The following is a 144179-nucleotide window of genomic DNA, read 5'->3' on the forward strand; positions in this document are numbered from 1 at the left end:
GTTTTGTTTCTTAAAATCTTTTCTCCACAACCCAAGGCTATTTTTACATAACCTAAGACTTCTTATGGTCCTCAAACCTCTTTCTCTCTCGACAAAATTTTCACCAAAACACACATCAACAACACTTCATATTGCCACTATTTTTTACTCAGAAAATGAAGGAATATGAAAAAATAAAAAAATAACAAAGATTCTAGACAAAAATATCTTTCCAATGATATTTTATTCAAGAAATGAATGGGCTCTTAGATACAACCCCGAGAATGTTCATAAATAAGAGATGAACATGTGTAACAAAACTTATCTCGGTGATTTTATGCTATTTTTCGGCCACCTTCACCAAGAATCTAGAAAAACAAAAAAATAATAAAAGAAGATTAAGACGTTAATTTTTCAACGCCACCAAAATCACATTAATCTAACGAACAATTGAAGAGAAATACTTTTTAGAAGAAAGACTGTTTGATTATAGGTCTCCGTAACAGTTCTATGTTTTCGATTTTGATCTAAAAAATGAGAACCCTAAAGGGGCTTTCAATTCTAACTCAAAACAGGAAAGTTCGAGATCTGTATCACTTTCTAACGACTATGAAAATGTGGGTTTTCAATGTTGAATGACTAAAATATAGATATGAGAATAGAGTTTTTTTTGCAAATTTAAAAGAAAATTCATGTATTTGAGGTTCACATATGCAAAGGGTGAAAAAGTCTTAAAAAATTAAGAACCTACAAAATTAGACATCGAACAGATTTCAAAATTTATGGACATTTAAGAAAATGTATCAAATTTGTTGTTCAATACAATTATTTTTTATTTTTTTTATATTTACACAAAGAAACCACCCACAAGATCAAAGACCGAGCTGGCTCTACCAACCGTACTTACAATTTCTGTCCTGGCAACGTAAAATTCCATGAGCTTACTAGAGGGAGACACCATGCTTGAGCTTGGGTAAAGTAGTTTGTACATACAAATGATTATAGAAAATTTTAATTCATTTTCAAATGTTTTCATTAGGTCTACTTGAAGATTGACAACAAGAGCAATTTTTTTAAAAAAAATGCAAGATTGGATTTCGGATTCCGAGAGAAATATTAAAAGGCAAATTCATGAATATTGCAAAGATGGCACGGACTTTTCTTTATAGATTTCGAATATTGCACTATTGCAGCATGCCACAAGCAAATGGCAATCAATTCAAGACACATAATCTGGATGCCACTTTCATTACAAGTCATGGCTTGGGTAACAAGAAAGATGAAGGCAATTTTGGAAAGAACTGCCACAATTTCAAGTAACTGTACCTGTTTGTAGGACATTTTCCTCTTCAATATTTTAAACATGGAATCATTGTCCGGTTTTTCTTTGATAAACAGACATGCTGGTGAAACAAATATTTATACCAAGCATGTGCATATGCATTGCTTCAGACATTTTTTGCAGTTTCTTAAACCCTACTTGGAACAATGACAAAAAGCTATCCAAACCAGGATAAAAATCATTAATGAACCACTTCAGATCATCCAAACCAGGATCATTTATGAAGAAAGGTAAACTCTAATAATTGGTAGACTTAGAAATGAACATTGGTCGCTCTTAAAGAATAATGTTTAGATTTGTGAACATTGATCCAGTCAAATGGAAGCCACATAACAGGCTTTCTGTTATTGGAATGGGAGTGTGAATACCTCGAAGTTTTGTTTTCATTACACAAAAAAATATATGAATGATGAGCTAACAAGTCACAACATTGACAACAAATAATTATTTCTTGATTTTGCTTGTTGAACCACTACTCTCAGGGTTTTTGATTTTGCTTGTTGAACCAGTCAAAATGAAGAGAACGAGAAGAAACGTCCAGTTATTGAAAGGGCATGCCATTTTAACCAACATGAAGACCAAGAATCCAAGGTAAATACCTCATAAAATGTACATTTCCAACATCATAGGGTGCAAGACGCACTCACTCCTCAGAAGTTTGGTATTAACAAGAGAGATGTCACACTTGATAGAGCTGTATAATTTCACAATTCCTGCATTTCCACTATTGAAAGCTTTCCCTTTATGTTCTTTTAACAGACATTAGGAGAATGCAGCACATAATCCAAAGGTCAAAGAATATATTTGCTCGTTTTTTTTCGACAGGGAAATGCATGAGAATATATTTCATTTCCTTCACAATAACAAGAAATGCTAACATCTTCGACGTTGCCCACCATATCACCAACCAAAGCAGCATCAAAGGTACTCGTGTACACTGTCACGGTGAAGTGTACGAGTATAGAAACCAACATAAAACAGACCAACCTTTTATCAGAATGCCCCAGTGCAGGCTACTCAAAATGTACACTCATTCTCATCCTACAATCATGTTTGGTGGACTTGGTTACAGAAAAAAAATATATATATATATATATATATATATATCAATGATGATGATAAGCTAACAAGAAGAGACAATAATGACAAACAAGAAACAATCTTTTCTGTTAGAGTATCTTTACTCTCAGGGTTTTGCTTTTGTGGGAGAGGCTTTCAAGTGGAGCAATGGGTTAGTCTGGACAAGAGCAACAGGACTAGATTCCCAGACATGGACAGAACTAGACTTTCTAGAGCCAACATTCCGTTCAGTCCCATTATGAAGACGTCGTTGAAATGATCTAGGAAGAAGGGAGCCAAGCCTTCTCGAACATACAAGTAAGATTACCCCAACAATGATGAGCAGCCTGTATCCAGGATAAGAACCAAAGTGAAAAACTGTCTGGAGAGACTTGACGTCACAGGATGTGAAGAATAAATAACAATGGGTAAAAAGAGAGAAAGCAAACAACAAAAGGATAAATTCAGATATATGAAAATTGTCGAACAACATAATAACCATTAAAAAAAACTAATTGCATGTAATATAATGAAAACATAACAGAAGGCAAACCAAGGAAAGACACTAAAAAGTGCTCAGTATGAAGTCCATGACATTCACTAAGCAGGAATATAATGAGCCATCACATACACAGCAACGTGCTAGTGTTGAAGAATAGCATTTGGAGTCAAATGAGGTTCGGGGTGGGCAACAGGTCAGTCCCAGTAACACTGGCAGCCTGGCCCCACTGAACTAGGCCCATGGGCCTAACGGGCAGGCCACAGGATAACTTTTTGGACCCAGGCCAGCCTGAACAGACCTAGGCTCGGCCATCAAATTGATGAGATGGGCCTGACTGGCCCCAGGCTCCCAGCCCATTCAACGGCCCTATCACCTCGGTTAACTTGCAGGCCTAGCTGGCCCATTGCCACCCCAAGTACCGTGAAGAAATAGCTCTCGTGTTTAAAAAAAAGAGCGGATCCATGTGCTTTAGAAAAGAGCTGATCCATGTAACTTATAATTAATGAATATGGCTCTATGGTACCCACACTCCAAATTGCCCCCGTGTCGACACACGTATCCCCGTGTCGACATGTGTCCACACAATTTTATCCTATGTACATACAAGTTTATATTCAATTTATAATTTATAATTATATTTTCTGTTTTTAACTTCATGTTTTCAGTATATAATATATATTTTAGATATAACATATATATATTTAGATTATAATTAGTTTATTTTGAATTTCTTTTGTATTTATGTGACATTTAATATATATAACCGTGTCCTCGTACCCACATTTTTTTGGAATTGCCATGTCGTACCCTCCGCACCTGTACCCATACCTGCACCCGCATCCGTACCCAAGTGACATAGATATGGCTTTGAAGAAACTTTGTTGTTTTGTAATAAGACTAGATCAAAATACAAAACGCAAAGCTAAATTTTATCTACATAGACCTTGGTTTGTTAAGTGTCATTCAGTAATTTTAAGAAATCACTTTGTCTTCTCAGCATAAATAAAAAGCAGTATAGACATAATAAGTGAAGACATCTAAGTCGCACGGATTCGGCAAAACAGGTGTCGCACCCGCGTCGATGCGACGCGGGTGCGGGTGTGGCACCCGATGCGATCAACACGACCCTAGGTGCGTTGACACACCCAGGGTTATTTTCGTCCAATTTTCGGATGTAAAAAAAATTGTTTTTGCTCGATCAAAAGGGCTACGAAAGAAGATTTTTGCCCTAATCCTCTTTCGCAGCTCTCCTCTCTCGCGCAGATGTGCTCTCTCGCTCGCCTCCTCTCCTCCCAACGTCTCTCAGGGGAGCCCGACCCAACCTCCTCCTCTCCCTTGTCGCAGACCTCCGGCGATCGCCGGCGTCAAACCCACCCGCAACCCCGACGATGCCTAGAGCCACCTCCTCCTCTCCTCTCAGGTGTCTCAATTTATGCATGAGTCTCGTACATCACATATGGAGGCGGTTAAGAGAATACTAAGATATTTGAAAGGCACTGTCGGGGATGGACTTGTATACCAAAAAGGTGGGATGAATCAAGGAGCACATGAGGTCATTGTTTATGTTGACGCTGACTGGACAGGGAATCTAGATGAACGTCGATCGGTATCTGGGCTCTAATAGTGCGAGTGATGATGTGGGGCCACTATGGGTACATGTAGATAAGCTTGCAAAAACTGGAGGAGTAGGTGGTGGAAACAAGAAATTTTAATGCAAGCTCTGTGAAAGAGATTTTGTTGGGTCTTACACAAGAGTAAATGCTCATTTGTTGAAGATACCAGGACATGGCATTTCAGGATGTAGAAAAGTTGATGAAGCAATGCGAAGACAATATAAGAAGAATATGAGAAGAGAGAGACAATGAGTGATTCTTGTGCAATTAGTGTGCCATTTGGAAGCCACCAAAAATATGCTGAAAAAAAAAAGTCAATGTAGGAGGTAGAGGATCGATACAAGCAACGTTCAATACACATGGAAGGGAGGATATGGATAGAAAAGTAGGAAGGTATTTTTATTCTAGTTCACTCCCATTTAATATGGCTAGAAATCCTTATTGAAAGGATTTAATAACATATTTGGCAAATTGTAATTTGAGTGGTTATGTGCCTCCAAACAAAGAAAAACTATAAACCATACTTCTTGCAGAAGAGAGGGCAAATGTGGAGAGGTTGCTGGAGATTAAAAAATATTCATGGGAGAAAAATGGAGTTTCTATTGTTTCTAATAGATGGACATATATTCAAAGGCGTCCATTGATCAATTTCATTGTTTGTTCGCTTAGTGGCCCAATATTCTTGAAAGCAGTTGATGCATCTTGGGAATATAAAAATGCAGAGTATTTGAAGTGGTTGTTTATAGAAGTCATAAAAGAAGTGGGTGATCAGAAAGTAATACAAATCATTACAGACAACGCTCCAGTTTGTAAAAATGCAACGTTGAGTTTAGAGAGTGAGTACCCTCATATTTTTTGGACACCCTGTGTAGGACAACTTAAATCTGGCCCTAAAGAGCATCTGCAACCTCAAAGAAGAAGAAAATTCACAAGCATATGCTTTATGTTTATGGATTGAAGATTTGGAAAGAAATGTTAAAAGCATTAGGAATTCTGTTGTTAACCACCATCGTGCTAATGCTATATTTAATAGGTATTTTGACCTGAAATTGTTGAAGGTCGCTGAAACAAGTTTTGCGTCCATCATTGTGATGGTGAAGAGGATTAAAAAGGTGAAGAATGCTTTGGTTAGCATGATGACCGATGAAAATTGGACATTCTATCATGCTGATGATGATATCAAGGCTCAAGAAATTAAGAAATTCATTGTTGATGATGAGTTTTGGAACATAGTGATATACTTCATTCAATTTACGCAATCTATGTGAGAAATGTTAAGAGAAGTTGATAAAGATGAGCTTATGCTTCACAAAGTTTATGAAATGTGGGATAATATGATTGAAAAAATACAACTTATAGTTTTCAAGCATGAAGAAAAAATTCCTGCATTGGATGATTCAGAATTTTTTAACCATATTCATTCAATTTTAGTCAGAATATGGAATAAGAGCACACTCTTTTGCATTGCATGACACATTCTCTTAATCTAAAATATTATGCAAATAAGTGGCGAGCAGGTAGTATTGGTCGTGTCCCTCTAAATTTAGACCCAGAGCTATCAAGACATAGAAATATGTGTATAATAAGACTTTTTCCAGAAGCATATTTTCTAAATCAAGTCACACAAGAGTTTAAAAAATTTTCATCTTCGAGATTATATGGACCGACATTATTCGCGAGAGAGGAGGATAATATAGATCCTATTACATAGTGGACAACATTTGGATAAAAAACACTTCTTCTTCAACGTCTTGCATTAAGATTGCTATCGCAGCCTGCTAGTTCGTCTTGTTGTGAAAGAAATTGGAGTACATATTCTCAAATCCACAACATGAAGAGAAACAAACTCACCAGCAAGCGTGTAGAGGATTTAGTATATGCTCATTCAAATCTTCGACTATTTTCGCGAACCAATGATGAATACAGGTACTAATTTTCTGTCTTAGTTATTTGATTATTTCTTAGTTTTTCATTTAAATATACATGTATTGTATTTAACATTTTCAAATTGGGTTTGTAACGCAAACAAGGAACATTTAAATTTTGGGATGTAAACCCAAAAGAGTGTGACTTCGAGGGAGAGCATGATTTCAGCATGACAAACATGGATTTATCTGAGCTCAGTATTCCTTCTAATGATGCATTTGATAATGAAGAAGAAAATTATTAAGATTCATTACTTCATCGTAGGATATACTTTTGATATGTAATTTAGTTATTTTCTGCTTTACTTATTTGATTGATATTTACGTTGATTTATGTAATTGTTTTACTTATTTGATTGATATTTAGGTTGATATATTGTATGCATGATGAATGATATTATGACAATGTTAATTGTTAAAACTTCAAAATTATATATATATATATATATATATTTTTTTTACATTTTTGCCATGCCGCACCCCCGCCCCCGCACCCGCACTGATGTGACATAGATAGACATAATAAGTGAAGATTTAAATTCACTTGTGGCTGTTAGAAATAAATGATTTGGTCTTTTTTTATAATAGAATGCTTATTCTGTTTGATGGCATTTTCATTTCCATGCACTGCAATTTAAGCTGTCCATACTCAGATTCACAGTATCAATGAGCAATTGATTTAGCACATATATTTTAAATATTTTGAGAAACTAATGAATTTAGTATAACCAAAAGCAAGATTCATACAATAGAAGAAGGGTCTAGGATGATATTTTTTGAAGGAATTATAAAAAGAATTGACACAAGTCATATAGGTCTTGAAAACAATATAGCACAAAGGATAAGATAATCTGAAAGTATACCATCCAACCAAAAGAATAATACGGGCCAATGGAGCTGCAGGCAATTGTTCCCCTAGTGCAAGCATACCAGCAAGTACACCGGTTAAAATTGATGCCACAGCTGCACAAGTTGACACGACAATGGCCCTCCCATGCTTTAAGCCTCGAGTCTGCACATTACTAAGCTGCATTCTAAGAACTGGCAATAAGTTTTAAGAAAAAAAAACAGAAAGCTCTTGGCAACATAAATTTGAGTTGCTAATCATGGATGTTTACACATCCCATGAATTGGTTATTTCTCCAAAGCATTTATGCTACATCCCAAGAGTCAAGCACCTAAACGAGAGCAACAAGACAAGACGTGGCATCATGCCTGCATACAAAAATTACCAATCCCCCTGTCCTCTCAGCTTCTTTTCACAACCCCCATTACCTATAACTCATGCTCTCATTCTTACATTTGTCCTTGGTTCTCGGGGCAGACCATGAAGAATCCCAATGCAACGGCCATATTGTTTATGGAGTAGAAATGGGCCAGGGGTTGGCGGCAACAACATCTGTCCTCTTCTTGGTGAACCTTTAGGGGCTTAGATCAAGCCCCACTCTATATGCTCTGACCTAGAACAAATTAACCATTAAGAGTGTATTGTTCATGGAATATAAAGACCTATTGACGAGCTGGATTAAAATGAAGAGAACGGGCCGCGGTTATCTTGTTGGTGAACCGATAAGGGAAGTTAGATAGGCACCAGAACTTTCCTAGAACAATTAAGAAATCTATAATTCACCAAGTTGGCACCTGGACTGGATTCCAGCCTGTGACAGTGGCATTGGTTGAACTGCCTTGTTGCATCCATTAATCTCATTGTGCACTTTTTTTTCATTCTTCTCCTTTTGCTTGATTATTTAATGGGAGTTAGCAAATGTCATTGAGCACCATAGGAATTTCTCACAGTTCAGTATCATGCAACCACACTTCTCCCGAACAAACTCCCTGCCCCCCCCCCCACCACACACACACACACACACCCGAAAAGGAAAAATCTTTTCTTTAAGTAATTTAAGAAAGGTATTGCTTAAATGTCTCCCACATTTTAATCAGTGCAACTGGAGAAATGCTAAATCATGACAGGCCTGAATTGATGGTTATTGAGACACAACTCCAGAAAGACAAAACACATATTAGCTGTACCTGATAGACAAATCCAATAGCACTACAGGACACACTGATGGAAATGTATAAAGGAATAAATATCTTCGAGTATCCTTGTTCGGTAAATATAAAACCCATCTTTGATATGATGGATGCCATCCTGCAAATAACACCACCAAAAAAATGTATAAACTAATATCCATAAAAAAAAATCCAAAAATCTTGGAAGTAATTCTATCAAATCAATTATAATATCATTCTAATTATTTAGGTTTCATCAGAGATTATAATATCAAATGAATCCACCAAAGAGTGACAAGTTTAAGGAAATCCAACAGACCCATACTCTGTAACACCTTGAATAGACAACAAAAGGATATTAAACTAAACATACCTAAAAAGGGAAACACACAGCAAAAAGCTGATCAATTACAAACCAAGCCATAACTATGGGGGTTTACCAGCTCTGGATATTGGTATTCCAACCTTGTAATGGCTAGAATGAGTTACTGGGCATTCTCCACTGTAATTTGAAATAAATGATATAAGAAAACGATTTATGCTGTTGTACCCTGATATCTTATTGCATTAAGGTCATTGATTTGAAAAGATCTGACCATCTAAACATCAATCATATCTTCAAAAACATTTGCATAGTTTGATAGATTATGATCATATCAAGACATAATAGTTTGTGCTTTCTCCAGACACAATTGTTTAAGTGCAAATATAACGATGATTACCAAACGAGTGTTAAAAAGCAGTATAAAACGTGAAACGGGATAACATTGTGATGCGATAAGTGATAAAACTGCCAATGGGTTGGCGTGTTTTGTTGAAGAAACCAAGAAAGGAGAGAGAACAAAGCCTTCTTTTGGGGAATCGGCAGCCTCTCTATTTTCTTAATGGCTGCACTAGTTCATTATTAAGCTTAATAGGGTTACAATACTTTTACATGGACGAAACTGCCCTGTATTAGTAATACATATTACATTAGAATATAAAACATACACGTGAATAGCTGTGGATGATATGGATCCTCTACTGGATCCATATCCGATCTATATTCTAATACCCTCCCTCAAGTTGTGCATGGGAGTGAACCATGTGCAATTTGTTCTTCAAATACCAGAAACGGTTACTTGTGAGACCTTTTGTGAACATATCAGCGACTTGGTCTTCTGAAGACACATAAACCGGTTCAATCTCTTTGTCTGTTATTTTTTGTCTGATGAAATGTTGGTCAATCTTAATATGCTTAGTCCGACTGTGATGAACAGGATTGAACGCAATTTGTATAACACTTCTATTATCACACATAAGAGTCGAACTTGAGATATTCTCTTTGATCTTTATAAGTAGATACCTAATCCAGGTCACTTCTGCTGTGGTAGCTGCCATAGATCTATACTCTGCCTCTGTGCTAGATCTTGCCACAACCTTTTGTTTTCTGCTATTCCATGAGATAAGATTTTTTCTGATAAAAACAAAGTATCCTGAAACAGACCTCCTCTCATCTAAGTCCCCTGCACAGTCTGCATCTGTATAGGCCAATATGTCATGTTTTGGTGTTCCCCATGAAGATTGTACATATGTGAGTCCATCACCCACTGTGCCTTTTAGGTAACGAAGAATACGTTTGACGACTTCCATGTGACCAGTCTTCGGTTGATGCATGAACTGAGATACTTGATTTACAGAATATATAATGTCTGGTCTAGTAAAAACAAGATATTGTAACATGCCCACTAAACTGCGATACTTGCTTGCATCAGGATATAACTCGCTATCACAAATACTGAGCTTTTGATTGACAACACTAGGTGTAGGCAGAGGTTTGCAATCTGTCATTTCTGCTTTGGCCAGAAGATCAAGAGTATATTTGTATTGAGTTAATGACATTTTTTCATCATGTCTGTCCACCTCTACACCAAGAAAATATCTCAATTCCTCAAGATCTTTCATCTTGAACCGCATACTTAGTAAAACTTTAATTCGTTGAATATAGTCTGGAGCATTACCAGTGATCACGATATCATCAACATATATAAGTAAGAAAACTATAGTGGTTTCATCCCTGTATATAAATAGAGAATGATCTAGTTGGGAACGAAAGAAACCGTGGTTCTGAATCTCTAAGGAAAAGCTTTCAAACCATAACCTGGAGGCTTGCTTTAAATCATACAAAGCTCTGGTTAATTTGCATACATATTCTTTTGGGTCTCCTTCTGCATAACCTTGAGGCTGAATCCCCATGAAGGAATGCATTTTTAATATCAAACTGACTAAGGGTTCACCCATGTTCAATTGCCAGGCCAAGTATAATACGAATAGTTCCCATTTTCACCACTGGGCTGAATGTCTCATCATAATCATGATCGTATTCTTGAGTAAAACCTTTGGCAACAAGACGTGCTTTGTATCATTCAATGCTACCATCCAGTTTATATTTAATCTTACATACCCATTTTGAGCCAACAACATTTTTATCTGAGGGACGACAAAATATCTCCCATGTTTGACACTCATGAAGTGCCTCGATCTCCTCATTCATCGTTTCAATCCATTTGTTAGATTGAATAGCTTGACAAAACCAAGTGATTCCTCGTGTTTTTCAATCTTGGATAGAAAGATCTGAAAATCCATAGAAAAGTTATCATAACTAACTCATTTTTCAATAGGCGGCCTTATCCTGCCTGATCTTCTTGGTGCCTCTCTGTTATTGGACAATGTCTCGTGTTCTCCAACAGGTACATCTGTTTGCTCTATGGGTCTCCTGATATAGACATTTCCTTTATATCTCAGTCATTCTGTTTCTGATACCTCATCTGAAACCGTGTATGCTTTCAGGAGCCAAAGTAGCATGTTCTGCAGCATGTGAAATAAGTTGAGCACTGAGTCATGGATCATACCAATTAGCAGCTGCGTCAATATGTTCACGATTGTGATATGCTTTATTCCCCAGAAAACTATTTTCATCAAAAACATTTCTGGAGATTCTGATCTTCTTATTGGCAGGATCATAGCACCTGTAACCCTTGTGTTCATCTGCATAACCTACAAATTGGCATATAAAGGCTTTAACCTGAAATTTAGTTCTCATGGATTTATCGATATGTACTATGTGCATCCAAAAACTCGTAACTCATCATAATCAGGATGTACACCAAAGAGAACATAATAGGAAAACTGATTTTCAAGAATAGGTATAGGAAGACGATTTATCACATGAGTGGCAGTATGAAAAGTTTTGTCTAAAGACTAATAGGCAAGTTACAACCATGCATCATACTCATTGCACTTTCCACAATGTGTCTATGTTTACGTTCAGCAATTCCATTTTGCTGTGGAGTGTACGGGCAAGAAACTCTACGATGTATCCCATTATCTTGGAGAAAATCTAAAAATTCTTTGGAAGAATACTCACCACCTCCATCACATTGGAGAATTTGAATATTTTGGGAGAATTGAGTTTTAACGTAGGCATGAAAGTAACGAAAAATAAGAAAAACCTCTGATTTGTGTTTCATAAAGAATATCCAGGTAAAGCGAGAGAAACTGTCAATAAAGGATACATAATATTTACTACTAGAAGAGGAAGGATTGGGGGTTGGGCCCCAAACATCAGAACATATTAACTCAAAAGGCATAGAAGCTCTTTTATTTATTTGATGAAAAGGAAGTACATGACTTTTACCGACCTGACAACTGGGACACATTTTATCCTTTAATAAAGGTGAAACAGACTCTGAAAGAAAACCATTGGACATTAATTTTTCAATAAAGACTTGACTATAATGACCAAGATGAGAATGCCAAATATCTGGCTTATTACATTTGGATATACTTAGAATGCTTTTAGAGACATGATCGGACTTGTGCTTCAGGACACTGGAGGTTGGATCTTCATTGAAGATATACATGTTTCCACGTCGCTCTCCTTTAGCGAACATCTCCTTCGTTTGAAGATCCTTGACAAAGACAAAAGTAGGAGTAAATTCCACAGATGAATTGGTAGAGTCAACAAGCTTAGAAACAGAGACAATGTTTTTCTTTATGTTTGGTGCATGGATAACATTAGATAAAGGAATAGATGAAGACTCAGACAAAGAGATGAGGACGTTGCCTACGTTTGAAACAGGGTGGTGAGTCTCATCTCCAATTACAATATTAGATTTACCAAAATATGGGGTCAAAGTAGAGAACTTACCTACATTGCCAGTGACATGAGCTGCTGCTCTAGAGTCTATATACCATATTTCATCATCATTCTGTTTTAGGTTCAAGTTGGCCATAGCAGACAAGAGAAGATCCTTGGCATTATCATTGACCCGAAAGATACCCGTAGTTCCTGATATAGCAACATTTCTATTATTTTGTATTCTATTACGATTTTGGGGGTTGAACCAGCAGTTAGCTTTGATATGACCACGCTTGTTGCACTGGTAGCATGTGGGGACACTCTTTGAAAAGCCGACAGTGAAATTCAGCATAGGTAGCAACCCACGTCCACTCTTGATTTGTGCTCCTCTACCTCTGTCGCGCCCCCCTCTATAGGAGGGATCTCCTCGTACACGATCAGCAGTCATGCCTGTGGCAAGAACATCATGCGTAGATGATTGCCCTGCTGAAGCATCTGACATACATTTCAAGGACATCTCGTACTGGAACAGTTTAGCATGTAAATTCTCAAAACTAGGCAACGTAGGCAAACACAATAAAGAAGTGACAACATGATACTCTGATCCTAGGGCACTCAACGTCTTCTGCACTTTTTCTTTATCTGACACTAGATAGCCGACAATTGTTAATTGATCTGTGATGCTTTTGATTTGATTTAAAAACTCAATAATGGTCATTGCCCCCTTTTTTAAAAGTTGAAATTCACGCTTGAGAATTAACACCTTAGCCTATGATATCTGAGAGTAGGTCTGAACTAGAGTCTCCCACAATATTTTAGTTGTGCAATCATCAGGAATAGAAACTAATACTTCTTGTGACAATGTGAAAGTGATATACGCGACGAGAGCCTGATCGCGCTTCATCCAAGCAACAAATACAGGGTTACGAACGATGTCTGACAATCCTCCTTCCTCTTTTGCTTCTTGTGTGATGAACTCTGAAGGCGCTGGAGTTGAGCCATCCAAGTGACCTGAAAGATCGTGACTTCGAATGAAAGGAGTAATCTGTCTTTTCCAAGTCAGATAGTTGTTTGTATTTAATTTTTCAGAGACTAGCTGCCCCACGAAATTAGAAGACTAGAATTGGCAGAAGCATCCATTTACAGACCTTGAAAATTTTATATTTAACATTAAGAGGAATTAAGAACGAGGATAATGACTTAAAAAAAACTGAAATTGAATCAATGAAGCAAGATTGCGTAACTGATTTCAGATTGAAAATAGGACTGGAATAAAGAAGAAGAAGACGTGAGATGACACATCAAGGTCAGCTGGTGAAGAATAACGGAGATTCAGTTGCTGGTAAATAGGGAAGAAAAACAAGAATATATGAGACCTAAAGACATGACACTTATTATAGGGTTAAAAGACGAAGATAGTTAAAAGACGAAGACATAAACAAAAACATATATATATATATATAGTGTATTTGTGTTTTATAGCTGCAGCAGATCTAAAGAGAGGACGGCAGACAGATATTTTTTTTTGTTTTATGGGTGCAATAGATCTGAAGATAGGAAAATGACAGCTAACGAGAGTTGATCTGAATTTATTTCAGATTAGTTGAACACATGCAGCAGATCTGAATGTGTTTCAGATCTGCAATATGGATAGCTAACCTTTTTGCAGAGGAAGATCTTTTTAGGAAGATTGAAGGGAAAAGAGAAGGTGTCAGGGGACAAATCGTGTAGCAAACGAAGACAGAAGAGGAAGGAGAAGACGTCAGGTGACAGATCACAACCTGATTCACGTAGCCTGATGACGAGGAGGAGAACTTGGCTTTTCACGTCCCTGATTCACGTGGCCTGATGACGAGGAGGAGAACTCAACTTTTCATGTCCCTGAGGAAGATCTTTTTACACCCAGAAATGTCGTCGCTCTGATACCATGATAAAATTGCCAATGGGTTGGCGTGTTTTGTTGAAGAAACCAAGAAAGGAGTAAGGAGGGAGAACAGAGCCTTCTTTTGGAGAATCCGCAGCCTCTTTATTTTTTTAATAATGGATGCACTAATTCATCATTAAGCTTAATAGGGTTACAATACTTTTACATGGACGAAATTGCCCTGTATTAGTAATACATATTACATTAGAATATAAAACATACATGTGAATAGCTGTGGATGATATGGATCCTCTACTGGATCCATATCTGATCCATATTCTAATAATAAGAAATTGAAAAAAATATAAATAAAAACAAAAAAACTAAGAAAATAATAAGTTTTGCATTATTTTTCTTCCAAAAATATAAAGAAACATGTTTTAAAGGTTTTAAAATATAAAAGAAACAAAAAACTAGGAAATGCAAACTTAAAAAAAAAATTAAATATCGTGATATTCATTTCTAGCAATATTTTGAAAATATTGCAAGATATTACCTTTAAAATCGGCTACCTTAAAATATTGGTATTTCTTGCGATACTTTCAAAATATTGGTATTTCTCGTGATATTTGCAAAATATCGATGATATCGATAACAATGTTTATAATTATATTTTCAGTTTATAACTTTATATTTTCAGTATATAATATATATTTTAGATATAGCATATATAATTACATTATATTCAGTTTATTTTGTATTTATGTGATATTATATATATATGAAAACCTAGAGGGCATCCACCATATTCTTTTCTGGGGGAGTTTTTTCTTGCTGCCGCCACATTGTGTTTCTTCTTTCTCATTACTTGTTGCATGAATCCCAAGGCACGTCACATCAAATTATATTATGGTATCAAAGCAGGGCAAGACATAAGACCCTGTCAAATCAAAGACTTCTTTTCAGATAAGGTGTCCTTGTTCTTGTTCTTTTCTTTCTTTTTCCTTTTCCTCCTTCCAACCCATTTTATTCTTATCTCTTTTCTCCCTATGAAACATCTATCTTCTTCTTTCTTTTCAAAAAAAAATCTCATATTTTGATTTATTTGTTTTTTGTCTATTTGTTCCTTTCAATTACGATTGTCTTGAGATCAGCAAAAAAAGGGAGCCTTACATAAGAAAAAAAGGAAAAAAGGTAAAAGCCCTAAAAAAAGGGTTGTGGTTCAGATCTGTCTTTCTTTCAGACAGAAGTCACAGAACTTAATATCGATCTTTCTTCAAAAAAAAGGAGGGCCTGATTGTTACTGACATCATCCTAGTCGTGAGCTAAGCATCAAATCTAATTATCTGTTTTCCTTATCGTTTCTTATTCGGTGATTTTCAGTTCCTTTGTCTCTTTTAAATATTCTTAGCATACTTTGTTCCTTCGTCTCTTTTAAAAAGCTCACCACTCTTTTGCTGCCCTCTTCCTCCACTGCCGCTCCACCTTCTCGCTGCACTGCTGTCGTGCTCCACCTCGCCGCTGCTCCACCTCTTCTCGGTAAGTCTCTCTCTTTTCTCCTCTCCTCCTTCTTCCTTCTCCTCTTCCTGTTCTTCCTTCCTCTCTCTCTCTATGTTCTGTTTTTTCTTTTCTTTTTAGTGTCTTTAGTAACACCTGGCATAAGCCAGGTATTATAATAAGACCCGGGTCAGATTCAAGTCTGAATAAACCAAGTGTTATTCAGACCTGGGCAGGCCGGGTCTGATTTGGATTTGTTTCAGCCCAGGTCTGAATCAGACCTGGGACAAAGGTAACCCAGATCTGAATCAGTCATGGGGTTTGTTTTGACCAGGTCTTAATCACACGGGCCAAAGCAGACCCAGGTCTAAATCTGACCTACATCAGAGCAGACATGAGTCTGTTTTGGCAAAACTTTGATTCAGACCTGGGTCCAAGGAGATCCAATTCTGGTTTTACTAAGACCTAGGTCTGAGTCAGACCTGGGTCGAAGTATTTAGAAAGTGCCGCATTGCCACACCCATACCTATGTGACATTGTTGGAGTTCAGTTTGTATGTTGCAGCCCTATCCAATGAAAAAGATCCTCATAGCTTTCATGAGGCATCTCACGTTAGGTAGAAACCATGAAGCTATGAGTGACGAAGTTAAAGCCCTTCTCAACTTGAGAACTTAGGAGTAGACCTATCGACAAAATGCTGTTGGATGCAAGTGGGTCTACAAGATAAAGTGTAGAAAAATATAAGGCAAAGTTGGTAGCTAAAGGATATACTCAAGAGCTATGGTACCCGGACACTCCATTTTGCCCTCCGCACCCGTGTCGACACGTGCATCCCCGTGTCAACATGCATCGACACCCGGACATGCTATTTTACCCTCTGTAAATACAAGTTTGTATTCAATTTATAATTTATAATTATATTTTCAGTTTATAACTTCATATTTTAAGTATATAATATATTTTAGATATAGCATATATATGTAGTTCAGTTTATTTTGAATTTGTGATATTTAATATCTATGTCACATGGGTGGGGGTGCGGGTAGGGGTGCGACACGGGTGCGGCTCAATTTCAAAAATTTTGGACACGGGTATATATATAATATATATATATATATATATATAAAGACTGTGTTGTTGCACAGTCTTTAGCGCTAAAGACTGTGCAGCACAGTCTGGGTAAAGACTGCTCTTTCTCTGCTAAAGACAGAACTATATATATTTTTAAAAAATATATAAAAGATATTTTTTTAGTTTTTATACATTTTTTGTCCTAAAATGGACAAAAATAGACTCGGTCAATGTTGACCGAGTCCAAAACATGGACGGTCTCGGCCCCGGTGCGTTGACCGAGTCTGACCCGTGTCCGAAGCCGCACCCGTGTCGGGGCGTGTCGACGCGGGTGCGTCGCCTCCCAAGCCGAGTCCGTGTGACATAGTTTAATATATATAGCAGTATTCCCATACCCACATTTTTTGCAATTGTCGTTGCGTACCCTCCGTACCCGTACATGCACTCATACCCAAGTGACAACTGAAGAGCATAGTTTGGATTTTGATGAGACCTTTAGTTCAATAATAAGAATGAGCACTATATGAATTGTATTATCTCTAGCTGCCTCCTATGGATGGAGTTTATATCAATTAGATGTTAAAAATGTATTTCTTCACAAAGATATACATGAAAAATTGTATATGGAGCAGCATCCACCAGGATATGCGGAATCAAATAAAAAATGTACAGTTTTTAGGCTCAAAAACCTATCTACGGTCTTAAGTAGGCATTCTGAGACTGGTTTGAGACCTTTAGTGGAGTCAACAGATTTCTTCGTTTTGTGTGCAGCCATTGTTTGTAACTACTATCTATTTGTGTATAGTGATTCTAAAAGCATGACGATTGTATTGGTTTATGTTGATGACATTTTTATAACAAGGAATGATGAGACCGGGATCAATCAATTATGCATGATAGTTTTCACATGAAGGACCTTGGGGTAGTATGATATTTTCTTGGGGTACAAGTTGATCAGAACAAGGATTCCTTGGCTCTTACTCAAAGCAAGTATACTCAAGATCTTCAGCGTAATGGGATGCTTCACTGTAAACCAACCAAAACTCCCATGGCTTTAACACAAAATTGCAAGATAGTTAAAGATGGTGAAGCACTTATTGATCAGTCAGAAAAGTATAGAAGCATTGTGGGTGCTCTCCAGTATCTGACTTTAACTAGACCAGATTTAGTGCATGCAGTTAATCAAGTTTCCCAGTTTATGTATGCTCCCAGGAAAAGCCATATAAAGTTGTTAAAAGAGTTTTGAGGTACACCAAAGGCACAATCTCAGATGGCTTAATTTATAGAAAAGGCTCAGGGATGACACCTCATTGGCCCCTTGTTGTTATTGCTTATTCGGATGCCGACTGGGCAGGTGATCCAAGTACGAGGTGGTCAGTGACAACTTATATTTGGGCTCACATCTTGTCTCTTGGTCTAGTTAGAAACAACGGACAGTGGCCAGATCCAGTACAGAGGGATCCATTGTACTTATTTGTGTTTATATTACAACGGTATATTTGTCATCCAAGTTAAAACAGTCAAGTGTAATATTGTAAATTGATCAGGGGTGTTTTTGTACATGGGAATATATATATATATATATATATATATATATATATATATATATATATATATATATATATATATATTATATGAAAACCTAGAGGATGTCCACGATATTCTTTTCCAGTGGAGTTATCTCTTGTTGCCACCACATTGTGTTTCTTCCTTCTCCTCATTGCTTGTTGCATGAATCCTAAGGCATGTCACATCAAATTATATTAGAAAGCAAGTATCCCAACTGTTTCCTTTTTTAGCAAGTTATTGAGAAGGAATATCACATTAGTGACAAGGTCATGCGAGTCAAAATCAATAAAGAAAAAAGAATGGCAAAGAAAGGACTGTCCACATATGAAAAGTGGAACAAAAGCAACAAGAACATACCCGAATAAAATGCCTGCTTCCAAACCAGATATGATCTCCTCCAAGACATCAGAGTGAATCTGCAAGTAATAACTGTGCTTATCATACAGAAACTCGAGAAAATTAGATGTAGAAAATATTAAGCTGAACTGCCTGTCAATATTATGGAAAAACTGACCACTTCTTCATCTCGATGTTGACGCTTGCGTATACGAAGCCAACTATTTAAAAGGACCTAAAAAGAATGAACATAAGAAAACCAAAACTATTCTACTCAAATCACCATATTAAGATTGTAATGAAACAAGAACAAGAACAACATGGTGCCACTTATGGGCATACAAGAGCACAATATTCAAATCACAAAGACCACTTATGGATCAACACTCAATCACATATGCATAACCCACAAGGGCCAAGAAAACACAAAAAATAAGGAATTTGTATTATAAAATGCTTAAGAAAGCATTAACTTTACAAGAGGCCTTGAGGGCTATTGGGATACTCTCCAGCGGCTATAAATAGAGCCATTGGGGAGGTCCCAACAACTCCATGGCTTATTACATAAAAGCCCTTATCACTACATTAAATACCTATTCTATAAAAATAAAAGTACAAAGACTGTTGTACAACCAATTACATGACTGTGAAATGAAAAAAATACCCCTAATGGGTATTTACATGTTAGAATGACCAAGACATATATATATATATATATATATATATATATATAAGCATATCTTAACAACCCCCCTCAAACTCACAATGCCACAACCGAGAGTTTGTCAAGAAAAAATTGAAATTTGGGTGACAGAAGTGCTTAGGTGAAGAATTCTGCCAATTGATACTCGGATGGTACATATGGCAATGTAATGTTCTTCAAGAATTCTTCTTTGACATAATGGCAATCTATTTCGATGTGTTTGGTCCTCTCATGAAATGTGTGATTATCGATGATGTAAACTGCACTTTTGTTATCACAACATAATCTTGAGGGTTCTGCTATATGAACTCTCAAGTCTTCTAATAATTGCTTCAACCAAACCAACTCAGAGGTAGTGGTTGCCATAACTTGGTACTCAGTTTCTTTAGAGGACAAGGACATTGTTTGTTGTTTTCTTCATTTTCACGAAATCAACGAATCTCCTACAAAAACACAAAAACCCGTAGTTGAGCGACGATCATTCACATCTCCTCTCCAACCAAAATCGGAATATATAATAACTTCTAACAGGGAGAAAGATGATAAAAATACACCATAACTAATAGTATTTATGATATATCTAAAAATCCTCATAACACTCATATGCATTGTATTTGGAACATGCTAAAATTGACTAGCAGAGTGAATAATATGTGTAATATCAAGACGAGAAATAGAAAGATAAGATAAAACTCCAATCATATGTCTGTAGGAAGTTGGGTCCTTGAGAAGTTCTCCATCATCCTTCTTCATCCTTGCATTGATAACCTTTGGAGTATCAACTCGTTTTTCATCTGAAAGTTTTGATCGTTCTATGATTTTTGCTGCATACTTAGTTTGTGACAACAAATAACCACGAGATGAGTAAGCTATTTATATTACAAGTACCATAAAAAAGCCAAGATTTTGCTTTGAGCACATCTTTGATATGACTAATGTTAAAATGTATGCATTTACATATTCATGTATGTGTGTGTGTGTGTGTGTATATATATATATATATTAACATAACCCTTAGGGATATTTTTGTCTTTTTATCATATGTACTTAGCATAGTCCATTAGAGATTTTTCTATCTTTTTATTTTTTTGACTTTTTGACCATGGACTAAATTGTCCATATTATAGGGTTGTTAGGATTCTCCCCAACAGTAAAAAATGTGACCATTGAGGAGCTCCCAATAACTCTATTGAGCTCCCCTTTGTTGTATAAATAGAAGACCTTGTCCCCTCTTAATTGTATTGTTCTTTAGAGCATTTTATCAATAAAATATATTATTTATTTTATGTTCTAACTCCGCCTGTGTATAACTGTTTAGTTATACACTGTCGGTCCCAAGCCCGGATAAAGGAGGAGGGTTGCGGTAGGCCTGTGACAGCCAGCATAAAAACTTAGTCATACCCTATGAATATGAACCAATATGAGAATTTCGTTGGGGCGTTCCCTATTGAGCGACGCGCTGCCCTCTATAGGCCCGAAGGCAGTGATAAATGGGCAAGGGTTGCTAGGTCGTCGCCCGGAAGCGACGCGTCACACCGGCTCCCGGGTGTGGTGTCAAATAAGCAAGGGTTCCCTCACTTTGTTAGATGGGTTGGGGTAAAGAAGTTAGTCCAAGACCATAAAATTAGGTTAGCCACTTGGAACATAGGATCTTTAACTGGTAAGTTAGTAGAGTTAGTAGATGTTATGTGTAGGAGAAAGATTGATATTTTATGTCTACAAGAGACCAAATGGGTAGGTGAGAAAGCAAAAGTGATAGAACCTTGGGGATATAAGATTTGGTATACAGGAATAAATAGGAATAGGAATGGAGTAGGGATTGTTATGAGTCGTGAGTTTATAGATAATGTAGTTGAGGTCCGTAGGAAGGGTGATAGGATTTTACTTATTAAATTAGTATTAGGTACGAATATTATTAATATTATTAGTGTTTATGCACCTTAAGTAGGTTTAGATGATTCCATTAAGCGTCAATTTTGGGAAGATTTAGATGGAGTAGTACAAGGGATATCTTATGGAGAAAGGCCTTTCATCGGCGGTGACCTTAATGGACATGTAGGCATTAGTAGGGATGGATTTGAGAGTATCCATGGAGGCTATGGTATAGGAGAAAGAAACGAAAGTGGAGAAAGGGTTTTAGATTTTGGTTTGTCCTATGATATGATCTTAGCAAACACTTGGTTTAGGAAGAGGGAGTCTCACCTAGTAACATTTAAAAGTGGGGTTAATACGAGTCAGATAGATTTTTTCCTACTTAGAAAGAGAGATAGGGGTTGTTGCATCGATTGTAAGGTTATACCGGGAGAAAGTGTAGCTACACAACATAGAGTCTTAATTTTAGATCTTAGAATTAGACAATACCGCAAAAGGGATAGACATATGATAGATCCTAGAATTAAGTGGTGGGCACTGAAAGAAGCAAAACAAGGAATGTTTGTCAAGCGGGTAGTTAAGGAAGTTGATTGGTGTCTCGAGGAGGATTCAGAATCTATGTGGAATAAGATAGCGGGAGGCATGAGAAAGGTGGCTAAGGAGGTATTGGGTGAGTCTAAAGGCGGTGCACCGCTAGGTAAGGATACATCGTGGTGGAACGAGGATGTCAAATTAGCTATTAAGGTTAAAAGAGAGTGTTATAGAAATCTAAGTAAAAATCGTGATAATGAGAATTTGGAGAAATATATGATAACAAAGAAGGAAGCTAAAAAAGTAGTTTGAAACACGAGGTATAAGGTATATAAGGAGGTTTATGATAAGTTGGATACCAAAGAGGGTGAGAAGGATATGTATAGGCATGCAAAGATGAGAGATAGGAAATCGAGGGATCTGGGTATGGTTAGATGTATCAAAGATGAAACGCAAAGGGTTTTAGTCAAAGATGAGGAGATTAAGGAGAGATGGAAAGATTATTTTAATAAGCTATTTAATGAAAGTCATGCTCAGGATCTTGGAGACTTTTCAATTCCTTTTCATGAGATGAATCGTGACTTCATGCGCAAGATTCAAAAGAAAGAAATTGCAGAGGCTTTGAAGAAAATGAAATCAAGAAGGACAGTTGGCCCAGCTGGTATACCTATCGAGGCTTGGAAATGCTTGGGAGAGAAAGGTTTAGAATGGTTGACAAATCTTTTTAACAAGATTTGGCGGACAAATAAGATGCCTAATGAGTGGAGGAAGAGTACTTTGATGCCTCTATATAAGAATAAGGGTGATATACAAGATTGCACAAACTATCGTGGTATAAAACTCATGAGTCATACTATGAAACTTTGGGAGAGGGTGATTGAGTCTAGGTTGAGAAAGATTGTCATGATATCGGAGAATCAATTTGGTTTTATGCCTGGAAGATCAACTATGGAAGCTATACATCTTCTTAGACAACTTATTGAGAGAAATAGAGAGAGGAACAAAGATTTGCATATGGCTTTTATTGATTTGGAGAAGGCTTACGATAGAGTACCTAGGGACGTTCTCTGGTGGACAATGATGAAGAAAGGTGTTTCTCTCAAGTACATTAGTATAATTAAAGATATGTATGAAGGAGTAGTAACCAATGTCCGCACTTGTGGAGGGGTGACAACCAATTTTCCTATAATGGTTGGGTTACATCAAGGATCTGCTTTAAGCCCTTTCCTATTTGCTATAGTGATGGATGAACTTACGAGATCAATTCAAGAAAATGTGTCGTGGTGTATGTTGTTTGCTGATGATATTGTTTTGATTGATGAGTCTAGAGCTGGGGTTAATGCTAAGTTAGAATTATGGAGACAGACATTGGAAGCAAGAGGTTTTAAGTTGAGTAAGAGTAAAACAGAATACATGGAATGTCGATTTAGTAAGCAACGAAGTAGTGATGGGAGTGTAGTGAAGTTTGGTGAGCACGAAATACCGGTGGATGATTCTTTCAAATATTTGGGATCTATCATTCAAAAGTATGGAGAAATTGATGGAGATGTAAATCATAGGATAAAGGTTGGGTGGATGAAATGTAAGAGTGCAACTGGAGTGTTGTGCGATCGTAGAATGCCATTGCGGTTGAAGGAAAAGTTTTATAGGACGACTATTAGGCCCGCTTTACTATATAGTACGGAATGTTGGGCTGCCAAGAGACATCATATTCAAAAAATGAGTGTAGCTGAGATGCGTATGCTGAGATGGATGTGTGGAAATACAATAAAAGATAAGATTCGGAACGAGGAGATACGTAAGAAGGTAGGCGTTGCACCCATTGAAAATAAGATGAGAGAGAATCGTTTACGGTGGTTTGGACATATTCGACGAAGGCCTAATGATGCTCCAGTTAGAAGGATGGAGAAATGGGAAAATATATTAGTTAAAAGAGGTCGGGGTAGGCCTAGGAAGACATGGATGGAGGTGATAAGAAAGGATATGAATGCTTTGAAGCTCACCGAGGACATGGCATTGGTTAGAAATGAATGGAGGAGAAGGATTCATGTGGAAGACCCATAATGATTTTCTTTGTTGGTTCATATCGCCGACCCCAATTGTTTTGGGATGAAGGCGTAGTTGTTATTGTTGTTGTATTTATTTTATGTTCTCTTGTGCTATTGTGCCAAGTCATCTTGTGACTGTATTTTTCCCATTAGTGGCCTTGTGACTTTATGTATCTTGCCCATTAGTGGCTTGCTATTGCGTGTTTAGGGACATCACTTGTGATCCCTCATTTCATTCCATTGGGTTCTCTTGATCTTGAAAGTCTTGCTTTTTGAAGAGTGAAGATCGTCATTAAAGTGTGTTGTCTTCTCTTCCTCTTTACCTCTTTCTTTACGTCATGGAGCATGAATCAAAAGTGGACCTTTCCTTCAAACTCAATGGAAGCAACTACTTGATGTGAGCTTCGACCATGAAAAATCATCTTAGAGGAATGAAACTTTAGGGCTTTGTGATGGGTTCTACTCTTGAATCATCATTAAAGCTTACCAAAGTCGAAGGAGGTGTTGAGAAAGCTCTTGTTGGAGATTATCATGATAAAGTCATCAAAGAACATCAAATAAAGAGAGGATTAGGAAAGCAACCATGCAAGAATTTTGGCATGGTTTATGAACAATGTTGACCAACATCGGCAAATTTAGAGAGTTAATAAAGCTTTGTTCTTTCTTAAAAGTATGTATACCCAAAAGGATCTAGCTAGACAATATTTTTGTCAAAACAATATTAGATCCACTAAGCAAGGAGACGTGTGTTCGAGATTAATTTAGTATTTTGTCTCCTCTTTGGGATGAATTAGCACTCCTTGAGCCAAAATGGATGACTCCCAAAGATGGTGAGATCAGAAGAGAGCAAATTGAGAAGAAACATTTTTTTTTAATTCCTTCATAGTCTAAGACCGAAATTTGAGCAAGTGAGGTATTCTCTTCTTCATAGAACCAAGGCTATGCCTCTTGAAGATACTCTTGCTAAGGTGTGTCAAAAGGAAATCCGCCTTGGCATGACAAATAAGAATGATGATGTTTTGGCCATTATTAAGTTGGGTTCTAATGTAAGGGCCTATATGTAATGAAATACAAAAGAGATACAAATGTAACTTATGGACATATACAATCACAATGACTACTTATGAGTCAATTACATGAACACAAGAGTCACACAAATCAACCACTTAAGGGCACACAACACAAAAAATATAGAATGTTATTGAGAAAAATGCTCTAAGAAAAAACATATATGGAGTGGGGTTTCAACACCTTTATATACACAAAGGAGACAAGAGAGAGCCATTGCAATCTCCCCAACGACTACATTGGTCAAAAGACCATCAAGCTATTCCCTATTCTAACTGTTACAAAAGTAAAAATAAAAAGAAGAAAAAAGGTGTACAATGACAATAATACCCTTATGTATAAAAAGACTAAAATACCCTTATGTATATACATTGACACTCCTCAAACTTACGGTGTGATCACCAAAAGTTTGCCTAACAAGAAATGAAACCTAGGAGAAGGAAGGGCTTTAGTGAAAAAAATTTGCAAGCTGATATTCAGATATGACATGTAACAACAAAATCGTCTTCTTCAAAAATTCTTCTTTGACATAGTGGCAGTCCATCTTGATGTGCTTAGTGCGCTCATGAAAAGTATGATTCCCAGCAATGTATATAGCACTTTTGTTATTACAGCATTGTTAAGACGCTATATCTTTTATTGCATGGTTTCGGGTTTGGATTTGGATCTTATGTGGATCTGAGACCCAAACATGCTATGTAATTGGTTGTATAATCAAGGGTTGTTTAGTCCTTTGTATGATAGCCCTAATTAGAGGTTGTATTATATATTAAACAGATTCACGCCTGGGAGGAAGTTGCAGCCTTTGAGATCAAAGCTACTCAATGTGTTTTCCATCATCGCTGCCACTTCCGCAGATCCAAACCGGCCTCAAACCAGGTAAGCCCACGATCTTGCTGCTCTAACATGGTATCATAGCATGGTTCGTGATTGGGCATAATCAGTCTGCGTGTTCCTTCGTGATTGGGTGCTATCTATCTGCATCTCTAGACCTGGTGTAATTAGTCTGCATGTTCCAACATGATCAGATCAGTTTAGGTGTGATCTATCTGCGTCTTGAGACCTGCGATGATCAATAATCAGATCTACAACGAGGTTTTCCATATTGGATTATTCTTTTCCTGCTTTCCTTTAGTTTTTTTTTGTATCGCTCTTCTAATCAGAATGGTTATATTTTGATCATGAGTCTGAACATTCTCTGGATCGTGAATATTTTCACTGCCTGATTCTTTCTTGGTTGCTATTCTATGTGTTGCATATCTGACCAGAAACGTCATTTTCTATATAACGAGCCTGATTTCTTTCGTCTGCACATTGTTAGAATTTTTGTGTCGTCAATATTATCTTTGTGTTGTTTCATGTGTCGTTAATTTATCTATTTCTAGTTTGGCTCTGTCTATGCTGGTATCGTGAATTTGATTTCTTAATATCTGTGTCGTGGATCTGTTTCAAACTGTTACATCGTGAAAATTCTGGTCCTATTTTCTCCTTATTTTTGCAGTCTTCTTCATTATTGAGTTTATTTTAGCATTTTGTGTCATCATTTTTTACTGTTTTGTTTCTTAACAACTATCTTCTTCATTCTTTTCTCAACAGCAGTCTGCCATCATCCTTGATTTTATTTTCAGCATTTTTTGTCATTACCTTTTCTGTCGTCATATTCTTCACTTCTTTTCATGGATACTAATGTTCCACAACCCATGTTGTCCTCCAGTTTCCTACCTCAACTTGTCTCAGAGAAACTGAATAACAGTAATTTTCTAACTTGGAAAAGGCATATTATTCCCTTTATTAAAAGTCACGATCTATCTAGCCATCTAAATGGATCAATTAAAATGCCATCAAAGTTTATCATGTAGAAGCAAAGAGACGACAAAGGGGCAGTGAATATGGTCTATATCAGAAATCTTGAATATGTGTCATAGGTTAAAAGGGATCAAACAGTTGTCGCCTACCTCACTTCTACCCTGTCACAAGAAGTCTTCATTGGAATCTCGAACGACTATTCAACCAAAGAATTATGGGACAGCACAGTCAAGACATATTCTCAAATTTCAAAATCTAGAGTTATGTATTTGAAGAAAGAGTTACAAAGCCTCAAGAAGGGATCCTCAAGTATTATGGAATATTTGAATAAAGTGAAAGAAATCACTAACCAGTTAGCTCTAGTTGGAGAAACTGTTTCCGATCGTGACAAAGTCCAATAGACACTAGCTGGCCTGTGAGATGAGTATCATGTTATCTCCACTACATTGCAGTGCTTTCCTATTCTCCCATCTTTTGAAGATCTCAGGCCATGATTACTTCAGTTTGAGATGAATCTCAAGCATGTCACAAGAAACTCTCGGTAGTTACATGACTCTCATGAGGTGTTGTTTATAGGGACAAATAGGGAAAGAGGAAGAGGAGGTTACCGAGGAGGCGGCCGTGGTCGTGGAAGAACTGGAATTCAAGGTAGAGGTATTTTACCTTTTCCTAATGCTCCAAATACCAACAGTGTTAATATTGGGGGCAGAAGGGTCCCGATCTGTTTTATATGTAGAAAGTCTGGGCATGTAAAAGCTAATTGTTATCATAAAGATGATCGCAACTATAATACAAAGGACAACTCCACTTATCATAAAGGCAATCTAGTTAGACCAACATTGAACCAATCAATTGTTGGAGAGAAAAATATTAGTGATCTGAATGCGTTGCTTGCAACCCTAAACTCTCTAAATCTAAAGCAGGATGATCAAGGAATTTGGTATGTTAATTCTAGAGCAGCTAGTCACATCACTGAATATGCAGGTAAACTTTCTAGTCCCATTACATATTCTGGAAATGGCAGTATTGTCACGGGAGACGGTACTAAACATCCCATCACTTATGCTGAAAATGTTTTTGTTCCATCTTCTGAGTTTAAGTCTATTAAACTTTTTGATGTCCTATGTGCACCCAATATCAAGAAAAATCTTGTGTATGTTTCTAAATTTGTTGATGATACTAATTCTTGCGTTGTTTTCACTCATTCTGTATATGTGAAGGATCTTCGCATGAAGACAACGTACGCTGAAGGGGAGCGATGTGAGAACATGTATATCTTCAAGAAAAATCTACTGCAAAAGTGTTCTGCAAAAGTGTTCTTCCTCATCATCAACTTCGACTCCTGAGAAGTCTCTTGCATACACCGTTAGTCTTGTTAATAATGTCAATCTTTTGCACAGTCGATTGGGTCATTATAGTCATAAATTTATTAAAAATCTTGTCTCTTATAAGTTGATTCCAGAGACAAGCTTGAGTCATGGTTTAAATAAGACATTGTGTTTCTGTTGTCAAGTTTGTAAGAGTCATGTAATTCATTTTCATTCCATAAATGAAAGAGCTTTGAAACCTTTTGAGATTGTGCACTCTGATGTTTGGGATCCTGCTCCAAAAAAATCCTTTTTTAGAAGTAGACATTATGTTATATTTGTTGATGACTATTCTCGTTATTCCTTGATATTTTTTATGAAATAAAAGTCTAAAGTTTTTTATATCTTTCGCAAGTTTCATGCATATGTCAAAAATTAATTTCCTTCAACTATTCTTAATTTCTAAAGTGAAGGTGGAGAGTATGTCTCCAATGACTTCATTGAATTTCTGCAACTGAATGGTATTGTTCGAAGGGTGGCGTGTCCTCACACCCCTCACAAAATGGACTTGCAGAACGAAAACATCGGTACATTATAGAAAGTGTCCTTACTATGATGTATGTCAGTGATTTACTGGTGGATTTGTGGATAGAAGCTTTTCATTCTGCAGTCTATGTAATAAATCGACTTCCCATGGAAGCTCTTAACAAACGATCATCATACTTTGTGCTATATGGTAAACATCCTGATTATGCACTTTTGAAGTCCTTTGGTTGCATCTGTTATGTTTATATTGATAAGACTCAACGAAATAAGTTTGAGAACAAAGCTAGTATCTGCAGATTCGTTGGATATGTCGATTGTTATAAAGGGTATCGATGTTATGAGATTGCCACAAAAACCATTTGTATCTCACGAAATGTTGTTTTTGATGAGAACTGCTTTCAACATAAAGACAACACCAATGTACTTCAAGATCGGCAATCCAAGATTGAATATTATCAACCTTAGCTAAGTGCGGGATTATTTTCACATGCTGAAAAAGAGGGTATTGTCCCTGCTAAATCAAATACAGCAGGAATTAATGATAAAGACAAGACAAATGAGCAAACACAACAAATTTATAGAGGGACAAGTTTACACCAGAAGTATGAGATCTCGTTTTATGCCTCAAGAATCAGAACAGAAAGAATTTGTGACGACAGATGATAACTCCATAACCTTGAGAAGGTCGACACGAATACGTCATCCTGTAGAGAAGTGGATTGGTTATAAAAATTTCAGTGCCAATCATCAAGCTTTTCTTGCTGCCATAAAAGCCCAAGAAGAACCCAAACATAAGCTTATCAACATAAGAGATGGATTGATGCGATGAATGAAGAGATGGAAGCACTGCATAAATGTCAAACATAGGAAATAGTTCGAAGACCTTTGAATAAGAATGTTGTTGGATCCAAATGGGTTTATCAAATAAAGTATAGGCCCGACGGTAGTGTGGAGAGATACAAAGCATGACTCATGGCAAAAGGATTTACACAAGAGCATGGATTGGATTATGATGAAACTTAAGTCTTGTGACAAAAATGGGTACCATTCGTGTCTTTAGCTATTGATTATGGTTGGAGACTCAACCAGATGGATGTTAAGAACGCTTTTCTTCATGGCAACCTGAAAGAAGAAGTGTATATGGAACAACCAGAAGGTTATACTCAAGGTGATCCAAATGGTTATGTATGTAGATTACAGAAATCCATTTATGGGTTAAAGCAAGCTTCACGATCATGATTTGAAAGTTTTTCCCAAGAAATTCAAAGGCATGGATTTGTTCATTTATATCTTGATTATTCTCTATTCATCTACAAAAGAGAAGAGTGCATAACATTGCTCCTCGTATATGTTGATGACATGATAATCACAGGGAACTCAAAAGAACACATTCAAAAGATCAAAAGGTTACTTAGCAGCAGGTTTCAAATGAAAGATTTTGGAGAGTTAAGTGTTTCCTTGGTATTGAAATAGACAGACAAGGGAAAAAGTTAACAATGACTCAACACAAATATACCATTGACCTTCTTGCTACATATTGGATGAAGGACTGCAAACTAGTGGCCACACCATCTCCCATCCACCAAAAGTTAAGTAGTATCGATGGAGACATATATGAAAATGTCACTAATTATCGGAGCATAGTCAACATGCTTCAATATTTGACCTTCACTACGCCAGACATAGTTTATGTTGTGAATCAAGTGTCTCAGTTCAAACCCATCTACACCCTATAGTTTTTTTTTCTTTAGGTAATGTTTGAATTTCTCAAGTTTTTGCCTTTTCTAAAGCTTTCAATTCATTATTCATAGCTCTAATCTATTCTTGATGAACTTTAGCATCATTGTAAGACGATGGTTCTACATATGAGTATATAGCCATTAGACATGCTGTATATTTGGGTTCAAAAGAATTTTATGATACAAATCTACTAGGAGCTTTTGAATTTTCATGGATCTTCTAATGTTAGAGGAATCTATATCTTGATTTTGATAATATATTTCTAAAGCACATAGAGGATGGTCTTCGGTACGTCAAGTATAGATTTGAATTTCACTATGAGGTTGATCTATGTCATCAAGACTTTTTTTCGCATTCTCATGTGCATCATGAGTGTCCTCATTGTCACTCTTATGCACATCATAAATGTCATCACAACTCACATGTTTATTGGCAAGGTAAAAAAGAAATGAATAATCACAATGCTCTTAGATTTTATCTTTACCAAATCCATTTTTGTTTTCAAGAAAAGTGGCATTTCTTAAGACATAGTTTGTCCCTTTTGATTTCATAACATCTATATCCTTTTTTATTTTCAACATAACCTAAAAAAGCACAAGGAATAATTTTTGTGAAAAGTTTGTTATTTTTGTTAGTAAGGACAAAACATTTACAACAAAAAAATCTTAACTTTTTGTAATCGAGAGACGTTTTAAATAATTTTTCAATGGGAGAAATGTTTTCAATAGTTTTTTAAGTTATTCTATGTTATCAAATAAAGAGTCGTAAGGACGAATTCAGCCCAAAAAGATTTTTGAAACATTTCTCGATATAAGAAGTGTTCTAGTAGTCTCAACAATATGTCTATGTTTCCTTTCGACTAGTCCATTTTGTTGAGGAGTATAAGAACATAATTTTTTGTGTATAATCTCATGCAAATCAAGATAGTTTTTTAAGTCTTTTAATACAAATTTTCCTCCAAAATTGGTTCTAGAGATTTTAATATTGACTTTAAATTGAGTTTTTGTATAACAATGAAATTTTTGAAAACAATCAAATACTTCAGATTTATGTTTAAGAAAATATATCCAAGAGTATCTACTATAATCATGAACAAAAATAACATAATATGATACTCCTCCTTTGGATATAACTAGAGCTCGTCCCCATACATCCGAATGTACTAACCCAATGGTTTTTTTGATATAAAATGACTAAGCCCAAAAGGTAAAGATTTCATTTTACCAAGAATGCAATCTTCACAAACAAAATTTATTTCTTTATTATTTATAAGAAATGAAAACAAATATAATTTTGACATACTTGGGTGCCCTAGTCTCTTGTGCCAATTTTCTATATCTTTTTTTTCCATAAATTTATAAAAAGTATGTTTTGATAATTCAATATTGTTCATAACATAGAGATTTTCTCTGCTATGGCCTCGCCCAATCGGGTTCCCAGACTGGAGATCCTGTATCAAATAATCCTTAGATGAAAACAAAAGTTTCCACCCATGACCTGCAATTTGAGAAATAGATAAGAGGTTTAAATTTAATTATGGTACTATTCTAATATTGAGTACATAAAAGGTTTGATGTTTTTGCAAAGTTACAAAACTTTTGATTTTTAAGAAAGTTTCATCGGCGGTTGAAACATAAGAATCACTTGGGTTAATATGGCATTCAGATAGTGTGGATTCATTTGAGGTTATATAAAAAGAAACACAAGAATCAAGAATCCAAGAAGTCTTACCGGGATCAATACATGTGGATACGGTCGTGTCCAAGAGAGAAGAAGCTTGATTCTTGAACATTGGTTGTAATGCCTCCATGAGTTGTGTCAAAGACAATGAGCCAATACTATTAGAGTTATCATCTACACTATTTCCTTTAAAAGATGGTCCCACCGAAGCCACCTTTTTATCATCTCTTTGATTTTCTCTCTTTTTTTAAGACAAAAATGTTTGATATGACCCGACTCATAACAATGATAGCATATTAATTTGTCACTCTCCTTGTATTCATGGTCACCTCTTTTATCGTTTTGGCTTCTTCCATAATCATTGGAATTTCTTTTATTCTCATTACTTCTTCCAAAGTGAGAAGGCTTATACGTCCTTGTGTAATCTTTGGACCTTGACATAGCAAGCACAAAATCTTTATCTTTAGCAGAGGAGGGTTTTTTCAACCTATTTTTCTCCATAGTTAATTCTTCAAGTGTCTCTACTATGATAGGTATTCCTCTATGAACAAGGGCCGATTTGGTCCCTTCAAATTTGGGTCTAAGCCCATTAACAAATTGGGTAGAAATGCTCTGTTCTAATTTATTTTTCATGGAATTCTACATCTTGAAGATAATGTCACTTAGGTTCCAAAAAAGTCAATTCATGCCAAAGAAGAGAGAGGGCATTATAATATTCTCTAATGCTCATCTTTCCTTGGGTCATGGTTTCCTTTAGACTATACATATCTTTAAGATATTTTCATACATCACTAGCAAAATCAAATTTTGCTAAGCTTGAATATTTTTTTATAACACTACTGATAAGTCATCCAATGATCTTGGAATGACTCATCCTCCATTCTTTCCATTTTTCTCGTATTCGGTAACGACCATAGACATCTCTTCTCCTTGAAGAGCCACTTCCTTTTTATTTTCCATATTGATGAGTATAAGTTTAGGCTCTCTTTCGGTGCCATCAACCAAACCTCATAGACCCTTTTCCCATATTTTATGCTTTACTATGGATGCCCACATCCTATAGTTAGTATCATTGAGTCTCATGAGAATGGAGATGACAACTTCTCTTTCATCCTCCATCTTTAAAAGAGAGAGAGAGAGAAGAAAAGAGAAAAAAAAGAGGTAGCAAAAATATTGTTGAATAAGATTTTGATGGTGCGTTTCACAATGCAACGATCCCATGAACTGAAGCTCCACCAATCTCTCAATCATTTTCTTGGCCTTTATGAATGAATCACAACCTAAGAGCACTAAGGCACTGATACCATGTAATGAAACAAGAACAAGAACAAGATGGTGCCACTTATGGGCATACAAGAGCACAATATTCAAATCACAATGACCACTTATGGGTCAACACTTAATCACATACACATAACCCACACAAGGGTAAGAGAAACACATAAACAATATAAGAAATTTGTATTACAAAATGCTTGAGAAAGCATTAATTTTACAAGAGGGGAACACCCCTATTTATACATAACAAGAGGCCTTGAGGGCCATTGGGATACTCCCCAATGGCTACAAATAGAGTCATTGGGGAGGTCGCGATGACTCCATGGATTATTACGTAAAAGCCCTTATCACTATATTAAATACCTATTCTATAAAAATAAAAGTACAAAGATTGTTATACCCCTAATGGGTATTTGCCTATTACAATGAATAAGACATATATATAATATATATACATGATATATATATATATTATTATATTATTATATATGTATATACATACACACGCACATATATATATAGGGGTGGCAATCAGGTCGGGTCGGGTCGGTGGGTCAGCATACCTCAACACGAACCTGACCCGTTTATTAAATGGGTTGGCTGTGGCAAACACGAACCCAACCCATTTATTAAACGGGTAACCCGACACGACACGGTTAACCCGTTTAATAAATGGGTCAGGTCGGGTAAACGGGTTGGCGGGTTAGCAAGCGGGTCGGGGTTAGGTAAACGGGTTGGCAGGCGGGTTGGCGGGTCGGGTTCGGGTAAACGGGTTGACCCGCACGCCTAACCCGTTTATTAAATAGGTCGGCCGGGTTGGCATACCCCTAACACGAACCCGACCCGTTTAATAAACGGGTTAGGCGTGCCTCTAGTACTAAATCAGCTCTCAGGGCCTGAAAAAATGAACGGAAAACAAATTAACTGTTTAGGAATCTAGAGCTAGAGGACATGATCAAAGGGCTATGTTTGAAAAAAAAACATTCTATTTGACAGACATCATGAAAAACAGTAAAGATCGCAAGAAATAGTGTCATTGCAAAAGTACAAATTAAAGCGAAAGAAAGACATACATATAACATGTTTTACCATCCAAAAGATTGCGTCAAACATATCCTTGGGATTTAATACGAATTGATAAATAATGTTATGGTATCAAGAAAAGAGAATTCCAGGCCTTTGTTTGATGTTCTCATTGGGATGGCAAGATTGTGTTTCCAAAATTAGGAAAATAAAAGAACTAGAGGACCGACCTAGAGGAAAGCCTGACATCAAATACATGAAGGAAGTTACAAAGTGCCCCAGCTACATCTAAAATTCTAAAAACACTTCATACACAATGGGCAGAAGAAATGAGAAATTTCATAAACAAGGTGAAACCTGCCAATTGAGACTAGTGAAGGGGCATGTTACTTTTTCTTTGATTTTGCAAATGTCTAATATCAATTGTGCATCATACGCAACTGGATAACCTTAAGACAGATTGGAGTGTTTTAGCATTCTGTATGCTATATATTGTTCTGATTATGGTATCTGCAATATATATGGCGGAGAGTACATCCAAATCATTCTACAGAATAAAAAAGAAAAGAACTAAACAAAATGCACCACCATGGCAAACTTTCTTTAAAAGCATTAAATCTAATGAAACATGACAAGAAACAAATGCATTGTAGCCATTATCTTATGTTTCACAAAGTTTGATACCTACAAACAAGATGGCAACAACAAAAACCATCCATGGCAAACTGAAAAGTGATATACTGGAAATTTCTTGCTCCTCTCCTCCAATGCCAACACCTGCAGAACAACAAAACTCAGAAATTTCCAGTAGAGCATAATATGGAACTAATCAGTCAGATCCAGTACATTGCCACCAGTCATTAAAGCTTTAATAGTATCTCAGTCAAATGAAGACTACGAAAGCCCATCATCTATTTAAAAAGTTAAAACTTTTCACATCCACACCCTAACATTGGGGTTTCTCCAAGCATATTTAAAATGTGGGCCCTATTGAATCATGGTTAAAGCCCATCTCACATGAATGCAGCTGCAGATATGGTGATGCAGCCATTTTTGTGAACCCAATAATGACTTGTCTATAAGGGTGTAAGAAACCATACAAGTGTTCTCTAAGGAACACACTCACAAAGCCGACAAAGGGGTACACATAAGAAGGCTCACAATATAAAAAAATAATATTTTATTGAATATCTTAAGTATGTAAAAAGCATACTTTTACAAGAGGGAAAGAACCATATTTATATACACAAGAGGGAGAGAAGATAGGGTTAAGAGAGTGAGAGAGAGACAAAGGAAAGAGAGAGGAGGACCTCTAATCCAACGGCTAGAAATATAGCCATTGGGTCCTAGTCAATTTAGATTGACTAAGTCAAATAAAAGAGACAAAGAAACAAAAAGAAAAGAAATATAATATATATGTATAGAAATACATATACATATATATATATATGTATATTATATTGTATATACATAAATATATATATATATAGATTTATATATATACAATTTAACACTCCCCTTCAAACTTATGGTAGAATGATCGAAAGTTTGACTATAAGTGAAACCTAGGAGCTGGGAGAGGTTTGGTAAAGAAATCCGCCAAATGGTACTTTGATGTGTCATAAGACATATCAATGATCCCTAGCAAATATTTCTCTCGAACGTAAATGTGCTTTGTTCTTTCATAAAAAGTGTGGTTGTTGGCAATGTAGATAGCACTCTTATTGTCGCAATACATCTTTGAAGCTTCTAGAATTTAGATTCTCATATCAGCCATCAATCTTCTCAACTAAACCACCTCCATTGTGGTTGTAGTCATAGCCCAGTACTCAGCTTTAGTTGAGGAAAGAAAGACTTTTTGTTGTTTCTTGCACCTCCACGATATTAACGATTCACCTAAGAAAACACAGAAACTTGTGGTTGAGTGCATATTATTGAGATCATCTCTTCAATCTGCATCAATATATGCAAGTAAATCTAATGCGAATGTAGAAGACATAAAAAGGCCTCTAGAGATCAAATTTTTAATATACCTAATAATATGCAAAACAACTCACATGTGGGCAGATGTGGGTAGCATGTTGAAACTGACTAGTTGTGTGTACTGTGTGTGCTATATCAGATCTAGTAATTGACAAGAAAGAACTCCAATAAGTTGTCGATAGGAGGTTGGGTCATCTAGAAGCACCCCATCATCAATTTTCATCTTGACATTTGTCACTTCTGGAGTGACAACTTTCTTATCATCCGTGATTTCAAACCTAAGAACAATATCAAAAGCAAATTTAGATTAAGATAATAAATACTCTCTAGGGGAATAAGCAACCTCTATACTTAGAAAGTATCGTAAAAAACCCAAATCAGTCATTTCAAAATTAGTTTTCAGAATATTTTTAATATTTTAAACTCCGTATTTGCCGACTTCAGTGATTATCATATCATCAACATAGAGGAGCAAAATGATAGTAACTGCATCAAAATCTTTAACAAACAAAGCAATATCAGTCAAATAGGGTCTAAAGCAAGTATCAAGCATAAATTTGTTAAATTTATCATACCAAGTTTGGGGTGCTTGTTTTAACCCATATAATACCCTTTGTAGGCGAAGAGTCTTCCCTTGAGGAATGCCCATACCGAGAGGTGTGTCCATGTAAACTTCTTTCATAAGATTTTCATTTAAAAATGCATTTTTAACATCTATTTGATATATATACTAGTTTTTTATTAAAGCAACTACTACAATAAGAATTCTAACTGTAGTCATGCGAGCAACAGGTGCAAATGTTTCCTCATAATCTATGTCATATCCGTGCAAATATCCTTTGACAACTAGTCTATCTTTATATCTCTCCAGGGTCCCATCGCTCTTGGTTTTTATCTTATATACCCACCTACAATCTATGGGTTTCTTTCCTTGAAAGATTTTAAATAGACCAAGTTTAAGCATTTTTTAAAGTTTTTAGTTCTACTTTCATAGCTTTAACTCATTCAGAGTGTTCTTTAGCCTGAGCATAGGATGAGGGTTCTATATATAAATGAATTAGGGCTATGCATGCTTGGTATTTTGAAGAAAATGAGTCATAGGATACAAATGTCGATTGGGGTTTTGATACTCTGGATGATTTCTTAATTTGCAATTCATCTTTATTAAAGTTAGAAAATTTTTCAAGTATACATGGAGGATTTTGATTTTCCCATTTAGAATATTGTATGAAAGTTTGATCATCATGAGGTAATTCATCACGAGATTAAATATCTCTTAATTCAATAACATTCTTAAAATCATACTCACAAACACAATCATTAATATTTTTTTAAATACTAAATAAGAACGAATACTTGGTTACTTCCTTAGGTTGATCCTTATCAAAGAAATTTTTTTTCCCAAAAAAGTTACATTTCTTGAGATATATAATTTTTCATTCTTAGAATCACAGCACCTATTTCTCTTTTGGTTATCGGCATAGCCAAAGAAAGCACAAGGGATAGCTCTATGAGAAAATTTGTCATTCTTATTGGTTAAAATAAAACATTTGCAACCAAAAACTCATAATCTAGAATAATCAAGAGTGAGTTTAAGAAGTTTTTCAACAGGTGAAATATTTTGTAAAGAAGAAGATGGAACATTCTGTTTATAAGATAAACAACAGTCAAGACAGCTTCTGCCCAGAAAACCTTAGGTACATGGCTAGTAATAAGCAAAGTTTTTGAAGTTTCAGCAATGTGCTTATGTTTTCTCTCAACTAAGTCATTTTGTTGTGGTGTGTGCAGACAAGATCTTTGATGTGTGATGCCATGTGAGTTAAGATAATTTTTAAATTCATTTAAAAAAATTTCTCCCTTTAAATCAGTACGAAATATAAAAATTTCATTTTTCAAACCTATTTTTAACGAACTTATGAAAGTTTTAAAAGTGAGAAAAACGTAAGATATATGTTTAAGAAGTAAATCCAAGTATATCTATTAAAGTCATCCACAAAAATAACATAATATGCATATCCACTTTTAGACAAAATTGGTGTTGGACCCCAAACATCCGAATGGACCAACTCAAGAGGTCTAGATGAAATAAATGTCCTATCATTGAATGGTAATCTTTTCATTTTTTCAATAACACAGTCTACATAAGTAAAATCATTAATATTACAAAAAAAATTCTAACTTAAAAAATATTAGATTTTAGATACATTTGGATGTCCTAAATTCCTAATCTTTTATGCCACAAATTTAAATCTATTTTTAGACATTACAACAAAAAGTATCTTTCGGTATCTCTAAAAAATCCATATAATAGAGATTTTCTCTATGGCCTTGCCTAATCAACTTCCCTGACTGGTGATCCTGAAGAGAAGGAGATATTACAACCATAATCGGATATTTGAGAGACAGATAAAATGTTTAAATTTAATTTAAGAATGTATTTAATTATTTGAATAAAAAACCTTTTGGAGTTTGAAAGATCTTTTTCAAAATTTCTTATTCCTTTGATTTCAAAAGATGTATCAACGACTGTAAAAACTTTTGACACACTTGAGTTGTTATAACATTCGAATAAAATATCATGATTTGGGGTCATGTGAAAAGATGCACCAGAATCAAGGAGCCAAGAAATTTTACCGGGGTTGGAGTAAGATGATACTGCAGCTCTAGTTTAACAAGACGATCCTCTAAGAAGAAGTTGGAGAGCTTCAACTAATTGAGATAAGGATTTGGCTATTTCCATGGATATATCGTGAGAGTTGCCAACCATAGTTGTCTCCTTATTCTCTTGAGGTGTATCAATCGTAGCCGCTTTCTTTTTCAAGTAGTTCTTGTCCTCTCTTTTCTTTAGCTTAGGGCACATGTTTAATATGCCCTGGTTCATGACACCAATGACAAATGACTTTTCTTTTGTCATATTCATTTCCTTGTCTCTTGAAGTGAGGTGGTCTATAAGTACGAGAGCAGGATCCCAGCATTGAGACGACCAAAATGGAATCATCTTCACTCTTGGAGGTACATTTCTTTAGATGATTTTCTTTCATACTTAATCCCCTAATGGTATCTACAATAGAAGAATTTTCTCCTTGTGAAGGAGAGCCGATTTGGTTGATTCAAATTCGGGTCTCAGGCTATTGATGAATTGATAGAAATGCTCTACATCTATTTGCTTTTGGCGAAACTCAATATCTTTGGCACAATGCCACTTCAGCTCTAGAAAAGTCAACTCTTCTCATAGGGAGGACAAATCATTGTACTTTGTACTGTTTTCTAATGCTTTTGTCCCCTTGTGTCATGGTGCAAACTTTATCTTGAAGATTGCACACATATGCAATATCTTTAAGGAAATACATATTTTTAAGATATTTCTAAGCCTTGTTAATGTACTCGACATTAGCAAGGATAGAACATTTTTTAATGTCCACATTTTTTATAAGCCAAGACATAATCTTGGCATATCTCATTCTCTTTTCACTTCTTCTCGTAACTAGCTATAGTCTTAGTCTTTTCTCTATCGGAAAGAGGAACCTCTTTCTTATTTTCCACCTTAGTAAGGATTAGTTTAGGCTTCGAATCAGAACCATCTACTAATTGTAAAACCCGTAATTTTTAAAGATTATTAATAAATAAAAAACTCATTTTTTTATCTCCAAATTAGAAACGTGTTTCTAGCTTTTGAATTTCATTTATGTATTTATTACATATTCATTTGTTCATTGAAGCCAATGAAGGTATAATTTGTATTTATAGAACTATTTTGGGCTATAAATCACTATTTATATATATATATATTTAAATATATTTTTGATGGAGTGTATAAATTATTGAAGTGTATTTGTGTGTTATTTGGCTCTTGGTAATGATTTATAAGGTAATTTACTATTTTTGGCTAATCTTGTTATAATTGGCATTTTTTGAGTTTTTGGCATTTGCGATTGCACAAGAAAGGTTCGTTGTATTGCTTGGGTAACGGTCTTTGCGGACTTCGAAACTCCTCGGTTTTTTGAGTTTCGATTCATTGTTCTCCACATTATTAAGGTAAGATACATTAACTGAACTTATAGAGAGCATGTTTAGGCACTAATTGTGTAAGCATGATATTGCACTGAATATCTAAATGAATTGCAAATACAAGTTATGCTCACACACTTCACTTAGTTGTGGATATCTAGGACTCTTGTGATTATAGTTCGGAGATCATGCTTGTCATGATTGTAGTTAGCGGAATATGAAGTGTGTTTGCCGTAGGTACACATGTGTGTGAGTTTGAATGTCTATGCACTTATGAATGTATAATATGTACACAATGTGTGTCATCATACTTTGGTTTGTACATACTATGTTGCTTTGTGTGTTTATATGAATTTGATACATGGTGCACATATAACTACTATGGACATGTATAAGTCGTGTTTGATGCATATTGTGAATGTTATATATATTGTCTTGTCATATGATGGACTCATTTATTCTTGTTTAGAAGAAAGCATACGAATGTTATAAATTGTTTTGAACTTGTATGTCTTGTTTGCTTGAGAAATATATGTGTATTATGTACGGTAGGATGGTCAATGAGATTTTGACCAACCCTTACACAATTATATCTAATGTGATATATCGATTCATGTGGTGAAAAATGCATATGACTTTTATCGTGTGTGCAAATCTTGAACTACGTAGGAGTTATGTATGTTGAGGTTTAGTTGCTTCGTATTATGAAATGCGCATGTTCACTTATGCATGCATAAAACTCATGTTTTGTTTATGCATGCTTCGAGGTTCAATTTACGAAGTACAATGTTCTTTATGGCGATGATATGATGCGTAGGATAATATGCTTATGTATGATATGATTTAAATGCCACGTGAAATGAAATTATGAATGCATGCGACAAATGTTTAAGTTCAATAGTGAACTTTGGTTCATGAAGCCTTATTGGTTAAATGTGTGATTTTATAATTTTAATGTCATATGAAGTGATATATGGTGTGACGCTTTGATTGTATACATGTTTATGCCTGTGTTGATGGCTATTGACCTTGAGAGTGGTCAATTGTATTGATGCATGTATCACAATAGTTTTTACTAGATATGGTACCCGTTGAGGAATTGTTCCCAAAGGATTTTCTGTGAGGGTGTGCATGATCAGATCAGGTAATCTGACTAGAGCGGTAAGTCTCTGTGAGGAAGTGCATTGTCCAAGAGCAGGTATTCCACGAAGACGGTATATTCCTGTGAGGAAGTGCATTGTCCAAGACTAAGCAGATCATCCGTTTAGGGCGGTAACTCCTTGTGAGGTTGTACATTTTTCAGACTAAGTGATTCAGCGTGAATTTTGAAAATCTTTATTATGAATAAATGAAATGTTATGATGAATTGTGATGATCTTCTGAGTTGATTGAGATAGCCAGTTATGAATCTATAGATTTAGCTTTTCTATTATAGTATGATTATATATTGAACTCAGATATGATAATCTGATTCTTATTGATTTTAGATCTTGATATGAGGTTATAATTGTGACACTTATGCTAGCGTATAGGTGAATGACACATCACGTCTACAAATGACTAGTTTTGACTTATTAGGTGAATGATAAATACATCACGCCTACATAGTTTCATTATAAATGATTGTCTGAGTAAATATATTACATATATGTATCATGATTGATGTGTATCATGATTGATGTGTATCATGAATATCTAACTAAATTACTTATAAGGTATGTACGTGTGTTTTCACGTTGGAATGGTCAAATGTGATTTGACTTATTGTTTATAAGAATTATGAATGCATATGAAAATGATGCAATGATCTGAATATCTTAGATGCATAAATATATATATATATATATATGTATGTATATATATATATATACACTGCCAGTCCCAAGCCCGAATAAAGGAGGAGGGTTGCGGTAGGCTAGTAACAGCCAACATAAAAACTTAGTCATACCTTATGAATATGAACTAATATGAGAATTTCGTTGGGGTGTTCCCTACTGAGTGACGCGTTGTACTCTATAGGCCCAGAGGCAGTGATAAATGGGCAAGGGTTGTTAGGTCATCGCCCGGAAGCGACGCATCACATCGGCGCCCGGGTGTGGTGTCAAATAGGCAAAGGTTCTCTCACTTTGTTGGACGGGTGGGAGTAAAGAAGTTAGTCTGAGACAATAAAATTAGGTTAGCCACTTGGAACACAGGGTCTTTAACTGGTAAGTTGGTAGAGTTAGTAGATGTTATGTGTAGGAGAAAGATTGATATTTTATGTCTACAAGAGACCAAATGGGTAAGTGAGAAAGCAAAAGTGATAAAACCTTGGGGATATAAGATTTGGTATACAGGAATAAATAGAAATAGAAATGGAGTAGGGATTGTTATGAGTCGTGAGTTTATAGATAATGTAGTTGAGGTTCGTAGGAAGGGTGATAGGATTTTACTTATTAAATTAGTATTAAGTACGGATATTATTAATATTATTAGTATTTATGCACCTCAAGTAGGTTTAGATGATTCCATTAAGCGTCAATTTTGGGAAGATTCAGATGGAGTAGTACAAGGGATATCTTATGGAGAAAAGCTTTTCATCGGCGGTGACCTTAATGGGCATGTAGGCATTAGTATGGATGGATTTGAGAGTATCCATGAAGGCTATGGTATAGGAGAAAGAAACGAAAGTGGAGAAAAGATTTTAGATTTTGGTTTGTCCTATTATATGATCTTAGCAAACACTTGGTTTAGGAAGAAGGAGTCTCACCTAGTAACATTTAAAAGTGAGGTTAATACGAGTCAGATAGATTTTTTCCTACTTAGAAAGAGAGATAGGGGTTGTTGCATCGATTATAAGGTTATACCAGGAGAAAGTGTAGCTAAACAACATAGAGTCTTAATTTTAGATCTTAGAATTAGACAATGCCGCAAAAGTGATAGACATAGGATAGATCCTAGAATTAAGTGGTGGGCACTAAAAGGAGCTAAACAAGGTACGTTTGTAGAGCAGGTAGTTAAGGAAGCTGATTGGTGTCTCAAGGAGGATTCAGAATCAATGTGGAATAAGATAGCAGGTGGCATAAGAAAAGTGGCTAAGGAGGTATTGGGTGAGTCTAAAGGTGGTGCACCGCTAGGTAAGGATACATCATGGTGGAACGACGATGTCAAATTAGCTATTAAGGTTAAAATAGAGTTATAGAAATCTAAGTAAGAGTCGTGATAACGAGAATTTGGAGAAGTATATGATAGCAAAGAAGGAAGCTAAAAAAAAAGTTTGAAACACGAGGTATAAGGTATATAAAAAGGTTTATGACAAGTTGGATACCAAAGAGGGCAAGAAGGATATTTATAGGCTTGCAAAGATGAGAGATAGAAAATCGATGGATCTGGGTATGGTTAGATGTATCAAAGATGAAACGCAAAGGGTTTTAGTCAAAGATGAGGAGATTAAGGAGAGATGAAAAGATTATTTTGATAAGCTATTTAATGGAAGTCATGCTCAGGTTCTTAGAGACTTCTCCATTCTTTTTCATGAAATGAATTGTGACTTCATGCGCAAGATTCAAAAGAAAGAAATTACAGAGGCTTTGAAGAAAATGAAATCAAGAAGGGCAGTTGGCCCAGATGGTATACCTATCGAGGCTTGGAAATGCTTGGGAGAGAAAGGTTTAGAATGGTTGACAAATTTTTTTAACAAGATTTGGCGGACAAATAAGATGCCTAATGAGTGGAGGAAGAATACTTTGGTGCCTCTATATAAGAATAAGGGTGATATATAAGATTGCACAAACTATCGTGGTATAAAACTCATGAGTCATACTATGAAACTTTGGGAAAGGGTGATTGAGTCTAGGTTGAGGAAGGTTGTCATGATATCGGAGAATCAATTTGGTTTTATGCCTAGAAGATCAACTATGGAAGTTATACATCTTCTTAGACAACTTATCGAGAGAAATAGAGAGAGGAACAAAGATTTGCATATGGTTTTTATTGATTTAGAGAAGGCATACGATAGAGTACCTAGGGACGTTTTCTGGTGGACAATGATGAAGAAAGGTGTTTCTCTCAAGTACATTAGTATAATTAAAGATATGTATGAAGGAGTACTAACCAATGTTCGTACTTATGGAGGGGTGACAACCAATTTTCCTATAACGGTTGGGTTACATCAAAGATCTACTTTAAGCCATTTCCTATTTGCTATAGTGATGGATGAGCTTACGAGATCAATTCAAGAAAATGTGTCGTGGTGTATGTTGTTTGCTGATGATATTGTTTTGATTGATGAGTCTAGAGTTGGGGTTAATGCTAAGTTAAAATTATGGAGACAGACATTGGAAGCAAGAGGTTTTAAGTTAAGTAAGAGTAAGACAGAATATATGGAATGTCGGTTTAGTAAGCAACGAAGTAGTGATGGGAGTGTAGTGAAGCTTGGTGAGCAAGAAGTACCGGTGGATGATTGTTTCAAATATTTGGGATCTATCATTCAAAAGTATGGAGAAATTGATGGAGATGTAAATCATAAGATAAAGGTTGGGTTGATGAAATGGAAAAGTGCAACTGGAGTGTTGTGCGATCGTAGAATGCCATTGTGGTTGAAGGAAAAGTTTTATAGGACGACTATTAGGCCCGCTTTACTATATGGTACGGAATGTTGGGCTGCCAAGAGACATTATATTCAAAAAATAAGTGTAAATGAGATGTGTATGCTTAGATGGGATGTGTGGAAATACAATAAAAGATAAGATTCGGAACGAGGAGATACGTAAGAAGGTAGGCATTGCACCCATTAAAAATAAGATGAGAGAGAATTGTTTACGGTGGTTTGGACATATTCGACGAAGGCCTAATGATGCTCCAGTTAGAAGGATGGAGAAATGGGAAAATATATTAGTTAAAAGAGGTCGGGGTAGGCCTAGGAAGACATGGATGGAGGTGATAGGAAAGGATATGAATGCTTTGAAGCTCACCGAGGACATGGCATTGGTTAGAAATGATTGGAGGAGAAGGATTCATGTGGAAGACCCAGAATGATTTTCTTTTTTGGTTCATATCGCCGACCCCAATTGTTTTGGGATGAAGGCGTAGTTGTTATTGTTATATATATATATGCGATAACTTGTATGACTTGAATGCATATAGATTATGCTTTATTACGTGAGTTAAGGTTGAATATAATATTAAGTGATAAAATGCTTTTAAATGCTTTATGTTCGAATGCTTGAAATGAATAACCCATAGGACGTTGTTCCCTTGTCTATCACTTGACGATGGATGAATAATATATCTTTACCTTTAAATGCTTGATATGTTTTCTTTAAGTTTGAGTTTGGGTTGCTTTACCAGTCTTTAGCGAGTCTGACCTCGTTTTATGGGGGAGAGGTAATGCAGGTAAAGTATGATGAGTAGTTGGAGCGAAGGGTTGGTCGAGCTGCATCCTCGAGGGTCCACTCTTACCATGCGATCTTAGTATTCATGATCTTTTTGTTTTAAGTACTTGATCATGTAGAGACTGAAGTATTGTTTTCATACTCTGATTTGAAATGAAATTAAAATTCTTCATATTTTAGTCTTATATTATACGTTGTTTGAAATGTGTATATCCCGTACATTGTGATTTGATTGTTATCTTTAGTGTAACCGCATCCAAAGTCTTAACCGTTTTTAAAAATCGTTTCCGCATTATAAGATCTGATTTACTTATACTTATCAAAAAAAATTGTTTCAAAATTTCAATATTTGAACTATAATTAAGGTTAAAAATTTTGAAGCATTACACTAATCCCCACAACCCTTTTCCCCATATGTGATGGTTCATAATAGAATCCCACATAACATAGGTAGTATCATTAAATTTGATGGGCATTATGGTGAAATTATCTTTGTATCCATTTTTACAAGGAAAAGAGAGTTATTTTTATAAAGAAAAGAGAGATAGAAGGAAGAAGAAGAGAGAGAAAAGAGTAGAGAGTAGACAAGAAATGGATCACAAGCACTCCACCACAAATTTGGAGAAGATGCACCACCAAGCAAGCACCAAAAAGGATCAGACAAACACTAGAGAGAATACTTTCAAATGCTTGATCACGATCACGTGTGCTTGGATTTGAATCACCAACAAGCTTTATCACCAAGCTTTGATACCATGTAAGAAACCAAATAACCTTCAATCACGAACCAAAGTGTCCACCAATATCAACTAAATACAAGTGTTCTCTAAGGAACACACTCACAAAGCCCAAAAATGAGTACACACAAGAAGGCTCACAATATAAAAGAATAATATTTTATTGAACATCATAAGTATGCAAAAAGCATACTTTTACAAGAAAGAAAGACCCCTACTTATATACACAAGAGGGAGAGAAGAGAGTGTTAAGAGTGAGAGAGAGAGAGAGACAAAGGAAAGAGAGCAGAGGACCTCCCAACAACTAGATTTCTAGTTGTTGGACCCAATCCAACGGCTAGAAATCTAGCCATTGGTTCCTAGTCAACTTAGGTTGACTAAGTCAAATAAAAGAAAGAAAGAAAGAAAAGACAAGAAATATAAAATATATATTTATATATATATAGAATTTAACAAAGGGAATATGGAACGGGAGTCAAAATGGAGTGTCCATATGACATAGGTTAAAGTAAATATCATATCAGTGTCACCATGTGCTCCATTTGGCCACTACTGACTCTATCTTTATTCTCTGCTTGTTATCTTGTTTGTGACATGTATATCATCAAAATGTTAGGGTGAATCACACATGGAGACCTTTGATCCATCTTAACTTGCATGTAAGTGTTAAAAAAAGTTAATGGATTTTTTAGTGCAAGCATTCCATCTAACCAACACAAGATTTCCCATAGAGTTTTTCCTTTGTCACATGGTTGCATGAACAGACATAGTTATTATATTGGGAATCATGTGATATAAATAGATGATGCAGCACCACATGGCTCATGTGTTCCCCGATGACTAAATAATGCCTAGGTCTATTAATCACAATGCATTGGAGCTTTGCTTTCCAGAAATATGGTCATCAAGACTCAGAGGGTATTCATAATGGATGTATGTTCCTGTATCAAAATGAAATAATAATTTCCCGATAGTTGGCTATCATAGCCAGGTTCTTATTGGTATATGGCTACACAGTGTGTAAATAAGGTATTTCCATCACACATGGCGCTAGAGAATTTCTATGAACACTTCTGGTTGGACGAGGGTGTAATGAAAAGAGGCGGAAGCACCAATAGAGCAAAAGTCACTCTTTAAGAGTGACCACTAGAGCCACGAACACAAACACCAAATGTGCACACACAAAACTCTCAAATATAGAAAATGACTTAAAGTCATAAGTTGGATATTATTGAAGAAAGGAAGAGAAGGGTGAAAACCCCATGCTTACAAGAGGAGAACGCCTCCTCTATTTATAGAGGAGGGAGGCTCAAAGAAGGGACCACAAGGGGCCCCACTCTTGTAGTCGTTGGGAGACCCAACGGTCTCTGACCGTTGGGTCTCCCAACGACTACAAGAGTGGGGCCCCTTGTGGTCAAACAAAAGTAAAAAAACAAAAAGAAAAAAAGTAAAAAAGGAAAAAGGAAAAAAGAAAAAGGTAAAAAATAAAAAGTACATTGGCTGTTTTACAAGAATACCCCTATCGGGTATTTCACTAAAAGAGAATATGTATATATATACATATATGTATATATATACAGATGTATATGTATATATATATACATATTTTAACAGAGGGTTTTAATTCACTAATTTACAGGGGCATTTGCATATGAATGACATGACTGGCTTTTGGCTTCCCATGAGAAGGGACTTTTAGTCTAATTCATATATTGGTAGGCATTTGGAACTAACTTGATCATTGTCTCTTAATTGTAATAACAAAAGAATATTGGTACGTGCGAACAAGCTGAGGTAAGAAGAAAAGAACACCAGGTACAACCCCACCAATCCTCTGGTACAAACACACCACCCCACCCCTCCCAAATGATATTAGCTTCAATAAGTATAGTTCTATAGTTTCAGCTTTCTCCTTTTTTGTTGATTTTGGCTTTAGACAAGTTCTGTTGTTCTTTCCTTTTCCTTTCTTTGGATTGCTTATTTTCTTAGCTTTAAAAAAAAAAATTGACTCTAATGTTACTTTTACATTCTTGGTTAGCATCTCAAGTTTTCTTTGTTCCTATTTTTTTTTAATTGTTAAACTTGAAAAGCAACCTTACATTCTTTTGTGGTGCTGTGGAATATTGTTGTGCTCAATGTTCATTGTGTTGAATATTTGTTGTTCTTTGTCATTAAAATCAAACTTAGTGTGTGCTGAATATTTACTTTATTGTATGTATGCATGTATATGTAAAATTGTATATGTATATATAGAATACAAATTTGTTGCGACTTCAGAAAAACACCTTTGATTCTTCCAATTTGCTAAGTTGAACTATTTGTTATGCTATATATATATAGGGTAATACAACTGTGCTAAATGAAATATGCTATATGGGTTTTTCGGCTTTTCCGATGTTTTTTCGCAGTTCTGACCCCATAAACGTGTTGGGCATGGTTGATTTGCTGGGAATCAGATCTGGATCATGTGTTTTTGATGAGAAAAAATGATATTTGGATCCTCAAAAATTTACAAAGATTTTGGACCATTGATTTTTCGAACCTTAAAAAAACCCATCCATGTGTCGGAATCGAACGCTTCAAGAGCTGATGATTAAGTACATAGATCACATCTGCATGGTCAGAATTTAAAAATAAGATTAAAAAAAACTGAAAAACCCATTTAGCGTGTCTCATTTAGCACGGATGTATCACCCTATATATATACACATTGCGACTTAGCCAAATTAGATCGGGATGGTTTTCAGGTCTATTCATTGGGTAAATCCAGAAAATGAATAATGTGGGCCAACTCAGACAAGTCAATGAGCCAACCGCCGGCCTTTAAAACATTGATTGAAGAGGGTAACTGTCAGGAAATGGAGGGATGATCACATTTTAAGAAAGAGGTTGATCGCTGCAGTCAAAGCATTTAAAGTGGTCTGTCCATGTTTTGACATGGGCAGGCCACTTTAGGGCTGTTGCCGGCATTGAAATCAAATCCCTATGTCAAAGTATTAGAAATAATTGGAGTGCATGGCAAGTTCATCTAAAGGACAATGGTTCTTCCTTTTTGTTTCCAAATGTGAGAGGTCAAGATGACAAATCCATTCATGTAAAGAAGATATCAAGAAATAGAAAAAAATTCAAATGATCCTTAGCTACCTTCTCATACCCATTCCTCTCAATTTGATTAATTAAGCAAACCAGTTGAGTCAAACTTCAAATTATTTAACAGAACCAGGTCGCTAAAGAAATTATTCAGAACTTTATTACCTATTGTGCCAAAGCCAGCCAGTGCAATCCCCAACCAATCAAGAGCATACATAAGCTCTTTCAAATAAAAATGTGAAAAAATGGACAGTATTGCCAATCCAGATCCAGAAACAGGTTGTATAATAGACACCTGCACAATATACACACGCATTAAAGTGTAGTAGTGCAACGAAGTTCAAGCAAATGATTATGATAAAAGTGTTACAATCTGCAATCTGAATTTGCTTTTCATACATGAAAAAGGCAAAACGAACATTCAAAAGATGCTAAAGGGTCAAGCCAGCTCAAGAAGCCTTTGTCTCAATTTTGATTGAGATGGCAAGTAAAGCATATAAAAAAAACATTGCTATGTCCGTAAAAAGTAATGTGACAAGTTCAGCATCTTTTTTACCAAACCTAACATGACAATGAGGATCTCTTGAAAAGCATTCTGATACGGGTACTGCCTTCTTCCAAACAAAGTTGCCACAGGGGGAAGCGAAATCGAGAAGCAAGTGAGAAATGAGGGGTTTATAAGTACATACAAAGTGGGAAGCGAGAAGTTAATAGGGAACATTTAAGAAGTTTACTTAGAATTGCATAACATGTTAAGAAGTTATATTAAAATAGGTCAACTATGGTAGTGTTATTATAGGAACCACAACTCATTATGTAAATATATTTTTTTAGTGACAATTCAATTCTCATGTAGAAAATCTAATGTCCTCCAAAGCGTGCTTCTGTGATAAGGAACCATGTTTCGGAAACGGTTAGTTTTCCAGCTTCTGAAGCAGCTTCACAAGAAGTGAGCTTCATAGGATAGGTAGAATCTTCTAGTAATCATGGTTTCAAAGCTTCCAATTAAAGCTTTATTGAAAGACTACTTGGACATGTCCAATACCATCACCATGAACAGGTTGATACGTAAAATGGAAATAGAAATCTTGATGCACAAGCATTGAATGGAGAAATCCTCTGAAAGAGCAACTAAACAGAACTTTAGCTAAAGAATGTACAAAGACAAAATCTCCTAAGGACTAAAGTATTATAGGGAAAACATTGTTCATAGGGGCAGGTGAAAAGCTGAAGCTGAATAGAAAACGTGGCTCACCTTGCTAAAAGCTTAGCTTGAGCTCATTCATTTACTAAATGGGCCAAGTTTGAACTTAAGTAAGCAAGGCTTGTTTAGTTGAACGGGCTATGCTTAACCTTGGTAAGAGCTTCATAAGCTTGTCTAGGCTTGTAAAAAACATTATTTCAAAAGGGTCATTCATGTAATGGTAGGGTCTCTTTCTTTAAGAAGAGAAGTGACAAGGTTGAAGTTGAACCCCATAATAAAGTTAAAAAGAAGACACATTAGGGGTTCGCTCAGCTCGGCTGGGCTGTTCAAGCTTGTCTCAGACTCAAGCTCAAGCTGAACTCAAGCATGGTGCACCAATACCAAGCACCTAGCCATGCTTGAAGAGCCCCGGCTTTGGTTCATTTCGCTTGCATGCAGCCACAACTGTGCATCTTTCACACTCACTTAAAACTTTTCACAGTGAACAGGGAATCATCATTTTGGGGTTAACTGTACCATATGGGTAAGGTGCAAGTACAGGGTATGAGATGAGTATGAAGGGTATGGCATGGAGATTTCTAAAATGATGCGTATGTAGGCGTTTGTGCATGTGTAGGGATATACAAACACATACAAAAATACACAAGGATGTTATAAACTTTACAAAATATTTTAAATATAAAGTTATAGACTATTAATTACAAACTAAATATCCGAAGCAAGTCAAAGGTATATAGTTAACTAACAAATAATGATCAACAAAACCCAGCCCATGCACAAGGATGTTATAAACCATGGTTGCCAGTCAAGGAAGCGGGAGCGGAAAGCAATATGGGCGGAAGCGGGAAACGAGGCACTTTCAAAACTTTAGGAAGCGGGGGACGTCTTAGAAGCGAATCAGGAAGCGACCTAGGAAGCGAGGGAGAAGCGAAAAAAGAGAAAAAAAAATACAAAATACAAAAAAAGCAAATAGAAAAACATTGTCTAGTGAAAGTAATCACTTTTTTCATATCAGATTCCATTTGATAAAACATTGTTTTGACAGCTAGTGAATTGTGTATAATGGTTATTTTGTTTGCTTGGTGGCACATATCTTAGTTGTGAATATTCCCGTTTGATTTGTGTTTTCAACCTTTAGATGATATACCCTACTGCCTATATGCCTGTTTCTGGTTATTGTCATATGGAATTTTTTGTCTGTTGATTACTTGGTGGTACTTGATTCACATGCTGGTCGAAGAACTTACTGTTCAGTGTGTATTACGATAGCTGATACAAGCAAACTACCACTGATATGTGATAATAGCCCTGATATCTCTTTGTTTCTTTTATTATTCACTTTGTTATACTTCCTTTTTATTATTGGTTACAGCTGAATGTCACACAGATCCCACTTTTTATCTGACAATGCCCAAATCTCTAATGGTGTATGCTGTCTAAAGGTCTTTACCAGAGTGTAATCCTATAGTCTCTCTCTCTCTAACTATATATATGTGTGTGTGTAATGTTTCTCCATAGCTTTGTTTTCTTTTTCTTTTCCACGATAGTGAGATAGTGACTACCATCTGAAGTATTATGGTTAGTTTTGAGGTGATTGCTTACAGAGTAAAAATCAAATGGGTGTCTTGCTGCCAAAAAAGGTGGTGATGATCTTCTTGCAAGAAGCTCAGGCATGGCTTCATCCTCTTTCATTTAATAAACAAGCTCAAGCTTGAGCCTAGTTCGTTAAACTTGTTTACAGTAAATTAGTCTATAAAGTGTTTTGAATCATAGTGCAAGGACACTTCGTTTTAAATGAGAGATGACAGGTTCCAATCTCATTTCCTCTACCTTATCAAGTAATATGTTACATCTGGCTTGGCTCTGCTCAAGCTTACTGGAAGTGAGCTTGAGCTTGATTTATTATAAAAAATGAAAAAGCGGGGGGGGGGAGCGTGTTTCCCATAAATGGGAAGCGCGCTTCCCATAAAAGGGAAATGTGCTTCTCAAAAAAATTGGCGTTTCCCAATGCGTTTCGGAAGCGTGAAGTTTCGCGCTTCGGGAAAGCGCACTTCCCCACTTGCCTAGGTGTTTCCGGTAACTCTGTTATAAACTTTACAAAGTATTTTAAACTATGTCACAGGGATTCGGCTAGCAGGGTGCCGCACCCGCGTCGACGAGACTCAACGCGGGTGCGGGTGCGGCACCGGGTGCGGTCAACCCGATCCTGGGTGCGTTGACCGCACCCAGGATCATTTAGGTCAATTTTTTTTTTTGGAATTTTTTAAAAAAAAAAATTGCCCTATGAAATGGGCTGCGAAATTTTTTTTTTAAAAATTCTGCTGACAGCTCCTACCTTTTCAAATCCTTTTTTTCGTAAAGGATTTTCTCTGCTGACAGCTCCTGCCTTTTCAAATCCTTTTTTTCGTAAAGGATTTTCTCTGCTGACAGCTCCTGCCTTTTCAAATCCTTTTTTTCGTAAAGGATTTTCTCTCTCCCCTTTATATATATATATATATATATATATATATATATATATATATATATATATTACATTTTTGCCCCTGCCGCACCCCCGCACCCGGGTTTTTTGGAAGTGCCGAATCCCCGCACCCGCGCCCACACCCGCACCCATGTGACATAGATTTTAAATATAAAGTTATAGACTATTAATTACAAACTAAATGTCTGAAGCAAGTCAAAGGTATATAGTTAACTAACAAATAATGATCAACAAAATCCCAACCCATGCCCAAGAGTGAAAGGAAATGAGAATCTCCAAGAATGTTCTTCAAATCACCAAAGTGGATACACAAAAGAGCCACAATAAGATCCACCAAAAACACCACAAAAAACCACAACACACACAAAACCAACTCAATGGGCACACAAGGAACACTCACAAATATAAAAATATTAATTTATTCAAGAGGAAACCATGCAAGAAGCATTACAAATGGGAGGGGGTTTCACCCCTATATATACACAAGCAAGAGAGACGTTGGGCCTCTCCCAACATCTCTTTTAGTTTGACTAGTCAACAAATGTTGAATAGTTTAGTACTAAACAAAAAGTAAAAAACAAACTAACCTAGTGATGCAGAGCATCCGGGCCATTCCACACTCTACGAGGAGCAAGAGGAGGATTTGCCGATGATTACGCGATCCGAGAAAGCTTACCCGAAAAGATCCAATCCAATTTTGACCCATTTGGGTCCAAACGGATCTTGAGGGCATTTTACTAATTTCATTTTCATAATTTTATGAGAATTCCGGTTTTCACATCTCAGAAAATTTATTCTCACGATTGGTTCATATTTTGTGATTTTCGGAACCTAGAAAAATATTGTAATGTTCTTATTTTAGTTATTTTTATTTATTTTTATTTTTTTATAGGGGCCGAATCTTATGGATCTGAATAGTTTCAGTATCCAATAAGATTTCTTTTGAGGTACTTCAGGGTGTAGTGGGTTTATTGGGTAGGCTTGTTTTGTTTTTTATCCAGATCTGGATCTATTTTTGTTTGGAGGCCCACATGTCATGTGGTCACTTGTGATTGGGTTTTGAATGAGGTGGCAACTTGAGTGACAAACCAAGGACCAACCACCTCATCTCAAACCCATTGGTTCTTCTAGAAGTGCCACCCATATGGGGATTTCCTCTCTCTCTTGGTGGCTCTCCATTGGCCACCCAAGAGGATAGTAAGACAAAAATTTCAAAAGATGGTCTTTTGTTGGCCTCTTGGAAGGTAGCCTCCCAAGGGACCAATGGCAGCCACAACCACTTTCTTCCCTCTTTAAAAGAGCTCTAGAAAATTGTGAAGAGGTTTTTTCTGTTATTCTAAAAATTTCTGGAAAATAAACATGTAAGGAAATGGGGAGGAAACATGAACTTGTGAAAGGTGAGTGAACGGCGACTCTTTGCAAGAATCGGACATCCCTTATTGTCGAACTTGTGAGCCTTTGTGAAGGTTTGGGAACCTTATGCGCGAGAGCTCGAGAATCTGGTGTGTGAGCAGCCTTGGAGCTGCAGCTGATGTCTTTTCCTGAACTGGCATTAACTTGCTAGGTGTGTGGCAGGATGTAATGAAATATGCGGAAAAGCAAAGAGTACATTAAGCACTTACAACATCCACTAATGAACAAACAAAAGGGCTAACACCCAAACCCACAAGAGACAACACAACATAAAAATATAAATGTCTCTTATTGAAAAGAGAGAGAGCTCTCAAGAGTGAAAAATACAAGAGGGGTTCACCCCTATTTATACACAAAAGAAGGAGAGGGGGATGGCCAAGAGGCCTTAAAAGGAGAGCCACCTAAGGGCTCCCCATGTAGTCGTTGGGAGCCCCCAACGGTCACAAATGTGACCGTTGGGGGCCCCATCGACTACATGGTGGGGCCCCTTTTGTGTGAGCAAAAAACATAAAAAAAGAAAAAATACTTTACAAAAAATAAAAAGCAAAATAAAAGAAGAAAAACAAATACCCCTATCGGGTACTTGTGAAATGACTAAAATACCCCTATCGGGTATTTTAGACAATTACATATATATATATATATATATGAATTACATGTATTTTAACACAGGAAACCATCCAACGTTGTGCGTAAGGGTGCCTTCTATTAAAATATGTATATATATATATATATATATATTCTTAAATATGAAAGAATATATATAATGCCCAATAAGGGCATTTTGGTTATTTCACATTGTGTAATTAGGTTAGTTCAATAGGAATAGGTTAGTTCAATAGTTTTTTTAGTTTTTTAAATAAATATATTTTTTATTGTCTTAAGGGGCTCTATGGGAGCTCCCAAGTGTTGGAACGTGATGATTCTGGACCAGATTTGGATCCAGACCTGGTCTGATATTTGCAATTTATTTTTTTATGTGTGCTGGACCATATTACCCTTTTCTCTTGGTTGTATATTTTATTTGTTTAAGGGTATTATTGTCATAATGTACAATTGACTGTATTATAAATATTTGTGATTAATGAACCCACGTTAAGCAAGGATTCAATGTGGGAACACTGCAGCCCTAATTCCTCCTCTTCTCTTCTTTTCTTGGGTAACATGATGGCTTGTTCACGATCTGATATTTCTGTTATGGTATCAGAGCAAAGTTGATCGTGATCACTATTGTTTCATCAAAGGTGACTAGATCGATTAGTTCGATTTCTTTATCTGTTTTTTTTTATTTCTCCCTGTCGATTCCTCTTCTTTCTTATTTCTTCCTTTCTTCTTCTCCCTAGTCCCTTCTTCTTCAAGATCGCCATTCGTGGTTGATCAGATCTGACGACAATCGGATCTGAATCAAGATTCAAGATTGTCATTCGTAGTTGATCAGATCTAACGTCAATCATATTTTAATTAAAATTTATATATTTTGTTGAAGAGAACTGATTCAGATCTAACGACAATCATATCTGAATTAGATTCAGGAATCGTTGCTTATTTTCGATCAGATTTGATGTTATTAAAAAAAATGTTCAATCTGACGTCAACATATTGGAATTCATGTTGCATTCTCTGATCTTGTTTTATTTTCTTGAATTCTTCACTCATGGATCCCACTTCTAATCATTTATCTGCCAATTTGCTTGGGCAACTTGTGTCTGAAAAGTTAACAAATTCTAATTTTCTCACCTGGAAACACCAAATAATTCCTTTTATTCGGAATCATGATCTTTTAGGTTACCTTGATGGATCAATTTTGATCCCACCTCAAAATGTGATCCAAGAACAAAAGAATGAGAAAGGGGCTCTGGTGTCTACCACTACCATTCGAAATACAAAATATATTTTGTGGATAAAAAGGGATCAAGCCCTTGTTGCATACATTACATCAACATTATCACAGTTATTGAGTTTGATGGGTTTTATGGTGACATTTTCATTGTCATCCATTTTTACAAGGGTTAAAGAAGATAAAACAAGAAGAAAATGTCACGAGCACTCTACCACCAAGCGAGCACCACCGATAAAGAGCACGAACACTCCTCCACCAAGTAAGCACCATCAATCTTTTACTTGAAATACAATCACAATCTCACAAGCACTTGAATAAGAATTGCAAAAGAGCTTCAACTCTTTTAAATTTTGAGTAGCATGCTTCCCAATGCACCGAAAACAAATTCAGCTTGATTGTCAAGCTCTGATACCATAAAAGGACATGAGAACCTCCAACAATGTTCTTTAAATCACCAAAGTGGATACACAAAAGAGCCACAATAAGATCCACCGAAAACACCACAAAGAACCACAAAATAGGCTCACATATAAAACCCACTCAATGGGAACACAATTTACACTCACAAATATAAAAATATTATTTTATTCAAGAGGAAACCATGCAAGAAGCATTACAAATGGGAGGGGGTTTCACCCCTATATATACACAAGCAAGAGAGACGTCTCTTTTGGTTTGACTAGTCAACAAATGTTGACTAGTTTAATACTAAACAAAAAGTAAAAAACAAACTAACCTAGTTATATATATGTATATGTATGTATACATATGTATGTACATAAAATATATACATATATACTTATAAATACATATATGTATACATATGTATGTACATAAAACATATATATATATATATATATATACATTTTTAACAAAGAGCCTACATCTAGTATGATACAACATGGGTATGACACCAATACGGGATCAGGTACAAGTATTGATGTTGTTACATATGAAGTTGAGAATATAAGATGCTTGTTTGAGAGAGTGATCGATCACCTAGACCTAGCTAGTCCACATCAACTCCTTGGGACTCCAGTCAAAAACTATGAAAATGGATATATTTATGGTAGTGTCCTCAATCTCCAGGGGCTAGCCAAAGCCAATATTCAGGCAAGTGTACTCTAATTTTGTTCGGATTGCGACTCTGCAGCGAGATTAAATATATGGGTCTTTTAGGGTAGATAAATGTATTTCACTAACCAAGATGAATTTTTGCAGACTTGGAACTGCAAAGGGCCACAAAAATTAGTAGTTCTCTATGGCTGATGCCTACATTAAGATCATATTGGAACATAACTTATTGCCAGACAATAGCATCACAAAATCTTCTCTAAACATTTGAAAAACAAAAATGAAAAAGCTAAAAGAAGATATCAAGCCAAAAAAAACTACAAAAGTATCACCAACACAAAAATACAAATAAAAAAACTATGCCTCCACCAAACAAATGTCAATGACATATAAGAAAAAATTAATAATAACACGATATAAGTTAATCATAATCAAAACTGAAAATTGGTAGAGGTCGAACCACTCACAGGAGCTTGAGATAAGGCGCTGAGCATCAATATCGCCCCACCAATATCAATAAAAAAACCAGTAACCCACGTCTTGTTCATCACATATGCCCTTATCACCTAGCAAAATAAAATTCCTCATTTCAGAAAAGTAACATATCTAGATGGAAAAAACAGCTTAATGCAGATATGCCGCACTTAAAACTGTATGCAAATTGTAATAATCATCAAATAATTCAATGACCAATTACCAACTTCAAGAAGGAACCACTATCAGTCAACTTATATATTCAACTAGGCTTCTGTTGTGTTTGACATCTGCATGTAACCTCCTTATTTAAAAGCAAAGCAACAGAGAAACAACGATACGATGGATTTTGGAACCTATACTTTAACTGGTTACCAACAAAACATAGGAAAATAAGAAGAAAGCCCCAGACAGTTCCTTTAAGCATAACATGCTAAAGTCAATTTTCTAAAAAGAGGTTAGTCCGAAAACAGACCTAGCAAAGGCCTTTCAGGCTTTCAAGAAAAAGCGTTTCTGTGAAAACAAGTTCCTTTAATTATCAAATGGACAGAAATATGCTAAAGCCAAATCCCCATAAAGAGATTGGCTTGCATACAGCCCTATATGCATGTGGATCCATTAAGGTGGTGATAATCCTTATAGGCATTTCTTCCTCATCTTTGCAGAACCTTCCAGAATCATCCTATGGCTCGGTTCAGTAACCTGATTCTCCAATCCGAACGTGATTTCGAATCACCAACATGAAAGAATTCAGTCCAAATGAATGCATAAAGAACATTACGTCTCAGAATTCAACGAAGACAAACAAAGGTAAAAGATGTTCGAGAGAAAGGAATCAATAACATGAACATCAGCAAAAGTAACGCACAAGAGAACTCAAAAAGGAGGGATTTAAATAAATAAACATAGAAATGAAAATCCCATTTCTGAAATTCACAAGCTGAAACCAAAGAAAGGAATAAAAAGATCGAAATGAAAAGATCGAGTAAACGAATCCAATCTACGAAATTGGCAAAAACCGAAAACGACCCAATAAACATCACGAGAACAATTCGGGATATAAAGAAAAAGAGAGAAAAGATGAGGAAAACCCTAATCCCAACCTTGAGTTTCAAGGAGAAGGGAGGGAGGAATTGGGTGCCCTTCTTCTGCAACACCTTCCCCACGTTGTTCCCGGCCGTCGCCACCAGCGTCAGGAAGATGGCTTGCCACATGATGATGGTGATGATGATGATGGTGGTGGTGTATGATCGATCTTCTTCAGAAGGAGCGTTCGGTTTTGGCGCAGAGCCCTCGTCCGCTCTGCCTCATTTTCACATTCTCTCCAGCACGGACAGAACGGGCAAGGAATTTAAAAAAAAATGATTTGTCTTGCTGGGAGCGAATTTGGATTCGGGTCGAATCTAAATAAATCCGGTTCTGAATCTTAATTTGGTGAACCGGTTCTGAAGCTGTATCAAACGGTTTGTGCGCGTTTGTAAACCAGTGAAATTCTTTCCCACCTGAGAAAGTGAGTCAATTTTTCTCATGGTTTTTCATCGAAGAGTAAGACAGGGAAACGCCATTCTTTAATATTTAATATATAAAATGTAATTTTTAATGGTTTTAATAAATAAAACTTATATTTATGAATAATAAAATAAAGATTTTTATGAATAACGGAATGGATATAGCCACCCACCATGTGATTCCAAATCAAATCTACCTTAAGAGAATAGGGTTGGATCCCAGTATAGGATCTATGTTGTAGTCAAACCGTCTGACAAGAGGAACCCCAAGAGCCACTAGAATGGTGGGACCGTTAAGATTGACACATGCTCCATGATTCAAAGACTCTGCCCAAAACCAGTGTATGGGATCACATGGTGCCTTTTTTTTATATTTATACTAAGAAACTATTTATATATAAATTATTTATATATATGTAGAACAATTTGCAGAGAATATATATAAATTATTTATGACAATTAGGCTTTTGCATGTAATCAGATTTTGAGTGTTATAAATTAAAATTCGGGCATGAACTTCACAAATTTTCAACATATTTTGAATCATGTCAGTCCAATGTTGCCATGAAAATAGAAAAAAAATAAAAGAAAATTCTCAACATAATTCAAAAAAAAATCCAGAGGGAAAGTAATCTCCATTGTATTTAATCAAAATAAAGAGAAGAACTCGGGGCGATGAGGTATCAAACCTGAGCCTTTCAAGAAAAGCAAGGCAAGAGGCAAAAATGAGCCTAATCCAACCCAAGTCCTGCACTGGCCATTTCGTGTCAGCCATGTATAAGCCGAAGTTTGGTTCAACAACAAAAGAAATTAATTAAATATCACAAGGAACAGAATATGTTGGTTGAATAGATCCAAGGGGTTTGGCTTAGTAGGATGGGCCTAGAGCGTTTGACAGGCAGCCTAGGTTCAAATCTCATGGGTGTCACCCCTGTATAAGCCGAAGTTTGGGGACTCCCTGGGGTCAAGGGGTAAGCTCTAGTTTTATGGCAGCCAACATGGACAGTGACCCGACGTACGTCAGGCTGAGCCAGCACGTCTAAGTCTCTACGCCTGGGGGTGGTTTTTCCTAGTAAAAATAAAAAATATGTTGGATGAATGATAAAGACATTCTATCTTGACCAGGAGACGCAGGCTATATCCACAAATCTCACTCTTGGAAGATGTCGGCGAGGGAAAACATGGTATTTGAAAAAAGTAAGATTTTCTTGAGAAAATATCGGTTCAGATAAATATATACCAAAAATATAAATAATATTAAAATTAGTTAAAAAAGTGTTTTTTTATCATATCAATATCAGGTTATGTTATGAAAATATTGCATTTTCTCAGTATAAAATCGTGATTTTGTTGTGATATTATAAGAAAGTTGGTGATATTTGTGACTATGACACAGGCAGTACATGTAGGGATGTAAATAGTTGGGATTTTGATTGGATGTGGCCAATACCATATTCTCCTAGTCAGATGTGGGCTAAACGGATTCAAATCCAGTTTCGGATTTGGATGATAAAAAGTTCATACCAATTGCATTTTTTTAAAAGGTAAATGGATGGAATATCCTTCAAATTTGGATATTTGTTGAATTTGGTATCAAAAAATGAAAACTGTATCTGCATTTCGTTACAATCTTATATAGTTTTCGCTTACCAAATGAAACTAAATGGAATCTAATTCTGTGAGATATCAGATAAAATCCGATTCATTGACATGTACATGGCACTGCCACTTAGCTTTACCATCAATGAGGAGTCCTACTGTTGGATTTGTAATCCGAAGGCCACAACTAGTCCGGTCAGGTTTGATAAGGTCCTATGGACCTCATAGGTTCTGTTGAATACAACTACTTGTCTTCGGGAGGATTGTTGTTTAAGAAAAAAATTGTGTCGCTGCACATCCTTCACCACAAAGCGAAAGCTGATCTCGTGTTGATTTTTGGCTCAAAAGTTTCCTACCCTAATTTCTTCGTTTTCCTAAGTATGTGGGAGTAGGGTTCCCTGCAAAAGTTTAGCCCCGTATTGAAAGTTTATATAAAGGGTTGGTGCCTTAGAGAGCATGGTCTTCAAGGGCATTAGATTTTGAGCTTGAATAAACCATGTATCTTGGATCATAAAGAATATTTATATTTATATTTAAGTTTGGATTTGGTTTTGAGTTTGAAGATTATGAACTACCAAACGAATTTCTTTTTAGTACTTCGGATGATTTTTGATCTTTGACCAACCATTAAATCAGTTTTGACTTTGCATTAAAACCTCTTTAGATCTTTCTTGATCTAACCCATATCCGTTTGGACCTTGCCCTAATGTTTTGCAAGGGATTTTAATAATCTAAACGGTCTATAGTCGTCCAACCCCATTGACCATTGACTTTTGACTCTATCAAAGTCGATATTAAACCTTGTAGGATTATTTTTGTCCAATTTTGGTGCCCTGCTTGGACTAGCCATTTGGGCATTCATGTGTAGCTATTTGGCCAATCATGACCCATAATGGCTAGGTGTTTTGGCCTCTTAAAGATCCATTATGGCCTTAATGGCTGGCCTGAGACTGGGGCCTATATAAACCCCAACCCTCTCCTGTTTCAATAATCCCTCACAACTCTCTCCTCCTATCTTGAGCTCTACTCTTCTCTCTCTCTCTGGTTGAGATTTTCTCTCTCTAGTTTGTGGTACTTCTCTTTCTTGGGTTAGATCCAAATTCAGGTAAAGATTTGATCCTCGTAGAGAGATCTATATCTGGTTTAGCCCAGATCCAGCTTCGGTTACTTAGATCCAATTGTGATTCAGATCTAGATCTAAATCTAATTGCGATTCAGATTTAGATATGGTTCCAAATAAGATCCAATACTAAGATCTAGTTTCAGTTATAGTTCAGATCTCTATACAAGATCCAGATTCAGTTGCTAATTAGATCCATATTCAGTTATTGTTTGTATCCCGACCTAGTTATTGTTATAATCAAGATCCAAACCTAGGATCCATACCCGATTCAACCCTAGTAAAGAGGTTGTTCAAGGTGGTCTATATCGAGGTTGTTAGGCGCACCTAGTTCAGGGCATAGTCCAATCATTCGCCAGAAGGCGAAAACTCGATTGTATCCTGGGAGCATAGTTGAACAAATACTCATTGCACCGATGACTTGATCCTAAGTGGGGCAACTATAGCTTAAAAGATAGCACATTTATGCATGCGTCCGAGCTCACTGGTTCAATCTTAGTTGCTTAACCCATTAAGTAAGGTAAATTTTCAAACAATTTTCAAGCGATAATTATGCAAAATGGTGAATGTGAAGGTTGAAAACCGAGAGGTGTCAAAGTTGTCCCAATTTGATGGCAATACAAGGTGTTTATCTTTCTCACAATTGCAAATGTAGTGCATGTGCTCATTGAGGACTGTCCTGAAGAATGAAAGGATGAAATCATTGCTGAAAATCATAAAAGATGAAAGTGAAAGCAGGATGACTTCGTGTGTTGGGGACACATATTGAATGCACTATCTGACATCATGTTCGACCTCTACTCAAAAGTTAGCACTGCAAACAAACTGTCGGAAGCCCTTGAAAGCAAGTACAAAATAGAGGATGCAAAAAATCAAAGTTTTTTATTAACAAGTATATGAATTTCAAATTCTTCGATGATAAGTCACTGCTACCTCAAGGCTATGAGATGCAAATTTTGGCTAATCAGATCAGAGGGTATGAACCTTGATAAAGAATTACAAGTGGCTACAGTCATTGGCAGATTGCCTACATCATAGAAAGATTATCAAAATGAATTAAAAAAAGAATGAAGAGTTTACCTTAGAATAACTTCTTGGGCTGATACTGTTTGCACAGATATTATCAATATTTGAGCTTGAAATATTACAAGTTCATACCTTGGGTAGTCTATATCCACCAATTTCCACCTCTTCTATTGTCTCTCTGGCAACAAGTGGGGAGACAATGTAAAACCGCATGGACTCTTTTACAACCTGCAACACAAGGACCATTAGCTCACATGGTTGTCTTCACGCATCAAGGGTGAATATGAAGTGCATTTTCCGCATACAACACGTAAAAACGGGGGAGAAACTAAAATCAATTGTCTTCAAAGTGACTAATCAACTTAAATGTGAATGGATATAATTTGAAGTGTAACAAAGTGAATTATCTTACAGTGATAACTTGATTTCTTCCCTAGTTACACATGGCAGTTATGCTGGAGACAAGAGAATGAAAAAGAAAAAGGCTTGAAATATGGACTTCTCACCTGATCAAGGTAAGAAAACTTATGAGGATCCTCAGCAGTTGGCTCCTGATCAGGGGTGCCAAAAGTGTCAATCTCAGCCAACAACTTCTTCTCTACTTCAGGGTGGGGCCCCACTAAATAAACTACAATGGACAAAGTGAAAGCAGTTGTAGCTCTCCCAGCTAGGAGGTGCTCATAAGCAAGAGCACTGATGTAGTCTTGTGTAAACATCTTTGAGCTATGTCACATGGGTGTGGGTGCGACACGGGTGCGGCGCAATTTTAAAAATTTTGGACATGGGGACTCGGCTATATATATAGATATTTTTTAATATATATATATATATATATATATATAATACTATATCCAATGTGTGCATATATGTGGATATTGTCCTCTAAGGTTTGGCACCAGCATAAGTGTTTTTACAAACTTTGCAAATTGTACTTTTGCCCTTGTAGAAAGGGAGGTCCGGGGGCTCCCCGACACGGTCAGTGGGCGGGGGCCAGGGGAGCCGCCCCTGGTGGGGGGCTGTAGGCACAATTTTAAAATTTTTGGACACGGGGACTCGACTATATATATAGATATTTTTTAAAATATCTATATATATATATATAATAATATATATAGTGTGTGCATATATGTGGATATTGTCCTCTAAGGTTTGGCACCAGCATAAGTGTTTTTACAAACTTTGCAAATTGTACTTTTGCCTTTGTAGAAAGGGAGGTCCGGGGGCTCCCTCGGCACAGTCAGTGGGCGGGGGGTCCAGGGGAGCCTGGTGGGGGGGCAGCGCCCCCCGAATTTTTTTTTTCTGGGGCTTATGTTTGAGACTCATCCTATATATATATATTTTTTAAATATATATATATATAAAACATTTGTTTTTTGTTTTTTATTTTTTGTTTTTTGCCCTAAAAATGAATATTTTTGGACTCAGTCAACGTTGATCGAGTCCAAAACAAGGACAGACTCGGCCTCGACTCGTTGACCGAGTCTGGGCCGTGTCCGAAGCCGCACCCGTGTCGGGGCATGTCGACTCGGGTGCGGCGCCTCCCTAGCCAAGTCCGTGTGACATAGCCTCTGAGTCATTCTCAAACTTCCTATCACTCAGTAGCACTGACAATAAGTCCTTGCATCCCAAATTCTGGCCCATTGATCTCTTCTTTACAATGTCATCCAAACACTGGCTAAGGCTACTGTAGGTCGATCTATATTGCCAGTCAGCTGTTCCTGGTATCCACTCGAGGATCCGTTTAACCGGATATTGCAGAATTGGAAGGAAAAGGCCTAGGAGGGCTGAAGATGTCGCATTGAAGTTCATCTTGAGTGATGTGGTAGCGTAGATGTGCTTGTTGATGAACTCTGATATTTCTTGGTCAACATTGGGACTGTTGCTTGTGAGCCCAAAATCGACTCCAAACACAGCCTTTCCAATGACATCGTTTGCTAGTTTGAGGGAGAAGTCAGAGAAATCTGTCATTGTCTTCTTTGTTGGTGAAGCTGAGTGCTGCATTTTGTATGATATGGTTCATTGCAGGTTCTAAGATTGCTAGATGGAAAGGTTGGTAGATCGCAGTTATCGTGCTTCTCATTGTAGATCATCTTGTATTCCTGAAATCAAACATAAAATTCAGAACAGGGTGTTCTAGCTCCGCTCATTCTTGTGGTGAGCCAACCTGAACTTGAGCTCATGGAAAGCCTGAGTTTAGTAAAGCTGAGCTTGAGCTGGCTCATTAACAAAGAACATGCAACCACAAGAATGATTAGTTGGACTCTAAACCTGAGCCTGCTCAAACTGGCTGATTACAGAGTAAATACATTGTTTCAAAGCTGTGAGCAAAACGATTTGAACTCTACAACTTATTGCTTGTAAGGCAAACATTTCAACCATCTAAACTCTTTGATACAAAAAATATGTAAAATATATTGATTGCTAGTTGACGAGCCTATACTAGCTGAGCCGAGCCAAGCACTTGTTGTTTGTGTTTGGCTTGCTGAGCCTATTTCACAAGTTCAAACAAGCTCTTTACTAGCCAAACATGAGCTGAGCCACAAGCGGCTTTGTCTGATTTCCCAACCCAACTGAAAAGCAGTATAGACTTGTGCTACAAATTCAGTCACGATCACAGGCCACACTGCAAGTTCCACTAATGTATGGTAGAGATAGTAGGGTCACAGCTTCCCATGCACTATAGGCACAATTATCTTTTAAGCATTTTGAGTTGGTGATTTTACCTAATTAGGAGGTGATGTATATGCATATGATATAATTGTATTAGTTTTACAAATTTTAAGATATAGAATGCAAAATTAATGAAAATAAAGAATGTAAAATTGATCAAAGTGACGCAATCAAAAGCCTCCATCTTCAAAAAAAAAAATTTATTAAATCCCCTTCATCTACACATTAAGGTATAGGATATATAGTGCATGTTAAAGGTAAAATGTGTAAAGCGCATACCTGGTACAGTCATATGCAGATGAGACGTCGAAAGGCAAGAAGGAATGCTTCGATTTGGCATGGATTTGAACTTCTTTATGCCAACTTCTCTGCACAATTCTGCACTGGCCACAATTATCAGTGTCTGCCTTCCCAAATGAAATCTGCATAAAGTATAACAAGATATCAAGATATTTCTGGCACTTTGAAAACTTTGAGCTGCTAGAACCATCCTTATAACGGTACACTGGCTGTTGTATAAAAAAAAAGATGTTGAAGTTCATCGGAGCTTGTAAGGCATTAGGTGAATCATGATCAAGTTCTTGAACTGTGCTGCTTCATGTTTCAGGTGATTGCAGAAAGCCACCCACCAATCCCCAACTCTCTCTCTCTCTCTCTCTCTCTCTCTCTCTCTCTCTCTCTCGTTTTAGTTTTATGACATCATACAAAGATACTTTTTGTATTTGAATTGGAATTTAAGCTTGTTCGTTTTTTGCAAAGATTGGCTTTGAGTGGGTATTGAGGGAAAATATTGGCTACAGCTATGGGTTCCAAATCCCCTAGTTGAGGCTCATAGAGGCAGGTCTGACCCATATATGTGCTCAGAATGGTCTGTTTAGTGGGGATTGACCCTTGGGTCATGTTTTTCAGATGTAAAAACATTTTTTAGAGGGGTGAAATTTCGGTACATTATTATACATCATTGATTTTTAACTCCGCCTGTGTATAACTGTTTAGTTATACACTGCCGGTCCCAAGCTCGGATAAAGGAGGAGGGTTGCGGTAGGCCTGTGACAGCCAGCATAAAAACTAAGTCATACCCTATGAAAATGAACCAATATGAGAATTTCGTTGGGGCGTTCTCTACTGAGCGACGCACTGTACTCTCTAGGCCCGGAGGCAGTGATAAATGGGCAAGGGTTGCTAGGTCGTCGCCCAGAAGCGACGCGTCACACCGGCGCCCGGGTGTGGTGTCAAATAGGCAAGGGTTCCCTCACTTTGTTGGACGGGTGGGGTAAAGAAGTTAGTCCAAGACCATAAAATTAGATTAGCCACTTGGAACATAGGGTCTTTAACTGGTAAGTTGGTAGAGTTAGTAGATGTTATGTGTAGGAGAAAGATTGATATTTTATGTCTACAAGAGACCAAATGGGTAGGTGAGAAAGCAAAAGTGATAGAACCTTGGGGATATAAGATTTGGTATACAGGAATAAATAGGAATAGGAATGGAGTAGGGATTGTTATGAGTCGTCAGTTTATAGATAATGTAGTTGAGGTCCGTAGGAAGGGTGATAGAATTTTACTTATTAAATTAGTATTAGGTACGGATATTATTAATATTATTAGTGTTTATTCACCTCAAGTAGGTTTAGATGATTCCATTAAGCATCAATTTTGGGAAGATTTAGATGGAGTAGTACAAGGGATATCTTATGGAGAAAAGCTTTTCATCGACAGTGACCTTAATGAACATGTAGGCATTAGTAGGGATGAATTTGAGAGTATCCATGGAGGCTATGGTATAGGAGAAAGAAATGAAAGTGGAGAAAGGATTTTAGATTTTTGTTTGTCCTATGATATGATCTTAGCAAACACTTGGTTTAGGAAGAGGGAGTCTCACCTAGTAACATTTAAAAGTGGGGTTAATACGAGTTAGATAGATTTTTTCCTACTTAGAAAGAGAGATAGGGGTTGTTGCATCGATTGTAAGGTTATACCGGGAGAAAGTGTAGCTAAACAACATAGAGTCTTAATTTTAGATCTTAGAATTAGACAATGCCGCAAAAGAGATAGACATAGGATAGATCCTAGAATTAAGTGGTGGGCACTGAAAGGAGCTAAACAAGATATGTTTGTAGAGCAGGTAGTTAAGGAAGTTGATTGGTGTCTCGAGGAGGATTCAGAATCAATGTGGAATAAGATAGCAGGTGGCATGAGAAAAGTGGCTAAGGAGGTATTGGGTGAGTCTAAAGGCGGTGCACCACTAGGTAAGGATACATCATGGTGGAACGAGGATGTCAAATTAGCTATTAAGGTTAAAAGAGAGTGTTATAGAAATCTAAGTAAGAGTCGGGTTAATGAGAATTTGGAGAAGTATATGATAGCAAAGAAGGAAGCTAAAAAAGTAGTTCGAAACGCGAGGGATAAGGTATATAAGGAGGTTTATGACAAGTTGGATACCAAAGAAGGCGAGAAGGATATTTATAGGCTTGCAAAGATGAGAGATAGAAAATCAAGGGATTTGGGTATGGTTAGATGTATCAAAGATGAAACGCAAAGGGTTTTAGTCAAAGATGAGGAGATTAAGGAGAGATGGAAAGATTATTTTGATAAGCTATTTAATGATAGTCATGCTCAAGATCTTGGAGACTTCTCCATTCCTTTTCATGAGATCAATCGTGACTTCATGCGCAAGATTCAAAAGAAAGAAATTGCAGAGGCTTTGAAGAAAATGAAATCAAGAAGGGCAGTTGGCCTAGATGGTATACCTATCGAGGCTTGGAAATGCTTGGGAGAGAAAGGTTTAGAATGGTTGACAAATCTTTTTAACTTGATTTGGCAAACAAATAAGATGCCTAATGAGTGGAGGAAGAGTACTTTGGTGCCTTTATATAAGAATAAGGGTGATATACAAGATTGCACAAACTATCGTGGTATAAAACTCATGAGTCATACTATGAAACTTTGTTAGAGGGTGATTGAGTCTAGGTTGAGGAAGGTTGTCATGATATCGGAGAATCAATTTGGTTTTATGCCTGGAAGATCAACTATGTAAGCTATACATATTCTTAGACAACTTATTGAAAGATATAGAGAGAGGAACAAAGATTTGCATATGGTTTTTATTGATTTAGAGAAGGCATACGATAGAGTACCTAGGGACGTTCTCTGGTGGACAATGATGAAGAAAGGTGTTTCTCTCAAGTACATTAGTATAATTAAAGATATGTATGAAGGAGTAGTAACCAATGTCCGCACTTGTGGAGGGGTGACAACCAATTTTTCGATAACGGTTGAGTTACATCAAGGATCTGCTTTAAGCCCTTTCCTATTTGCGATAGTGATGGATGAGCTTACGAGATCAATTCAAGAAAATGTACCGTGCTGTATGTTGTTTGTTGATGATATTGTTTTGATTAATGAGTCTAGAGATGGGGTTAATGCTAAGTTAGAATTATGGAGACAGACATTGGAAGCAAGAGGTTTTAAGTTGAGTAAGAGTAAGACTGAATATATGGAATATCGGTTTAGTAAGCAACGAAGTAGTGATGGGAGTGTAGTGAAGCTTGGTGAGCAAGAAATACCGGTGAATGATTATTTCAAATATTTGGGATCCATGATTCAAAAATATATAGAAATTGATGGAGATGTAAATCATAGGATAAAGGTTGGGTGGATGAAATGGAAAAGTGCAACTGGAGTGTTGTGCGATCGTAGAATGCCACTGCGGTTGAAGGGAAAGTTTTATAGGACGACTATTAGACCCGCTTTACTATATGGTACGGAATGTTGGGCTGCCAAGAGACATCATATTCAAAAAATGAGTGTAGCTGAGATGCGGATGCTTAGATGGATGTGTGGAAATACAATAAAAGATAAGATTCGGAACGAGGAGATACGTAAGAAGGTAGGTGTTGCACCCATTGAAAATAAGATGCGAGAGAATCGTTTACGGTGGTTTGGACATATTCGGCGAAGGCCTAATGATGCTCCAGTTAGAAGGTTGGAGAAATGGGAAAATATATTAGTTAAAAGAGGTCGGGGTAGGCCTAGGAAGACTTGGATGGAGATGATAGGAAAGGATATGAATGCTTTGAACCTCACCGAGGACATGGCATTGGATAGAAATGATTGGAGGAAAAAGATTCATGTGGAAGACCCAAAATGAATTTCTTTTTTGGTTCATATCGCTGACCCCAATTGTTTTGGGATGAAAGTGTAGTTGTTGTTGTATTATACATCATTGATTTTTCACTCCTAAGAAAAACCTGTATACAATTCAGAAAAACATGAACCAAGGGCCAGTCCCCACTCAACCAAACATGAATATCATCTGGAGGGCCCAATCTATAAAAAAAAGTGATTTTCATTCATGGGTTTGGAACCCTCAAGTATAGCCAATATTTTCCCGATATTGAGAAAGAGGAAAAAAAGTCATGCCTGCTTGATTGTAGACCAAATGATTACTTGTTGTTGAAAGAAAAGTGAAATCAAAAGAAGCAACCCACCTTGATTTTGTTCAATCTTTTGGACATTTGCTGACTATTTTCTTTTTTACAATTTATTTGTATCTAGTCAATAATTTCTCAAAATAAAAAAAGATATCTAGTCAACAGAATTCCCTAGTTCAATGTTTGAGCAATTGAAACCGTAGGGATTCACTATGCACGGATGCAAAATTTACAGCGGGATGAAGACTTTGCTGTTACGCTCGAAATTGTCAGGGAGTCCGAAATCTCAACTCATTCACAAGACATAATGCCTTTATCAGTGTAACTGTGAATGCTTGTATGATTTCTTGTATTTTCATACATTGCTAATCATACCTTTTTCACTGCATTTTATATTTTGTGAAGAGTTCTAGTTTTGGGACATAACCCTTGGAGAAATCCCTTCATCCCTCAAGAGGCACGTCTCTTGCATTTGAACATCATTATTGTTGGAATGGCCCCAACAATCACCTTATGGCCATATGGCCTTACATCTCCCACTTGGCCATAAGGGATTTTTTTTGCTTATATGTTTGTTCTCAGTTGAAACCTTGCATATACCCTTTCCGAGTAATCTTTACTCACCTTGTGTTTATATGCTTGTTCTCAACTAGAACCTTGCATACACACTTTCTGAGTAATCTTTACTCACTCATCACTTAGACGTATATGAGACCCATTTGACTCACATATCTAGTGAAAACATCCTCAGTGACTGTCTTGGTTAGTGAATCTACTACTATGTCACTTGAAAGAATATAATCCACTGTTATTTTATTTTTCATAAGCATGTCATGAATATATTGATATTTAACTTCAATATGCTTACTTTTAGAGCTATCAACTCCTGTTTGTATTAGTCTTATAGCAACTTTATTGTCACAATAAAGTTGAACTAGATCTTTTGTAATATCCAATTTTAATTCATTTAGGAAATGATTTATCTACACACCAAATGTAGCTGCCATGTTACAAGCATTATACTCAACTTCCTAGGTATGTTGTGCCACACACCCTTGTTTCTTGCACGACAATGCAATTGCCCCACCTCCTAACATAAACACATAACCAAAGGTGAACTTTGCTTCATATCTATCACCAACAAAGTCAGTATCTAAGTAGATATCAAAAAAATATCCACACTACTTTCCAATGAGAAGGCTCAGGATTACTTTGATATCTACTCACTAGACTTACAACAAAACTTAAATCAGGTCTAGTGCAAAGCATTGCATATATCAGGCTTCCAATTGTCTGAGCATAGGGAACATTCAACTTTTCTTATTCATCTTTTGAACAGTCATTCTTACTTGGCTTTTTGGCTTTTTACTAGAAGAGTACCCTTTGCCTTGGTACTTTCCATTCTAAATTTTTTTAGAATATGGTCAAGATATTTTTCTTGACTTAGACATAGCAATCTCGATTTTCTATCTCTTTAGATCTTAATTTCAAGGATATATGAAGCTTCACCCATATCCTTCATTTTAAATTGAGAACTTAACCATGATTTAGTCATATTTATCATATCTATGTTATTTTCTGCAATCAATATATTATCAGTATAGAGGGATAACACAGTAAACTTACTCTCACTATTCTTGGCATATACATAGCGGTCTAGACTATTTGCCTCATAACCCGATTTGGTTATAGCATTATGAAAAGTTAAATACCACTGTCTTGGTAACTGCTTAAGTCCATACAAGGATTTATTTAGCTTGTATATTTTATCAACTTGACCTTCAATTTCAAAACCTTCTCGTTGCTGCATAAAAATAATTTCATTTAATTCGCCATTTAAAAAGGTCGTTTCCATATCCATTTAATATAAGTCAATATCAAAATAAGCTACCAATGCCAATATAATACGAATAGATGTCAGTTTAGCTATAGGAGAGTAAGTTTCTTCATAATTAATTCCTTCTCATTGAGTATAGCCTTTTGCTACTAATCTTGCCTTTAAATCTATTAATAGATCTATCTGCCTTGAGTTTTTTCTTGAGAACCCACTTGCTACCAATTATCCTATATCTATTAGGCAAAGCAGCTAGTTCTCAAACTCTATTCTTTTATATAGAGTTCAACTCATCTTTCATTGCTTCCTTGCAAAGTTCAAATTCATTAAAAGCAATTGCATCTTCAAAACTCAAGTTATCAAGAGTTTCATTCAAATTCATTGAGTAGCATAATTTCTCACTCAAGAATGTGTAATAATTATTCAAATATGATGGAGGAGTTTTTGTTCTTTTTTGTCCAATTATTGGTTGTGAATTTTGTTTTTTATTCATAATTGAATCGTTATGCTCTAACTCTTGAATATGTATCCTAGGATCATTTATGATATCTAGAAAGACATCATCATCTTCAGGATAAAAAATACTTTCTTGAGTTTTCAAGAATTCTACCTCTCTACTTTCTATAAATCCTTTTCTAGGATTATATAGACGATATCTCTTTGATCATTTTTGGTATATCAAGAAGATGCATTTGATAGTTTTACTATCTAACTTGTCTCTCATTTGACTAGGAATCAACACATAGGTGACCCCCACTTTCGTAAATGACTCAAGTTTGGCTTCCTATCATGCCATAATTCATGGGGAGTAAGCTCTACAGCCTTAGAAGGAACCTTATTTAGGATATACATAGTAGTGCAAATTTCTTCTTCCCAGAATTTCTTAGAAATATTTACATGTGCCAACATGGATCTTGTCATATTTATTAAGGTTCTATTTTTTCATTCTGCTATATCATTCTGTTGTGATGTATAAGGCATAGTTGTATGAGGAGTTATATTATTATCAATGCAGAAGTTTTTAAACGCATCAGAGTTATATTCACCTCCTCTATCAGATCTACTAACTTGAATTTTTCTTTCTAGTAATCCTTTAACTTCATGTTTGTATGCCTTGAACTTTTCTAGAGCTTTAGATTTCTTAAAAATTGGGTATACGTATTCATATCTTGAGTAATCATTTATAAATGTGATAAAATATTATTTTCTTTCATGTGTTTCTATGGTTAAAGGTCCACAAATATCTGTGTGTACCAAAACTAGCAAGTCACATGACCTACTTTCCTTAGAAAAATGTTGTTTAGTCATTTTATCTGATATGCATGGTTCCCATTTTTCAAATTCTATATTTTTAATAGAAGGTAACAATCTCATGTGAATTATTTTTTTCATTTTATTGACATTTACATGCCCTAACCTTAAATGCTATAAATATGTATCAACATTAAATGCACAATTAATATAAGCAGAAATATTCATTATACTATTTCTAGAAGGAGTTACATTAAAATGAAAAACACCATGGTCAACATCATATAGACCCCTGAGCTACACTTTTATTTCTCAATAGTGACCTTGTCACCCCGGAAGCGAATTTCGAAGTCCTTTTTAGCAAAATCTCCCACTGTTAAAAGATTATTTCTCATGAAAAGTATATAAAATACATTTGTTAGTAGGAAACTAGTCTCTTCTACCTGAAGCATGTAGGTCCCTATCCTGACCACATCACTATAGGTGTTATTTCTCATATACACCTTATGATCTCCAGGCTTTAATTCCTTCATTTCCACAAGTTCTTCATTTATCGTAGACACATATCACGTCACCCCTGAATCAATCTACCACCTTGGGAGATCATTATCTGCGATCAATGATTCTGGTACAATGCATACTAATTCTCGTTCTTCATTTACTTGCATTCTTGAATTCTCTTTCTTGGTTCTATTTGGATAATTATTCTTAAAATGCCCAACTTTTTTACAAGAGAAACATGCTCCACTGGTTGCAGTCTTAGAGTTTTTGGTTTACACTAGACGCTTCTTGTTTTTTATTTTTTTTTCTTTATGAGCTTTTTCTAGCGACGAGCCACTATCATTACCAACGTTCGATTTTTGCGTCAATACACCCGCGCGCATAGGCTGCTTCCAATGATACTGTTAAAGATTTGTCGAACCTGACTTTTATATCACTGTAGGGATTCACTATACACGGATGCAAAATTTACAGCGGGATAAAGACTTCACAGTTATGCTCGAAATCACCAAGGAGTTTGAACTCTCAACTCGTTCATAAGATAAAATGCCTTTATCACTGTAACTATGAATGCTTGTATGATTCCTTGTATTTTCATATATTGTTGATCATACATTTTTCACTGCATTTTATATTATGTGAAGAGTTCTAGTTTTTGGATATAACTCTGGAAGAAATCCCTTCATTCCTCAAAAGACACGTCTCATGCATTTGAACATCGTGACTATTGGAATGGCCTCAACAGTCACCTTGTGGTCATATGGCCTTACGGAGACTAGTCAACAAATCAACAATAGAAACACTATTAGTTTCACCATATGCACAATTTCAGATATTGGCTCAAATGCTTAACAAGATGCATCTGAATAGTGAATATTGGATACAACTTTGGTTGGAGTCACTGTCTGCCACTTTCCACATGCTTTTGTTGACTAGGGGCTATGTAACCTGCTTACTCTGTCACCTTTGAAATGATATGCACCTAGCTAGCATAAAATATTCTGCAAGTGGATTCTCTACTATGCTCCTATCAGACAAGCAGTAAAAATTCAAAACTCCAGCATTTCTGCTGTCTTTAGTGTAAGAAAAATGACCATATTTACAAACCATAATATTTTCACTTGGAATTGTTGGAGTCCAAGATCTTGACTAGGAATCAGTAATTTTATTTTATTTTTATGATGAGGAATCCTCGCCAAGAATCAGGTTGCTTAATGGTTTCACCTCTCTGTGAGGTAAAACCCGAGTGGGGTCACCGACACCCATGCCCTTATATTGTGCCAACTAGTTGGAGGCACCCACACACCCGGTGGGAGTCGAACCTGGGACGAAGTGGTCAACACCTTCCTGTCAGGTCCACTGCCACTTGGGCAACTAGGTTGGGTGTCCCAACCTCCAGTAATTCACGTGCGCGCACACACGCGTATTATTAGAAATGGGGAAGAAATGCATCAAAGTTATACAAAATTTCTGCAATACAACTAGGAGACAAATATTTTTATCACATGTAACCAGATGCATGGGGTCAATGGCATTTAGAGTAGTTATAATGAATATCAATTATGTTATTTTTAAAGAAGAAAGGAAAGATGGAGGTCTTTATGATCAGAGCATGAACAAGCACGCAACATAAAAACTGATACTGCAAATTAGCATTACAAAACAAGAGTTTTCTTTTCCCTTTCGAAAAAAATAAAGGTTTTTTTTTTTTGTTAGATGAGCATGTGATTCGCTGAGAATAGTATTATTACTATCACACTGTTCATCAACATAATCATCATCATCATCACTTTTTTGGCTCAAATCACCACTCAACTCAGTTCCAAGACCTAAGAATCTGCACAATCACCCAACCCAAACTACAATCATGAATGAAGGTACAATGAATTGGGGTCACTCAAGTATATATGACAGAACTCATTATTAAGCTATTAATCCTTCTCTATTTTGATAGAATACAGCTAACACATTTTTTGTCCAAATATGTGTGTTCACATATAGTGGTAACCTTGGTGCATTTTGGTTGTTAAAATGCTAATGCATATCTCACCAATGGTCGCTTTGAGATTGTGGCAGGTCACATGTGATCATTTTTTACATTGTAGTGTTTGAGCATTGGCTTGCTCCTCTTCAAAAGTCTAAAACACATGCTAACATCCAAAGGAAAAGAAAAACTAAGAAAAATCCAAACTTGCATATATACCTGTATATAGGTCCATACTCCTTTTTAAAGAGACTGAACACACCAAGGCCATGCTTAGTAAGGGCAGGTGCCCAAGGATTGGGGTTGCAGGAGGACCAGGAACATGCCTTACTCTCCATGAAGGAGTATAGTAGTAAGCAAAAAGAGTGAATATAACGAGGACCAGTCCAGTGAAAAAAAAGGAATAAGTAGGTGCCTTCACCAACCATTGCCATGCATCTGATAGTAGCACCAAACTCCCCCCCCCCCCCCCCCCTATGGTTGCCATATACTCAACACAGACCCCCAAACTGGAAATTAAGGAAACAATGAGTGGATGGCTAGAAGAGGATGCAAGGAAACCCTAAACGCCAATACTTAAATGCAAGAGCTTCCCCCTTCCTCCTTTTGTCCTTTCTTTCGGCATTCAGTGTGGAGCATTTCTAGCCTAGATGCCCAACGCTATTATAATAATGAGGTTGTTTTGTTTGCTACAATGAAATGCATCGATAAAAACTTCACTTGTGTCATGTCAACCAGTGTATTCAAGGAAATGCTGGAATAAGATTCCTATGGTCTGTTTAGCACTAGCAAACACAAGTCATGAGGGGCACCTTGAATTGTAGACTAGTTTTCCACCGTCCATGCCTCTAATTTTTTGGTTCAATAGTGCAACTCAATCGCCCACACACACATATGGTACTAATGAAGGCATGAACCTAACGAGCAATAACTCATAGATGCAAGTTTTATAGGTTCTATCTGATCACATAGACATGTTCAAGATAGTTCCTTTACCAAGGATTGTACATTTGGACATTGGATCATGTCTTTTCAATATAAAAATATGATTTTTTGAGTTGTGAAATTTTGGTATATCATAGACCATTGATTTTGAACCCCTTGAAAAACTATGTTACAATCACATGATTCAAAACTTATTTTCTGCTAAACAAACATTATAAATCACATATATAAGGTTGGATTTGCTAAAAAAAATATAAAATAGAACTAATTTCTACTCAATAGTTCCATTCCTTTATTAGTACCATATTTACCCATATATAGTGAGGAGTAGGTGCACCAAAAGTTAGGACCCTATTGTGAACGAATGGGGGTTTTGGGGGTATTTTTTACAAATCTGACTTAGCAGATGCATTTGACATGGTCAATTTGCTAGGAAATGAAGCTTGGATCATGTTTTTTTGATGAAAAATATGAGTTTTTTTCAGCTTAAATATCATAAAAATTGTAGACCATTGTTTTTTAAACATTATAAAAACATTGCATGTAGAACACATCTGTACAGCCAGATTTGAGAAAAACATGAAAAAAAAAACCCTTCATTTGCCTTGTAGGCTTGCGGTAGGCATGGATAAGAGTAGATAGCTACCACCTCCAACCCCCATCTCTCTTAAAGGTGGCAATCGGGTCAGGTTGGCGGGTCAGCATACATCAACCCGAACCCGACCCGTTTATTAAACGGGTAACCCGACACGACCCGCCAACCCGCTTAATAAACTGGTTGGGTCGGGCAAACGGGTTGGCAGGTTAGTGGGTCAGGTTGGCGGGTTGACCCGCCCGCCTAACCCGTTTATTAAACGGGTCAGCCGGGTTGGCATACCCCTAACACAAACCCGACCCGTTTAATAAACGGGTTAGGCGGGTCGACCCGTTTATTAAACGGGTTCATTTTTGCCCAACCCGAACCCGCCTAAGAGGCGGGTTGGCGGGTCGTGTCAGGTTTTGCCACCCTTAATCTCTCTCATCCAATTCTTACACATGGATAGGTTTTTGTAAAGTTTGAAAATTGACCATCTAAAATTCGCATAGATATTCAAGCTTTAAAATCACATTTTTCATCAAAAAACACAAACCAAATCTCTCTCTCTCTCTCTCTCTCTCTCTCTCTCTCTCTATATATATATATATATATATATATATATATATATATATATATATATATATATATATGGGTTAAGATTTGCTACAGTCGATTGTAGGTGCAATCGACTTAACAAATGGGATGGAACCCCGTTCTTTGTTTGGTTTTTTTCTTGACATCTAACACCGTAGATGTGATCTATATATTTTGTTTAGTGGGAACTGTATTTTGGATCACCCTAATTTGGCCTTTATGGAGGTTTTTCTAGTGATCCAAAAATCAACAACAATGAAGGCATCGATTTTTCTTGACTGATAAAAAGATGTTTTTTGTCAGAAAAACGTGATCCAATAGTTGATTCTTACTAAATCGAGCATGATGTTAGATTGTGTCAAAACAACTCACATTATGAGATTCAAACTAGATTGTAGGTACTATTGATTGTACCAAATATATATATATATATATATTTGAGGTAGGTGTCTACCAAAGTTAGGAACCTACTGCTAGCAATCAGGGCTTTTCATAGTGTTTTTCACAAATCTGACCTTGTAGATGGGTTCGCCATGGTCCATTTGTTGAAAAATGATAATTATATCATGTTTTTTTGATGAAAAATATAAATTTTTTAACTTGAATATTTATGAATATTATAGATCATCAATTTTTAATCTTTATAAAAACCTATCAAATTAGATGATTGAAGAGCCTTTCTTATAAAATCAAGCATATAGAACACCTGCATGGTCGGGTTTGAGAGAAACATTAAAAAAACTTCATTTTTTTAGTAGGCTGGCAGTAGGCACAAATCAAAGTAGGTAGCTATTCTCTCTTTATATATATATATATATAGAGATAGATAGATAGACACACACACACAGAGAGAGAGAGAGAGAGAGCAGTTGTTGTTTTAGGTGCATTGAGGAATATATGTCAAATTTTGAAGTCCTTCAAAGCCTACACACAACACAATCCTAGGAACTAAAATACGTTATTTCACTAAACAAACCATGTAAATCAATGCCTCAAGACTTGATTCACAAAAGAATCAAAAGCCATATCATGTGGGGCCCTTTTTGTTATAAGTGTTTTGTCCTTATAGATAAAAATGATAAACTCTCACCAAAAGCCATCCCTTGTGCTTTTCTTGGCTATTCCAAAACCCAAAAAGGATTTTGATGTTATGATACTAGGAATGATAAGTTATATGTCTCAAGGAATATAACGTTTTTGGAAAATGATAATGGTTTTGAAAAGAATGAATCTCATTTAGAAAATAATGACTATTCCTTTCTTTTTGATCTATTATCTAAGGATAATGACATATCTAGTGATGATGAATCAACATATAACAGTGATAATGAAGTGGTTGAAATCGACAATAATTCTAACCCTACTACCTCTAAAGAAGAAAATATAACTAGAGATTGTATCACCTATTCATGTAGAGATAGAAGCACCTTTAGAAGTGTTGTTGAGCAATATAATGAACCTAATGAATCTATCTCCACACGTGATTCAAATCCTAAAAGAACCAAAAGAACTATAAGAACTCCCTCTAGATTCGTATCCTTTGATTAATTCTCCCCTAAATATCGGGCTTGCTTAAGTGCCATTCATTCATATTTTGAACCAAATCATTTTGAAGATGTCAAACGATGTATTGAATGAAGAGAAGCCATGGAAAGTGAACTCAAAGCACTTAGGAAAGCCAACACTTGAAAATTTCAATCTCTCCCTAGTGGTAAGAAAACTATAGGATGCTGATAAGTGTTCAAAGTCAAAACCAAAAGCGATGAATCTCTTGAGAGGTATAAAGCTTGCCTTGTAGCTAAAGGGTATAGTCAAGAATATGAGATTGACTATGAAGAGACATTTGCTCTAGTAGATCGTATGGTTACTGTCAGATGTCTCCTCACCATTGCTTCTATTAGAAAATAGAATATTTATCAAATGGATGTCAAAAATACCTTGTTAAATGGTGACCTTAATGAAGAAGTATACATGGATGTTCCACCTGGTATGAAAATTCTTAAAAATAAAGTTTTTTATCTTCGTAAAGCTCTTTATGGCCTAAAACAAGCTCTCAAAGCTTGGCACGATAGGTTTAACAATGTAATGACTGAAAATGGATTTTCTCATGTTATACTGATATTGCATTGTTTGTTAAGAAATGTGATGCAGAAATTATTATATTACTGCTATATGTTGATGACATGTTAATAACATGAGATGATACTAAAGGAATCAAAAGTATTAAATCTATCTTGACTTTAAAATTTGCGATGTCAGACTTAAGTTTTTTGACATATTTTTTCAGAATTGAAGTTGCTTATTCTCACAAAGGTTACTTTCTGTCTCAAACTAAACTTGCTTGTGAGATTCTTGATAGATCAGGAATCACATATGACAAGGTCTGTGAAACTCCTGAAATAGTGGGTTCAAAGATGAAAATTGATGACGACATTCTTCTAAAAGATCCCACACCTTACAGGCAATTGGTTGGATCCCTAACGTATCTCAGCATTACTAGGCCTGACATTTCTCATGCAATATATGTTGCCAGTAAATTTTAACATGCACCTACCGTAGTCTATATGAGCGTCATTCTTCGCATCATCAGATACATAAAGGGTACAATAAACAAGGGAGTATTTCTATCTTTTCCTTCTGAATTAAATTTAATTGCTTATACTAACTCTGATTGGGGAGGTGACTCAAATAACCGTCACTCCACTACTGGTTTTTTGTATTTTTTTAGGTGAATCATTAATTTTTTGGAGATGCAAGAAGCAACAGAAAGTATCACTTTCATCCATCGAAGCTGAGTATAGAGTCATAGTATCTACCACCATGTAGATTGTTTGGATTCACAGCTTGTTGGAAGATATAAATATTCAAGTTCAAGGGCTCACAAAATTATGTTGTGATAATAAAAGTGCAATCTACATTGCCAAAAATCACACATTTCATGAGCGCATGAAGCATATCGAGATGGACTGTCACTACGTTCATAAAGAATATTTAAGAAGAACCATTGACCTTCCTTATGTTACATCAGACTATCAACTGCCAGACTTCTTCACTAAGGCGTTGTGCTCTCCAAGATTTAACTTCCTTCTTGGCAAACTTTTGGTTGTGTCACCCTAAGTTTGAGGGGGGGTGTTAAAATATTGTGTCTCTTATATATATATATATATATATATATATATATATATATATATATATATATATATATATATATATATATATATATATAGAGAGAGAGAGAGAGAGAGAGAGAGAGAGAGAGAGAGAAAGATACATATACATATAATATATATATATATATATGTGTGTGTGTATGTATCTATCTAGGTATATATATAAATATATATCTCAAACCTGATAAGGGTATATATGTAAATTCACTTGTTTTATGCATATTCTCATTTGAGAATATGTTGTATTTGTTTTTTATTTTCTTTTTGTATTTCTCTTCTTCTTTTTTCTCCTTTTCTTCTCATTTAATGAGATGTCACATAGAGGGCCTCCAACACATAGGTTGGAGCACCCTCCATTGAAGATTATTTTTTTTCATGCCTTTCTGCATGTGTATCCGTGCTTTTGTGCACTTGTGAGTGTTCTCCTTTATGCCTTCGTGCACTCTTTGTATTTCAAGCTTTGTGTTTATACAAAAAGTCTCTTTTTATAGAGACTTTCACAATAAGATGGTTATAATTAGGTTATGGTCCACAAAATCATATATAGTGGTTGTTCTCTTTTTCCTCTCCATCAAGAAAGAAAATTGTCTCTCTCTCTCATTAGATTTAGAGAAGAAGGAAAGGCCACCAATAGAGGTTTTGAAAGATCTAACTTCATCAAGATCTATCCGTGCAACGATGGATTCAGATATGCTTTTGCATTATGCTTTATTTGTTTTTTATCTTTTAAATGATTTAGCACGAACAATTTTAGGGATGAAGAAATATGATTTCCCTAATTTGAATCCAATAATTGGTATCAAAGCCTCTTGTTATTAAATCGTTGAAATATTTGGTTTTGCCATTATATATTTTGTTTGGTCACTGAAATCACATCGGATTCAGTTTTTTCCCCTTTCACCGCCAGCATTAGGAGATGTTAACAAAAAAAAGTATTATTGACACAGCTGACAACGTCGTTGGAGGGATGATGGAACCGTTGACCTATTATAAAGGGTGGCTCACCCTTTTTCAATGGCAGTAGGCCACCTGACGACGTCGGGTGGTTTGCCAGACGTCATCCAGTTTTGCGCAGGTACCATCGGGTGCCTGCACATGAAAGGAGAAGAAAGGTCCCTGATTTCTTAATCAGATACAGATGGGAGCCAGATAGCCCCCTCCTCCGTCTGATGATAGGGCGTCGACAGAGGAGGATCAGACGACCTTCCCCACACCGTCAGGCGACGCCCGAATGAAGGATGGCCGATCTGGCCCTTCCCTTAAGATTCTGACGATCGGAAGGGCCGGTTGGCCCTCACCGGGTCGCCCTTGCTGGATGCCATGCTGGCGTCCAACGACCGACGATAGTGGTCTAGGGTCGGTTGTGCGCCCCAACCACCATCGGGTGACCCGAATCTAGCGACGAGTGGGGATGGGTTCCCCCCCCCGTCAGGCTGTGCAGGGACCAACTCGGATTGGGTCAGGTCTGACTTGACTCACGGGTTGGGAAAGCTTTGTCAAGCCAATAATTTGATATTCTTTGCATCAAACTTGGATTCTGACGTCCATTTGAGTCCAGTTTGAGGGGGCATGATAGTGAGAAACTGATCCAGCTAACTAACTCAGGTCCAATCAAGGATGGCGCCAAGCAAAGCAATTAAATTAAGAGATCTGAATGAGATAAGATCAGCTGATTATGATGTGGGTGCCAAATCTTAATTAAGAGGTACTTTCCATTCGATATACCGTATGTTTAGGTGATTATCTTTGGTAACTTCTTGATGTAAATCTCCTAAAATTACTATGGTATAATGATTATTTATAAATGAAAAGCTCCGTAGTTGAGTGTGTGGTGGAGTTACCTAGCTCATGGATGTAGGGGAATCTCACCGAACCATGTAATTACTGTTCTCTTTACCTTTCCTTGTTTGTGTTTAAGGTCAATGATGGTGAATAATACCAAAACAAATTCATTTTTGGAGATTTAGTAACTCAACGTCCTTCCACTTCAATTTTCAAAAGAATTGAGAGTAATCGAACCATGATGCATGCTTCATCTCATCTTTAGATGAACGACCATTATTATGTTTGATATAATATCTGAAGAACCATATGCGCCAAACAACAATATGAAAACTTGATGCCAATAGCGTCGCAACTACTGGACATTGAAAGGTTTCAAAAGCCATCTATGGAGATCCAGAATGAGATGGCTGGTAGGAGTCCTACGACATTAAAACTTTTTTTTTGAAAGGCAATATGGGGTTACGCAGACCCCTATCAGTTATACAAATATATCATTGGGTTTTGAACCTTCAACGTCCCAACACAAGGTGATGTGCACTAGCTGCTCCTACCACACAAGCGGAGGCCCGCTGGTTACGACATTAAAACTTACCAACAACATGCTTCCAGATTAATGATGTAACTAGACAATGCAAACAGATATTGCCATGATTCTGTAGCCCAATTTCATAGGTAGCATATATTCACCTCTCCAGATGAACTGGGTTCATGCTACCTTATGCAACCAAAAGTTCAATAAGTGTAGGGCCTAACCCAGTCTGAGTAGTAAACAATTAGGGCCCAAGCAAGGATAAAATGGGACAATTCATTGAAGTCCAGCATGTCCAATAGTCGGGTTTAAAGGGCCTGACCTGACCTGACCTAACAAAAAACCCAGCTCAGTAGGGCTTGGCCTGGCCGCCCTGAACCCAACAAGAGCTGAGTTGAGCTTTCATTGAACCTAAGTCTAGGTTGGGTTGACTGATCTCCACCTTTATGTGTGTGGCCTTGGGTTGGGGGTAGGGATGTCAACTGACAGGATATACCTATTATCCAACCTGGTTTTGAATCTGATGAGTTGAATTCAGTTAAAAAACCTGAATCCAATTAGTAATAGGATTTAGATTCTGTTTAATTTTGATGACCGAATCTGATAGTATCTAATTTTGATGGATATTTGAATCCAATTACATGTATTTTTTTTTCAGGTTTGGCATTAGCTTTTTTCCATCCGAATCTAAATCCGAGTCTAATTAGCCAATTTCCCATTAGTCAGATTTGGTATTGGCTGCATCCTACCCAAATCTGAACTATTTACATCGATCCCTAGTTGGGGGGCCACAACTACAGAATGGGAGCCCTACCCAATGTGCCATGTGATTGACTGTAAACATATACAAGATCATGAGTTAAAAGATCATTTGATCCTGGCCGAGTCAGATTTTGGTGGAACTTTTTTTCTTTTTGAGAGAGCAAGGAAGAACCACATCACTCACAATTATTGGTGTAAAACTCTAGATTCTCGGGATTACAGCAAGCTTCCGCATGGTTCTATGTTTGAGGCAGAACACTTATAATTATGAGCGAGGGGCAGTACACTGGGGCCCCCTTTATTAGCTCTCATAGTTTGGCAGTATACTTATATAAGTATTCTGCTATAAATTTATCTTACTTAGTGGGTTAGGTAACTGAGATTGAACCCGTGAGCTCGAAGTCATACATAAATGCGTTGTCTTTCAAGCAATAATTGCCCCACTTATGATCAAGTTTTTGGTGCAATGGGTATCCGTGCAACTACGCTCTTAGAATACAACTGAGCTTTTGCCTTCTCGTGAATGATCGAACCACACCTTACACTGAGTGAACCCAACAACCTCGACATAGACCACCTTGAACATCTTCTTGACTATGGTTCAATCGGGTATAGATCTGAATTCTAACAATAACTAGATCAGGATCCAAGCAATAATTGGATATGAGTCTGATCAGCAACCAAATCTGGATCCTGTATAGGGATCTGAACTATAATCAGAACTAGATCTTAGGAATGGATCTTATCTAAAACCATATCTAAATATGAACCACAACTAGATCTAGATCTGAATCATAATTGGATCTGGATAATCGGGACTAGATCTAGGCTAAACTAGATCTTGATTTCTCTAAGAGGATCAAATCTTTACCTGAATTTGGGTATAACCCAAGAGAGAGAAGCATAAAAGGCTAGAGAGAGAAAAAAATCCCAACTAGAGAGAAAGAGGAGAGCAAAGCTCAAGATAAAGAAGAGAGAGTAGTGAGGAATGATTGAAATAGAAGGAGGGTTGGGATTTATATAGGCCCTAGCCTCAAGCCACCCATTAAGGCCATATTGGGTCTTTAAGAGGCCAAAACATCTAACCAGTATGGGCCATGGCTGGCCAAATGGCTAGCCCAAAAGATCGACTTTAACAGAGTCAAAAGTCAACTGTCAATTTGGTTGGATGGCTATGGGCAATTTAAACTATTAAAACCCTATACAAAACATTAAGGCAAGGTCCAAACGGATCTGAGTCAGATCCAGAAAGATTCGAAGAGGATTTAATACAAAGTCAAAATTGATTTAATGGTTGGTCACAGATCAAAAATATATTTATGGATTAAAATCGTCCCTAGTACTAAAAAGAAAGTTAAAACCAAACCGAGTCAGGCTGGGTCGGGTTTGTAATCTGCAAACCCAAATCAAAATATAAATTTAAATCTATATATTGTTTCTGATCCAATTGTTCAGACCCAAAATCTAATGCCCTTAAGGGCCATGCCCTTTAAGGCACCACCGTTCTATATAAGGACAATGCAAGTTTCTATAACTTTCAATATGGGACTAAACTTTTGTAAGGAACCCTACTCCACATACTTAAGAAAATAAAGAAATTATAATAGAAAACTTTGATGGTTTTGAATAAAAAATCCAACAATTCTCCCATGTGGATCAAAACTATAAGAAAAAGGATTCAAGTGGTTGTTCCCGAAGATTTAGTGCATAAGTGAAAATACCTTTTGAGTTTGAACCCCAAGTTAGCATTACTTAGTCTTAGTCAGTCTGAAACTTCAATAGTGTTAGCTTTGAATTGAGAATCCTAATTAACCTTTCAGACACAGTAACATATACTTTCACTTCAGGTGGTCATAGTGTATTTATCAATATATAGAAACCATGCATTAAGGGTCTTGTATTATATCACAGTTTCATGAGTGCTCTAGAGACAAAGTCCAGGTCTCATAGAAAATGACCCTCACCTTTACACTCGTATAGGTAAGTCCATCAATAGTGCAAACCTATTTGAAACACCCCAGCCATAAGGCCTATGAATCTTTTTAAGAGTTCAATTTTGAACTCAACCTCCATACACAAGTTTGAAGCACTTGACATCAGGAATGTAAAATTTTATTAAGTGCTCAATCCAATCACTCAGTGACTTGTTCTTCTCATTAAACCACTAGACATGATTTAACCCTTGTCACATGGTTGAGTTTTCATCAATAGTGATTGATTTTATGCGCTTTAGTCTCATTCCCCTCGATGTCTTATAGATAATTTCTCGAGAAAGTTTCTTTGCCAATGAATTCACTAAGTTTTGACAAGATCTCGCATATTCAATAGGTATTACTCTTTGCTTGAGTAAACTATTCACATAATTGTGCTTTAGACTGATATGTCTATATTTTCTATCATAAACCTACTTTGTATATAGTTGTTTAACTATCACAATGCATAGTTATTAAGGGTACTGGATTATCTCCTAATGGTATCTCTATTAAGAAATTTTTTAGCCACTCAATTTTCATACTAGCTGATGCTAGTACTATCAACTCTACTTTTATTGTAGAATGAGTTATCATAGTCTACTTCTTGGATCCTCAAGCAATTGCTTTAGATTCAAGGGTAAATATTCAATCACTTATGGATAATAATTCATTGGATTCAGAATTTCAATTTGCATCATTGTATCCTTTAAGTACAACGAGTTCTCTCTCATAGAATATTTCATATTCTAGAGTTCCTCTTAAGTACTTCAGGACTTAATATATTACATCCAATGCCCTTGTCCTGAATTACTAGTATATCAACTCAAATTTCTCATGCTAAAATCTATGTCTGGTCTAGTTCTATTTGTAGCATACATGAGACTACTAAATAATACTTGCATACTCCAATTGAGATATACTTCTTCCAGTATTAGTCAACAACTTAACACTAGGATTAATCAAACTAACAAGTAGCTTACAATCATAATGATTATATTTTCTCAATGTAGTGAGATTGAGTCAATGCATAATCATTCTCATGTCTAATTAGTTTAATACCAAGTATGGCATCAACTAAACACATGTCTTTCATATCAAATTTAGATGAAAGAAAACTTTTGATATTATTTATATATTCTACATTATTACTTATGATTAATATATCATCCACATAGAGATAAATAATTATAACATGACTATTTTATATTTTGCTAAATATTCATTTATCAAAGTCATGAATTCCAAAACCATATAAAATGATTACTTCATCAATTTTCTCATGTCATTGTTTTAAACCATACAATGACCTTAACAATTTGCTAAAAAATTTTCTTGGCCTGGTGTGATATAACCTTTAGGTTGCTCCATATAAATTTCTTCTTCTAAGACATCATTCAAAAAAGCAGTTTTGACATCCATTTGATGAATTTCAAGATTATAAATTGATGTTCAAGCAACCATAGTTTTAATAGATGCAATCCTACTTACAAGAGCATACGTGTCAAAATAATCAAGTCCAGGTTTTTGTTTAAAACCTTTAACTACATGGCTGACTTTAAACTTTTCAATAGAGCCATCAGTACGAAGTTTCTTTTTGAAAATCTATTTTCATCCCAAGGGTTTAAAACCAGGGGGTTAATCAACCAAAATCCAGGTTTTATTTTTTATGATAGAATCTAATTCACTTTTTATAACTTCTTTTGACAATAATTTATCATTGTAACACAAAGGTCGAGCATTCACCAAGCAGCCCAAATTGCAGCACTTTTTTCCTTTACGTGTTTGGTTTCTTCACAATGCTAAGACGGACCTACTTACTAGGTCCTTTGTCATTCCTTCAATAGAACTACAGTAAAAAAGTGAGCCATGATTTGGAGGTATAACGCCAATTCATCATTTTGAGAATTCATCCTGAAAAATGGAAGCATGTGAAGTATAATATTTTGTGATTAAGACAGATATTCCTGAAAAATATAAACATGTGAAGCATAATATTTGTGATTTTCTAACCATTGCTTAAAGCCAGAAAAAGGAACCAGCTCCCCCTACTGTGAAATTGCTGAAGATTACTCCCACAATTGCAGGGAACATGGGTTTGGATGGCAATACTTGTGCCAGCTCAAGATCCACAAAACTTCCCGGAACCAGAAAAGTTCAAGCCAGAGCGATTTGATCCAGAGTGTGAGGAGGAGAGGAAACGGCATCCGTATGCATTCGTTCCTTTGGGGCTCGGGCCAAGGATGTGCGTCGGTTCCAAATTCACCATACAGGAAGTCAAGCTTGTATGGATACACCTCTACCAAAGGTTTGTTTTCAGGCATTCTCCCAATATGCAAAGCCCTCCAGAATTTGACTTTGGCCTCATTATGAACAAGTACGGGGTTAAGCTCCGAGCCATAAAACGCTTCCTTACTTCCTAGAGTTTGAGAAACTAAACGCAGTGCTACCAGTCCCTCCAAAAGAACTCAGGCTGTAGTCGCTTTCCATATATAAATAAACAAATCAGATTAGCGTTTGTACATGACTTGTGTTTCCATGACTAGCAAGCAAAAGTATTTGTTGAACTCTCTCTCTCTCTCTCTACAACAACAACAACAACAACTACGCCTTCATCCCAAAACAATTGGGGTCGGCGATATGAACCAACAAAGAAAATCATTATGGGTCTTCCACATGAATCCTTCTCCTCCATTCATTTATATCCAATGCCATGTCCTCGGTGAGGTTCGTTCAAAGCATTCATATCCTTTCTTATCACCTCCATCCATGTCTTCCTAGGCCTACCCCGACCTCTTTTAACTAATATATTTTTTCATTTCTCCATCCTTCTAACTGAAGCATCATTAGGCCTTCGTCGAATATGTCCAAACCACCGTAAACGATTCTCTCTCATCTTATTTTCAATGGGTGCAACGCCTACCTTCTTACGTATCTCCTCGTTCCGAATCTTATCTTTTATTATATTTCCACACATCCATTTCAACATACGCATCTCAACTACACTCATTTTTTGAATATGATGTCTCTTGGCAGCCCAACATTTCGTACTATATAGTAAAGCAGGCCTAATAGTCGTCCTATAAAACTTTTCCTTCAACCGCAATGGCATTCTACGATCGCACAACACTCCAGTTGCACTCTTCCATTTCATCCACCCAACCTTTATCCTATGATTTACATCTCCATCAATTTCTCCATACTTTTGAATGATAGATCCCAAATATTTGAAAGAATCATCCACCGATATTTTGTGCTCACCAAGCTTCACTACACTCCCATCACTACTTCGTTGCTTACTAAATCGACATTCCATGTATTCTATCTTACTCTTACTCAACTTAAAACCTCTTGCTTCCAATGTCTGTCTCCATAATTCTAACTTAGCATTAACCCCAGCTCTAGACTCATCAATCAAAACAATATCATCAGCAAATAACATACACCACGGCACATTTTCTTGAATTGATCTCGTAAGTTCATCCATCACTATAGCAAATAGGAAAGGGCTTAAAGTAGATCCTTGATGTAACCCAACCGTTATAGGAAAATTGGTTGTCACCCCTCCACAAGTGCGGACATTGGTTACTACCCCTTCATACATATCTTTAATTATACTAATGTACTTGAGAGAAACACATTTCTTCATCATTGTCCACCAGAGAACGTCCCTAAGTACTCTATCGTAAGCCTTCTCCAAATCAATAAAAACCATATGCAAATCTTTGTTCCTCTCTCTATTTCTCTCAATAAGTTGTCTAAGAAGATGTATAGCTTCCACAGTTGATCTTCCAGGCATAAAACCAAATTGATTCTCCGATATCATGACAATCTTCCTCAACCTAGACTCAATCACCCTTTCCCAAAGTTTCATAGTATGACTCATGAGTTTTATACCACGATAGTTTGTGCAATCTTGTATATCACCCTTATTCTTATATAGAGGCACCAAAGTACTCTTCTTTCACTCATTTCCAATGTCTCTCTCTCTCTGCGGGATTAAAAAAAAAACAGCAAAATTGTCAAGCTGGGGTTTCAAGTGAATTCTCTCTTGCTCATTGACAACAAATAAGACAACCTAATATTGGCACTTGACACTGGAATTTCGTTGTCCAACTATCAATTAGAAACCAAATTCCACAATAATGTAGTAGTACTTGATGAATTCAGTATAAGTAACTTGCGTGAATGATGAATTTTATTATTCAAAATTCCATGGCAAAAAATTTCTTGGAAGAAATCGCCACTTTGTTGCGCTTTCTATTTGGGAAGATATCAGAGAATTTAAAACATACGAGCAGAAAAGGATTTGAAAGAGAGAGAAGGTAAACGATTGAGGTGGGGTTGGCTTAGTGGGCTAGGTTCAGGACCTTTCAGCCTTGACTATATGAAAAGTGGCAACCCTATGAAGCAGTGATTTGGTACAAGTTGAAGCAACTAAAAAGAAGACCAATAATGGCACAAAAGGAGATAGTAACAGGTGACATGATGGAATATGGAGAAACTTATAATCTGGAATAGATATGGGAAAATATGACTAAAAAAGAGAACATTATGTTTCTCTCAAAAAAAATCGAGAGAGAATTATGCAAATCCGACGAATCATGACAGTGGCCCATGATGGGTTTCGATGATAATAGACAGAAAATATTTGAAACCACACTAGAGCTGCAAGTTCTGATTCACCTGTGAAAAATGCAACTACTTGAATGAATTTTCTGGAGCAATGAGAGGATTGTCAACATGGACCTTGAAACAAGGTACAAGTTTCCCACTTCACATCTACAACGATATAGATCGTTTCCCTCTCGCTTTGAAGCCACATGCCCACGTGCATAGTGACAAATCTCACGAGATTTATGAAAATCTTGCTAAAATATAGCAAGGAATTACCCAAAAAAAGTTCAATTTCTTGCCAGTTTTTCATCAAAAACATAAATATCATGTTTTAAACACAATATTTATGTTTTTATCGGCTTTTTATCAAGAAAAAACCCTGCAGTTTTTATTTTTAAATATATTTTTTTAATTTCCTTATAAAAAACAATTTTTATATTAATTTTTTTTTATTGCAGAGTTTTCGCCAAAAAATGCAAGCTTTTCAAAAAAAAAAATCAATTTCTCACAAGTTTTAGGCTGCCCATATTTTGCCGTTTTTAACTTTTCACTATGCCCACATGATTTCCTTTCCTGCCCGCTAGATTCCTTGAAAATGATACCTTCACCAAATAATTAGAGGATTACCTGGCCTGTTGTTGCTTATGCTAAAAAATCAAATGAGGCAGTATATGTGCCAGCTGCATAATTTTTCTAGATTATGGTTTTATCGGTATTAGTAATAATATATACCTGGCACCTTTTTGCATACAAATGGTGTTCCTGTACTGGTAAACTAAAGGATCCAAGATATCTGTTCCCCAAGCCACATACACACACACAAAGGAGTGTTCAAATTCAAGCATGCATGCAAGCGCGCACACACACACACAGCAGGAAAAGTATAATCAACCCATTTACAAAGTGAGTCATGTCTACACAATATTCAGCTAGCAAGCTGGAAACCATCAATGAAAAGGCCATAACCTATTTTGAAATTGTTGATAATAGCCACTGGAGACAGCACAAGACCACATATACTCAGCTGGCTAGCTTGAACGCATCGATGAAAAGGCCATAGGTGAAACCCATTTTGAAGTTGTTGAGAAGAGCCACTGGGAAGGTGACCTTGGTTCTGCTGTAATAGAATTTAGTCACGTACTCAGTTAAGAGGACACAGATTACTGCAGCAATTACATCATTAACCCCTAAAGCACCAAAAGACAGAGAAATGGTCTGTGCAACATAAAAGCCACCCAACAATGAGATGCCACCAAAGAGTGCCCTGCGAGGACGGCTTCTGAAGTAGTTCCTAGAGAGCTCAGGGATAAAGCGGATGATATCAACCAACCGGCGCCGACCCTCATTCTCTTGTACTGCTCTAACAATGAGTTTTGCTTTTGATCTTGGAGGAGAGCTCCTCCAGCCACCAAACTGGGAATTCTGTATAGCAGCCAAGTCTGGCAAAGGCCTTGGAGCAATAACATTCAAAATGTACGATGCCATTCCAAGAGTAAGAATTGAAAGCAGGATGTCAATCAAGGGGAAAACATGGGCCACTTTTTATGGTTATGTTTTCTTGAATGATCATCATTGTGCTGAACCAAACAAATAAGAATAGATAGATCATCAGGACCTATTTAACCTTTTATTACATTACTACATTAACTATATTAACGCTGATGTCTTCGGAAAGTCAAAGTACACATCCAGTAAAGGGTAAGATTCCTATAACTGCAGATATCATATAAGGAATAAAGATGAGGTTAAAAAACAATAATAATGATTCATGCTTTTACATTACCATGATAGCAAGAATAAGGAAGAAAACCAAAAATCAAAGGAATGGCTCATGCTTTCTGCTTAAGATAATTTATATAATAGAAGAATTCTGCTAGCATCAAAAGACGTGATTTTGTTAAATATTCCAAAAATCCCTAATATCACTCATTTAATGTATGCAATATGGAACCGCCATATACTGATACTATGACACTGATATCAAAATGAAGAGAAGGGGCTTTACTTGTGGAACGAGTTGTTTGCTTCTGGGTATACCGTGTATAGAGCATACATGATTCATTTTCAACAGTATCCATTGATTTCATATTCTACATATCTTTGATTAATGTGTTCCCATCTCTATTGCGATTCTTATGCTCCTGTATAGGTGCAGATGCATAAGATATCAAGCATTTACTTTGACCATGATGAGAACATCCACAAGGATGCAATTACCTATCTACTGCATGTTAAGATATACATATACGTATATGTATATATATATATATACATATACATATACTTATATGTATATGTACTCAACTGTAAACGAAAATACCCATCAAGGGTATTTTGATCCTTTTACTGTAATAGGCGTCAGCCCATTAGGGGCTGACAACCTGAGTTTTCCTATTATTTTTTTGTATTTTTTCACTTTTTATTTTTTTGAGTTTTATTTGGAGCAGCTCAAAAGTAGTTGTTGGAGCTGACTGTTGGGAGCAGCCCAAGAGTTACTTTGGGCAGCTCCTTTTGTGACCCTTGTATTATAAATAGGCCATATGGCCCCTTTATCTCTCAACTCATTTTCTTGAGTGTTTACATGCAATAACAATTTGTCAGACCCTTGTATGGGTGATGTGTTGATTCAAATTGAAGGTGTATGTGTATTAGATTCAATCCACTTCATTACATGGTATCAGAGCTTTGATATTCCAAAGGGTGCGTGTTAGAAGAAAGATCGTGATCAAGAGGAGGATCGTGCACTTGGCAAAATTCAACAAAATTTTGATTGTTACATCGGGAAGCGAACCATCTCCAAAAAGTCTTGTATTGCATTCTCTTTCTCTTCTTCTTTTCTTTTCTTTTCTCTTATTGTAAATGGAGAATGAGAGGGAAGTGATAGTCTTCATTCCCGTACGCCTAAATGACACCAACTATGTGACGTGGGCATCTATGGTAAAACATAAAATATAAAAAAAAGGCTTTGGGGGTTGGTTGATGGCATCGAAAAGGAGCATAAATTCATCCTTACAAAAATTGAGAATGAAAAATAAGTTGCGCTTCAAGGAGAGGAAATGGCTAAAGTTGTTTTCAAATATGAGAAAAGATAGAGGATGGGTCATTCCAAAATTATTGGATAGCTCATCAATAGTGTGGACATTCACAAGTGTTCTAGTTTGACAAAGTTTGACTTCGCTAGTGATGCTTGGAAACATCTTACATGTATAGTCTTAAGGATATTAAGTATATATGTAACGTCCAAAACAAAGTAAGGGAAGATGAGCATAAGGGAGTACTACAATGCACTCGCTCATTTGGGATGAATTGACCCTTCTTGAGCCAAAGTGACATAGACCACAAGATGTTGAGTTCCGTGAAAATCAAATCAAAGCGAAACATTTTTATCAATTCATAAATGGGTTTAGGCCCGAATTTGAAAGAACTAAATCCACTCTTTTCATAGAGAAGGGGTCCCCTCCATAGTTGAAACGCTTGAAGAATTAACTATGAAAGAAAATAGATTGAAAAGACCATCCACTTCTAAGGACGAGGAATCTGTGCTTGCTATGTCAAAGCCCGAAAATCAAACCAAGAGTTATAAACCACCTTATTTTTTAAGAAATGAGAATGGTAGAAAGCCCAACAACTATAAAAAGAAGAGTGATCATGATTCTAAAAAATGTGAAAAAATTATTTGTTACCATTGCTATGAACCGGAACACATCAAACCATTTTGTCCCAAAAGAAAGAAGAAAGATTATAAAGAAGACAAAAGAGTGGCTTCGATTGAAAGAAGTAAAGTGAAAGACTCCAAATGCTTCGGTTTGCTCTCTTTAGCTCAACTAATGAAAGCGTTGCAACCTAGGATTAAAGCTCAAGCTTCTTCTCAAGTGACAACCATGGTAAAACTTCTTGGATCCTAGACTCCGGTGCTTCATTTCATATGACCCCTAATGAGTTCATATTGACTGAATGCAAGTTTAATTCAAATGATTCTTGTGTTTCAACTGCCGATGGCACTTCTTTGAAAATCAAAAGTTTGGGTATTTATAAAAAAACACCTATCTTTCACATACCAAATATTAGCACAGTGCTAAGATTAAATTTAAATTTCTTATCGGTTTCTCAAATTGCGGACTATGGTTGCAAAATAGTTTTTTCATCTAATGATTGTCTAATACAGGATCTTTAGTCCGGAAAGCCAATTGGGCAAGGCTATAGAAGATGAGACCTCCATGTCATGGACAATCTTGAATTACCAAAACAACTTTTTTGTAATTTTGTGAAAAAGAAAGATATAGAAATTTGGCACAAAAGACTAGGATATCCTAGTGTGACCAAATTACAATTGTTTTCATTTCTTTCAAATTGTAAAAAAAAAAAAATGTATGTAAAGATTGCATTCTTGGCAAAATGAAGTCTTTACCTTTTGAAACAAGACACTTTATAATTAAGAATCCATTTGAATTAGTGCATTCAGATGTATGGGGACCTGCACCAGTCGTATCCAAAGGACGCATTTCCTATTATGTTGTGTTTGTAGATGATTATAGTAGAGACTCTTGGATATTCTTTTTAAAATACAAATCAAAAGTATTTGATTGTTTTAAAAAATTTAACAGTTATATAAATAATCAGTGTGAGAATTTGTGTCAAAAGAATTTAAAAATTATCTTGGCTTAAATAGGATTATACATAAAAAATCGTGTCCGTACACTCCTCAACAAAATGGACTTGCCGAAAAGAAGCATAGACACATTATTGAGACCACTAGAACACTTCTAGTATCTAGAAATGTTCCAAAAGATTTTTGGGCCGAAGCTGTACTTACGACGGTCTATTTGATAAATAAAATGCCTTCAAAAAATGTTGAAAATATTTCTCTCATTGAAAAACTTTGTAAAATATCTCCTGATTACAAAAGGTTAAGGGTCTTCGGGTGCAAATGTTTTGTTCTTACCAACAAGAATGATAAACTCTCCCCTAAAGCCATTCCTTGTGTGTTTCTAGGCTATGTCGTAAACCAAAGAGGATATACGTGTTATGACATTAAAAGAAGCAAATTGTATGTTTCTCGAAATGTTACGTTTTTTGAAAATGAAAAAGGTTTTAGCAAAGATAATATCCGAGAGAGTTGTGATTATTCGTTCCTCTTTGACCTAGTCAATGATAAGTGTGAAAATATTTGTGAGAGCCAAGTCATGCACGAGGCAAATGAGAATGTGAGTATAAATCTTGACAATATAGACATATTTCACAATAATTTACAAACTTATGCTTGATGTACCGAAGGTCACCCACCGTATGCTTTAGAAAGATACTCTCAAAGTCAAGAAGAAAACTCTTCTAGCCTTAAAAAATCCATAAGAATTTCAAGAGCTCCTAATAGATTTATATCATATGATTCCTTTGAACCAAGGTATAGATCTTGCCTAATGGTCATTCATTCGTATTTCGAACCTCAATCATATCATGAGGCTAAACACCGTCAAGAATGTGTTAAAGCCATGAACGATGAGTCAGAAGCATTAGAAAGAGCAAAAACTTGAGAGATCCAAACATTACCTAAAAGAAGAAAACCTATAGGATGCAGATATACAAGGTAAAAACCAAGTACGATAGAACATTAGAAAAATATAAAGCTAGGTTTAGTGGCCAAAGGATATAATCAAGAATATAAGATAGACTATGATGAGACGTTTGCCCCAGTCGCTCGCATGACTACTGTTAGAACTCTCATTACTATAACATCGATTAGAAAATGACCTATATTTCAAATGAACGTTAAAAAAGCATTTTTAAATGACAGTTTGGATGAAGAAGTGTACATGGATCCTCCGCCTGGCTTGACTTTAGCACATGAAAAAACTCTCTGATTACGTAAAGCCTTGTATGGCTTAAAACAAGCTCCAGAAGCTTGGTATGATAGGTTTAGTGATGTGATGACACAATTTCATTTTAAATATTGCTTTACTGATACTGCATTATTTGTTAAGTCTTTTGATGCAGGAATGGTGATTCTACTACTGTACATAGATGATATGATAATCACAGGAGATAATAAGAAGAGAGTTAACCATATCAAAGATGTGCTTAAAGCCAACTTTGACATGACAGATCTTGGTTTTTTACGATACTTTCTTGGAATAGAAGTTGCTTACTCACATCGTAGTTACTTTTTGTCACAGACTAAATACGCAGGGGAGATCATTGAAAGATCAAGACTCTCGAATGAAAAATTGGTCGATACTCTAAAAGTCATAAATGCCAAAATGAAGATAGATTATGGAGAGCCTTTGCAAGATCCAATGTCCTACAGACAAATGATTGAGACTTTGTCTTATCTTTTTATTACCCGCCTTGATATATCTCATGTTATTTATTCTGCTAGTTAAGTTGTAATGAGAATTGTTAGATATATTAAAAAATCTATTAATCTTGGTTTGTTTTTATGATCCTCCTCCTCACTAAAAGTCATTGTATATTCTGATTTTGATTGGGAAGGGGATGCCAATGATAGACGCTCAACCACTGGTTTATGTGTATTTATAAGTGACTCTCTAATTTTATGGCGATGCAAAAAACAACAGAAGGTGTCACTCTCTTCCACTGAAGCTGAGTATCGAGTCACGGTGACCACTACGTCTGAGTTAGTACGGATGAGACAACTTCTCGAAGACTTGGAGATTCATACTACAGAACCTTCAAAATTCTGTTGTGATAACAAGAGTGTTGTATACATTGCAAGCAATCATACATTCCATGAGAGGACGAAACACATTGAGATGGATTGCCACTACGTTCGTGAAGAATTCTTGCGGAAGACTATCACACTGCCTTATGTTCCATCAGAGTATCAACTCGTGGATTTATTCACCAAAGCGTTACCGTCACCCAGATTTCACTTCCTAGTTGACAAACTCTCGATAGTTGTACCATGAGTTTGAGGGGGGGTGTTAAGATATACATATACATATATATATATATATGTACTCAATTGTAAACCAAAATGCCCAAGGGTATTTCGATCATTTTCCTGTAATAGGCGTCAGCCCATTAGGGGCTGAAAACCTGAGTTTTCCTTTTATTTTTTTTTATTTTTTCACTTTTTATTTTTTTGAGTTTTACTGCCCCCTTTATCTCTCAACTCATTTTCTTGAGTGTTTATATGCAATAACAATTTGTTAGACCCTTGTGTGGGTGATGTGTTGATTCAATCTAAGTATTCTACTTGATTTAAGGTGTGTTCTTGCATGTGTATTGGATTCAATCCACTTCATTACACTGCAAACCCTATAAAGACTCGCTACTTGTAGAGTATTAAAGAAAATACAAAGGTGAAGAACTGCCATGAATCTTTCCGATTAGTGAATTTGGAAGTTGTAAAAGGTTATGATAATTGTGTTAATTGATCATCCAAAACATCTCTGATTCCTTATTGCAACTAAGTTCCACAAAGTAACAATTGGTGTACTTCCGTTTGTTCACAATCAAGAAGAAGCATCACTTTAGTTTCTTAGTTTATACACTGTCACATGGGTGCGGGAGACGGGTGCGGGTGCGAGGATTCGGCACTTCCAAAAAACCCGGGTGCGGGGGTGCGGCAGGGGCAAAAATGTAAATATATATATATATATATATATATATATATATATATATATATATATATATATAAAGGGGGTCGGGGGAACACGCAGGTTTTTTCAAATTTCGCAGCTGTCAGCAGCTGACAGAACAGCTGCTGCAGCTGTCAGCAGCTGACAGAACAGTTGCTGTCAGCATAATTTTTTTAAAAAAAAATTTCGCAGCCCATTTGGGCAAAATTTTTTTTAAAAAAAATCCAAAAAAAAAAATGGACCTAAATGATCCTAGGTGCGGTCAACGCACCCAGGATCGGGTTGACCGCACCCGGTGCTGCACCCGCACCTGCACCCGCGTCGAGTCGCGTCGACGCGGGTGCGGCACCCTGCTAGCCGAATCCCTGTGACATAGTTTATACATCACCATGATAAATCATCCATTTGTTTCATTAATCTGTAGTTATTCAATTTCTTACATCAGAAAACCAATTCATAAGTTAACACAATCAAATATTTAGAAAGAACACTACCATGAAAGTTCCAGAGTTCGTGCAATCTTTCTCCCATTCATCCGAATCATGTGAATGCTTTCTTATACATAAAAAGAAAAAATCACAATCAAAAGAACCATTCCCATCTTCATAGTGTTGCTCTATCAACCACCTAAAAAGAGGATGAACACAACGGATCGATGGGGGGAGTGGAAAAAAAACGACCTTCGTTCAAACATTTCCTCAAACAATTGGCATGTTTACCAAAACTACAACACAAGCGTCTACCAATAGTTTTAGACGCCTAAGATGCAAATTTAAAGATGGGTCATCTTTGAACCAACTCACATCATCACTGAGCACATGAAAGGATGTTTGGCATAAACAAACAAATAGTACCATGGTATACCTTCAAAGTGGTGAAGATGATGATGGAAATCATGGAATAGTTCACTGTAAAAGAAGACACCACCAAATGATTGAATGACCCATCACAGTTTCTCATCCCCCCAAAGATGCCCTTTTTCTTGTTAGGCATCTTCCTGCTTATGTTGGATGGTGCCATAAACACTTGCCTAGTCGATAACCACCTGATCTCGACCGCTCATCCTAGAAACTGACGGTTGAGATCATGGGGTGGCCCATTTGGTTTCCCCTTCATATGCACAAAGATTACCTTTGGGCCTTTGGTTATGTGCAGAGTATGGCGTGTGAAGTGAAAAGAAATACTGGACATAAATAAGTTTATGTTGGTACCAGTCTGGACTGTGCTTGGTTTGGACCCACAAGGATTAGATTGTTTAGCTGTGGCCCACAGTGCAAAACCAGGTCGGTTTAGGCTAAGTTTGCATCAAAAGATTTGAAACTCGAGCTATCTCACCACTAAGAGGATGGCATTGGTCAGTGGGACAAACATCTAAAAAAATAATCACGACAATGTACCAAATTTTCAACCTCACGAAAACATGTTTACATCCAATAAATTGAATTTAGCAAATTGCAAACATGTTTGCCAAATTCTAAGAATAAAAAAATTGAATTTAGCATGTATTTATCCAATAAATAGCAAAAATAAAGATTAAAATACAAACCGCCTAAAAATCTAAGCATAAAAAAAATCAGATTTAGCATACATTTACTCAATAAAATGCAAAAATAAGGATTAAAATACAAAATTTCTAAAATCTAAGGCATACAAAAAAAAATTGGATTTAGCATAATTGACTCAATAAAGTGAAAAAATATACATTAAAATGCAAAACCATCAAAATCTAAAGCATATAAAAAAATTGGTTTTAACATCATTCACTCAATAAATTTTAAAAATATGAATTAAATACAAAACTCCTAAATTCTAAAGCATATTTAAAAAAATCAAATTTAGTGTCACACTCAATAAATTGCAAAAAATAAGGGTTAAAATACAAAATTCTTAAAATCTAAAGCATATTTGAAAAAAAAAATAGAATTAGCATCATTCACTCAATAAATTACAAAAATATAAATTAAAATTCAAAACCCCCAACATCTAAGCATTCTGAAAAAAAAATCAAATTTGATATGCATTCACTCAATAAATTACAAAAATAAAAATGAAGATAAAAAAATTCCTAGAATCTAAGCATACATAGAGAGTGCAAAAGATGGCAAGTCTGATTGTTGCCTAATCCTAGGCTAGGCAGTGTGGTATCCGTGATGGTGGCAAAACTATGTCTTGTCATCCAACACTAAGTTCCATCATAAAGATACAATACCACTGAGGTGGTATCCCATGTGGTAAGCGGGATCCTTTGTCAAGCTAGGAAGCAGATCAAGTCATGCTGAACATGAGCGTTTTTGCTCATGCGAACATCGTGGCCATCTGTTTGCATTTTGGATGAATGCCACGTGGTTTTGTTGACTTTTGAGCTTTTTAAAATGCAAATCGGATGGCCACGATGTTAGCATGAGCAAAAACGCTCATGTTCAGCATGACCTGACCTGCTTCCGTCAAGCTGAAGGCCTAGGATTCAATCCCTTTGCCACATGGGGGCAGCTGTTGTTCTGGTAGGGGTCCGCCTAACCCCAGCTTGCCTTTCGACAAAAAAACAAAAACATAAAGATACAATAGGATACTGAACCTAGACCGTTCAATTGCTACATGTATATATGCTGAAACCTACCCACAAAACTATTATGAGATACAACGATGAACTTTGACTGTTTATGTCGTTTGCGCACAATTTGTTCTTTGATTCAAACTTTTCTCATCATTTACCGAAAATTTTTCAAGCCCCCTTTCCACTAACAAACTACTTCCCGAGAACAAATAAAGCAATGCCTAGTCAAGTACAACATAATACATTTGCAAATAGATTGGATTCATTCAGACTTTCGATCCAAAATTGTCACATTATTCTTGGATTTGAATCTCAAAATAATTTACGAGTGTATATTTGGATTGATCTAATCTTACATGATTGGAATTTTTCTATTCATATTCGAATCTAACATGATCCAGCTGACATATATATATCACGCATCTGCACTCCATACAAGGGGATTGTTTTTCTCCTGGTCCACAAATGATAGGAAGGTTTTAAGCTATAGTTTAGAACAAGTTATATATCTGTATGCATGATTTTCTTAATTTTCATTTTTGTTTGATACCCAAGTTGATGAATAAACAGCTAACCAGATTAAAACTCGAGAACCATTGGTGGGGATAATGTGACAGCTGCTGCATAGCAGCATTCAATCAAATTGTTTAACATGTGAATACACATGCATACAAGAAAACCAAGTGGACAAGGTGGCTTCTCTGAGAAGTCATTCCCTTTGCTCAAAACCTGTTTTTTGGCTCAAAATCTTGACTAGTTAACCCATGAGAATACTTCCTGATCATTAGAGTGGTAGAAAATTATAGCAAACCTAACAAAGAACCCATATTTTCATTTCCACAAAGGAAAACAAAATAGATATGATTCTTTTTATAAAAAAATAATTTAAGGTAATATTTTTTTAAGTTTCATTTTTGCTCGTGTATCTTGATATGATATTTATTTTTTTCATATAATGGTTATATGGTAAGCATATGTTTGGTCTTTCATCAGAGTAAGCATTCTCCATAGATATAAAATTAATATGAAAAATGATTGTACTGTATGGAAAAAATGACATGTTTTTAAAAAATGCCCCTTAATTTACCAAATCCGCCAAATATACAATTCTGCAAGTTATCACTCTTTTCTGAACGCTTTTACCCCTCACAGCTGCAAATTTTCGATTTTCACAGGTCACGACGCTAAAAGTTGATTGACCCACGAAACTCATCAATAAAATCACATATGAGGTTGTGATATTCCAAAAAAGATTGAGAAATTCCAAAACAGTTATGAAACTTGTGACGAGTATCACAAGGCACGTTGCAAAAATTCTTAAAGTGTTGTGGAAGTTTGTACCTTACAAAATTTCAAAACAGTATCTCATTAGGTATTGCAAAATTATGAAAAAATGTGCGAATGTTCGATATTGCAAAATTGTGATGAGTATCTTACCAAAATTTTATTTTATATAAACGATGCTTCATTTTTCAACCCCTTATTTGCATTTAGATGCCTTATTTTCGTAACCCTAGGGTTCTTTTGGTCCCTAACAAGTAGCCCTCAATCCTTTTTATTATCTTCTGATGACAATTAAGCTTTGTGAGAATCACGTGACTATCCCAATTGCCTCTCCAATCTAAAGTGCATGCCCGAAGCATATCCTTGAGGGTCTGAATGGTCTTCTCAGACTGACCATTGGTCTGAGGATGAAACGTTGTGCTAAACTTCAACCTCGTACCAAAGCTTGTTGAAACTGACCCCAAAAATGTGAGGTAAAACAAATGTCATGATAAGATATAATCGATATAGGCACGCCATGCAAACGAACTACCTCCTTAATATATAGATTTGCAAGACTCTCAGGAGTCTGAGTCACACGAATAGGCAAAAGATGCACTGGCTTGGTCAATCTATCAACGATTACCCAAATGACATCGTGTTGATGATGAGGCTTGAGTAGTTCTACGACAAAATCCATCGTGATCTCTTCTCATTTCCACTGCAGAATCTCTATGGGCTGCAATAGACACTAGGTCGCTAATGCTCGATCTTGACTTGCTGGCAAGTCAAACACTTCGAAACATAAGCTATAACATTTTTCTTCATGCCATTCTACCAATACCTCTTATGAAGGTTCTTAAACATCTTGATCGTGCCAGGATGAATGGTATATCGAGATTTGTGAGCCTCGTCAATGAGCTCATGCCTCAAATCAAGATCGTTGGGTACCCAAATACGATCACTCATACAGATACCTCCATCCTCTCCAAGGTGGAAAGATGTATTGCTCTCCAGGGTAAGGGCCTTCAATTTCTCAAATTGAGGGTCCAACTGCGTTGTGATGATCCTGTCGAAGATATCCGGTTGCACGACTAGGCTAGCAAGCTTAATCGTACCCTGGCCCACAACAAAGGGCCTTCACGCAATAAAATACTTTAGTAGCTTCCATCCACCACTAAGGCAACGGGATAGAACACCACTAATCTTTCTGCTAAGCGTATTGGCTACTACATTTGCCTTACCTGAATGATAAAACAAAGAGAAGTCGTAATCCTTGATGAATTCTAACCATCTACGTTGCCGCATATTTAGCTCTTTTTTGCGAAAGTGAACACTTCAAACTGCTCGCCATACAAATAATGTCGCCATATCTTCAATGCGAAGACTACGATAGTCAATTCGAGGTCGTGCATTGAGCAATTACGCTCGTGAACCTTCAACTGACGCGATGCATACGCTATAACCTTACCATTCTACATTAGGACACAACCTAAACCTGTGCCAAATGCGTTCGAGAAAACTACAAAACCACCACTACCTGATGGCAAAGACAAAACTGGAGCTCAAGTGAGCTTCTGCTTAAGCATATGAAAACTCTCTTCGCACTTATCAGACCACTCGAACTTGACTCCCTTCCTCAGAAGTTCGTCATCGGCAAAGCAATACGAGAGAAATCTTGAATAAAGTGTTGGTAGTAACCAGCCAAACCAAGAAAATTCCTAATATCTCGAACATTCTACGGTTGTTGCCAACCTAACACTACCTCAACTTTGGCAAGATCCACGGCCACGCCATCTGTAAAAATCACATTACCAAGGAAGGAAACTTGCCTGAGCCAAAACTCACATTTGGAGAACTTAGCATAGAGTTGATGTTCCCTAAGAATCCTCAAAACAACACGATGTCCCAAAGAAGGTCTAAACACACAATAAGAAATCTCAAAACAATCAGGTCGCGATAAGACCAATGTGCCTTCATGATAATGGATAACGGCATAGTGCTCGTAGAGCCAATCCATACCTAGAATAACATCAAATGCAGTCATGTCGAACACAATCAGATTAACAGGCAGATTTTGCCCACCCAACTCAACTGGCAAATGAGGTAAATAATAAGTACAGATACAATTATCGCTTATAGGATTACTAACATCAAGCACATGCATCAAAGATTCTACAGGCAACTATAACTGACTAGCAAAATAAGCAAAATGAGCGTCAATAAAAGAATGTGTAGCTCCACTATCGAATAATACTAGAGTGACTCGACCTGCAACCAGAATAGTGCCTTCGATCAAGTCACCATCTTGCCTATGTCGTCTGGACAGGCAAGCAACCACGCACAAAACAATAGTGAGTCCTAGCATATTTCTAGGTTTTCTTCAACAAACATTATATGTTTTCACAACATCTATAACATGATATGTAAGTGCATCTCAACAACAATTACATAACAGATATCATACCTGCGAAGGCGGTCTTGCTCGCAACTTGAGGTCACTCTTACCCTTGCTCTGATACCAACTGTAACGTCCTTCAAAAATCCAACCTTTTAAAAACTTTGACAAATCCTAAATTTTGAGAAAAAATTTAAACTTTTTATTTATATAAATAATTCACATGGTTTTCAAAAGTAATATGCCAACAAGTTCATCTATGGCCACATTCCAAATACTTGACGGCCCACCTGAGCGCAAGCAGAGTATATATTAGCCTTTCAGTATCAGATCTAGTACGGAATCATCCATAGACACAACATGATTGAGACTATTACTCTAAAAGTTTCTCACATGTGAAAAAGAAAATGTGAAAGACAAAATGTATCACGATTTAAGATAATTGAGAAGTTACATCAAATTTTAAAGTTCTAAACCATACACAAGACATAATAAGAATGAAATGACAGAATTTAAAAATGTTCTCATTCCAAAAATATTACTCTTTAAATGTAAGGATTCAGAAAAAAAGTAAAATTTACACAAGATTTTAATTCTCTCAAAACTTTTGCCTGATTCCTCCAGGAATCGTACTAGGTAAGAGTAGAGCCTTCAGCTACGCAGCAACCCGTGCTTCACTTCAATCCTCCATGAGGTTATCTGTAAATATTGTAGGGCATCAACCACATGCCTGTAGGAAACCAAAACTAAACTTGAAGAATGCAATTAAAGTTGAAATGATACAATCAAGTGTAATTCCCATGATTTTAGAAATGAGAGTCAAGGGAATTCACATCATAGCAAGAACATGATATTCATTCACATAAATCATCATTTATTTCATAGCATTCAACTAAAATTCATTCATATTTTAATTCATGTCATTCCATTTCACATTCATTCATATATATGATAATCATTTGCATAAATGAATTAAACTAACAGTTTATAGCATACTCTAAAGTGAAGTAAAAGTGCAATCTATCATGCAATATCATTATTCACTTTCTTTATGCTCAAAAGAAACGTGCTTATGTCCAACTTATGACTAAGGCATGCATTATTTCAAATACATATTCACATGTTATTTATTAGAATATTTATGTACTTTGCAATTCAAATATCATAATGAAACATGTCCTATCTTGACTCTTTTCGTGTGCCTTACACACACAAGTACCTCACGTGCATAGTCAAATCATATGACCAAGCATCTATGTCACATGGACTCAACTTGGGAGGCGACGCACCCGCGTCGACACACCCCGACACGGGTGCGAACACAGACACGGGGCAGACTCGGTCAACAGGTGTCAGACTCGATCAACGCACCTGGACCCAGTTCATCCACATTTTGGACTCGCGCGATCAACTTTGACCAAGTCTATTTTTGTCCATTTATGATTGTTATATATATATATATATATATATATATATATATATATATATATATATATATATATATTTATTTATTTATTTATTTATTGTTACAACAACAACAACAACTACGCCTCCATCCCAAAACAATTGGGGTCAGCAATAAAAACCAAAAAAGAAAATCATTCTGGGTCTTCCACGTGAATCCTTCCCCTCCAATGATTGTTATATATATATTTTTATTATTATTATTGTTATATATATATATTTTATCAACTTTGACCGATCAACTTATTACCTTAAAATTTACAATCTTATTATTGTTATATATATATATATATATATATATATATAAATTTTTGAAATTGCTCTGCACCCGTACAATAATAAGATTGTAAATTTTAAAGCAATAAGTTGATCGATCAAAGTTGACAAAATATATATATAACAATAATAACAATATATATATATATATAACAATCATAATGGACAAAAATAGACTCGGTCAAAGTTGACAGAGTCCAAAATATGGATGAACTCAGTCCCAGTGCATTGACTGAGTCTGACACTTCGTTGACTGTGTCTGCCCCATGTTCGAAGCCGCACTCGTGTCGGGTACGGGCAATGTGGGTGCATCGACCTTTTAGCTGAGTCCATGTGACTTAGATTTTCACCCATTATAAGGATATTTAGAAGGATGAAATTACATTCATAAACATGATACATTCATTTTAAGCATGTTTTTATGATATAATTTCACATGGAAGGCATAATGAATTCGAAAATAACTTCATGCAAGCATGGATACAGTCACGTCAAACATGGCAATACATTCAATCATTTATACTACAACAATGTCAAACATGTACCTGCAACAAACACACTCCAATATCCCGCTAACTACAACCATATCTAGCATGGTCTCTGAACTACAAAAATAAAAGCACTTTTATTCTCATACATTCAAATCATGCTCAACTTGATCTCCAAACTCCAGCAAAAGAGTCCTAAATATCCACAACTAAGTAATTGTGTGAACATAAGAGTGTTGCATTCGAGAAAGTAATTAACTTGTGGTGCGCGTGCACCACTTACTTACCACAGGTATTTACCTGATTTGCATGCTTTTGCATTTGCATTTTACTTATTTCTTTTTGCATGGCATTTTTAGCCGCATGCGATGCTTAGCACTAAGCATCGCATAATAGCTCCGCTATGCACCTGCCAAGCACAATTACATAGGCAATACAAAACAATTTAAACAATTTCTGACATTGTGCCAATGATGCAAGTACAAACAAATTTTAAGACTATCATACAACATGAATAACATCCTACAAATTTTATTTTAGGAATCCTACATTTTCGATGCGATGAAAAGTGAAATGGAACTCGGGACCCTGAAAGTCTAGTGTAAGTGCTACACGACACGATCTACTTGTCTCTCTCACAAGGAAAGAGAACTACAGCTGCACACACACAACGACAAATTTATCTAAATCCGATTTCGCACATGAGCGATAAAAAAAAAAACAAAATTCATTAAACCGATTTGCGAAAACCTCAAAACGACACACTAACAAGTTCAAAATAAGTTTGGACAACACCCTAAGGTCGCATGCTGCCCGTGCATCAACCCAGTGATGGCACACATATCGAGGCACTCAAATTCGATATATATATATATATATATATATATATATATAATCCAATCCAAAACACAGAAACCAAATCAGAAAGAAACCCACAATGCAAAGGTACTCCTGCTGTCATGCACAACAGCCTTAAACAATTTTAAACCTAACACCCCAATTCGATATACGCCCCAAACAAAAATGAATCACCCCCCCCCCCTTTCGATTTACACATGAAATCCCAGATTTCTGAAACATCATGCAGAACATAAAGAGCAAGGTGTGCTGATCACGCAGTAGGTGACCCAGGCATCACCGGGCACAGATAGAAAGAAAGAAGAAACAAATACTACACTGCATAAAAGGGGTGGACGTCCCTATCGTAGCGAATCCCAGTGCCCACGTAGTGCCGGACAGAAAGTCGAGGCATAAAAAAAAATATTGGAGCAACTATAAGGCAATGCTTACGATTACGGATGGAATACAACAACATGATGGATTTCGTAAGTTGATTGTAGAGAACCACCCTGGTTCTCAGAAATCGAAGGGAAAAAGAAGGGGCTCTATTTCCCCAAATCCGCAAACCCTATAAGAAGTTTAAGGAACTCCATCTGCAATGCATAGAGAGAGAACGAGTTACCTGACAAAGGCTGGGACTCCCGATGGTGTGGTAGTGATGTCCGGCAAGCAGAGGAATTGATGGCGAGGGTGGTCAGCGGCGACACGGAGCCGTCGTCACGCACCAGAAGCAGGGGAGGCAGTGAGGGTTACGACGGTGGCGTAGAGAGAAATGAGGGAAGAGGGAAGGAGAAAGGAATGGACAAGGAGGAAGAGAAGGAGGTCATGGCAGTGTCGGCCTTGCTAGTCTCCGGCAGGCGTCAACGGGGAAGATGGATGAGTCCCGGCGACGGCTCGCGACGGTGGTACACCTCGGTCGACACTCGAGCGGAGAACACAGAAGAAAGGAGGAAAAGAAGAAGGGAAAGAAGAGGAAGAATAAAGGGACGGTGAGAAAGAGGGCGTCGGCAAGATGGGGGTGACTGACGGCACCCGACTCCGGCTGGTTTCCGAACGGGGAAAGGAAGGAGGAGGAAATGGTTAGGAGGCTGGGCAAAGTAAGGGAAAACAAAAGAACGGGGAAAAGAGGGATTTAGCTAGAGCTTTTACGGGATAGGGGGGTTATCGGGTCCTGTTCGGCCCGCCCAAAAATAGCATCAAATAAAAAATTAAATTAAATTAAATTAAAATAACGTAACTCAAAACAAAAAATGGAAGAAAAATCTAGCTAAAACTACTTAGCAATTAATAATCTATTTTTTGACAAAAATTGTGTTCTAAAGCAATAATTCATCCCATTAAAACTTTTTTTTAAGAGCTTTTATTACCAAATTACCTTTTTCAAGAAATTATTTCAAAAATCATTAAAATGTGTCGTGTTAAGTTTGAAACCCCTATAAAAATGTCTAAATGGTTTTAGGACTCGTTAAAATGATTAAATTGAATGTCTTAATAATATTTTATTCACTGTAATGGTTAAAATGACCATTTTACCCTTCTTTATTAGAATAATAGAATTAAGCGTATAAAATGCATCAAACTTACAATAAATGATATAAACACATTTTTAACTCGAAATAAGATAATTCCTTTATTTATTTTCTCTTAAAAATTTGTAGGTTTCACACATACATCAGGGCTCCATATAACCATGGCAGAAAACAAAATTTGTTTTTATCATAAAACAAGGCAACATAGAACCATGATAGAAAACAAATTTTATTGTTATCATGCAACAAGGCAGCATAGAACCATGACAAATTTTTTTTTTCTTGTTATCATATAACAGGGCAGCATAGAATCATAAAAGTTTTTTTTCTCTTGTTATCATACAACCAGGCAGCATAAAACCATCTCAGAAAAAAAAAATTCTTGTTATCATACAACAAGGCAGCATAGAACTATAACAGAAGTTTTTTCTTGTAATCATAAATCTATGACAAAAAGTTTTTTTCTTATTATCATACAATAGGGTAGCATAGAACTATGACATAATTTTTTTTTCTAGTTATCATACAACAGGACAACATAGAACCACAACAAAAAAAATTCTTGTTATCATACAACATGGCAGTAAAGATGATTCATAGCAATTTTTTTCTTACATCAAACACAAAACAACAATTGATTATCACAACAATTAAACTTTTTTTCATATCTATCACATGACAACAATATATTCTAAAAAGATGTTCTAAACAAACACAAGTTGCATATAATCATAACAAAAATTTATTTCTCAAATCAATAACACAAGTTGCATATATCATCTAAAAAAATCATTCTTTTTAAATCAATAACACTGGCTACACATATCACATCAGAAAAATGATTTTTTAAATCAATAATACATGCAACATATATCATATTAGAAAAATCATTTTTCAAATCAATAACACGGACTGCATATAATCATAATAGAAAATTTTTTCTTTAATCAATAACACAGGCGGCATGTATCATATCAAAAAAACCATTTTTTAAATCAATAAGATAAAACAACATAGTATTTTTCCAATAAAAAAATGTAGGACAACATCATATCAGAAAACATTTTCTTTTTTTACCCAAATCAACCAGCCCTATTTATGCCTATTTCATATCACTAAATTCGAGGAGGGGTCAAGAGCCTAACTTGGATCATTATTTTTCAACAGGTAAGTCCCAAAACAAAAAAAAAAGCAAAATAAGAATGAAAATGAAAAAAGAAAAGCGAAAGTTGGAGAAGCAGAGAAAGGGGTAGGGTTGGCCTACCTTGGGTCAGTCCTCCTTTCTTTCTCCTCATAGTAGGGGCATTCTCCTCATAGCAGCAAATAACAGGGGTGGCTCAGTTCTGCGATCTTCCTCTACGACAGAGGGAGAGTGAGGAAGAAGAAGAGGAGAAGAGAGGGGGCATGAACGAGGATTAGGGCAAGAAAGGGAAAGAAGAAAAATCATGAGGGGGAAAAAGAAAGAGGGAGAGGGTTTATAAGTGGGTGGATATGGCAGCACGGATCTTGGTCTGGCCCAAATTCGGCAGGACCCAACCAGATCCTCCCCTATTGGATCTTGGTTAGCTCTCTAGTTGAGCTAACTAGGTCCCAAGATAGTTAGTTCAACAAAGAGAGAACCAAACCGAAGCAAGGGTCATATCACTTGGGATTGTTTAAAGTAAAAAATGTCCTTTCATGACAAACTTATCCCAAAATTGGTCTTTTGGATTCTTTTGTAACCTCTCTCTCATACAAAAATCACAAAGAATAATATCAGGTCAACCAAAAAATGTCAAATATGACCTCCATGCAGTTAACCATGTTGAGTTAACTCTGGGTTGGACAACTAGGTCTCTCAGAAAGAATTTTACCCCAAAATGACCATAATGCCCTCGAAACTTATCGAGCATGCTTCAAACTCGTTTTAACTTCAATTTTGTTGAAATAAAATTTATTCTTTTTGAAAAATGCATAAGAATGCAACCATACACCCGAAAAGTTATAAAAATGCCTTAAAATTTTATAATCTAGATAATATATACATAAAAAAATTTATACATGTAATGGATAGCACATGTATCTGGGTACCAAAAACTGTCCTACATGTTATTTAGGGCCATAACTACAAATGCCTTGAGAATATCGTAACACATATGGGTTGTATGATTCTTGCAACCATAAAACTGATATACCACTTGATCATCTCTTTGATCACGTTTGGGTTCCTTTGGTTGCCCTTGATTATCTTTAGCACCAAATTTTAAAAAAAAAAAATAGAAGAAGAGATTAAAATGATCAACCTCTCTTTCTCGACCATTATGATCACCACGACCTCGACCATGCCCTCTATGAGAGAAGAAGGCGGTAGTGGATGTTTATGCTTGCTGAAAAGGCTTAGGATTTAGCATATGAAGTCTCTTTTCTTGATTTAGCAAAAGATAAAAAATCTCAAAAAACTTAAGGAGCTTATTAAGAGACAAAATAATAATTATTGTAATAAAACGTTCATAGTCTTTGTTCAGACCCTTTAGAGTGTATTAAACTTGGTATCCATTAGAGACATGTTCATTGACTGCGCAAAGAAAGTTTGTAAGAAATTTAATAAGATTCAAATATTTCACCATGCTCCTTTTTTCGCATTTTGAAGATCACGTTTCAATTGAAGGATTCTCACACTTAAGTGAGACTCGTAACATATGACACAGGTGAAAAATGCGGTTGATCACGTTGCCCATACCCGACAGGGGTGCGGCTGTCTGTCAGCTGCTGACAGCTGCAACAACTGTCTGTCAGCTGCTGACAGCTGTAGCTGTCTGTCAGCATAATTTTTAAAAAAAAAAAATTCGCAGCCCATTCAGGCAAATTAAAAAAAAAAATCCAAAAAAAAAATGGACCTAAATGATCCTGGGTGCAGTCAACGCACCCAGGATCGGGTTGACCGCACCCGGTGCCACACCCGCACCTGCACCCGCGTCGACGCGGGTGCGGCACCCTGCTAGCTGAATCCCTGTGACATAGTTTATACATCACCATGATAAATCATCCATTTGTTTCATTAATCTGTAGTTATACCGTTTCTTACATAAGAAAACCAATTCATAAGTTAACACAATCAAATATTTAGAAAGAACATTACCATGAAAGTTCCAGAGTTCGTGCAATCTTTCTCCCATTCATCTGAATCATGTGAATGCTTTCTTATACATAAAAAGAAAAAATCACAATCAAAAGAACCATTCCCATCTTCATAGTGTTGCTCTATCAACCACCTAAAAAGAAGATGAACACAACGGATCGATGGGGGGAGTGGAAAAAAAACGACCTTCGTTCAAACATTTCCTCAAACAATTGGCATGTTTACCAAAACTACAACACAAGCGTCTACCAATAGTTTTAGACGCCTAAGATGCAAATTTAAAGATGGGTCATCTTTGAACCAACTCACATCATCACTGAGCACATGAAAGGATGTTTGGCATAAACAAACAAATAGTACCATGGTATACCTTCAAAGTGGTGAAGATGATGATGGAAATCATGGAATAGTTCACTGTAAAAGAAGACACCACCAAATGATTGAATGACCCATCACAGTTTCTCATCTCCCAAAGATGCCCTTTTTCTTGTTAGGCATCTTCCTGCTTATGTTGGATGGTGCCATAAACACTTGCCTAGTTGATAACCACCTGATCTCGACCGCTCATCCTAGAAACTGACGGTTGAGATCATGGGGTGGCCCATTCGGTTTCCCCTTCATATGCACAAAGATTACCTTTGGGCCTTTGGTTATGTGCAGAGTATGGCGTGTGAAGTCAAAACAAATACTGGACATAAATAAGTTTATGTGGTCAACGGGTACCAGTCTGGACTGTGCTTGGTTTGGACCCACAAGGATTAGATTTTTTAGCTGTGGCCCACAGTGCAAAACCAGGTCGATTTAGGCTAAGTTTGCATCAAAAGATTTGAAACTCGAGCTATCTCACCACTAAGAGGATGGCATTGGTTAGTGGGACAAACATCTAAAAAAATAGTCACGACAATGTACCAAATTTTCAAACCTCACGAAAACATGTTTACATCCAATAAATTGAATTTACCAAATTGCAAACATGTTTGCCAAATTCTAAGAATAAAAAAATTGAATTTAGCATGTATTCATCCAATAAATAGCATAAATAGCGATTAAAATACAAACCGCCTAAAAATCTAAGCATAAAAAAAATCAGATTTAGCATACATTTACTCAATAAAATGCAAAAATAAGGATTAAAATATAAAATTTCTAAAATCTAAAGCATACAAAAAAAAATTGGATTTAGCATAATTGACTCAATAAAGTGAAAAAATATACATTAAAATGCAAAACCATCAAAATCTAAAGCATATAAAAAAATTGGTTTCAACATCATTCACTTAATAAATTTTAAAAATATGAATTAAATACAAAACTCTTAAATTCTAAAGCATATTAAAAAAAATCAAATTTAGTGTCACACTCAATAAATTGCAAAAACTAAGGGTTAAAACAGAGTTACCAGTCGAGGAAGCGGGAGCGGGAAGCAAGACACTTTCAAAATTTTAGGAAGCAGGGAAGCGTGGGACCACTTAGAAGAAAATTTTGAACCGTCTCGGAAGCGAACCGGAAGCGACCTAGGAAGCGAACAGATGCTGTCTGTCAGCTGCTGACAGCTGCAGCAGCTGTTCAGTTAGCTGCTGACACTAGCTGTTCTGTCAGCTGCTGACACTAGCTGTTCTATCAGCTGCTGACAGCAGCTGTTCTGTCAGCTGCAGTAGCTGACAGACAGCTGCTGTCAGCATAACTTTTTTTTTTAAAAATTTCGCAGCCCATTTGGGCAAATTTTTTTTTAAAAAAAAAATCCAAAAAAAAATGGACCTAAATGATCCTGAGTGCGATCAACACACCCAGGATCGGGTTGACCGCACCCGGTGCTGCACCCGCACCTGCACCCACGTCGAGTCGCGTCGACGCGGGTGTGGCACCCTGCTAGCCGAATCCCTGTGACATAATTTATACATCACCATGATAAATCATTCATTTGTTTAATTAATCTGTAGTTATTCAGTTTCTTACATCAGAAAACCAACTCATAAGTTAACACAATCAAATATTTAGAAAAAACACTACCATGAAAGTTTTAGAGTTCGTGCAATCTTTCTCCCATTCATCTAAATCATGTGAATGCTTTCTTATACATAAAAAGAAAAAATCACAATAAAAAGAACCATTCCCATCTTCATAGTGTTGCTCTATCAACCACCTAAAAAGAGGATGAACACAACGGATCGATGGGGGGAGTGAAAAAAAATGACCTTCGTTCAAACATTTCCTCAAACAATTGGCATGTTTACCAAAACTACAACACAAGCGTCTACCAATAGTTTTAGACGCCTAAGATGCAAATTTAAAGATGGGTCATCTTTGAACCAACTCACATCATCACTGAGCACATGAAAGGATGTTTGGCATAAACAAACAAATAGTACCATGGTATACCTTCAAAGTGGTGAAAATGATGATGGAAATCATGGAATAGTTCACTATAAAAGAAGACACCACCAAACTATTGAATGACCCATCACAGTTTCTCATCCCCCAAAGATGCCCTTTTTCTTGTTAGGCATCTTCCTGCTTATGTTGGATGGTGCCATAAACACTTGCCTAGTCGATAACCACCTGATCTCGACCGCTCATCCTAGAAACTGATGGTTGAGATCATGGGGTGGCCCATTCGGTTTCCCCTTCATATGCACAAAGATTACCTTTGGGCCTTTGGTTATGTGCAGAGTATGGCGTGTGAAGTCAAAACAAATACTTGACATAAATAAGTTTATGTGGTCAACGGGTACCAGTCTGGACTGTGCTTGGTTTGGACCCACAAGGATTAGATTTTTTAGCTGTGGACCACAGTGCAAAACCAGGTCGGTTTAGGCTAAGTTTGCATCAAAAGATTTGAAACTCGAGCTATCTCACCACTAAGAGGATGGCATTGGTCAGTGGGACAAACATCTAAAAAAATAATCACGACAATGTACCAAATTTTCAAACCTCACGAAAACATGTTTACATCCAATAAATTGAATTTAGCAAATTGCAAACATGTTTGCCAAATTCTAAGAATAAAAAAATTGAATTTAGCATGTATTCATCCAATAAATAGCAAAAATAGCGATTAAAATACAAACCGCCTAAAAATCTAAGCATAAAAAAAATCAGATTTAGCATACATTTACTCAATAAAATGCAAAAATAAGGATTAAAATATAAAATTTCTAAAATCTAAAGCATACAAAAAAAAATTGGATTTAGCATAATTGACTCAATAAAGTGAAAAAATATACATTAAAATGCAAAACCATCAAAATCTAAAGCATATAAAAAAATTGGTTTCAACATCATTCACTTAATACATTTTAAAAATATGAATTAAATACAAAACTCTTAAATTCTAAAGCATATTAAAAAAAATCAAATTTAGTGTCACACTCAATAAATTGCAAAAACTAAGGGTTAAAACAGAGTTACCAGTCGAGGAAGCGGGAGCGGGAAGCAAGACACTTTCAAAATTTTAGGAAGCAGGGAAGCGTGGGACCACTTAGAAGAAAATTCTGAACCGTCTCGGAAGCGAACCGGAAGCGACCTAGGAAGCGAACAGATGCTGTCTGTCAGCTGCTGACAGCTGCAGCAGCTGTTCAGTTAGCTGCTGACACTAGCTGTTCTGTCAGCTGCTGACACTAGCTGTTCTATTAGCTGCTGACAGCAGCTGTTCTGTCAGCTGCAGCAGCTGTTCTGTCAGCTGCAGTAGCTGACAGACAGCTGCTGTCAGCATAATTTTTTTTTTTTTAATTTCGCAGCCCATTTGGGCAATTTTTTTTAAAAAAAAAAATCCAAAAAAAAATGGTCCTAAATGATCCTGAGTGCGGTCAACACACCCAGGATCGGGTTGACCGCACCCGGTGCTGCACCCGCACCTGCACCCACGTCGAGTCGCGTCGACGCGGGTGTGGCACCCTGCTAGCCGAATCCCTGTGACATAGTTTATACATCACCATGATAAATCATCCATTTGTTTCATAATCTGTAGTTATTCAGTTTCTTACATCAGAAAACCAATTCATAAGTTAACACAATCAAATATTTAGAAAAAACACTACCATGAAAGTTTTAGAGTTCGTGCAATCTTTCTCCCATTCATCTAAATCATGTGAATGCTTTCTTATACATAAAAAGAAAAAATCACAATAAAAAGAACCATTCCCATCTTCATAGTGTTGCTCTATCAACCACCTAAAAAGAGGATGAACACAACGGATCGATGGGGGGAGTGAAAAAAAATGACCTTCGTTCAAACATTTCCTCAAACAATTGGCATGTTTACCAAAACTACAACACAAGCGTCTACCAATAGTTTTAGACGCCTAAGATGCAAATTTAAAGATGGGTCATTTTTGAACCAACTCACATCATCACTGAGCACATGAAAGGATGTTTGGCATAAACAAACAAATAGTACCATGGTATACCTTCAAAGTGGTGAAGATGATGATGGAAATCATGGAATAGTTCACTATAAAAGAAGACACCACCAAACTATTGAATGACCCATCACAGTTTCTCATCCCCCAAAGATGCCCTTTTTCTTGTTAGGCATCTTCCTGCTTATGTTGGATGGTGCCATAAACACTTGCCTAGTCGATAACCACCTGATCTCGACCGCTCATCCTAGAAACTGATGGTTGAGATCATGGGGTGGCCCATTCAGTTTCCCCTTCATATGCACAAAGATTACCTTTGGGCCTTTGGTTATGTGCAGAGTATGGCGTGTGAAGTCAAAACAAATACTTGACATAAATAAGTTTATGTGGTCAACGGGTACCAGTCTGGACTGTGCTTGGTTTGGACCCACAAGGATTAGATTTTTTAGCTGTGGCCCACAGTGCAAAACCAGGTCGGTTTAGGCTAAGTTTGCATCAAAAGATTTGAAACTCGAGCTATCTCACCACTAAGAGGATGGCATTGGTCAGTGGGACAAACATCTAAAAAAATAATCACGACAATGTACCAAATTTTCAAACCTCACGAAAACATGTTTACATCCAATAAATTGAATTTAGCAAATTGCAAACATGTTTGCCAAATTCTAAGAATAAAAAAATTGAATTTAGCATGTATTCATCCAATAAATAGCAAAAATAGCGATTAAAATACAAACCGCCTAAAAATCTAAGCATAAAAAAAATCAGATTTAGCATACATTTACTCAATAAAATGCAAAAATAAGGATTAAAATATAAAATTTCTAAAATCTAAAGCATACAAAAAAAAATTGGATTTAGCATAATTGACTCAATAAAGTGAAAAAATATACATTAAAATGCAAAACCATCAAAATCTAAAGCATATAAAAAAATTGGTTTCAACATCATTCACTTAATAAATTTTAAAAATATGAATTAAATACAAAACTCTTAAATTCTAAAGCATATTAAAAAAAATCAAATTTAGTGTCACACTCAATAAATTGCAAAAACTAAGGGTTAAAACAGAGTTACCAGTCGAGGAAGCGGGAGCGGGAAGCAAGACACTTTCAAAATTTTAGGAAGCAGGGAAGCGTGGGACCACTTAGAAGAAAATTCTGAACCGTCTCGGAAGCGAACCGGAAGCGACCTAGGAAGCGAACAGATGCTGTCTGTCAGCTGCTGACAGCTGCAGCAGCTGTTCAGTTAGCTGCTGACACTAGCTGTTCTGTCAGCTGCTGACACTAGCTGTTCTATCAGCTGCTGACAGCAGCTGTTCTGTCAGCTGCAGTAGCTGACAGACAGCTGCTGTCAGCATAATTTTTTTTTTTAAATTTCGCAGCCCATTTGGGCAATTTTTTTTTAAAAAAAAAAATCCAAAAAAAAATGGACCTAAATGATCCTGAGTGCGGTCAACACACCCAGGATCGGGTTGACCGCACCCGGTGCTGCACTCGCACCTGCACCCACGTCGAGTCGCGTCGACGCGGGTGTGGCACCCTGCTAGCCGAATCCCTGTGACATAGTTTATACATCACCATGATAAATCATCCATTTATTTCATAATCTGTAGTTATTCAGTTTCTTACATCAGAAAACCAATTCATAAGTTAACACAATCAAATATTTAGAAAAAACACTACCATGAAAGTTTTAGAGTTCGTGCAATCTTTCTCCCATTCATCTAAATCATGTGAATGCTTTCTTATACATAAAAAGAAAAAATCACAATAAAAAGAACCATTCCCATCTTCATAGTGTTGCTCTATCAACCACCTAAAAAGAGGATGAACACAACGGATCGATGGGGGGAGTGAAAAAAAAATGACCTTCGTTCAAACATTTCCTCAAACAATTGGCATGTTTACCAAAACTACAACACAAGCGTCTATCAATAGTTTTAGACGCCTAAGATGCAAATTTAAAGATGGGTCATTTTTGAACCAACTCACATCATCACTGAGCACATGAAAGGATGTTTGGCATAAACAAACAAATAGTACCATGGTATACCTTCAAAGTGGTGAAGATGATGATGGAAATCATGGAATAGTTCACTATAAAAGAAGACACCACCAAACTATTGAATGACCCATCACAGTTTCTCATCCCCCAAAGATGCCCTTTTTCTTGTTAGGCATCTTCCTGCTTATGTTGGATGGTGCCATAAACACTTGCCTAGTTGATAACCACCTGATCTCGACCGCTCATCCTAGAAACTGACGGTTGAGATCATGGGGTGGCCCATTTGGTTTCCCCTTCATATGCACAAAGATTACCTTTGGGCCTTTGGTTATGTGCAGAGTATGGCGTGTGAAGTCAAAACAAATACTGGACATAAATAAGTTTATGTGGTCAACGGGTACGAGTCTGGACTGTGCTTGGTTTGGACCCACAAGGATTAGATTGTTTAGTTGTGGCCCACAGTGCAAAACCAGGTCGGTTTAGGCTAAGTTTGCTTCAAAAGATTTGAAACTCGAGCTATCTCACCACTAAGAGGATGGCAATTGTCAGTAGGACAAACATCTCAAAAAATAATCACGACAATGTACCAAATTTTCAAACCTCACAAAAACATGTTTACATCCAATAAATTGAATTTAACAAATTGCAAACATGTTTACCAAATTCTAAGAATAAAAAATTTGAATTTAGCATGTATTCATCCAATAAATAGCAAAAATAGAAATTAAAATACAAACCGCCTTAAAATCTAAGCATAAAAAAAATCAGATTTAGCATACATTTACTCAATAAAATGCAAAAATAAGGATTAAAATATAAAATTTCTAAAATCTAAAGCATACAAAAAAAATTTGGATTTAGTATAATTGACTTAATAAAGTGAAAAAATATACATTAAAATGCAAAACCATCAAAATCTAAAGCATATAAAAAAATTGGTTTTAACATCATTCACTCAATAAATTTTAAAAATATGAATTAAATACAAAACTCCTAAATTCTAAAGCATATTAAAAAAAATCAAATTTAGTGTCACACTCAATAAATTGCAAAAAATAAGGGTTAAAACAGAGTTACCAGTCGAGGAAGCGATACGGGAAGCAGGAGCGGGAAGCGAGGCACTTTCAAAAATTTAGGAAGCGGGGAAGCGTAGGACCACTTAGAAGAAAATTTCAAACCGTCTCGGAAGCGACCTAGGAAGCGAACCGGAAGTGAACTGAAAGCAGCCTAGGAAGCGAACAGACGCTGTCTGTCAGCTGCTGACAGCAGCTGTTCTGTCAGCTGCAACAACTGTCTATCAGCTGCTGGCAACAGTTGTTCTGTCAGCATAATTTTTTTAAAAAAAAAAATCGCAGCCCATTTGGGCCAATTTTAAAAAAAAAGAATAAAAAAAAGGACCTAAATGATCCTGGGTGTGGTCAACGCACCCAGGATCGGGTTGACCGCACCCGCACCTGCACCCGCATCGAGTCGCGTCGACGCGGGTGCGACACCCTACTAGCCGAATCCCTGTGACATAGTTTATACATCACCATGATAAATCATCCATTTGTTTCATTAATCTGTAGTTATTCAGTTTCTTACATCAGAAAACCAATTCATAAGTTAACACAATCAAATTTTTAGAAAAAACACTACCATGAAAGTTTTAGAGTTCGTGCAATCTTTCCCCCATTCATCTAAATCATGTGAATGCTTTCTTATACATAAAAAGAAAAAATCACAATAAAAAGAACCATTCCCATCTTCATAGTGTTGCTCTATCAACCACCTAAAAAGAGGATGAACACAACGGATCGATGGGGGAAGTGAAAAAAAAATGACCTTCGTTCAAACATTTCCTCAAACAATTGGCATGTTTACCAAAACTACAACACAAGCGTCTACCAATAGTTTTAGACGCCTAAGATGCAAATTTAAAGATGGGTCATCTTTGACCAACTCACATCATCACTGAGCACATGAAAGGATGTTTGGCAGACACAAACAAATAGTACCATGGTATACCTTCAAAGTGGTGAAGATGATGATGGAAATCATGGAATAGTTCACTATAAAAGAAGACACCACCAAACGATTGAATGACCCATCACAGTTTCTCATCCCCCAAAGATGCCCTTTTTCTTATTAGGCATCTTCCTGCTTATGTTGGATGGTGCCATAAACACTTGCCTAGTTGATAACCACCTGATCTCGACCGCTCATCCTAGAAACTGACGGTTGAGATCATGGGGTGGCCCATTTGGTTTCCCCTTCATATGCACAAAGATTACCTTTGGGCCTTTGGTTATGTGCAGAGTATGGCGTGTGAAGTCAAAACAAATACTGGACATAAATAAGTTTATGTGGTCAACGGGTACGAGTCTGGACTGTGCTTGGTTTGGACCCACAAGGATTAGATTGTTTAGCTGTGGACCACAGTGCAAAACCAGGTCAGTTTAGGCTAAGTTTGCATCAAAAGATTTGAAACTCAAGCTATCTCACCACTAAGAGGATGACATTGGTCAGTAGGACAAACATCTAAAAAAATAATCACGACAATGTACCAAATTTTCAAACCTCACAAAAACATGTTTACATCCAATAAATTGAATTTAGCAAATTGCAAACATGTTTACCAAATTCTAAGAATAAAAAAATTGAATTTAGCATGTATTCATCCAATAAATAGCAAAAATAGAGATTAAAATACAAACCGCCTAAAAATCTAAGCATAAAAAAAATCAGATTTAGCATATATTTACTCAATAAAATGCAAAAATAAGGATTAAAATACAAAATTTCTAAAATCTAAAGCATACAAAAAAAAATTGGATTTAGCATAATTGACTCAATAAAGTGAAAAAATATACATTAAAATGCAAAACCATCAAAATCTAAAGCATATAAAAAAATTGGTTTTAACATCATTCACTCAATAAATTTTAAAAATATGAATTAAATACAAAACTCCTAAATTCTAAAGCATATTAAAAAACAACAAATTTAGTGTCACACTCAATAAATTGCAAAAAATAAGGGTTGAAACAGAGTTATCAGTCAAGGAAGCGGGAGCGGGAGCGGGAGCGGGAGCGGGAGCGGGAAGAGAGGCACTTTCAAAAATTTAGGAAGCGGGAAAGCATGGGACCACTTAGAAGAAAATTCCAAACCGTCTCGGAAGCGACCTAGGAAGCGAACCGGAAGCGAGGGGGAAGCGAAAAATTGAAAAAAATGGGGAAGCGAGGGGAAACATTGGGGAAGCGTGGGGGAAGCGTGGTGGAAGCGCTTCCCATAAAAGGGAAGCACACTTCTGTAAATACCCCAAATTTTCACCCTCATCTAGTGTTTGTCCATTTCATATCATTACATCCGTTTGACATGTCATTTTACTGCATTGCATGTCATTACATCTCATCTTCGAGATCCAACACTCCTGTTTTCAAAATATTCAATCCAGATTTGAGTTTTAAAACTTTTCTTTCAAACATCAATTTTAAAACCTGGGTTTTTAATCAACATTGTGTCATTTGTCAACTCTCAGGACCTTATATTTTGAAGTATTTTCTCAGAAAACAATCTGGATTCATTTCAAACTCAATTTCAATTGATTTCAATTCTGAGATGAGACCCATTTAGGTGGTGTCGCTTCTGGATTCCTTTACTTGTCAAAAATCTTCAAAAATTTCAGAGTCCTAGTTGGATCAGGACTCTTTTTCCAGAATCCTAGTCAGATCAAAACTCTACTTTTCACTACCTTTTTACCTGTTTTCGGAGAAAACCTTTCAAAATCTTCTGTTTTGGCCAAAATTTCAGAGTCCTAGTTGGATCAGGACTCTTCTTCAAGAGTCTAATCAGATCAGGGCTCTTCTTCGGAGTTTCAATTGGATTGAGACTCTAATCTTTTACAACTATTTTATCTATTTTTAATCAAATCTTTCAAAATCTTTCAAAAAGAGTCAGAAACTCAGAGTTTTAGTCAAAACAGGATTCTGTTTAGAGAGTCCTAGTTGGATCAGGACTCTGATCCTGATTTCAATTTTGAGAAAATCTTTCAAAAATCTTTCCATTTATCAAATTTGTTACACTTTTATCAAAGAATTTCAAAATTCTGAGGTTTTAGCCCAGAGTCCTGATCAAATCAGGACTCTATCCCCAGAGTCCTAATCGAATCAGGACTCTATCCAAAATTGATTTTCTCACTTCATTTTCACTGGTTTTCAAAAGCTTTGCCCAAATTTCATCATTTGCTCATCAGAAAACCAAAATTCTTAGAGTTCTGATCGAATCATGACTCTTTCATAGAGTCCTGATCAGATCAGGACTCTGAACAAAAACTTCAATTTCATCTTATTTTTAACTGATTTTCAAAATTCTCTCATTTGTTTTCTCAGAAAATCCAAAAATCTGAGAGTCCTAGTTCAATCAGGACTCTGTCCTCAGAGTCTCAGTTGAATCGGAACTCTGTCTTATTTCAATATTTGTTATTGTTTTCACTGCTTTCACAAGTTCTTTCATCCGTTTTTCAGAAAATACCAAAAACAAAATCTAGAGTTTCAGTCCGATCAAGACTCTATCCCGGTGTCCTAGTTCAGTTAGGAGTCTGTTTTGAAGTCTATTTTTATTCCATTTTCATTTATTTCTATTTGTTTTCAAAATTTAGGTCATTTTGTAGAGTCCAGTTGATCAAGGACTCTATTTCAGAGTTCTGATCGAGTTAGGAGTCTAACCGTGACTGTATTTTCTGACTTATTTCATCATTTTCGATTAAATCTTTTCAAAAACTCCTTCATTTGGCTTTTAAAAACCAAAATCTCAGAGTCCTATAAATCCAGGACTCTAGCCCAGAGTTCCAGTTTGCTTAGAACTCTATTTTTAAAAGTTTGAATTTCAACTGTTGATTTTAACCCTTTTTTAAAGCCATTTTTAGTATTTATTTCAAGTTTTTCACAACTTCGATGTGGGGCCCACCCCATTGGCGCCGTATCTAGAGGAGTTCTGACCCAGTTGGAACTCTATGCCATTTCAAAAATTCTAATTTTAAGTTCACTTTTGAAAGTCTTTTGAAAACTCCTTCAATTTCAAGTTCTAAAATCGCCTTTTAAAAAACTCAAGTAGGGCCCACTCGGGGTGGTGCCATATTCGAGTAAGTCAGGGCTAGACTAGGGTTAGTCAGTGTCTTGGTTAGTGTTAGGGGTTTAGAAGAGTTAATATCATTTTGAAAACCCATTTTGAAGTTTAGTTTTTAAAACTAGTGTTTTTAAAGGTTTTTAAAGGTTTTTAAAAAACCAAATGTGGAAGATGCCAAGTGGCATCACATTTGGACTTTCTAGGGTTTAATTAGGGGTTAATTAGGGATTAATTAGAGTCCCACCTAGGCTATAATTCTCCAAAAAATCGTTGCCTTTAGTGGATTTATTAGAAAGAGTCCTAAAAAAATGAAAAACCTCTTAATTAACCCTAATTAAGTGACTTTTTGAAAAACTATAAAAAGGGACCTAAGGGGGGCTAAAAGGAGGGCTCTTTTCTCTCAAATTTTCGTGGCCTCTCTCTCCTTATCAGCATCTCCACCTTCCTCCATTGCAGCTACAGCCCCAAGGTGAGTTATTTAATATTATTTTATTATTTTATTATTAGTTTTTTATGATTTTTCAATAGATTTCACCATGGAAGCTCTTGTGTTCATGGATTTAACCATGGATTTCATCCAAGAACCCCAAAATCGACCCAAGAAGATGATATAACTCAGTTTGAGGGTGATTACAGGGATTCTAATCCATTAGAATCGATTTTAGCATTATCTTTTATATTATTAACCAATAAAATATATGATTTACCCTTTTTAATGGGTTAAATCTATGTTTTAATGGTGATATCAAATTCCAGCCATTGATTCACTGTTTTTATTTTATTTTTATGGTTTATTTATGTTTGTTTTACGTTCTATAACATAGAAATAATTTTTATTTACTGTTTTATGGTTTATTTTATTGATTTACATTAGTTAATGCATGGTTTTTCCAAGTTTCTTAAATTTCTGTGTGTTTTAGATTTAGAACATCAAAGATGATGTTATTTCGGATTGAAGTTATCCTTGTTTATTTCTGATTTTTTTATATGTCATGCATGCATGAGTTATTGAGTTACTGTAGAAAAATCAGAGGTTTTGGATCTCGGGAACCCTGTCAAAAAAATCAGACATCAAATCGGCTTTTTAAAGCTTTAAAATCGTGGTTAAAATCAAGAAGGTAACTTGCTGTGATGATATTTCTCTCATCTTATATCCGATTTTAGATCTGTAAAGTGCTATGGATTCACATTGAGTAGATCTGTCTGCTGTGAAAGTTTTGGATTTTTTTATCACTGTTTAGTATTTTTCCCCTTTCAGAGAATCTGTTTTTAAATTTAAAACTCGTTAGGGTTTACCAAAACCCTAATCAGACTTGTGTTAGTCATAAATCCCAAACCACAGATCCGATTCATGATCTGTAAAAAGTGAGTATTATTATTTTTCTGTCTACTGTTCACCACTAAAATTTAAGAGATTTTTGTTTAGGATTGTTATTTATGTCTGTATTTTCAATCTGAAGTAGCCGTTTTAATCCCTGTTAAAAGTGATATATTTTAGCTCAGATTGCCGGAAGGGTTTCTCCCTAACCAGAGATGATTTTTCCGATATGTAAATTGGGAAATCTCTTTTTTCTTTTCTAGTTAGTCTCTGTAAAATTTCATAAATTTTTATGGAGATTTGGTCCCTGGTTCAGGTCTGGGATTGAAACTGGTTGGTGAATTAGGTCAAAATAGCATATTTTTAGGGTTTAATGCAATTTTTGGATTAATTTAATGTCAAAAAAATATTTTTATAATTCCAATTCGACATTAGAGTTATAAAAAGTGCAGGTACCAATTTTTATGGATTTTGGAATCCATTTGATGGCTGAATTAAGAAAATTGCAAAACCGGGTTCCTGAAAGATCCAAAAACACTGCAAAAATCACAGTTTTTGTGATATTATTGGATTTTCGTGCATAAGCATATGGTTTTAGGGTTTTATTATGTTCATAAGCATCTTAGGATACTTTAGGTTTAATTTTGTAGTTATTTGATTTCATTTAGGTCATAAAACCCAAATTTTTACCAAAAATCTATTTCTAAAAACCCTGATTTCAAGGCCATAGTCTTGCTATCAGGGGTAATTTGGTCATTTGACCTCAATTTCGAAATCCCTAACCCTAATTTCCATATTTTTAATCATGTCACATCATATTTAGCTTAGCTTATTCCATTCAAATTTCAAAACTTGCATTTTTACCAAATATCTTTCTAAAAACCCTAATTTCAAGGCCATAGTCTTGTTATTAGGAGTATTTTGGTCATTTGGACCCCAATTTCGAAATTTCATATCTTCTCTTTCATATTTATTCCATTTTATTTCATACTTTATCATTTTTATTTAAGGGAATCAAGGAAGAGGCTTATATCTAGCAAAATCCAACAATTTCTAGATATTGCTGGATAAATCTTGAAAAGCCAACATATTTTCATTAACCAAGTTTTCTAGTTTTGCAGGTACATTGAAGACTTTATTTTTCATGTATTTAAATTTCAATAGTGATGTAAATTAAATGTGAACTTTGGAATAAGAATTTACATTTCCTGCTTAGCTTAGGCAGCATTGCATATAGTTTAAATAATGTTAATGTGTGATGGATGATGATTCATGCATATTCAAACTCACTATGGTTTACACGAATGGCACATACACTAGCTTTTATGAAGTTTATAAACTTGGTGGAATTCGTATTTATGGCCATAGTCAGAATATGAAGGATATCTAGATTTATGATCTTCACATTAGCCACATTCAGCCTACACTCTTAGGCTAACTTCAAAATGCACTGCATTTCTCAAAAATACAAAGAGTTTTTCCCAATTCCTCAAAATCATATTCATTCATTTCATGAATTTTCCAATTCCAATTCCAATTCAAATTTCAAGTCAAAGGAATCAAATTCTTCAAAATTTCCTAAGTCTTATTCAAAATCGATTTTCTCAAAATATGGATTTGCCAATGATATTTCAAGTACTTCCCAAGTTCCAAATTCAAATTTTCTAAGTTAGAATTTCAATTTCCAAGTTTGAATTCAGAGAAACCAAGTCTCTCAGAATCGATTTTCACCAAATGTCAAGGATTCCTCAAAATCGATTTTTACTTCTCTCAGAAGTATATTTCAAATCCCAATTCACGATTTTCCATGTGATATCTATTCTAAATATTTCAATCATTCAAAGCAAACATCATGTTTTCAAAATGTGCATTTTCTGAAAATTCATAGCACATGCTTGATTCTATGTGCATTTAGAAATTAGAATATGATTTAGACAAGTTGAATAGAGTAGAGCATAAGATTGATCCTTGGTTCAATTACCCCTGTTAAAGGTGGCAGGAACGGTTGAACCTCGTACCGACAGGCGAGTCCCATTCTTCGGAATAATCCCGCATTTTAAAAACGGAGGCGAGTTATTTTCAAAATCTTTTTCAAAGGTCAGTTTGATTTGCAAAAGTAAAAATTTTGCGATGATAACAGGTTTGGCGACCGTGATGGGACCTGTCTTTGCCTGATCAATTTAATGCTCTACTTAGTTCAAATTGTCAAAACCGATTTCCATGGAATGTCAGCTTTGCTTTATGATATCTTGTGAACCTAGGAGCCTAGACTTGAACCCAGCTGACATGGAATGCATATAGACTAGGTATGGTTTGGTAGGACCATATTGAGGAGAATTATTCATGCTCACATAGACTTAGGTCTAATACAACACTCCTCAATTTAGGAATTGTATGAAAACAATGTTTGCTTCTTCAAATTTTTCAACATCTATCTCTTTAGGACTTAGAGCCTTCTATTTGCTTGCATGTGCTCATATTTTTCAAAAACCACCCCACCTATATTGTCCCAATCTTCACGTTGCTGGGCTCTCTTCCAGAACCATAGTTCGGGACAGAGCCTCACAACTGGACCACCTATTTGGGTGAAACCCCCCCTGCCACGTACCAAGGGCCATAGTCCAACGTATATCGGCAGGTGCTCAAGGATGTTGGAAAACTTGAACCTAGAACCGGAGGAATTGATTTTATGCCACGTACATCGAGCCTTGGCTTGAGTATATAGGCATAACTGGATTGGATACAGTTGATCTGAACCTTAGAGTTAGGATTAAGGTCCTACAGCTATTTCAAAATTTGTACATCTAGAGTCAGCTTTTAGGGAATGCTGTATGTGCATACTTGTTTATGCAGAATGTGATTGAATGTGTTATTTCATTTTCCATATTTTCCCTAATTTTCTAAAAATACTGAACGATTTTCTCAAAATTCCCTAATCTATGTCCATGTACTGTCCATGTTTTAAACCTTGGATGATTTTCCAAATACTTCATTTTCCATTTATTTCTTCATATTTCATCAAACCCTGGACGATTTTCCAAATTTCCCTTAATTTCCTTCAAAACTTCAGGTGATTTCCCATCTTTTCTTTCTTCTGGATCTCGAATTCCTGCTTTATTTTTATCCTGCCTGCATTTTTCTCAAAATTCCTGTATTTTCCAAGTCTTATTCCAAATTTTCCATGTTTTCCAGTCTATTCTGATGGCATCCAGTCAGCTTGATTCAGTCTTCCCTGAGGGTCACATCTCCTACGAGGTGCGACAAAGTCTTCCCGAACATCGAGTCCCCAGCACCGGATCCTTCTTTCCCCGGTGGTATTATTCATGGTTCAAGAACTTCTCTCGTATGTTTCCGGACCATCTGGATGAGTGTGGATTGGAACTGGCGTCCGCGGTGGGAAAGCAGACAGTCAACAGCAATTTGATCCATGCACTAGCAGAGCGGTGGAATCCGAGCACTTCTACCTTCTGGTTCCCGTGGGGCGAGATGACAGTACTGATAGATGAATTTTCAGAGATTATGGGATTGCCCGAGCCAGCCGGTCAGCCTGGAGATCCATTGGAGAAACAATTTTTGATTAATGTCAAGGGTCTGGACCCTAAGGATGCCTTAGCCCACATGACAGGACGCAAGTCTTGGCCTCTGATTGAAGAAGATGGAAATGAATATGTGGATCTGCTCGAAATCTACAGACATCATGGGACATTTGTGGAAGTCAGTTCGTTGTCCAGGACAGCTCGAGAGAGAATTCAGCACGCGATGGTTCTGTGCACGGTGGGATTGGCTTTCTTTCCCGATGGACGGAATTACATGGATATCAGAATAGTTCAGCTTCTAAGGAGATGGGGAAGTCGACAGACCAGCCGCCTCTCAATAGCCATGGCCGCACTTGCTTTTCTATACCGAGGGTTGACTCGTTTCGCACTCGGAGAGTCGATCCTAGTCGAAGGGTGCACCTATGCCTTGCAGTCTTGGTTCCTCCGGCATGTGCCAGTCCGAGCCAGTTCATTCAGATACAATGGTGAAAAGCTTCTTCCAGTTGCGCGATATCGGTTCTTGATCGACAACCTTCAGGAGGAAGAGGTTGTATGGGATTACTTTGATCGTCAGGAATCACCTCCCAGATACACTTATACTTATGGCAAGCGATTCAGACTACTTGGCCCGTTCTTCTGCGCATACTACCATCCCGAGCGGTGTGTCAGGCAGTTCTCTCAGAGGCAGAAGCGCGTAGAGATTCGTCCACTAGCCGGGGTTCTGCCAGAATTCGATCTCACATCAAATCAGTGGTCCGGAGCATACCATTCTGCCAGACATGGCTGGGATTCTTTTGTCAGTCTTACTATTTTTCCTGGTCCTCGTGTATCTTCTGATTATCTGGAGTGGTGGAAAATTGTCTGTCCCCCTCCCCTCTGTCAAGTGTATTATTGATAAAATCATGTTTTTTTTCCTCTCTATAAAAATTCCTTTATTGGTTTGACGACCTCGCCTAGGTAACAAGGCATATTTTCAGTTGTTTATCTTGCAAAGAATAGCAACGCAATTGTCGTAATCCCAGCGACGACTCAATCCCTAGTAATGGGATATTATTTCAATTGTCTACCAAAATTCTCAACAAATATTTTCCTCCAAACCAAATTTCCTTCAGAAACCTAACCATCAGTTCTGCCCTGCAGAGAGCATCAACAACATCCAAGAGAACATTTGTAATACCCGATGGTCAATACAAGATCCAGAAAGAAAGCCGCATCAGTTGAAGGCGTCGCATATTCAGTAGCTTCAGAAGAAGAGATGGACTCACCTCGAGCAATCCAGAGTCAGGGTCAGCAGGCGGATGATGGCATCGATCCCCAAATGTATATCATGTTAAAAAAGATGATGACCAAGATGCTGGCAGAGCAAGCTGAGGCCAGTACTGAGCAAATTCAAGCTAAACAGAAAGATAAGGGTCATGCCGTCAAGAATGTGAAGATCGGTAAAAGGTAGAATCGTCATGAGGAGATGTCTGATGAGTCAGAATCAGCAGATGATACTGACAAAGAGTATGAAAACAAGCAAGAATTCAAAAGGTCGACTCAGGGGCAGGGGTCGACCCACAAATCCAAGAATCAGTCTGTTGACGACCCTACGCAGTCACAACTCAAAGATGTGATGAAAATAGTTAAGGATCTTCAAACTCGTGACAAGGGCAAAAGAGTCTTTACAAGTGAAGACTTCTATGATGGACTGGATGGGGATGATGATCTTGATAATCTCCCCAAGAAATTTATCAAGTTTGATGGTTCGGGTGACCCAAAAGCACATCTCGCCCTATTCTTCGCAGAATGTTCCAGGTTCAAGAGGAACAATCGTGCCTTATTTCTCTGCTTCCCTCGCAGCTTGGAGGGTATTGCGGCAAAGTGGTATTCAGAGCATATCAACCCGATAGAGCTGAAAGAGTTCGATAAAGTGGTCAATTTATTTATTGAGCGCTTTCTATTCAATGCTGAAGCACTCCCGACTCTCAGTCATCTTTGCGGCCTCAAGCAGAAAGAAAACGAGAAGGCCCGAGATTTTATCCACCGATGGAGGTCAGCTTGCAATAAGATGAGAGACCCGATATCAGAAGGGCATGCATTGTCACTAATCTTGAATAATTTTTCACAACCCTTGAAAGGTCTCATTTCCACGGCACCGTCAAAAACCTTCATCGAACTGACAGAACGAGCCGAGTGGCTCGAGCTAAGCATGGAAAATGGAGTTATGAAGGCTTCATCTTTATACAAGGTAACAATCAGAGTGAGCAGAAGAAGAAGGCTCACTTCACTCTTTCTGCCAATGATAGCAAAAGCAACAAGAAAAATCATGATCACTATTCAGAGGGATCCAAGGGCCAAAAAGGAAAGTTCTCCAACAATGATAGACCTCTTCAATCTAGTCCTCAGCATAAAGAGAAAGATCAAGAAAAGCCAAAGCGCAAGGATTGGAGTACGGATCGAAAGTTCACCCCTCTGGACCAAACACTAGAGAGTGTTCTGGAATACATGCTTGCAAAAGATATGATCCGTTTACCTAAAGCAGCTAATCCCGCAACAATCATGGGTAGATTCAAAGAAAGATTTTGCAAATTTCATCGGGCAGTAGGGCATGACACTGAGAATTGTTTCGTCCTGAAAAATATCATTCAAGATTGCATCGACAAGAATATCCTTATTGAAGATGAGGAAAATACCAATCGACCATCCTGAGCAAGTTTTCTAAAAATTGATAATGTCGAGACTATGTCACTTTCATCATTTTGTCATTTTGAAGCAACAATGTAGTCTCAGTTCTTCTATCAATTTGTTATTTCCTTCTTCAATGCATTAATAAATTTGTCAATCTTCCTTATGGCCTGGCGTCATCTTTTATATTCTTCATTTGCAAATGTTTAAATGTCTTCTTATAAGGGGTAACCTTTTTCAAATTGCCTCTCTGATCAACCAAGAAGCTCATTGTCAGTTTTACCTCGTTATCCTCAGAGAATTCTCATCAAATATCAATTACTTATCCTTTCTTATTCTCCCATTACACTGAGGCATTACTTTGGAAATTGTCTTCAAAACATCCTGTATGCAAGCAGGATCAAACAAATCTCTCATTTTGCACGCATGTGCACCCATTTATATCATTTTACATACATTTGCATTCATTTGCATTTGCAGGCATTCATTCGCATTCATCTGCATTTGCATCAAGCTTCCTCGCTCAGGAGAAGGGGTTAATCCTGAAAACAGGCTTTGAAAAGCTAACTATGATGGTCCATTCAAATCATGAACCAAGAATTTTTATTTTCCAAATTCAAAACCCATAAGTTGAACCCTTCCTTCTTAAATTGTGATCCTTAGGTTAAATCCCTATGGAATTGATAGTTCGTAGGTCGAACCCCTGCAGAGTCAATGTGATTTGTAGGTTGAACGCCTGTCAAACCAATACGGCTCATAGGTTGAACCCCTTTCGAATCAATCTCGTTCTAAAAAATTTCGATCTGTAGGTTGAAGTCCTCCGGATCCAATATTCTTTACAGTCCTTAGGTCGAACTCCTTTTGGATTGGTATTTTTTAGATATATGATTTGTAGGTTGAAATCCTCCTGATCCACGTTCTTAGGCTGAATCCCTATTGAACCCATGTCGTTCCCAGTGAACCAATGTCGTTCCCAGTGAACCAATGTCGTTCTTAGGCTGAATTCCTACAGAACCCATGTCGTTCCCAGTGAACCAATGTCGTTCTCAATTGAACCAATGTCGTTCTTAGGCTGAATCCCTACAGAACCCATGTCGTTCCCAGTGAACCAATGTCGTTCCCAGTGAACCAATGTTGTTCTTAATTGAACTCATGTTGTTCTTAGTGAACCAATGTCGTTCTTAATTGAACCAATGTCGTTCGTAGGCTGAATACCTATCGAACCCATGTCGTTCCTAGTGAACCAATGCCGTTCTCAATAGAACCAATGTCATTCTTAGGCTGAATCCCTATTGAACCCAAGTCGTTCCCAGTGAACCAATGTTGTTCTTAATTGAACTCACGTTGTTCCCAGTGAACCAATGTCGTTCTTAATTGAACCAATGTCGTTCGTAGACTGAATACCTATCGAACCCATGTCGTTCCTAGTGAACCAATGCAGTTCTCAATAAAACCAATGTCATTCTTAGGATGAATCCCTATAGAACCCATGTCATTCTCAGTAAACCAATTCACAATTTTGACCTTTTTAGCCAATCAATTTCCAATTTCCAATTATCAATTTCCAAATTTCCAATTTCCAATTTCCAATTTAAAATATCAAATTTCAAAATTCCAATTTCCAAAATTTGACCCTTTTGGTCATCCAATACCAATTTCAATTATTTTCTCTTGCGAGAGACCCTTTTTATAGGGAGAGTTTGAGGGAGCTCATTCTTTTCGCATGCTATCCAATTCGTTCACTTAGCCCCTTTTCAGGGAGAGTTTGAAGGGACTCGTGTCTTTGTGAACCGTTTGCAAAACAAAATTCCAAATTTCACACAAGGAACCCTTTTTATAGGGAGAGACTCGACGGAGACTTGCTTTCCTTGTGGCCCCCATAATTTCAGACTAGGCCATTTCATCATGAGGGACCCTCTTTTCAGGGAGAGTGTGATGAACTCGTTTCTTCATGACCAATTTACCAACCTCACCAATTCCAGCCCCCTTTCCATAAGAGAAGCCTAATGTTAGGAAGTTTTGACGAAAGCTTAATTTCTCTTCGAAAGTTCATTTTGCAAACACCTCCTCTTCAGGGAAGAGAGGAGTAATTCCCAATTCTAATTTCTGAATCTTCTCCTTTGGGGAAATGAGAAGAGAATTTTTGTCATGGATGTGTTGCGTTGTGCTTCAAATGCTCGCTTTCACAAAAGGATTTCAAGAAAATTTTGCCAATTTGTCGTTAAATATTTGTTGACTTCAAAAATCTTTATTGCACAAAATTATTACCTCAGAATACCCCCAGTATTACTTCCGAAAGGGCAATGCTTTCGCGAAAAAGGATTCAAAGTTCAAAATCTTTCTATTGGCCAACCAAAAGGATGAAGAATAAATCTGCGATATGGCCAGCAAAGAAAATTCAATGTTGTTGCAAAGCCAGAAGTGATTGATATTGATCGCAGTCAATGGCATATTTTTAAAGACCATTCTTGAAAAATAAAGCAGTCGAAATATCCTGAGTGATACAGAAAAATCCACTCAATCTCCATATCTCCTCAATCACCTAAGCTGCAATTAAATATCTGCAAAAGGGATCTCTCAATTGTCGTCAAGATGAAGGCGAATTAAGCGAGTCGACCCCCGGGGCCAAAGAAGATTTGGATCATCTCCAAGATGACGAAGTTTGTGACGGATCCTTCCAGGGAAAGTTTAGATCACTGTCGAGATGAAGGCGAGTGTGATGAGCCTACCGACAAACCCTAAAAGATATTTAATTTCTGCTATCATCAAGAGAATTCCCAACCAATGAGCCAATAACTATCATGATAATCCCTGAGAGAAAAGAAGGATCGGAACATCTCTGAGATGAAGGAGTTTGTGACGTACTCTTCCAAAAAGAAAAAAAGAGAGAAAAGTCAGGACATCTCCAAAATGAAGGATGATGTAATTCCCGAAAAATCCAAGAGAGCTCCAATCTGCTAAAAAGAGAGTGCAGAAAGATCATCATGAGAAAAGAATCCCAGGATATCAGACTGCCAAATTTATCAAGAATTTTCTTTAATTTTGTGAAATTCTTTTATCAATATTCTTTCACCAATAGCTCTCGCAATATCAAGAATATTTTCTTTCTCATCCATATCAAGGAAATTGATAGCTTCCTTGAAAGAAAGCCAATCGCAAGCAATTTGAATTCGAATCTTGATTCTACGGAGTTAAGCCCAGTCGGAGTTAATACTTCAGGTAGAAAGAGGGAATACTTTCAAAACAAAGTGCATCATTTTCAATTATTTTGAATCAACAACAATTTGACAATATTCTCTGGCTATCCTGGCGTGAAGCGAGAGCTTGAGGTTCATCTTTGGCACATCCTGACATCAGTTGTTATCCCTTTTAAGACTTGATAACGGGAGTTGTCAAGATTCCTTCCCTTCTTTGGTATAATCTAAGCGCACGGGCTCTCAGATTCGCACACTTCCCTGTGTCCCCACTGTCCCACCATAGACAGTCCAATTGCGGCTTGAGGTTAAGCCACCAATTTCAGTAAAAGGCAATTTCAAAAGTTATTTAGTCTCAGCAATGAGACGCCCAAAATCAATCCCTTTTCAAACTTTAGGGACCCCAATTTCCTTCCTTTTGCAAAACCCCTATCGGATTCATTGTGCGGAAATCCGAAGGTTCCATCACGGTCTCTTCTTTCGAGGATTCCGTCCATTTTCTGCCCGATCAGGTTAAGGGTATAAACCTGAGCCTCCTTTGATGAGGTATTCCATTTTCTGCCCGATCAGGTTAAGGGTATAAACCTGAGCCTCCTTTGATGAGGTATTCCATTGTCTGCCCGATCAGGTTAAGGGTATAAACCTGAGCCTCCTTTGATGAGGTATTCCATTTTCCACCCAATCAGGTCAAGGGTACAAACCTGAGCCTCATTTGATGAGGTATTTCATTTTCAATGTCCAATTAGGTCAAGGGTACAAACCTGAGCCTTCTTTGATAAGGTATTCCATTTTCAACCCGGTCAGGTTAAGGGTTAAGCCTGAGCTTTGTTCCATACGAGGTATTTCCTGTCCCATCCAGGTTAAGGGCAAAACCTGAACCTCATTTCTTTTTGAAGTAAAATTTTCTCCTTATTCTCCATTTCATATCTACCATCATCATTTGAATTAATTCTTTCATACCCAGTCAGACTTATCTAACTGGGGCATTTTTATGGTTCAAATTTGGGATGTTTTCTTTGCCACTAAGCTCGGCCCTATACCGGCTTAGTAGCAAAGAGGGGCATCTGTAAACACCCCAAATTTTCACCCTCATCTAGTATTTGTCCATTTCATATCATTACATCCGTTTGACATGTCATTTTACTGCATTGCATGTCATTACATTTCATCTTCGAGATCCAACACTCCTGTTTTCAAAATATTCAATTCAGATTTGAGTTTTAAAACTTTTCTTTCAAAAATCAATTTTAAAACCTGGGTTTTTAATCAACATTGTGTCATTTGTCAACCCTCAGGACCTTATATTTTGAAGTATTTTCTCAGAAAACAATCTGGATTCATTTCAAACTCAATTTCAATTGATTTCAATTCTGAGATGAGACCCATTTAGGTGGTGTCGCTTCTGGATTCCTTTACTTGTCAAAAATCTTCAAAAATTTCAGAGTCCTAGTTGGATCAGGACTCTTTTTCCAGAATCCTAGTCAGATCAAAACTCTACTTTTCACTACCTTTTTACCTGTTTTCGGAGAAAACCTTTCAAAATCTTCTGTTTTGGCCAAAATTTCAGAGTCCTAGTTGGATCAGGACTCTTCTTCAAGAGTCTAGTCAGATCAGGGCTCTTCTTCGGAGTTTCAATTGGATTGGGACTCTAATCTTTTACAACTATTTTATCTATTTTTAATCAAATCTTTCAAAATCTTTCAAAAAGAGTCAGAAACTCAGAGTTTTAGTCAAAACAGGATTCTGTTTAGAGAGTCCTAGTTGGATCAGGACTCTGATCCTGATTTCAATTTTGAGAAAATCTTTCAAAAATCTTTTCATTTATCAAATTTGTTACATTTTTATCAAAGAATTTCAAAATTCTGAGGTTTTAGCCCAGAGTCCTGATCAAATCAGGACTCTATCCCCAGAGTCCTAATCGAATCAGGACTCTATCCAAAATTGATTTTCTCACTTCATTTTCACTGGTTTTCAAAAGCTTTGCCCAAATTTCATCATTTGCTCATCAGAAAACCAAAATTCTTAGAGTTCTGATCGAATCATGACTCTTTCATAGAGTCCTGATCAGATCAGGACTCTGAACAAAAACTTCAATTTCATCTTATTTTTAACTGATTTTCAAAATTCTCTCATTTGTTTTCTCAGAAAATCCAAAAATCTGAGAGTCCTAGTTCAATCAGGACTCTGTCCTCAGAGTCTCAGTTGAATCGGAACTCTGTGTTATTTCAATATTTGTTATTGTTTTCACTGCTTTCACAAGTTCTTTCATCCGTTTTTCAGAAAATACCAAAAACAAAATCTAGAGTTTCAGTCCGATCAGGACTCTATCCCGGTGTCCTAGTTCAGTTAGGAGTCTGTTTTGAAGTCTATTTTTATTCCATTTTCATTTATTTCTATTTGTTTTCAAAATTTAGGTCATTTTGTAGAGTCCAGTTGATCAAGGACTCTATTTCAGAGTTCTGATCGAGTTAGGAGTCTAACCGTGACTGTATTTTCTGACTTATTTCATCATTTTCGATTAAATCTTTTTAAAAACTCCTTCATTTGGCTTTTAAAAACCAAAATCTCAGAGTCCTATAAATCCAGGACTCTAGCCCAGAGTTCCAGTTTGCTTAGAACTCTATTTTTAAAAGTTTGAATTTCAACTGTTGATTTTAACCCTTTTTTAAAGCCATTTTTAGTATTTATTTCAAGTTTTTCAAAACTTCGATGTGGGGCCCACCCCGTTGGCGCCGTATCTAGAGGAGTTCTGACCCAGTTGGAACTCTATGCCATTTCAAAAATTCTAATTTTAAGTTCACTTTTGAAAGTCTTTTGAAAACTCCTTCAATTTCAAGTTCTAAAATCGCCTTTTGAAAAACTCAAGTAGGGCCCACTCGGGGTGGTGCCATATTCGAGTAAGTCAGGGCTAGACTAGGGTTAGTCAGTGTCTTGGTTAGTGTTAGGGGTTTAGAAGAGTTAATATCATTTTGAAAACCCATTTTGAAGTTTAGTTTTTAAAACTAGTGTTTTTAAAGGTTTTTAAAGGTTTTTAAAAAACCAAATGTGGAAGATGCCAAGTGGCATCACATTTGGACTTTCTAGGGTTTAATTAGGGGTTAATTAGGGATTAATTAGAGTCCCACCTAGGCTATAATTCTCCAAAAAATCGTTGCCTTTAGTGGATTTATTAGAAAGAGTCCTAAAAAAATGAAAAACCTCTTAATTAACCCTAATTAAGTGACTTTTTGAAAAACTATAAAAAGGGACCTAAGGGGGGCTAAAAGGAGGGATCTTTTCTCTCAAATTTTCGTGGCCTCTCTCTCCTCTCCAGCACCTCCACCTTCCTCCATTGCAGCTGCAGCCCCAAGGTGAGTTATTTAATATTATTTTATTATTTTTTTATTAGTTTTTTATGATTTTTCAATAGATTTCACCATGGAAGCTCTTGTGTTCATGGATTTAACCATGGATTTCATCCAAGAACCCCAAAATCGACCCAAGAAGATGATCTAACTCAGTTTGAGGGTGATTACAGGGATTCTAATCCATTAGAATCGATTTTAGCATTATCTTTTATATTATTAACCAATAAAATATATGATTTACCCTTTTTAATGGGTTAAATCTATGTTTTAATGGTGATATCAAATTCCAGCCATTGATTCACTGTTTTTATTTTATTTTTATGGTTTATTTATGTTTGTTTTACGTTCTATAACATAGAAATAATTTTTATTTACTGTTTTATGGTTTATTTTATTGATTTACATTAGTTAATGCATGGTTTTTCCAAGTTTCTTAAATTTCGGTGTGTTTTAGATTTAGAACATCAAAGATGATGTTATTTCGGATTGAAGTTATCCTTGTTTATTTCTGATTTTTTTATATGTAATGCATGCATGAGTTATTGAGTTACTGTAGAAAAATCAGAGGTTTTGGATCTCGGGAACCCTGTCAAAAAAATCAGACATCAAATCGGCTTTTTAAAGCTTTAAAATCGTGGTTAAAATCAAGAAGGTAACTTGCTGTGATGATATTTCTCTCATCTTATATCCGATTTTAGATCTGTAAAGTGCTATGGATTCACATTGAGTAGATCTGTCTGCTGTGAAAGTTTTGGATTTTTTGATCACTGTTTAGTATTTTTCCCCTTTCAGAGAATCTGTTTTTAAATTTAAAACTCGTTAGGGTTTACCAAAACCCTAATCAGACTTGTGTTAGTCATAAATCCCAAACCACAGATCCGATTCATGATCTGTAAAAAGTGAGTATTATTATTTTTCTGTCTACTATTCACCACTAAAATTTAAGAGATTTTTGTTTAGGATTGTTATTTATGTCTGTATTTTCAATCTGAAGTAGCCGTTTTAATCCCTGTTAAAAGTGATATATTTTAGCTCAGATTGCCGGAAGGGTTTCTCCCTAACCAGAGATGATTTTTCCGATATGTAAATTGGGAAATCTCTTTTTTCTTTTCTAGTTAGTCTCTGTAAAATTTCATAAATTTTTATGGAGATTTGGTCCCTGGTTCAGGTCTGGGATTGAAACTGGTTGGTGAATTAGGTCAAAATAGCATATTTTTAGGGTTTAATGCAATTTTTGGATTAATTTAATGTCAAAAAAATATTTTTATAATTCCAATTCGACATTAGAGTTATAAAAAGTGCAGGTACCAATTTTTATGGATTTTGGAATCCATTTGATGGCTGAATTAAGAAAATTGCAAAACCGGGTTCCTGAAAGATCTAAAAACACTGCAAAAATCACAGTTTTTGTGATATTATTGGATTTTCGTGCATAAGCATATGGTTTTAGGGTTTTATTATGTTCATAAGCATCTTAGGATACTTTAGGTTTAATTTTGTAGTTATTTGATTTCATTTAGGTCATAAAACCCAAATTTTTACCAAAAATCTATTTCTAAAAACCCTGATTTCAAGGCCATAGTCTTGCTATCAGGGGTAATTTGGTCATTTGACCTCAATTTCGAAATCCCTAACCCTAATTTCCATATTTTTAATCATGTCACATCATATTTAGCTTAGCTTATTCCATTCAAATTTCAAAACTTGCATTTTTACCAAATATCTTTCTAAAAACCCTAATTTCAAGGCCATAGTCTTGTTATTAGGAGTATTTTGGTCATTTGGACCCCAATTTCGAAATTTCATATCTTCTCTTTCATATTTATTCCATTTTATTTCATACTTTATCATTTTTATTTAAGGGAATCAAGGAAGAGGCTTATATCTAGCAAAATCCAACAATTTCTAGATATTGCTGGATAAATCTTGAAAAGCCAACATATTTTCATTAACCAAGTTTTCTAGTTTTGCAGGTATATTGAAGACTTTATTTTTCATGTATTTAAATTTCAATAGTGATGTAAATTAAATGTGAACTTTGGAATAAGAATTTACATTTCCTGCTTAGCTTAGGCAGCATTGCATATAGTTTAAATAATGTTAATGTGTGATGGATGATGATTCATGCATATTCAAACTCACTATGGTTTACACGAATGGCACATACACTAGCTTTTATGAAGTTTATAAACTTGGTGGAATTCGTATTTATGGCCATAGTCAGAATATGAAGGATATCTAGATTTATGATCTTCACATTAGCCACATTCAGCCTACACTCTTAGGCTAACTTCAAAATGCACTGCATTTCTCAAAAATACAAAGAGTTTTTCCCAATTCCTCAAAATCATATTCATTCATTTCATGAATTTTCCAATTCCAATTCCAATTCCAATTCAAATTTCAAGTCAAAGGAATCAAATTCTTCAAAATTTCCTAAGTCTTATTCAAAATCGATTTTCTCAAAATATGGATTTGCCAATGATATTTCAAGTACTTCCCAAGTTCCAAATTCAAATTTTCTAAGTTAGAATTTCAATTTCCAAGTTTGAATTCAGAGAAACCAAGTCTCTCAGAATCGATTTTCACCAAATGTCAAGGATTCCTCAAAATCGATTTTTACTTCTCTCAGAAGTATATTTCAAATCCCAATTCACGATTTTCCATGTGATATCTATTCTAAATATTTCAATCATTCAAAGCAAACATCATGTTTTCAAAATGTGCATTTTCTGAAAATTCATAGCACATGCCTGATTCTATGTGCATTTAGAAATTAGAATATGATTTAGACAAGTTGAATAGAGTAGAGCATAAGATTGATCCTTGGTTCAATTACCCCTATTAAAGGTGGCAGGAACGGTTGAACCTCGTACCGACAGGCGAGTCCCATTCTTCGGAATAATCCCGCATTTTAAAAACGGAGGCGAGTTATTTTCAAAATCTTTTTCAAAGGTCAGTTTGATTTGCAAAAGTAAAAATTTTGCGATGATAACAACTTCCCAAAAAAGGGGGACGCTTCCCCTCATGCTTCAGAAGCGCGACGTTTCGCGCTTCGAGGAAGCGCGCTTCCCCTTTTGCCTAGGTGCTTCCGGTAACTCTGGGTTAAAATACAAAATTCTTAAAATCTAAAGCATATTTGAAAAAAAAAATAGAATTAGCATCATTCACTCAATAAATAGCAAAAATATAAATTAAAATTCAAAACCCCCAACATCTAAGCATTTTGAAAAAAAAAAATCAAATTTGATATGCATTCACTCAATAAATTACAAAAATAAAAATGAAGATAAAAAAATTCCTAGAATCTAAGCATACATAGAGAGTACAAAAGATGGCAAGTTTGATCGTTGCCTAATCCTAGGCTAGGCAGTGTGGTATCCGTGATGGTGGCAAAACTATGTCTTGTCATCCAACACTAAGTTCCATCATAAAGATACAATACCACTGAGGTGGTATCCCATGTGGTAAGCGGGATCCTTTGTCAAGCTAGGAAGCAGATCAAGTCATGCTGAACATGAGCGTTTTTGCTCATGCGAACATCGTGGCCGTCTGTTTGCATTTTGGATGAATGCCACGTGGTTTTGTTGACTTTTGAGCTTTCTAAAATGCAAATCGGATGGCCACGATGTTAGCATGAGCAAAAACGCTCATGTTCAGCATGACCTGACCTGCTTTCGTCAAGCTGAAGGCCTAGGATTCAATCCCTTTGCCACATGGGGGCAGCTGTTGTTCTCGTAGGGTTCCGCCTAACCCCAGCTTGCCTTTTGACAAAAAAACAAAAACATAAAGATATAATAGGATGCTGAACCTAGACCGTTCAATTGCTACATGTATATATGCTGAAACCTACCCATAAAACTATTATGAGATACAACGATGAACTTTGACTGTTTATGTCGTTTGCGCACAATTTGTTCTTTGATTGAAACTTTTCTCATCATTTACCAAAAATTTTTCAAGCCCCCTTTCGACTAACAAACTACTTCCTGAGAACAAATAAAGCAATGCCTAGTCAAGTACAACATAATACATTTGCAAATAGATTGGATTCATTTAGACTTTCGATCCAAAATTGTCACATTATTCTTGGATTTGAATCTCAAAATAATTTACGAGTGTATATTTGGATTGATCTAATCTTACATGATTGGAATTTTTCTATTCATATTCGAATCTAACATGATCCAGCTGACATATATATATCACGCATCTGCACTCCATACAAGGGGATTGTTTTTCTCCTGGTCCACAAATGATAGGAAGGTTTTAAGCTAGTTTAGAACAAGTTATATATTTGTATGCATGATTTTCTTAATTTTCATTTTTGTTTGATACCCAAGTTGACGAATAAACAGCTAACCAGATTAAAACTCGAGAACCATTGGTGGGGATAATGTGACAGTTGCTGCATAGCAGCATTCAATCAAATTGTTTAACATGTGAATACACATGCATACAAGAAAACCAAGGGGACAAGGTGGCTTCTCTGAGAAGTCATTCCCTTTGTTCAAAACCTATTTTTTGGCTCAAAATCTTAACTAGTTAAACCCATGAGAATACTTCCTTATCATTAGAGTGGTAGAAAATTATAGCAAACCTAACAAAGAACCCATATTTTCATTTCCACAAAGGAAAACAAAATAGATACGATTCTTTTTATAAAAAAATAATTTAAGGTAATATTTTTTTAAGTTTCATTTTTGCTCGTGTATCTTGATATGATATTTATTTTTTTCATATAATGGTTATATGGTAAGCATATGTTTGGTCTTTCATCAGAGTAAGCATTCTCCATAGATATAAAATTAATATGAAAAATGATTGTACTGTATAAAAAAAATGACATGTTTTTAAAAAATGCCCCATAATTTGCCAAATCCGCCAAATATACAATTCTGCAAGTTATCACTTTTTTCTGAACGCTTTTACCCCTCACAGCTGCAAATTTTCGATTTTCACAGGTCACGACGCTAAAAGTTGATTGACCCACGAAACTCATCAATAAAATCACATATGAGGTTGTGATATTCCAAAAAAGATTGAGAAATTCCAAAACAGTTATGAAACTTGTGATGAGTATCACAAGGCACGTTGCAAAAATTCTTAAAGTGTTGTGGAAGTTCGTACCTTACAAAATTTCAAAACAGTATCTCATTAGGTATTGCAAAATTATGAAAAAATGTGCGAATGTTCGATATTGCAAAATTGTGATGAGTATCTTACCAAAATTTTATGTTATATAAATGATGCTTCATTTTTTAACCCCTTATTTGCATTTAGATGCCTTATTTTCGTAACCCTAGGGTTCTTTTGGTCCCTAACAAGTAGCCCTCAATCCTTTTTATTATCTTCTGATGACAATTAAGCTTTGTGAGAATCACGTGACTATCCCAATTGCCTCTCCAATCTAAAGTGCATGCCCGAAGCATATCCTTGAGGGTCTGAATGGTCTTCTCAGACTTACCATTGGTCTGAGGATGAAACATCGTGCTAAACTTCAACCTCGCACCAAAGCTTGTTGAAACTGACCCCAAAAATGTGAGGTAAAACAAATGTCATGATCAGATATAATCGATATAGGCACGCCATGCAAACGAACTACCTCCTTAATATATAGATCTGCAAGACTCTCAGGAGTCTGAGTTACACAAATAGGCAAAAGATGCACTGGCTTGGTCAATCTATCAACGATTGCCCAAATGACATCGTGTTGATGATGAGGCTTGAGTAGTTCTATGACAAAATCCATCACGATCTCTTCTCATTTCCACTGCAGAATCTCTATGGGCTGCAATAGACACTAGGTCGCTGATGCTCGACCTTGACTTGCTGGCAAGTCAAACACTTCGAAACATAAGCCATAACATTTTTCTTCATGCCATTCTACCAATACCTCTTATGAAGGTTCTTAAACATCTTGACCGTGCCAGGATGAATGGTATATCGAGATTTGTGAGCCTCGTCAAGGAGCTCTTGCCTCAAATCAAGATCGTTGGGTACCCAAATACGATCTCTCATATGGATACCTCCATCCTCTCCAAAGTGGAAAGATGTATCGCTTTCCAGGGTAA

General features: G+C 36.3%; 2 protein-coding genes and 2 pseudogenes across 6 annotated transcripts; 1 reads left to right on the forward strand and 3 right to left on the reverse strand.

Annotated features, from left to right (window-relative positions):
* Positions 1 to 2152: 2152 nt before the first annotated feature.
* Positions 2153 to 59501, reverse strand: LOC149815001 (magnesium transporter, putative (DUF803)). 2 transcript variants are annotated; one of them, XM_089988710.1, is made up of 9 exons: positions 59276 to 59501; positions 58166 to 58264; positions 49851 to 49980; positions 35184 to 35272; positions 19072 to 19128; positions 18915 to 18973; positions 8455 to 8575; positions 7284 to 7432; positions 2153 to 2727 (listed from the first exon to the last, which is right to left on the reverse strand). In XM_089988710.1, the coding sequence occupies exons 1-9, from the start codon at positions 59384 to 59386 to the stop codon at positions 2508 to 2510; spliced, it is 1035 nt and encodes a 344-aa protein (XP_089844836.1). In that variant the 5' UTR covers positions 59387 to 59501; the 3' UTR covers positions 2153 to 2507. The 2 variants fall into 2 exon arrangements, with proteins under 2 accessions (XP_089844836.1, XP_089844837.1); XM_089988711.1 differs by lacking the exon at positions 7284 to 7432 and having other exon boundaries at positions 2514 to 2727.
* Positions 59502 to 63411: 3910 nt separating this feature from the next.
* Positions 63412 to 88263, reverse strand: LOC149815002 (cytochrome P450 711A1-like; annotated as a pseudogene).
* A 266-nt stretch (positions 88264 to 88529) lies between these two features.
* On the forward strand, positions 88530 to 88850 carry LOC149815003 (cytochrome P450 711A1 pseudogene; annotated as a pseudogene).
* Positions 88851 to 91916: 3066 nt separating this feature from the next.
* Positions 91917 to 109014, reverse strand: NPQ6 (YCF20-like protein (DUF565)). 4 transcript variants are annotated; one of them, XM_089989797.1, is made up of 3 exons: positions 108548 to 109014; positions 107386 to 107494; positions 91917 to 92621 (listed from the first exon to the last, which is right to left on the reverse strand). In XM_089989797.1, exon 3 carries the CDS (start codon positions 92527 to 92529, stop codon positions 92065 to 92067), a length of 465 nt encoding a protein of 154 aa, XP_089845923.1. In that variant the 5' UTR covers positions 92530 to 92621; positions 107386 to 107494; positions 108548 to 109014; the 3' UTR covers positions 91917 to 92064. The 4 variants fall into 4 exon arrangements, with proteins under 4 accessions (XP_089845923.1, XP_089845924.1, XP_089845925.1 ...); XM_089989798.1 differs by having other exon boundaries at positions 107373 to 107494; XM_089989799.1 differs by lacking the exon at positions 107386 to 107494.
* Between the last annotated feature and the right edge of the window lie 35165 nt (positions 109015 to 144179).

The sequence above is a fragment of the Nuphar pumila genome, chromosome 15 (assembly GCF_984573655.1).
Source record: "Nuphar pumila chromosome 15, dmNupPumi1.hap1.1, whole genome shotgun sequence".
In the NCBI taxonomy this organism is placed as follows: domain Eukaryota; kingdom Viridiplantae; phylum Streptophyta; class Magnoliopsida; order Nymphaeales; family Nymphaeaceae; genus Nuphar; species Nuphar pumila.

What these genes read in the sequence shown, in the direction of transcription:
- LOC149815001 (XM_089988710.1), bottom strand. Translation starts at nt 59,386, where the DNA reads ATGTGGCAAGCCATCTTCCTGACGCTGGTGGCGACGGCCGGGAACAAC. An exon ending in GCGCCTTATCTCAAGCTCCT is followed by an intron (nt 49,981 to 58,165) that starts GTGAGTGGTTCG and finishes TATATTGTGCAG; the next exon opens with GTGTCTATTATACAACCTGT. An exon ending in GGCTGGCTTTGGCACAATAG is followed by an intron (nt 35,273 to 49,850) that starts GTAATAAAGTTC and finishes GTTGTTCTGCAG; the next exon opens with GTGTTGGCATTGGAGGAGAG.
- NPQ6 (XM_089989799.1), bottom strand. Translation starts at nt 92,529, where the DNA reads ATGGCATCGTACATTTTGAATGTTATTGCTCCAAGGCCTTTGCCAGAC.